Consider the following 144179-nt stretch of genomic DNA (forward strand, 5'->3'; position numbering starts at 1 on the left):
CTTGAGTGCATAGTGATTGTATTCCTCTTGCTTGTATTTGTGAATGAAGGGGTGTGTAGGAATGAGGACAAGTTGAGCTTGTGTGTATGCTTAGTCTAGTGTCAAGTGGTGGTAGCCATGAGCATTCTCTCCATTTGTGGATAAGCTCTTGTGCACCGGTACGGGTCGAATCCCTAGCTCCGACAGGGATGCAAATCCCATTGGATTGAGCTACACGTGGATCGTGCTACTCTTACTACAAGTGAGAGAGTTTTCCGTCTCTCCATGGTTGTGCAGTCGCATGTTTCCTTTTCGTTGCTTTTTGGTGCACGAGAGAGAGAGAGAGAGTGAGGACGAGAGACGTGCTGTCACGCTGGCAAGTTGGTGCACTGGAGCTGGCGTGTACTGCAAGTAGTGGTAATAGGCGGGCTGAAGGCGCCTAGGCCAAGCGGGCAGCGCCCAGGCTTGCCCAGGCCTACGCCAGGTGGCCAGGCAGCCAAGCCACGTAGGCGCCTAGGCTACGCCAGGCGGGCAACGCCCAGGCCTACGCAGGCGCCCAGCCATGCGTTGTAGGCGGCCAGTGCAGGTTTCGTACAGGCGCCGAGTTTCTAGCAGCAGCCGACACGCAGGCAGGTTCTGGCGCACGCAGCTGTGACGACAGCATGCGCCGTCGGGCTAATCCAGGCGCCAGAAGGGAAGCGAAAAAAAGAAACACGTAAGGAAAGCAATGTTTTTATGCTTTCGTTTTTCTTTTTTTTAGGGGAGGTTAAAATTTTTAAATTTTAAAAGAACCCCCCTCTCTAAGGTTTCCAAAGGTGTCTATATTTTTTTTTAAGAACAGCGAATATATATATCCATATATATACATATATTAAAATATATATATATATATATATATTCAAGGAAAAAAAACACAAAAGCTAAAGCAAAAGCTAAGCATAGCTTTTCGAGATTTTTTGGCTTTTGGGAAACCTTTATAAACCCCTCTAGTGGGCTTCTTGCCACACATCTCTCGAGTTCTCAAGTTCTCAAGTTTTCAAGCTCTCAAGCTCTCGAGTTCGCTCGCACTTTCATTGTGCAAAGATCGAATTTTCTCTCCACGTACCCTCTTCACGATGTCGACCCAAGAATCAGAGTTGGAGCCCCTCGTGGAACGCGAAGGCTTGCCGGCTACGGAAGGCACTGATGCCGATCTTTTTGACGAGTTTGTGTCAAAATCAGATTTCCAAGAGTTCAAAGTAGCTCTCGAAGCTTCTTCGACGGAACGTCAGGCACAAATCGCAGCCCAAATGCAGGCTTTGCAGCAGAACTCCATCGCTCTCTTGACCACTACCCTCTCTACTTTCTTGGGAATGGATACCTTGGCTTCAGCTTTAGGCCCCAATATTACTCCGAAACCGTTTGGGGGCGAGCAAAAGCAGAGAACCAAGGAGATCGTGGACACTTGGCTACATAAGTGGCAAGTTCACTTTCAGTTTCATCCATATGATGATGGAAAGAAGATACAGTTAGCAGCAGGTTTCCTGTCCGGCAAAGCTTTGCTTTGGTGGAAGGAACTGAACCCAAAGCCGACGACTTGGGCACAATTTGAAGATATTTTCAAGAAAGAATTCCTCAAGAAAGAGGATGACTACGATGTTGTTGCCCGGTTTTCAACTTTGACCATGACCTCGCAGCACCTCACTTATGAGGTCTACCTCCAGAAATTTCGTGACTTGTAGATGAAGGCTACAAAGATGGATCCCACTACTCTGTTGGGGTTTTTCGTAGCTGGTTTACCCGACTCGTACCGATTACAAGTTAAAAATAACAAATGTAAAACTTTGGACGAGGCCATTCATTCAGCTCGTATCTATGATGATACGATGGTCTCTTCCAAATCAAAACCCGTTACCGAGCAGGGGAACAAGCATAAAAGAAAGTTCTCCACACCTATGGCTAACACGAATGAAGGCAAGTCTTCAGACCAACCTTCGAAGAATCCCAGTTCGACACCAGCGAAGAAGAAACGACTCCTTAGGGCTTTAAAGCTCAAGAAGGAAGGACGTTGTTTTATCTACAAAGAAAAAGGACACATGCGTAATGAGTGCCCGAAACAAAAGGGTACCAAGTCAAACGCAGGACCCAAGCCAAAGGCAGCTAACCAGTTGTCTTTGACAGGTAAGTCAGTTACTGTACTTTCTCGCCCTAGTACTTGTTCTGATTGTATGTTCAATTCTAAGGTATTTGGCATGCATGATCTTCTCCGAGTTTATGGAGAAGTGAATGGCCATAAAATTCACATTCTTTTAGACCCTGGCAGTTCGCATAACTTTGTTAATTACAAACTTGTGCAGAAATTGAGTCTTGATACGACACTCAGCGACCATACCTATGAGGTACGTCTACCTGCGGGCAGACAAGTTTGGGATCGCAAGGTGGAGATGCTTCCAATCCAGATTCAGGACTACAAAGATACTCTGGAATGCTATGTCATGCATCTGGAAAATGTAGACTTGTTATTAGGGATTGAGTGGTTTAAGACTCTTGACGTCCAGATAGATCGGTCTAGTCATATTTTTTCTTTTCAGCATAGGGACACCAAGTATAGTATTTTAGGTGATTGTATTCATCCCTCTTAGGGACCTCTTGTAAATACTATTGATTTTGGAAATATAATGGATTCTTCTTTGTACACCGCTTTCCATTGTGTCTTGATTCCACTTTCTTCTTTCCTCATCCCTTCCATGGATGTGAATGAATTAAGTGTGTTTGAAAGCAAAGAATTACAGAAGATACTTGATTCATTTCAAGATGTATTTCCTAAGGAACTGCCATCGGGTTTACCACCTGAACGAGCAGTAGATCATCGTATTGACTTGATCCCTGGTGCTCATCCTGTGAGTATTCCACCTTATAGGATGAGCCAAGCTGAGGAAGATGAGTTGGCTAAACAACTCGAAGATTATTTGAGGATGGGCCAGATCCGTCCAAGTAAATCACCTTGGGGTGCACCTGTGTTGCTTAGGAGAAAGAAGGACAATACTTGGAGAATGTGTATAGATTACAAAAGATTGAACAAGCTGACAATTAAGAACCGTTATCCTCTCCCTAGATCAGATGACCTAATTGACCGGTTAGCAGGAGCGAAATATTTCACGAAGATAGATTTGCGTACTGGCTACCACCAGATACGTATTCATGAAAGGCATGTCGAAAGAACCGCCTTTCGGACTAGGTATGGCCATTACGAGTTTCTCGTATTACCTTTTGGGTTAACCAATGCTCCAGCCACTTTCCAGCAAATGATGAACGATCTTTTTCGTGAACATTTGGGGAAATTTGTGGTGGTGTTCCTGGATGATATTTTGATATATAGCCGTACTCTTGAGGATCATGTCAGACACCTCACGATTGTCTTATCTATTTTAAGACAGAATCGACTATATGCTAAATTCAGTAAATGTGAGTTCTTTATGACCGACATCATTTACTTGGGACACAAGATCACTAGAGATGGATTGAACATTGACTATGACCGAGTTCAGAAGGTTTTGGACTGGCCTATACCGCGAACAGTGAAACAACTTCGTTCTTTTCTCGGTTTTGTTGTTTTTCTTAGGAAATCTGTACGGGAGTACTCTCAGCTCACACTACCGATGACCGACTTATTGAAAGGTCGTGGACGTAAGTCCAATCAGCCTATCACTTGGAATAACGATTTGGATATGGCCTTCAGACTTTTGAAAGATAAAGTCAAGGAAGCACCTATCTTAGCATTGCCGGCCTTATGTTCTTGAAACTGATGCCAGTGACTATGCTATCGGGGCTGCTTTATTTCAAGATGGTAGACCGGTTGCTTTTGAAAGTAAAAAGCTCGACGACACTCAATCTCGTTGGCCAACCCTTGAGAAGGAGCTTTATGCTGTGATTCATGCTCTCAAGGTTTGGAGACATTATTTATATGGCTCCAAGTTTGTGGTATTGACTGATCATCAATCAATCAAGTATGTGTGTGATGCGGATGATTTGAGAGGCAGGAAAGCTCGTTGGGCAGAGTTAATGCAAGATTTTGATTTTGAGATCCGTTATCGGAAAGGGTCCATGAATAATATTGCAGATGCGCTTAGTCGGATTAGAGAGGTGAATACTTTGTCGTTCACCGAGATTTCTACTGACTTATTTCAGTCATTGAGAGGGCTTTGCAGGACTGATAGTTATTTTGGTCCATTTTGGCAGAAGATCCAGGACGAGAGCTCATTGATTGACCAAGACTCGGTGACTGAGCAGTCTACCATTCAGGCTGCAGGAGGTCAGTGGATGATTCGGAATGGTTTACTATTCCGTAATGACAAAATTTGTGTACCACAGATCCCGGATATTAGGTCCAAGATTCTGAGGGAGTGTCACGACGCCCCTTCTGCTGGACACCCTGGGGTACACAGGACGCTATCATTAGTGAAACACACTTTTTATTGGCCGAAGATGAAAGGGTATGTAGAAGATTATGTTCTCAAGTGTCAGATTTGTCAGGCAAATAAAGCTGAACGCTTTAGACAGGCTGGGTTGTTGCATCATTTGCAAATCCCAGGTAATAAATGGGAAAGTATTTCCATGGATTTTATTACCGGATTGCCAAGAACACATCAAGGCCATGATTCTATTTGGGTTGTGGTAGATCGCTTGACAAAGATGGCTAGATTTTTACCGACCCGGAAGAATATTACAGCTACGCAATTAGCTCGGCAGTTTATCGAGCAATTGTTTAGACTGTACGGGTTACCGCAGGACATAGTCAGTGATAGGGACTCTAAGTTTACGAGTGACTTTTGGAAACTTGTTTTCGAGAAGTTGGAAACAACTTTGAATTTGAGTTCCTCAGATCATCCTCAATCTGATGGCCAGACTGAAAGAGTGAATCAGATTTTGGAGGATATGCTTCGAGCATATGTATCCAAAAGACAAAGTTCATGGGAGGATTATCTTCCTATGTTAGAATTTGCTTATAACAGTACTAAGCATACGAGTACAGGGTTTAGTCCTTTCATGCTTATGTACGGTTTTCAACCAAGATCACCTGCAGTAGGATTCTCAGGACTTCAGCATGATGCAGCACGTAATTTTTTGCAAGATATGCAGGAAATGTTACAAGTTGCAAAGGAATCTATTAGAAGTGCTCAAGACCGAGACAGGTTTTATTCTAATAGACATCGTTCACCTAGAGAGTTCTCTGAAGGAACGATGGTGTATTTGCGAGTTCCGAAAGATTCTGAGACTTTACGGACAGGTAGATCACCGAAATTATCCCCTAGATACTGTGGACCATTTCGTGTTACACGACGGATTGGTTCAGTTGCATATGAATTGGATTTGCCTTCTCATGTGAAAGTTCATCCTGTATTTCATGTCAATAGACTTAAGGAAGTACTGGGTGGAGCAGATCAGTTAGTTACTCCTCAAGAAATTATAGATGTCCAAGACATGACGTTTGTTCCGCACGAACCTGAAAAGATTCTTGGATTTCGTGAACGAAGATTGCGTCATACGCTTATAACGGAATATAAGATCAAGTGGAAGGATCGTGTTGAGGAGGACGCTACATGGGAGACACTGACTTCTCTTCAGAGAGATTACCCTGGCTTTTTAGTGAGCTCAGGAGTGAGCTCTTAGAGGAAGGGGAGTATGTCATGTGTGCACAGTGGGTATCTACCGTATGCTATACGCATGCAAGACTAGTTTCGAGGCTTGGGGAAGCTTGGAACTAGGCAGGCTGATTGACGAGCTGAGTTAGGGATATACTAACGGGCGGGCGGCCAAGTGTGGATGCTCGATGACCGGCCAAGAGCCTATAAAAGGGTGGCCAAGGTTAGTTATTGTATTATAGAGAGTCTCGCGAGTTTGTGAGAGCTCTATGGTCTTGGAGCCTGGATCTAGTGCAGACGTGCACCTGCTTTATGCAGCCGAGGCCGGCAGTCTCGAGGCCCACGAGGGCAGCTTCGTGGCGGTATGGGACGTCGCGAGGAGGAGATTGGTCGGTACGTCATCCTAGTTAGCTCAGCTCGTGGCTCGGTGGGGACAGCCAAGATTGTGGGCTTGCCCACGGCTGTCATGGTTGGGGAGGTGAGTCAGGCCTGCACCCCCTTGCTTGTTTGTTGTTCGTTTGTTTGCAGGATTCGAGTTTCGAACCAAGATCGATCACGAGGGGATCCGTGGGGATTTGACATTCAAGAAGAGGTTGGACTTCCTGGGAAGCAAGGTGGCAAGTTCGAGTAAGGGAGCTACCTCAAAGAAGAAGACAGAGAAGAGAGAAAAGAAAGTCGCCGCAGAGGTGAAAGGTAAATGTGCTCGGTAATCACATGGAAAGCATGTAGGTACTTGTGAAAGGTAAGTGTAATCACATGGAAAGCATGTAAGTACTTTTGGGTGGTTGAGATGTTTCCTAACATGGATATTGGTGATCATGTAGGTACTTTGGAGACTTGTCATTCCACCTATATAAGCTTGACATTTTGGAGTTATCCTACGAGGGTGAGGCCAGGTAGGTACTAATGTCGAAGTACTTCTCTCAAAGGCTCTCATGTTAGTGGAATGATTTGCAGGATACCTATATTCTTTAGAAGCATACCGACATGCGGCCTCAAGGTTGATGGAGAGGAGTCGGATGACGTGGCACACTTGTTGTATGCAGACTACCCGACGAGCTGTGTCGTCAAGAGCTTGGACCCAGATTTGGCGAGTCTTTGTATGTTCTTGATGTGTTGCAACATATATATGTTAAAGTCATGGACTTGTGAATTATTGGGTTTTGGCTAAAGATTGGACAAGTGCCCGCATGGAATGAGCTCTCTCCAAAGTTGTCCAAGATGGTGGCTATGCTTGCTGAGAGCTATGTGGCAGATGGAGGTTGGTACGTGGTCATATGCTCCCTAGATCACTTCGGCATCATTCAGCTCTACATGCCAATAGAGCTAGCTTCAAGTTGAAGCAAACCTTGCACTACATTATCCCACAGAGGTACTCAAGAAAGGCCACCCAAGAGTGGGTAAGAAAGGAGTCTCCTTTGTAGATATCGTGTGCTTATAGTATGCATAAATGTATTTTTTCTGTCTAGGTCGAGGCTCTTGTAGTAGGTCTATTCTTTAGGAAGCAGGGTACAAAGTCCTTCTTCTATGATCATGGAGCTAGGAAGAACGTGGATGCAAGTGCCTATGACTCTCATAGTGGTGTGATACCATGGACTGTGACTTGCATGGTGGTGCTTGATTGCGTGGAGTTGCAAAACGGCCTCTTGTCTTCTTCAAGTAAAGTTGTTGCATTATGACCACTAATCTTTCTTTGGCTTTATTATACAAAACTTTACAATACCTCTCATGATGTGCTTAGGTTCAGGTGGTTGCTGAGTACTTTCACTCGAGAGGGTGACATAGTACTTGACCTTTTTACCAGTTGTGGGGGCTTGGCAGCGACATGCATGGAGCTAGGATGGCATTGTATGTGCATAGAGAGTGATGCAGTTGTGTATCATGCACCATGCACACTTGAAGGAGTTCTGGAGGGTATACCTCCTAAATGAGGAGACTGAGAAAGTCACAGAAAAGGGCAAAGTGGCGAAGACAGAGGATGAGCATGAGAGCACATAGGAGTCATCACTCATTGAATTTTATGCTCCATGATTGTGTACTGCTCTCATGTTATCTTTCTTTTTGTCATGTTGCGTGGTTAGACTCCTTGTGATAGTTTACTATACTACCATGTTGTTGTTGGACATTACAGGTTATTTTGTTGTAGACTACCATTCTGGATAGATTTTGCTATATGGGCATGCTATTTGTGTTGTCTGATTCATCACTACTACTTATGTAGCTCACGTGTCTTTGCATTATTCTTTGCTTCCAAGTAACCTATCACGTGGAAGCTTAATTATTTGTCTGTAGCATGCCATGTGGATTCCAAATGTGGGCATGAGACATCATTGATGGTTATTACATAAGTGATCGGGATGTGAGTTAAGAGCTACCTAACTCCACATCCCTAGTAAGGTATTTTATCCTTCTGACGGAACTTGCTCGTCATAAAACTCACCGTAGTCTGCGAAAAGCCCACCAAGTGATGATACATTGTGTTATTAGCCTAAATTGTAGAAAAAACTCACAAGAATTTCCGAAAAGCTATCATAGCAAGCTCACCAAAAATATGCCCCGTGAAAACCCCACTCCCAAATAAGCATAAGGTTTCCCTCAGCGCAAACCATGGCTCAGTATGATAAGAATATAACATCATCTGCATAAAAGAGTATTGCCCTCCTAATCTCTTAATACGCATCTATATATATCCCAAAGAGTGCGGGCGAAAGTGAATACCTCTACCTTGTAAATGAGTGTTTAATGGTTTCTCTAACCACAAAATAGAGAAATCTTGGCATGTACTTTCATTGAAGATCTCTTCAATGTTTGGTAAGTTGCAAGTAGCCTTGATAAAGGAATCTTTGGTGAAGAGATTAGACTGTTGGTGGTTGTTTGAGATTACACATATCCATGATGTCAATGCAAGGTTGGTTGGCGATATCAAGCAAGTCACTTGAAGGAGCAAAGCCTAAGTTCTTTGGAGTCATCATTGTACAAAATGTTTATTTCCAACATGTTGATAGCTTTTGTATTTTTTTTGTAAGAAACTCGCATGTCTTGTGTCTGAGAAGACAGCTTTACTCCCTCCAAGCTTTGTTGGTTATATTGTAGCTCATCACTTTATAGCTTCATTGTGATATCATCCACCCAATTTGTTGTCTTCTTGATGGGTTTGGACAATCTAGCTCTTATTTGGCTGAATACAAAGAGTATGGAAAACCTAGCTCTTATCTGGCTAATTACACAGAGTATGGACAACCTAGCTCTTATCTGGCTGATTACAAAGAGAGCTCTAGTAGGAAGTGGGTATCCACACAAGTAGTGTGTGTTCATCCCTCCATACTAATGCAAACATACTCTTCAACTATTATCTATATGGTATAGCCACATCACAAGACCCTCTTTATACTAATTGCCACGTAGTTTCGTGTTAAGCTGCAAATTCTAATAACTTGGTGTTTGTTGCACTTTTCTCAACACTCAACCAAATGCTCACAAGGCCTCTTGTAGACAAGCAAATAGTTCTTCTACTTACGCCTCTTGCATATTGACTGCAAGCATTCTCCAATTGTGACCCTTCTCAATCATGTAACAACAGAAAGGACATGCCATATCTTTGAAAGTTGTGAAGACTCCTCTTTGAAACCCCAAGAGCGGCATTGATGCAATAGCAATGACACTAGCATTCTAGAAGCATGCCATCACTTTGAGCATACCCGTAGTTACACATTGATAGCAATAACTCTGCTCACCACATCTACATGCACAAGAAGGCAACAATTTCGAGTGGCTTTGGTAGCGAGTAGACACTCTAATCAACAGCATCCCACACTGCTCACCACATCTACATGCACAAGAAAGCAAAAATCTCAAGCGGCTTTGGTAGTAAGTAGACACTACTCAACAACATCCATGTCTATGCTCGGCAATAATTGAGCTCAACTACATTCTAAATCAACAAGGTACACATTGACATGCAAGCTTAAGCATAGTTGAGGGGCAGGCATGTCTTCAACCCTCAATGATCACTACAAATGTGGCAAAATTTATGCATGACACAATAGCGTGACCTGTTTTATCAAATCTCTTATGAATGGAATGTGTGATACTTCAATTTTAATTCAATGGTATGATACAATTTAAGTTACTTGGGCACTTTGTAACTCCTAACAAAGCTACTACTTTCAACAGTATAATTGTCCTACTCACCTCCCTTATTTCAGCAATTAACGAATCAATCATGACCCTTTGATGTTGCAGATGTGATGAGACAAAGGACAACATAGCACGTGCAGGAAACTTTTTTGTTTGCAACATATTTACCATTACTTTGTGGTGGCTAAGTAATAACTTTAGTGTAACTCAACAATGTGTGAGTAGGGGCAACAACTCAAACAGACTGTTTGTAAGGTTATGAAATTAAGTTTGCAAAAAGCAAGCATTACAAAGCTATAATCTTAGTCACATGATTGCAAACACCTAAAAGCAGCAAGAAAGCCGTGCGCTTAGACAGATAGGGTGTCAGCCATGTTAAGAAAGCAGTGAAATAACAATCCATCATCCAACCATCACTTCCAATCAGTGTGGCCACATACACTAGTAGGCCTTACCTAATGATGGCTACATCCCTCGCATTTGGCAACCACCATTGTCTTGTTGTTGAGAAAAAGAGTATAAGGTTGTGGTATCTATACATGTGCATGCCAATCCCTGTTTTCAAACCGGTTTTCCGGGAGGGAAAAAGAGAACAGTGTTCTCCATGAGCTTGTAGTGAAGAACATAGAAATTCGTGTCTTGATTTGCATTTGAATGCACACCCGAGTCAGCACTCCATGGCATCTGATGCTTTATAATCACCTGATCATCACACAACAAAACAAAAAGCTTAGTTTTTCAAAAACTGATAATAGAATTTTCCAAAATTAATGAGGGTTAGGTCTACCTGCCCATGTACATCGCTGGCTTGCCCTGTGGCAAGCGGTTCCACATTGATCAGAATGTCCGACCAGTGCTCAAGCTGGTGAACCATTGCAATCTCGTCCACGGTTTTGTAGACATCTTGGTGAGCAAGAAGCACCAGAGAACACATCTAAGAGCCAGATTGAAGAGAAATCAGGTCCATTCATTTCACTCTTAAATACTGGACTCTTACAAGGGTGATGCATGGTATAGATGGTTTGGGAAAACAGTGATGTTCAAAGTGGGTTCTGAAACAGGTGGCTTACCTGCTTATTGCAGGCAAGTGTCCGACAATAGTGGATAAAATCTAATAGGTGAGTTTCATTGCCTTCTGCCACCACTTCAAGCAACGATATGTCATCAATAATTATCCACACGCTCCGCCCTGGCTCCTTTCTTAGAATCTTAACAAAACTCTGAAAGAGCGGGAAGAGTTTATTCTCCACAGAAGACCCATCTCCACTTGATGACAAGTTGGGCTGGTTAGGATTGAAAGTTGAGAGCAAATCTATGTAAACTACAGTTCCACTGTCTTGATGCGCCAACAAATTGCATCCCTGCTCCAATCAAGGGGTGAAAAAAGGGGGTGTGGGGTGTAAATATAAAGATTCGAGTCCACAGAGGCAGTAAAAATAAATAATCATATTTTAAACACACATACATACATGAATAGTAGTGCATGCATCCATAGGAGACCAAAAGTAGTGCATGCATCCATAGGAGACTGAAAGTCATTCTGTGGAAAGAAAAATCTCATAACTAATCGAGACACTCTCAAGCAGAACAAAACATTCCATATAAAACGTAAGCTCTGCATGTACAAAAAGCCCCAAAGCCATCCTGATGAGGGAGCCATGTGTGTTATGATCATATACAGAATACATACTATGTCCACATGTACTCATGTGCCATTGGAGGATGTCCCTGATCTGGAGCTGTCAAAACAATGGCAACCAAGGTTCCTCTGGACATGGCACCTGTCTCTCCGCACTGGGGAGTTGTCTCCAATGCTCATAGTGCCATCTGATGCAGTCTAGTGCATCAATCCAGCTCCCTATAACACCGCCACAAATGGGTGCGCCTTGGTAATAGGATCTGTGTTATGCAGCCAGCCTCACCACCAGGTACATGCTTCGCCGGTCAAATGACAGGCTGCAAGCATGATCTTATCCTTCTCGTACCATTAAATTACTGAAAAATAAGCTTCAAGTTGTTGAATCCAAGATTGCAAAGTGGAAGGATCAAGTTTACCATCATACTTAATAAACGCAATGTGATTGAGGTGTGTAACATGCTAACTCTGCGGAGGTGGAGACGCTCGCTCGCTGAAGCTCCCGCTGCTCGCCCATCGCCGCCGCCTTCGCTTCTTGCTCCCCCCCTTCTACTCGCCGTTGCGCCCCCCCCCCCCCCTTCTCGCGGTCCTGCCTGCTTGCGCCCCCCCTCCTCGCTGCTGCTGCGCCTCCCCCCTTCTCGCCATCTCATCCCCCCCCCTCCTAGCCTCTTCGCGCCGACTCACCCCCCCCTCCCTCTTCGCCTATTCGCCCTCCCTCCCCCTTTTTCGCCTGATTCGTCCCCCCCCTCTCCGCCTGCTCGCGCCCGCCTCCTCTCAGCAGTGCCCCGCCCCCCCCCCCCTTCTTGTTGCTGCCGCCCCCCCCAGGGCTTCTCCTTGGGGTTTGTTCGCCCCCTTCCTACTCTTTCGTGCCTTTCTTCACCCCCAGGGGGGTTTCTGTTTTTTTTCCTCTTCTTCCGGTCTTCCGCCTCTTCGTGTGCAGCCCATTTCTTGCAGGTTCCCCGTTTTCGCCTCGCCTTCGCCTGAGCTTCAGACTCTGATGGAGACTCCTCCCGCCTCGCCTCAGAGGGACTCATCCGCAGCCCCCTCGCCCGCCCCCGAGGACATCCCCATCAGGCTTTCTCTTTCGCCGGAAGAGGAAGCGAGCCTCACCGCAGAGGTGGAACGCCTCCAGGCTCATTCCACCATCTGCCGTATAGTCGGCACTCGCCCCAACAGAGGGGAGATCAGGGATCTTCTTCAGGCCCGCCTTCTAGCAGATGTGGGCAAGATCCTGGATGTACAGCTCTTGGGCCGGGGACATTATCAGATCGAGTTTGAGGCCGCCCAGAGCGTGGCCAAGGTCCTTGCCATGAGTCCTCTGGACATCAGGGGTGCTCGGGCTTTCTTCAGGCCTTGGCAGCATGGATTTGACCCAGCTGCGGCGGAGCAGGGAGAGCGCCTCTTCCATATTACAGTTTGTTTCCCTGGTCTCCGCCGGGAGTATCTTCCGCTCCTCTCCAGGCTCGGAGCATTGGTGGGCTCGGTTCTTGAGACGGGCCCCTCAGCAGCTTCAGTGGTGGCCAGAGCAGCTGGGCTACCTTCGGTCAGAGTGTTGGTATCTGACATCTCCTCCCTTCCTAAGGTCATTCAGCTACCTAGGATAGGGGGGGGGGGGTGGATAGATCAGAGAGTGGAGTTCTCGGGGCTCCCGAACCAGTGCTTCATTTGCAGGCAGGTCGGTCATCTGGCCAAGGCCTGCCCTCGCAGGAGACCCCGACCCTCACCACCACAGCAGCAGGCTACTGATGGCCCGCCCACAGATTCGGCTCGGCAGGCTGCCTCCGGGACACCTGCTCAGGCCACAGAGACCTCGGAGTGGCAGCCTGGACAGGGGCGCCGCCGAGGGAGACAGCCACAGCAGCACGCCCAGAGACCGCTGCAGCAGCAGCCACAGTCTCAGCCTCACTGGGTTCCCGTGAGGAACAGCTTTGCTCCCCTTCAGGAGGAGACCCCTGCAGCGACTGAGGACCAGGAGATGCCAGCTCCCCCTTCTTCACCCCCCCCACCCCCGTCCCCTCCCACCGCCTCTTCTCCACCTTCGCCTCCTCCCACCTCCGCTCCGGTTTCGGCAGCGGCTCCCTCTCCACCTCCCTCGCCTCCCCCTCCTCCCCCTCTGCCCGCCTCACCTTCCCGGGAGACCCTGGCAGTTCCCTGGCGCTCACCTGCAGTCCGGAGAGCGCTGAGCACTGACCTCGCTCGAGCATCACAGAGGAGACCTATGCCGATTAGGGCCTCACGGATTTCATCTATCCGCAGTCGGCTGAGTCGCCTTGGCATTAGACAGCGCTCGGAGGCCTTTGATTATACCTTTACACGCCTTTTTGGAGCAGAGGGCCCCCATGAGCCAGCACCCATTCGAGTACATGTAGTGATACCTCCGGCCCGCGGGGAGGAGGCACTAGATTCAGCGGTGGCCTTCTCGTTCCCTCTATGTGGACTTGGTGATCGGGAGTGGACTCTAGAGCTCGCTCTCAGCACTTTGAAGACTCAAGCAGTTGAGTTTTCTCACCACATGAGCGATCTGGAGGTGACTGATGTGATAGGCCGACTTTGGGAGTTGGCTCATTTTTTCTTGGATCCCGGGAGTGTGGATACCTCAGGGATTCGGCATTTGGTCGTGCGTATAGTGGCAGACTTGGCGCGCGACCCTGGCTATGTGAGTATACACGAGGTTTCTCTGTCAGAGCAGGAGGCAGTCGCCATGGGCCACAGCCACTGGCGCCTGATCCGGGATTCTTGCAGTACACCGGGTGGGCAGATTCGCAGCCGTTCGGATGGGGACTACTCTCCATCCAAGCCGCTTGCGAAGGCCCGCCGTACGGCTGAGACAGCATCCACCTCAGCAGGGCATCCATGAGGATCATCTCATGGAATGTACAGGGCCTTGGCGGAGCACACTTTATACGCTATCGAGGTTGCTTGAGGCAGGAGCTTCAGAGATGCCTGGTTGGTGGCAGCATTGACATTTTGATGATGCAGGAGCACCATTTGGGTGAGAGCAGGATCCGAGATATGGTTCGGTGATGCCTGGTAGATGGGACACTTTTTGGTCTGCAGGGTTTGGTCCTTTGGGTGGATAGGGAGGAGTATGCATGGTTATTGCAGATGTATGGCGGCAGGCCATTGTGGATCGAGGGATCATTGTGCCTGGTAGAGCACAGTATGTCATTCTGAGGATGCATGATGAGCTATTGGGTGTGCTCAACATCTATGCGCCCAATCATGCTAGTGCCAGAGCAGAGTTTTGGACTCAGGTTACAGATGCATTGCCAGAGGCCGCACATTGGTGTGTTGGGGGAGACTTCAACATGCTCGAGGACCCGGCAAATAGGGTGGGAGGCAGTCATGTTACAGTGCATGGCACGGAGCTTGCAGCTTGGGACCGGTTTTGCATGTCACTGAGGATCACAGATGCATGGCAGCATGGGGCTTTCTCCCGGTCTCACGACAGTCTTAGTTTCTCTCGGTCGGATCGCCGCATCTCGGATTGATCGCTTTTATGTGGGCGATTGGTTAGGGGAGCGAGGGGGCTCCGTCGGCATTCTTGCTGGCACCTCATTTTCAGATCATGCGCCAGTTATATTGACATTGGAGGAGGGGACACGGGAGCCCAGCTTGCAGTTGAGGATCCCAGAGAGGGTACTTGCAGATCCCAGTCTCGCTGAGGACATTGAGAGGATCTGGCATGATAGTCAGTGCTCTGACCAGGATGCAGCGGGCCAGTGTGCCCAGGGACTCATTGATCTTAGCTCTTTTCTACATGCTGCAGCTTTGACACGACTGGGAGAGATTCGCGAGCGGGAGCAACGGCTGAGACGCAGCCTTGCTTCGCTACAGCGCCTTCAGGAGCAGCAGCCTGCATGGGAGTGGGTGGCGTCCCAGCTGAGCCAGGCACGCCAGGAGGTTAGAGAGGTAGAGGAGCAGAGACATGAGTTTTACTATCGTCGTCAGGCCTCTCAGTGGACGCAGCTTGGTGATAGAGTGACTGGGGAGTTTTTTGAGATCACTGGACCCCGTCATGCGCGAGCAGGAGTTCGCCAGCTTGGTAGACCGGATGGATCGATAGCTACTGAGCTCGGGGAGATCAGAGCCATTGCCACTGCTTTTTATAGTGACCTGCTTTCAGCGGAGCCTACCACTGAGGATCGAGATGTGTGCAGACAGACTGTGTGGGCCCATGTGCAGAGGAGGGTCACAGACCATATGCGCACAGTTCTAGGTGCGCCTCTGTCAGAGATTGAGCTTGCCGAGGCCTTGAGGGTCCTGCCGCGACATAGTTGCCCAGGGGAGGACGGACTGACGCCGGCCTTTTTTATGCGCTATTGGGACCTTTTGGGGCCAGGCCTCCGCAGGGGCTTTCAGCATGTTTTGGACACTGGGGTGATGCCGCAGAGCTTTTCAGAGGGCTTGATCTATCTTATCCCCAAGGGGGAGGGAGTATCGGATGACATTCGGCATTGGAGGCCTATTACGATCGTCAATACTGTATACAAGGTCTTAGCAAAGGCCTTGAGTTTGAGGATCCAGCCCTTCCTGGGGGAGTTGATTCATGCTACTCAGACAGGATTTGTCAAGGAGCGCAGTATCCTTGACAACATCTTTACTTTCTGGGAGGCGACGGCCCGAGCTAGGTTTCTTGGCGAGGACTTGGTCGTGATGCTTCTCGATTTTGAGAAGGCATACGATAGAGTTGATTGGGGATTCTTAGAGGGCACTATGCTACGCCTGGGCTTTGAGCCAGGATGGATCAGAGGGGTGGCAGCTTTGTATTCCACAGCTCGCAGCCAGGTGCTGATTGCAGGAGGTCGGGGGCCGAGTTTTGAGCTGACCAGATCAGTCCGTCAGGGGTGTCCTCTCGCCCCTTTCCTTTTTCTCTTCTTTGCGGAGGCTATGAGTATGTATTTGACGGCAGAGGAGGTTGGTTTGAGAGGACTCCAGCTCCCAGTCCGGGGGGAGGATTTGCTTGATGCTGAGTTTGCAGACGACACGGGCTTATTTTTGCATGGCCAAGAGGCCAATCTTATTCGGGCAGAGCAGTCGCTCCAGGTTTTTAGTGCAGCTTCGGGAGCATTGATCAATTGGCGCAAGACAGTGGCCTTTTGGATCAGTAGTGCTCCCACTCCGGCATGGAGCCCGGACCCCGGTTTTAGATGGATTCCTCCAGGCACAGCAGTGCGGTATTTGGGATGCCAGATTGGCCTCGATTTGTCACCTGAGCAGCAGATTGCCCCGCTTCTTTTGAGCATTCGGAAGAAGCTATTGTATTGGAGTACAGCTCGACTATCCTTGGCTGGGAGGGTGGTGGTGGCAAATCAGGTGCTGTTAGCGACTATGTGGTACATTACGTCTTGCTGGATTTTCTCGAGCTCTTGCATCAGCCAGGTACAGAGGCTGATCAGGAACTTTCTGTGGTCTGGGCGGGACGGTCAGCCAGCTCGGGCAAAGGTTGCATGGGCAGTTATTACACTTCCGCTGGCTCAAGGCGGTTTGGGCATTATAGATCCAGTCGATCAGAGTAGAGCCCTATTGGGGAAGCTTATTGTTCGGGGGTTGCTTCCAGGCGCTGAGCCTTGGAAAGAGCTCCTCTTGCAGCGACTGCAGGCCCGGGCGCCTCCTGCAGGGGGTACTTGGGCACCAGAGATTCGCTGGATCTTCATAGAGATGAGGAGGACAGGCCTCAGTAGAGGATGGGAGGACAGATTTGCTTTGAGTATCCTGAGAGCTTGGGAGCTGCTGAGACCGGGGCTCTCTCAGCGGCCTCCTTCTTGTGTTGAGGAGCGGGCCAGGCAGCCGCTCATCTGGAGCCCAGCGGTTCGTACAGAGCAGGGTCATATGCTGGGTTCTCGGCCTCGTCTAGCCTGGGGACCTTTAGCGGCAGGCCCAGCTCGTAGTTTTGGAGACTGGCAGGCTTTCTACAGTCTACCAGAGGAGACCCAGGTGGAGAGGCTGAGTCACTTCAGAGGGGGGTTGATTATGAGGGATGATATTCAGGAGGCACTTACAGAGGAGTGGTTCACACCTCTCGAGCCAGTGGCCCCACGGTGGATGGGAGCCTTTACACAGTTGGAGATCCTGATTGCTGTCAGAGCTAGCACTGAGGATGGCAGATGCCTCTATTATGAGATTCAGGATGAGGGCAGACTCCAGAGAGTGGAGGTGGAGTCGCCTTTGGTTGCAGAGTGCACCTTTCAGAGGATTCGGGTAGTGGCTGCCGCTTCTCGGAAGTGGCATATTGACCCCGACCCTGCTGACGTGCTCCCGGATTGGCGCATATGGGCATATGCAGCGCGCCCCTTGGCCCGGCTACAGTGGGACCCCGGGGAGTACGAGTGGCATGATCCTTATGCATCCCTTGAGGCCACAGAGATCACCTTTTTCCAGTATATTGTTCGGCTGGGACGACATATTTTGACGGCGAGGAGGACGGTTTCTCCAGCAGCAGCGGGGCATTGGCGATTGCAGGGACTATCACAGGAGTTCCTGGAGGATTTCTGGGCTCGGCTCTGGGCTAGTCGACAGGCCCGCAGGATCTCGGCTTTTCAGTGGCTGGTCGCCCACAGGGGCTCAGCAGTTGGCACTTGGCTTGTTTACAGCGGTCTTCCGGCGGCCTGCGTCCGATGCGGCCACCCTATGGAGACACAGAGACATTGCCTTTGGGACTGCCCTCAGGCACAGCAGATTTGGCTGCGGATGCTGCGTATTCTGGCCCCCCTCTCTCCAAAGGGTATGTTTACGTGGGGTGCCGCTGCTTGGTCGACTTCGTCAGGGCCTGCTATGAGCTATGAGATGGAGCAGGGCAGTCAGGCCATCAGATTTATTAGGGGCCAGCCTCGCCTGGTTCCGGCACCGGATTTCTCGTCCGCCAGCTGGACACAGGAGAGGGATTTACGATGGGAGCTCCTCAGCAGCCTTACCATCTGGTTCACCTGGAAGGCCCGGTGCTTTACGGCCTTTGAGGGGAGATTAGAGCCACCAGCAGAGACTGTTCGGGGGATTTGGCAGGAGTTGATCCACACCCTGCGAGGACAGTACGACCGCATCCGGGGAGACTCGGATGAGGCGATCTTACGGCGCCACGCTTTTCACACCACTTGGCGCTGCGGCCCATTCTACACCCTACACACGGGATCCCCCTGTTGGCACTACAGGCCACCTGTTTGGCTCTTCCCCCCCCCTATTGTATGATTTAGCAGCTCAGTTCTTTAGACTGATGCTTGTATTTTGCAGCACCTAGGGAGAGTCTCCCGGGCTACCATGATGTATTCACTGCTCTTCTCTCTGTTAGGAGCAAGAGAGATCTCTTTTGTAGCCCTACGGGCGTTTTTTTTACATAACTAATGAAAGGATCTTTTCTCGGGAAAAAAAAAAAAAAAAAAACTCTGCGGAGGTGTTAAGTGTGCTTGATCTTGATTAACGCTAAGCATGGCAGATTAACGTTCATCAAACTACTTGCAGAAACACAGTAGACGAGATGTAAACCCTAATGCAAAAAAAGGCCGCATGGGAAGAAAACACTAATCAACTTTGCAAAGGCACAATAGAGAAGACCAGAGATTCAGAGTATTGTATATTGCTCAAAACATGAATGTATATACAACGATGATTAGAGATCCAAATCAGATCTGCAAACACATTCTATGCAAACTCTACTGCTGTGCATGAACTAAAATGATGTGCTGCCATCTTCAACTAACGCATGAGATAAACACTCATAATCTAGTACTTATTATGTGTTTAAGAGATCTTGGAAGGATTCTATCGCGGAAACCCCTTACACTTGGTATCAGAGCCACCCTAAACCAATGAAGGACAAAGAGGTTGTACATGAAGCAAGACTTTTGTAAGCTTTCCAATCAGCTTTTTTAGGGTTTCATGTGAAATGGGTATGTTTTTTTCTCTCTTTTTTTCTCCAAGAAAATATCCTTCTATTAGTTAAAAGAAAATCCGCCAAGAGGCATGGTACAACCTTGTCCATGACAAAAAAAAATGAAGGGGGAGCTCCCTCCATGGCTGGCCGCTCTTGGAGGGACCTACAAATAGGTGGCATGTAATGCCAGATGAGCATGCCCTTCTTCCTGGTGAGGGAAAGTCCAATGCTCCAAGTGCGGAAGAAGGCGGCCCGTGCAACGGATGAAGCATTGGCACAAAAGGCCGAAGAACTCTGCCCGCTAAAGAATATGTGAGCTGTTGAGGCGAAGGATCAGGCCCCAATCGTCAGAAGCAGTGCCAAGGACTACTCCATAGGGAGCTCAAGGAAGCAAATGGTGACAGGGAAAGCCGGTGACTCCGGCCAAAGGACCTACATCTGGAGAGAAATAGTGGTCCCATCTGGCAAAGAAGGCCTGTGCCTCCCAAATCATTATCAGGCTCCACAACAAGGTGCTATCTACCAAGGCCGCCAAGTCGAACTCAATCCTCATGTGGTTGCACAAGAAATGATGTTGGTGATCCGTCCTTGGTCTCCACAGACCTGTCAGAATATGCAGCAGAAATGATAACCAAACTTGGGTAGATGAGCAAGTAGACTGCAGAAAATAAACAGCACAAGAAACACAGAGAGATAGGTGTGTAAACTCTTCTCTATACACAAGATCCCAAGAAAATTGAATGAATGAGTGGTGGGGGCAGGGGGCCTATTTACATGCCCCTGGGAGAGCAGTCGGCCAGCATAAAAAGTGCCCACGACTGCATAAATGCAGTCGGCCAGCAGAAGAATGTCCACGACTGATCTGTGTCCAGTCAGCCAGCAGAGCAGATTGCCCTGTATGCAGTCGGCCAGCAGCAGCGACTGTCCCAACAGCAGGACTGCTGTTGGGACAGTCGGCCAGCTCTGGAGTGCTCTTGCCACCCTCTGGCAACCCTCCCCACCACTAGGAAAAATGGAAAAAAATAGGGAAAAATACGGGGAGTGTGGAAAAATGATAAAACACCTTATACAGGGCGGGCACACCCACAACAGAGGCCCTGGTGTATAAATATAGACAGGAGATGACTTCTAACACCCCCTCTCAGCTCCTGGCTGTGAAACCAACCCAAGGGAGCTGGAGTGCCGCCTGAGCGTAGCCTGAGGTAGAGACTCCGTGAAGAGGTCCGCCGCATTGTCCTCAGTCGAACAATGAAGTAGCAAGATGTCACCAGCCAAGATCTTCTCACGTACAAAGTGATACTGTATCTCTATATGCTTGGTCCGGGCATGGAAAACCGGGTTCCGAGCAATAGCTATACAACTCTGGTTATCGCACTGGATGACTGTGGGCTCCCTCTGTGGAAACCCAATCTCGCCTAGCAGCCTCCGCAGCCATACAACCTCACAAGCAGCACCACAAGCAGCCCGATACTCTGCCTCTGTCGAAGAAAGGACAATAGTTGGCTGCCTCTTGTTGCTCCAAGAAACTGCTCCTGAGCCGAGGGTAAAATTGTATCCTGAAGTAGATCTCCTCGTGTCTGGATCTCCTCCCCAATCTGAGTCACTCCAACCTTGGAGCTTGACTCCATTCCCTCCTGTGTAAAAGAGTCCCAGATCCTTCGTACTCTGCAGATACCGCAAGATCCGCAATCCTGCGTCCCAATGAGACTTCAATGGCGTCTGCATAAAAGAGCTCAACAACCCTACGGAGAAGCTCAAGTCCAATCTGGTGTTCAGCAACCAGATCAATGAACCAACCAACTTCCGGTACTGCGAGGCATCAACTGGCTCACAAGGATCTGTAACGGTTAACTTTGTGTTCAGGTCCATCGGTAAGGTAATAGGCTTGCAGTTCTCCATCCCAAAGGCCTCAAGCAACTCATGAACATACCGCTGCTGAGAGACGAAAAACCCCCTCTGGGTCTGCCAGATCTCCAATCCCAAAAAGAAGTGGAGTAAGCCTAAGTCGGTCATCTCAAACTCCTGTGAGAAGGCAGCCTTCGTCACTCCAATGTGCTCCACATGACCGCCGGTGAGAATGAGATCATCCACATAAAGGATGATAAGCGTGACCATGCCGCGTTCCCGAAAGAGATATAGGCTCGGATCTGCAACCGATCTCTGAAATCCAGTCCGAATAAAGAAGGAATCAATCTTCTGATCCAAGCCCTGGGAGCCTGCTTAAGACCATACAAGGCCTTACGTAACCTGTAAACCATCCCTTCCGATCCTGGAACAATAAAGCCTGGAGGCTGCTCAACGTACACCTCCTCCTGCAGGTCACCATTAAGGAACGCAGATTTTACATCCATTTGATACACGGGCCACCTCTGAGAAGAAGCAAGGGCAAGAACGGTCCGAATCGTGGACATCCGCGATGTCGGTGCAAAGGTATTCTCGTAGTCGATGCCTGGCCGCTGAGCATAACCTTTAGCCACAAGTCTGGCTTTGTGTTTGTCCACCGACCCATCAGACGCGTATTTGGTCTTAAAGACCCATTTGACACCAATGACAGACCGCTTCGACGGCCTCGGTACCAACTCCCAAGTGTTGTTCTTCTCGATGGCATCAAGTTCCACTCGCATGGCTTTCCTCCAAGTATCCTGTGAAAGGGCTTCCTTTACGGAAGCGGGCTCTTTATCCCGCATGATACGAGACATCAAAGCATAGTTCACCTGAAGAAGCTCCGCCGTGTTGCTTTTATCTCGGACTCGATGTGATCTTCGAGGGCCGTCCTCTGTGGTCCACTCGGAGGGTAGCTCCATGACACCTGACTCCCGAAGGGTGTCTAACAACCACCTAGGTACTCGAACAGATCGTGGAGCCTCCTGTAGTCGCGGGGGCTCTACTCCAACTGTGGGCTCAACCTCCTGTGATGACTGAGGTGGATCAACTGGAATGATAGACTGGGAATCATCATCAGACTCCTCTGGATCTCCAAGAAGTGGCGGCTCCTCGACAGTGGATGCTGGAACATGCTCGTCAAAGACCACATCCCGGCTGACAACAATCTCATTCCTATCTGGATCATACAACCTGTATCCCTTGGAAAGAGAGTTATACTCCACAAATACCAGCTTGCGGGACTTGGAGTCAAGCTTCCCCCTCTGCTTCTTCGGAATATGTACATACGCATCACTCCCAAAGACACGGAAGTGCGAGACATCGGGTTTCCTGCCAAAATATGCCTCAAATGGAGTCATATGGGGTACTGAAGTCGTCGGAGATCGGTTAATGGTATGGACAGCCGTTGCCACAGCCTCACCCCAAAGTGGACGAGGAAGATCACGATGCTCCAGCATGGTCCTCGCCATCTCCACCACAGTCCTGTTCTTGCGTTCAACAACTCCATTCTTCAAAGGCGATCCGGTATTGGCCAGTTCCCTTTTGATGCCATGATCTGCACAAAATCTGAAAAATACAGTCGAGGAGAATTCACAGTCTTAACCTGATATCCAGACTCTTTCTCCACCATCACGTGCCAATCCTTGAACCGAGCAAAAGCCTGGTCCTTCTGGAAAAGAAAGTAGACCAACGTGAATCTGGTACAATCATCAACAAGCAGCATAAAATAGAGAGATCCTCCCAAAGATGGTATCTGCTAAGGTCCACACAAGTCAGTGTGAATTAACTCCAATGGTTTCGAAGCCCGCCTGGAAGCCTGCTTCGGAAAGGATTCCCTATGCTGCTTACCACGTATGCAAGAATTGCAACGTCCTTGCCTACTACCAACATCTGGCAAGCCAACCACCATCTGGTCCCGGAAGGCACGCCTCAAAGCATCCACATTTAAGTGGCCAAAACGAAAGTGCCACAAATCTCCGACCTGAGAACCTGTCAAAGTGGAGAGTGCAGAGAGCTTGTAGATACCATTCTCCACACCGCCTTCCCAAACAACCTGGCCAGTCTCACGGTCCTTTAGAGCAACTAAATGCTCCTCAAATTCCACCCAAAAGCCAGTCTTGCATACCTCATGCACTGACAGAAGATGAAAACCCAAAGCAGGGACATAAAGAACACGGGAAGCATGCTTGCCCCCCTTGCTGTCGGGAATAATCTCCATCCGGCCCTCACTATGTATCGGAATAGTGGAGTTATCGCCAATAAAGATGCGACCTGACTGCCGTTTCAGATCCAGAAAGAAGTCACGGGATGGAGTCATGTGCCTGGAAGCACCACTGTCGAGAATCCATTCCCGGATATCCTTCGCAGTGAAGCCAACTGCCTCCTCGCTCGAAGATGATGAAGCATCGGAGTCCACCATCTCTAAGTGCACAAATGCCGGAGTCTTTGCAGCTGAGGTTGAGGAATCAGCACTCTTCCCTGTCTGCTTAGGGCACTTCCTCCAGTAGTGGCCTTTCTCGCCACAATCATTACAAGATCTTTTGGCCTTCAGCTTCTCTCGTTCTGAATCAGGCTTCTTCTCAGAAGACTTCTCTGATGAAGCCTTCCCTTTGCCCTTGTTGTTATTCCGGCCTTTCGACCGTTGGCCAGTTAAGGCCTCCGAACCTCCGCTGTGAGGAGGGTTCGTAAAACGTTCCTCCTGGTCCAAGACCATTGGCACAAGCTCCTCCCAAGTAATGGTGCTGAGCCTGCCACTTGTAATCAACGAGGAATAGAAAGCAGAATACTGACCAGGCAAGTGGGACAGCAAAGTGATGGCCATGTCTTCAGATGATATCTCTTTCCCAGCTTGTAGGACTTCCTGCTGAAGGGCCTGCAGCTTGTTAATGTGTTCCCGCATCGTCGAGGACTTTGAAGGGTTCATAACCCGCATCTGCACTTCCAAGGAGATCCGTTTCATGGGTGATACCCTGTTATACAAAGAAGCCAAGTGCTCCCATATGCCTCTCGCCAACGTCATGTGCTTCACATGATTGATCACTTGTGGTGTGCAATTGAGGAAAATAAACAACCGGACCCTGGCGTTGACATGATCCCACATGTGTGCCTGTGCCTCTCGGTTCTTCCTCGTCGATAGTAACTCCCCTTCCTTAGCTTCCGGCCGTGGAACCCCGATGATGATAAAATCAGCAAGGTCATATGACTCCAGCACCGACTCCATCATGACCTTCCAGATGCCGTAATTGGACCCGTCCAGCTGCCGATCCACTGGGAACGTGGGGAGAGTCAGAATCTTCACGTGCTTCTCAGCCATCTCTAGTAAATCTGCCATCGCGGAGAGTTACCTGGGTGGGTGGGTGGGAAAAAAAATTCTGTAAACCTGCAAGTGGCTGTCCAGCCCCTTAGCCCGCCTTCCTCTTGCACCTTCTCTTCCCGTACAGCCCAAAACAGTCCACCAATCAGCAGCCTAACGCTCCCCCTCTTGCTCAGAAAAACTCCCAAGATCTATCTCGAGCCTAGGGCTCTGATACCATGTCAGAATATGCAGCAGAAATGATAACCAAACTTGGGTAGACAAGAGCAAGTAGACTGCAGAAAATAAACAGCACAAGAAACACAGAGAGATAGGTGTGTAAACTCTTCTCTATACACAAGATCCCGAGAAAACTGAATGAATGAGTGGTGGGGGAAAGGGGCCTATTTATATGCCCCTGGGAGAGCAGTCGGCCAGCATAAAAAGTGCCCACGACTGCATAAATGCAGTCGGCCAGCAGAAGAATGTCCACGACTGATCTGTGTCCAGTCGGCCAGCAGCAGATTGCCCATGACTCATCTGTATGCACTTGGCCAGTAGCAGGACTGCTGCTGGGACAGTCGGCCAGCTCTGGAGTGCTCCTGCCACCCTCTGGCAACCCTCCCCACCACTAGGAAAAATGGGAAAAAATAGGGAAAAATACAGGGAGTGTGGAAAAATGATAAAACACCTTATACAGGGCGGGCACACCCACAACAGAGGCCCTGGTGTATAAATATAGACAGGAGATGACTTCTAACAGACCACGCTCAAGGATCATCCGACCTAGAGTTGAAACCCTTACGAGGTTTGAGAGACCCAACATCATATGCATCGAATGATCACAATAGACACCACCCAACCATAGGTTCAATGCCTCAAACCACCCCCGAGCTGGAGGTTTGATTGCCGCGAGCCTGCTTGGTACCGATGGCCCCAGCCTAGCATCCCATACCACTAGGCCGAACCACCCACCTTGCAGTTCCATGGCCGTAAGGTCTTGCACACCCCTATCCTCGAACAGCCTGAATACAACATGCCACTTCCTGCCACTTCCTGTTCCTTTTCACCCCACCAAATGGGAATGAACTTAAGGTTATCAAAAGTCCACGCAATCCCATTAATAGAGTCCCAGAAGGACAATGGTTATAACATATTCCAAATGTGCATCGCTGCTTCTCCGGTGCGGGCTCTCCCTCCAGAGTTGCTAGGCGGTCCTCCCAAGGTGCTGGAGCAGCCAGTCGACTACAGTTTTTTCCGATGCCTTCTTATCAAAGCAGCTGGTATGCTTGAGGAGACGGTGGCTCCCATTCGCATTTATGTGGTGTTATATCACTCCAGACCGTCCACCCCAGAGAGTGGAACAATGAGCTTCCCCTTCCCACTGAGTGCAGCACAAGGGACGATCTGGAGCATGGAGTCAATGTCCACCGCTATTCAGGGGCAGGCCATTGAGCTCTCGCACCATTTGCATGACCTGCGTATCACTGATGTGCTTACCCACCTCTAGCCCTTGGCCCGGATGGAGTTGGGTAGCTCCGACCTTAGAGATGGTGTCCTCTAACCTGGAGGTGCTGCTTTTTGTATTTCATGTTTCAATGGCAGTACCCCTGGCCCCCTCCTATAGATACCTGCATTGTGACAAGTGGAGTCCAGAGCATGCATAATCCAGGGCTCGAACAAAGTGGCTCCACATGGAGGCCAAGATTCATGCCCATCTCGCATGGCTCCACCCAGGACCCACAGTGATTACTCTCCATCGAAACCACGCCCATGATTCTTCAAGTGGAAGGCAATGCAGACAGTTCCGCTTCCTGCCGATCTTAGTTATGCGAATTGTCCCTTGGAACATCCAGGGCTTGGGGGTCCCACAATGCTTTCAAAGGTGTGGTGTCCTTAGACACGAGCCCACAAAGCAGCAATTGCTGGACCCATTAACATTCTCTTCATTCAGGACCACCATCTTTCAGAGGGACGTACCCACCATTACAAGAAGATCTTGCAGGGCAAGAGCCACACCGATTCAGAGTTCACCGATGACACGGCAACATTCCTGTGGAGGGACGAGGGGAACCTCGAGAGATTCGCCGAGGTGATTGAGATCTTTTGTCATGCTTCCGGGGAGCACATCAATCCACACAAGACGTGTGGTTTTTGGGTTGTCTCATCGCTCGCCCCGACTTGGCATCCAATTGAGGGTTTTTCATGGGTCCCGAGGGGCACTCCAATTAGTTATCCAGGCTGCAAGATTGGCATTGATATCTCCCCCGAGTAGCAGCTAGTCCCTCTTCCTCTGATTCCCACCTTACTCACCTTCTCCATTGGACCTCATGGCAGACTAGAGAGAGCCGAGACCCCCTTGGAGGATTTCAAGGGATGCACCTTTCAGTGGGTGAGGGCAATTAGTTTCCATGCACATGAGTGGCACATCAACCCTCCACCGGCCAAGGTGGCCAAAGAGAGACTTTGGTGATTATGGATTTGGGAGGGTCAGCCTCTCACTCATCTCCGGTGGGACCCAAGAGAGTGGACCTGGCACAATCCAGAGGACAATGAGGAGATGCCTGGCACCCTCTCTGTTGGGGTAAAGGCATTATGCCCACCCTTATAGTGTGTACTAGCCCATACGTTTAATAGTACATAGTACACTTAGTACTTTTAATGTACTAAGTGCACTATGTGTACTAGAGCAAATATACATGTGTGATAGGGGAGTCACACACTCATACTTTGTGAGTTGACTTATCCCCACATGTCTCTCTCTCTCTCTCTCCCTTCTTCTCTGTGTGTGTCTCCCACATGAAACCCTAACTGTTTCAGTTGAGCTTCTTTAGCTCCCTTCAACTGGTATCAGAGCTCTGGTTTTAGGGTTACATTTTTTTAGGGTTTTTATCTCAAGGGTGCAGGCGTTCAAGGTGACATTCAAGGCCTCGTTGGGCGCTGCAAGACAGTGGCAGCAGTGCATAGCACAAGGCGTTGGCCACGAGTTGCAGCAAGGCGTTGGCCGTCAGACGCCTGGCCACAAGAGGGAGTGGTTGTAGCGCTGGCCACTAGGCGGAGGCGGCGGCAACAAACAAGGCCTGGCCACCCGCAAGGCATAGCATCGCATACACTAGGGCCTAGCCACAAGGCGTAACAAAAGGGTACAAAGAGCAAGGAGCACGTTGTCGTGCCATGGCACGTCTATGATGTGAAACCGCGCATGTGAGGCCATCAAATACACATCCAGATGCATGGGATTAAGTGCCATGACGAGTCATTATATGATGCCATGTACATATGTTCATATTGTAAATGAGGTTCAATAAGACGAGCTGAGGCTGAGCCAGATCTAGGAGTTTTTGTATATGAGTATGGAGGATGATGTTTTTGCTGTTACTCAGAGCTCATGGGCAAGTTAGAAGCATCCAGTTATATATGATGGCATGAGGGCATACCAATGCACAAAGGAATGCATTTATGAAGGCATGGAGGAATACTTGAATGAGCAATTGGGGATTCTATAAATCACATGGGCCGATATGATGATTTACAAACTATGAAGGTGTCAAGAGAAATGGAGATTTAATGAACATCACAGTGCCGAAGAGTTCATTGAATGTGGGGAAAATGTGAAGATAGAAAACATGGGGCTTGTAACATGTCTTCTTAGGTATGAGAATGCCTTGGGAATCTTGTGTTTGTGCCAAAGCAGAGAATTCAAAGTATCATCGGCTAAAATGCCTTATGGGTGAATGTATGTCATGTGGGGGCCAGACAAGAAACTTCTTATATACCCTCTGGAAGCAACAAAAACACAAAGATCCATGTTGAAGTGTTTGAGGAAATTGTTGTGACTATTAAAAAGAAGGGAATATCATACCTACTAAGGTTATGCCTTGCAATGAGAATTCTAACCTTAATGCTAAGGTTAGAAGAAATATATAATGGGTGGCAGCGTACGTGGAAAAGGGAGAATATCTCTTTTATTTGGAAATTTCTGGAGCGCAGCCTTTGTAATGGGAAACTCCCGCTTCAATAGCTGCAAAAGGTGGTAAGGGGGCCGAGTTCTCCGCGGGAAAAAGGAGAAAAGACCAGAGGCGACGGCGGCAAAAGATATATGAGAAAAAAAATATGCAGCGTTGAGGAACAGTGTCAAATCTACCAGAGCTTTTAATCTCTTGAATACATAAACTGCTTGTGCTTTGTAGGTATTAGATTTAGAGAGTAAATCTTGTACTACATAATGATATAATTATGGGAAAATCCATTTTCAAAAATCAATACTGAAGCGGGAGCAGCGCCGCGTTTCTTCTTCAATAATCGACGTTGAAGCGACTTTCGAGACAAGCTTAAATAAAAGAAAAACAATGTGTAAATCCACCCATTCAGATAAGTTTTTTTTTCTTTACTTTATTGGACTTGAGAAAAGGGTAAGACCCATAAATCCTTAAAGGATTCGAAGTTGAGAAAGCTTGGTGAACAAGTTAATGGTTGTTTTATTTAGAACTTGAAGTTTTGTGGAAAAAGGTATCCTCTTAGCACATTCAAATCACGGGAATTTGGTCTATCTTCTGCTTGATTGAATTCTGGAAGCCATGAGCATGTTATGCCATCTTTTGCTTGTGAGATGTTAGAATATTAAGACAGGTTTTCAGGTGAAAAAGAGCATCATGATATAATGGTTTTGATGACACTGGATGTAATGGATGTAACTGGCCACATGTATATTGGAAAAATTGGAAGGCTTTGTTATGCACACATGTGAATGGTTCAAAGGATTTCATGCAATTCTGTGCAATCATCTGGGTGAATTCAAGGATGTATTGAGGCAAGTTGACACATGTATTTGTCATTGGAAATAGTGATGTTCAATACTCCTTGGGAAATTTTGTGCGTGAGACTCCTTGTTGAATTTGACATTCACTCTCACAGCTAGAAGTTTCGTACTTTCCTGGCTGTACCGCACACTTCACGACAACGTGCGAAGCGGAGCGCTGCCGGGGCTGGAGCACCTGGTTCTGGTGTGCAACTTCTACCCTCCGTGTCCCGATCCTAGCGTTGTGTTCGGACAGAGCGCCCACTCCGACCTCTCCCCTGCGACCTTCAACGGCCAACAGCTGAAGCCCGTCAATGAACTCGCCCGCAAGGTTGGTGCTGGCGAGGCACGTGTGCAGATGATGGCGCCCAAGAAGGCAGCTCCCTTCAACAGCCGTACAGCACACGAATACGGCATCCGTACCTGCACAGCAACAGCAAATATGAAGCCCCCCCCCCTTTCTGCAACAGAAATCAGAAATTGTCTGAGGTATTTGCTTCAATTTTGGGATTTGCATGTCCATTATCATCAATTGAGCAGGTACAGGTCCTAATGGCTCATATTTGAGCACAATTGGCAACATTGGGTGACATTGGTCACATTCCGGGTCAATTGGCAGGAAATTGGGTGTTAACATTTGGGGCTTTTGATGTAATTGTGCCATTGGGCATTCATACATGCTATATGATGTGAGCAATCTCACATTCGGGGCAAAATTGCAGGAAATTGGAGTGCAAATCAAAGGGCTTTTGTGCCAATTGGGTTAATTTGCATGCAGGCACTGGCATTTGATGCTTTGGGCAATGTGTTGATGCATGTCAAGCACTCAATGTGCCAGTAAATCAAGGGGCTTTTATGTATTGGATGTATATGTGGCCAGGGGGAAGCATTGTGAAGACTCTGGATGCCTTCATGTGCATTAATGTACCATTCATGATCAGAAATTGATCTTGAATCGAGGGGCTTTTCAAGATTTTGTGCTTGTTGAGCTTGGCAAAGCAGCAGGGAAGACTTTTATGCCTTGAACCCTCAGAAATCCACTTTGCAGTCAAGGGGCTTTTGCCCAATTTCTGTCCGGGACTGTTGTATGCAGTGGTGGGGACTGTTAAGGTCTGATTTTCACTCATTTGGACAGCCAGGAGAGCATTTATTGCTGCTGTACTTGTTGGTACAGATTTGGTACAACTTTGTACAAGTTTTGGCATGGCTGTACATTGATTTGAGTGAGGAAAAGGCTCATTTTCAGCTGCTGTACTTGCCGGTACAGATTTGGTACATCATTGGTGAGCACTTAGTGCTGTTGTACAGTATTTTGGAAGGGGAACAGAGCACATCTAAGGTGCTGTCATAAATCTGCAGCAACCAGATTTTGGTGATTTTATCACATTCAGTGGGAGGAGAGTTGCATTCGTGCTTCCGCAGTGGGAGATAAACTTTGGGAGAACAACTGTGAGCACTTTGTGTGCTTTGGTGCAGTGTTTGCACATCTTGCAGGGAGTCAGGCATTGACTGTGTCAAAGGTTGCATATTGCTATGGCAACCACAGGTGAGAGCTCTTCATTGCTTCACATCAAAAAGCTTGAAGGCTCACATAATTATGACATTTAGCAAACCCAGTGCTATAATGTGTTGCTCCAGAAGAAGCAGCACAAGCCCATCAAAGAAAGGGGTGTAATGCCCGTTTCTCTTACTGCTGAAGAATGGGAAGATATGGATGAGCTGGCAAGATCCACCATCATGTTGTCTATGTCAGACTCTTTACTTTTCAGCATACGTGAAGAGAAGACAGCTTGGGGAATGTGGCAAAGATTGCAGGACTTGTATGCCCAGCAAAGTGCCTCAAGCAAAGTGTATTGGTTGAAGAAACTCATAGGTCTTCAAATGAAGGAAGGGGCGTCTATGACAGCCCATCTAAATGAGTTTAATGGTGTTGTCAGCCAGGTCATCAATCAAAAGTTGGCAATGGACGATGAGTTCAAAGCCACCTTTCTCTTATGCACTTTGCCAGAGAGTTGGGACACATTCAGGACAACCACTAGCAATTCAAATGCTATGCTGTCATATGCAGATGTGGAGGGTGCTCTCCTTCAAGAGGAGATGAACAGGAAGAACAACTCTGTTGGAAAGTCCAATGCAATGAATGCACGTGGGAGATCCCAGCAAAGGGGTAAAAGCCAAGAACGGGGAAGGAGCAAGTCCCGCTCCAAAAAGGACTTGGAATGCCATTATTGTGGCAAGAAGGGACATTTCAAAAAGCAATGCTACAAATGGAAGAATGATCAAAAGGAAAAGGGCAAAGGAAAAGACAAAGACAAAGATGAAGCCAAAGATGCAAAGCCAAAGGGCAAAAGTGGAGTCAAGATTGAAGAAGTCAATGTGTCACATGCAGGTGACAATGAGGATGAAGTCCTATTCACGTCTTCACTTGATGCCCATTCACTCCATGTAGGAGATGGTCATGGTATGCACTCATGGATCATTGATTCAGGTGCCTCCTTTCATGTCACAGGTTGCAGAGACTTGTTTGTCAGGTATACTGCTGGCAATGAAGGAGTAGTTTATTTGGGTGACAACCATGCATGCCAGATTCTTGGCAGAGGTGATGTGAGGCTTGTGTTTTCAGATGGCTCACAGCTTATGCTCCATGATGTCAGGCATGTGCCTGAGATCAAGAAGAACTTGTTTTCTACTAGACAGCTTGATGATGCTGGTTATGTTGACACATTTGGTAGTGGAAAGTGGAAGATTAGTAAGGGCTCACTGGTTGTTGCCAGAGGCTCTTAGGTGGACACTCTTTACTTCATGCATGCTGGTGTTTGTCACCATGCTAATGTAAATACAACTGAGCTGCCAGAAATCTCTATGTGGCATAGCCGGTTGGGACACATGAGTGTCAAAGGAATGGAGCAATTGTCTCGTTTTGGTTACTTGCCTTCTCTAAAGTTCTCAAGTTTTCAGTTTTGTGAGCATTGTATATATGGCAGGCAACTCCAGTGCCCCCACAAGAAAGCTCTTGGACAGAAAGATGCTCAGTTAGAGCTTGTGCATACAGATGTATGTGAGATGCCTCAGCTTTCTTTGGGAGGGGCAAAATATTTTGTGTCTTTTATTGATGATGCCACACGCAAGGTGTGGGCTTATCCTCTTTGTTTGAAGAGTGATACATTCGTATATGTCCAAACAGTTTCAAAACTTTTGTGATGCTAAAGGCATCAAGAGGGAGCTCTCTGCTCCTTATGATCCTCCACAAAACGGGACAGCAGAAAGGATGAACAGGACCATTCAGGAGAAGGTCCGTTCTATGTTGTCACATGCTGTGTTACCTCATGGTTTTTGGGCTGAAGCTGTTATGACAGCCGTTCATCTTATAAACAGGTCACCTAACACAAGGCTTGGTGGGAAAGTGCCAGAGGAAGTATAGACAGGGAAGCCTCCGTCCTACAAGCACTTGAGAGTGTTTGGTTGCGTTGCGTACGTGCACATACGCAGGGAAATACACACCAAACTTGATCCTAAGTCTCACAAATGCATATTCCTAGGATATGGTGACAGAGGTGAAATGGAGTATAGACTTTGGGATCCAGTGAATAGAAAGATTATACGCAGCAATGATGTCATTTTTGATGAAACATGCATGTATAAGGAGCGTGCAAGGCAACAGGAGCCTGGCAGAGTCATCTTTGATGATGATGGACATCATGGACAACCACCAAGGGCTGTAAATCAGCCATTACAGCAACAAAACCAGCCCTTAAATGGTGCTGAAAATGGTCCAAATGGACAGCCAGAGATGGCAGAAGATATCCCTATGGATATCCCACAGTTAGAGGAGATACCGGGCATGATCTTTCAACCTTATGGCATGGAACAGGAGCCACCAATAGGTGATATGCAGGCTGGACAGCAACCTGCAAATGATGGTCATTGGGTACGGAGGTCCACAAGACCCTCCAAACCCCCTGACACGTTTGTTCCAGGGGTTGACTACTTGATGCTCACTGACTGTGGGGAGCCCTCATGTTATAAGGAGGCTTTACAGAGGACAGACAAGGCTCTTTGGGAGCGTGCTATGAAGTCAGAGATGAATTCTCTGCACAAAAATGGAACATGGAAGTTGGTGCATTTGCCTACAGGCAAGAAGGTTTTGCCATGCAAGTGGGTTTGGCTCAAAGCTGCACCTGATGCAAAGCCAAGATACAAAGCCAGGTTAGTGGCTAAGGGCTTCAAGCAGGAATATGGTGTGGACTTTGATGAGATCTTCTCTCCAGTGGTCAAAATGACCACACTTAGAGCTGTATTAGCTTTGGTTGCTCATGATGATCTGGATTTGATTCAGATGGATGTGAAGACTGCTTTTCTTCACGGTGATCTCCATGAGGAGATATATATGCAACAGCCAGAGGGTTATGCAGTGAATGGAAAGGAGAAGCTTGTATGCAAGCTGAAAAAGAGTCTTTATGGGCTCAAACAGGCACCAAGGGAATGGTATCATAAATTTGATACATTCATGAAATCCCAGGATTTCAGGAGGAGTGACATAGATCACTGCTTATACACCAAGAAAGCTTTGGATGGCAATCTATTGATCCTCATCTTGTATGTTGATGATATGTTGATTGCCGGGAAATCTCGTAAAGAGATGGATGCCTTGAAGAAGAGGCTGCATCAGACCTTTGATATGAAGGATTTGGGTGATGCAAATCACATTTTGGGTATGCGGATACTTCCGAACAGAAATCAGCATGTGTTGTATTTGTCTCAGAAGGAATACATTGGCAAAGTTTTGCAGAGGTTCAATATGGAAAGGGGGAAGAAGACTAGTACTCCTTTGCCTCCATATGTGAAACTCAGTGCTATGGACAGCCCGCAGTCGGATAGTGACAGGGCTGATATGGCCAAGATTCCGTATGCTTCAGCTTGTGGCAGTCTCATGTATGCCATGGTTGCTACCAGGCCGGACATTGCATTTGCAGTGGGAGTGGTTACTAGATACATGGCCAACCCTGGCAAGAAGCATTGGGAAGCAGTGAAAGGTGTCATGAGATACCTGAAGGGCACACAGGATATGTGCATCTGCTTTGGCAAACAGGATGCATTAGTGCATGGTTACACGGATTCGGATTATGCCGGTCATCCAGATAACCGAAAGTCTACTACCGGTTATGTGTTTACATTCACAGGAGGTGCTGTGTCATGGATATCCAAGATGCAGAAGTGCACTGCCTTATCTACTACAGAGGCCGAGTATATTGCAGCCACAGAGGCTTGCAAGGAGGCATTATGGCTATCTCGGTTAGTGGTTGATTTGGGTTATACAGGGGATAGTTCATTGTTGCATTGTGATAGTCAGAGTGCCATCCAGTTGGCAAAGAACCCTGTCTTTCATGCAAAGACGAAGCATGTGGATGTGAAGTATCACTTCATCAGAGAGGTGATAGAGAACAAGCTGATTCAGCTTGTCAAGATTCATACGGATGACAACCCGGCTGATCTGTTGACAAAGAGTTTGCCTCCAGAGCGGTTTGCTCATTGCAGACACTTGATGGGCATTGGATGAGGCCAGTTTCAGCCTTGATATGGCCTTGTATATTATCATGTACATGCTGATTTTTCTTTTCCTTCATTTAAGGGTACTTTGCCTTTAAGTGGGAGGTTGTTGGGGTAAAGGCATTATGCCCACCCTTATAGTGTGTACTAGCCCATAAGTTTTATAGTACATAGTACACTTAGTACTTTTAATGTACTAAGTGCACTATGTGTACTAGAGCAAATATACATGTGTGATAGGGGAGTCACACACTCATACTTTGTGAGTTGACTTATCCCCACATGTCTCTCTCTCTCTCTCTCTCTCTCCCTTCTTCTCTGTGTGTGTCTCCCACATGAAAACATGAAACCCTAACTGTTTCAGTTGAGCTTCTTTAGCTCCCTTCACGCTCACACGTCTCCAGCGGGACTTGGGAGAGTGGACATGGCACGATCCAGAGGACGGTGAGGAGATGCCTGGCACCCCTTTTCTTGCATATACTGCACGGCTCAGCCATAGGATTTAGATGCCACAGGTTGGCGGCACTCCAGCAGCAGGCAGGACAAGCAATCCTAGGGCCTCCCGCCACATTTTCTCTCAGATTTCTGGAAGCAGTTGTGGGATGATTTTTGGCCGCGGAAGATCACTCTCTTCATGTGGCAGCTGGCACATAGGAGCTTGGCATTGGGCACTTGGTTGGCCATTTGGGGGTAGACCAGCCTTATGTCCGAGGTGTGGCCACCCCCAAAAGTCTCAACATCCTTGTCTTTTGGGATTGCCCGAAGGCTCAGCAAGTTTGGCAACAGATCCTATGCGTTTTCACTATGGATCAGGCCCCCGCCCGTTTTGTTATGTGGGGCACAATCGCTTGGGCCATGGAGACTGCAGTCATCATGCCATATGAGGAAGAGGGTGGGGGACTAGCCCTCCAAGTCTCTCACCTTCGTATTAGTACAGTACCAGTTCCAGCTCCACCTATTGGAGTCCACGTTCTTGCCAAAGATGGGAGATTTGCAGCAGTATTGCTGCGTGGCACATCTGGAGAGCTCGTTGTAGCGAAGGCATCAAAGGCATCCTCACCCTGCCAACGGAGTCCATCTATTGCATCTAGCTCGACAACATTCATTCCCTCCGTGGTCAATGGGGGAAGATGTAGGGTGGCTCAAACCGTATGCAGAAGCGTCAGCACGCCTTCCTAAGGATCTAGTGTCACGGTACCTTTCTTACAGATAGTGGTGGCGAGCCCACCTGGCACTACATACCACCTGTGTGATTGTTCCCCCTCCACCCATTGTATGAGACAGCCTCCTCCTCCCAAAGCGGCCAGCCGGAGGAGAAGAGCATCCTCCCCTCTTATGTATCTTGACTCTTGCTTCACATTTGGGGACGAGTTTGTACTTAGCCTTCATGGTTGCTTTAGTGGTAACTAATAGAAGGATCTTTTTCCCAGGGAAAAAAATATTCCACACCCAACATGTCCATGGGTTACACTCACCCCATCGAACAGGTGACAAATTCACATACTCCAAAGTCCTAGAATCAAAATAACCCCATGGAATTCTGTCCACCCTAGAGTATCAAACAGTCCAACCATCAACTAGTCTAGACATTCAGTCTAAAACCGAGAAGTTCCAAACTTCACATCTCTCTCATGTACAATTCCGAGGCTACCTCATGCATCAATATGTATCAATATCATTTGGCCATCAAGAGAGAATGTGTGATGAATCATAAAACTTGTCACCCTACGAGTGATATGCGAATGCTCAAACAGCCAAGAAATTCCCTTATCTTGTTGTTACTCACACATTAGCACTGCTCCTCAAAGTTACCAAAGGTTAACCTTTGCCAAAGCATAGAAGTGTCCCAGACAAGAAGCCCACAAAGCCTCGGGAGATCCTATATGGAAATACACTTTGTGGCATCACATATCACCATAGCACACCCCACATAAAACCCCCATTAAGCATGATCATAGGTCGAATGGCCAACTTTCCCCCCTACAACCCAACCTTGAAGCAACCGAATTCCTCTCTGAACACCAAGGTCAAACGTTAGATCAACTGGAGGGTCAATCTAATCCATGCAAAGTCAAGAATGAAAGATACTACCATGTTCACACCCGAATCCTTTTTCGTGGTTTCTTTAGTCAGCTCTACTGGCTATCTATAAGCCATCCGGAAACCTCAGCCTAGGCATCTTGGATTATGACCATTGCCACAAGACTGCCTAACTCGGCACCACGTCCTAGGTTATGCCAGCTTCCAACAAGACTACCTACCACCTGCCACCTAGTGGCTATCCAGATAACATGAAGGGTTCAGGGTAAAACTTGATATGATCTCTTCACTGTTTTGAAAATAACTATCCACTCGTGTGCAAGAGTAGGAGCATGCAACAATTTAGATTCCATCACAATTTAGCAAAGACCTCAAAACATAAAAATTTATAAATTAAGGGTCATCCAAAAAATACAAAAAAGTACTTAAAAACAAGTGTCGCGACTTAGGGTATGTGAAGTCAAGACTATTGATCCATTCCTGGATCCACCAATGTGTGTGCAAATTCAAACTTGAACCATCACTTAGCAAAAGTCTCCTAACACCACTTAACAACCCCATAGATTATGGTTGATATGCTGCCAATGGATGACAAGCTTGTGACAGCCACTTTGGAGTACTAGAGTTATGGCATAGTTATAGCGCCAGCTTATATAGTCAAGTTCACACTATGGACCTCAAGAGTGGTTACCATCAGGTCCACATTTTCGAAGCTGACATTCCAAAAACAGCTTTCCGGACAGAGCGTGGTCACTACGTGTTCGTAGTCATGTCTTTTGGGCTTACAAATGCACCCGCAACCTTCAATAAAATGATGTCCAGGATTTTCGCAGTCCTCATTGGTAAGTGTGTCTTCATTTTTCTTGATGGCATACTTGTATTCTCAACCACTGCGGAGCAACATGAGAAAGACGTGAAGAAAGTCTTGTAGCTTTTGCGAGATAATGGGCTCTACATAAATGCCAAAAAGTCTATCTTCGACGTTAAAGAGGTTCAATACTTGGGCTATATCATCAGTTCCAATGGGATTTGATTGGACCCCTTAAAGGTTCAAGAGATCTTAGATTGGAACATCCCTTAGACTGCCCAAGAGATCCGTTCTTTCATAGGTCTTTGTCAAGCCTACAACACCCATGTTCACCAGTTTTCCAACCTTGCAGCACCTCTCACCGACTTGCTCAAGGGGGTGAAGACTCGCAAACAAAAGTCTCAGTCACAGGCAAGGCGCTTGATGCATTCCATGCACTCCAGAAAGATGCATCAGAAGCGCCTCTTTTGAAGTTAGCATATTGGGATGAACCTTTTGAGGTCATGACCGATGCAAGCAATGTAGCCATAGGTGCAATTCTCCAGCAGGACAATAGACCCGTGGCCTACTACAGTAGAAAATTGGATGTTGCCGAAAAGAATTATTCGGTTTATGACAAAGAGCTTTTGGGTGTGATCACAGCGCTCAAACATTGAAAGCCTTTCCTTTATGGACAGGTCTTCACAGTCAAAATAGACCACCAAGCACTTAAGTGGCTTCAAACCATGCCAAGTGTCCAGTGGAGTGATCGGTAAGCCAAATGGAGTCAACTCTTCCAACAATTTGGAGGAATGATCGACTACGTCCTCAGTAAGCATAACCCAATTGCAGATGCTCTTAGTCGAAAGGCCAGCATCCAGGCAGTTTATGGTCATGCCTTTTGGCTTGACGAACGCCCACCACATTCAACCGCATGATGATGCATGTTTTCAGGGACTTAATAGGAGAGTGTGTGTTCATATTTCTGGATGACATACTGCTATTTTCAACTACTGTTGGGCAACATGACATTGATGTGGAGAAAGTCCTAAAGTTGCTAGAACGCAACGGGCTATTCGTCAATAAGAAGAAGTTAGAGTTTTATTTGTTTGAGGTTCACTACCTTGGATACATTATCAATGCCGAGGGCATCCGACTTGATCTGACCAAGGTGACCGAGATTGTCAATTGGGAAGTACCATAGACTGCTTATGACATCAGATCCTTTGTGGGTATATGCCAGGCATACTCCACCCACATAGACAAGTTTTCTGACCTCTCGGCGGATCTCACCGATCTGCTAAAGGGTGTCAAGACTAGAAGGCAACGGATTCGAATGACTCCACGAGCATTGGAGGCTTTCAAGAACCTCAAGGTGGCTTTCTCAAAAGCGCCTTGTCTAGCGCTTGCCTTGTGGAACAAGCCATTCCAAGTGATCACCGATGCAAGTAACATCGCAATTGGAGCTGTGTTACAACAGAATGGCCATCCAGTAGCTTACATGTCTCATAAGTTACTGCCCATGGAAACGAATTACTCGGTCTACGATCAGGAACTCCTAGAAATTATTCAGGCCTTAAAACATTGGAAACATTTCCTGTATGTCCATGAATTTGAGGTTCGCCCTGACCATCAAACATTACGCTGGATTCAGCCAATGCCAAGTGCACATTAGAGTGACCGTTAGCACCGCTAGAGCCAGATCTTCCAGCATTTTCGTGGTATGATTGAGTACCTTCCAAGAATGGCCAACCCCGTGGCTGATACTTTGAGCAAGAAGGGAGCCATGACTTTGATTCAGCCCACTAGACTCGACCTTGCTGGTACGGGACTAGATGACATGAAGCACACATACGCGGATTTCGAGGAATTCGGTACACAGTGGAAACAGGCATTGGATACCATAGGACCATGCCACTTTTTGATACGCGATGGTTGGCTTTTCTACAAAGACCAACTTTGTGTCATGAAGTCATACAGGGAAGCTCTTCTCCATGACGCCATCCATAGTCACTACAAACGTTTCGGGGTTTTTGACGTTTCAAGACAAAACGTTTGGTCTTTTGACTAAGAAACGCAGAGGTTTCGTAGTTTTTTCTATATAAATACAATAAAATGGTTTAGAACTTGTAGTTTGTAGAATTATTTGTAGGCCTACCTAGTTGGTCAAAATTGGGCAATTGGGGAATTGTGGAATTGTGATTCGTGAGAAATTAGACAATTGAGAATTTAGGGAATTGAAATATCGGGAAATTTGTGAGAAATTGGGGGAGAGAAGGAGCAGGAGGAACAGGCGGAGGAGGAGGAGAAGAGATGACTGCAGCTCATGTGCGAGAGAGAGGATGTTTGGGTTGCAGGTCGCGTGGGGGGAGAGAGAGAGAGAGAGAGAGAGAGCAACATTTGAAAAAACCACTTAGATAAAATTTATAAAAAAAAGACAATTTGTTTTTTTTATAAACGAAAAAAAATCTCCATTTCTGAAATGCGTTTCTGGAGTTTCGGCCGTTTCAGGGTTTTGAAGTTTCTCAACCTAGAAACGCGTTTCTATGTGACTATGGCGCCATCCCTAGTGGTCATCGAGACATGAATTTGACTCTGGAGAAGTTAGAAAGGCAGTATTATTAGCCAAGAATGAGGCAAGATGTGTTTGCACATATGCAACAGTGTGACGTTTGTCAGAAAGTGAAAGCTCCTCTCATGGAAAGAATATAGGGTTGTTACAGCCTTTACCGACTCCCGAGAGACCTTTCCAAGATATATCGATGGACTTTGTCACGAATCTGCCTCCCAGTCCGAGTAAGCATAATACTCAGTGTTTGACTATTGGTGATAGATTTAGCAAATTTGTTATGCTTGTCCCATGCATGGCCAATGTGACAACCGAACATGTTGCCCATTTGTTCATTCGGCATTGGTACCCGATTGACAAGATCCCTAGGACCATAGTATCAAACCGAGATGCCAAGTTTACCAGTCATTTTTGGAGGGCATTGTTTGGTAACTCTGGTACTAAATTGAATTTTTCCAGTGCATTCACCCAGAGACTCATGGCCAGACAGAAATCTACAACTAGTTGGCCTTTGATGTGCTTAACTGTTATATCCACAATCAACAAGGTAAGTGGGGATCGTATTTGCCTTTAGTTCAAGCTATTTTGAATGATTCCTTTTGTTCAGCTATTGGTAGGACTCCCTATGAAGCAAACAGGGCACATCTAGAGAGCTCGATGCAACGAAGCCATCGCAAGCACCCACACTCCGCTTGTGGAGTCCATCAGGGGCATCTGGCTCGACATCATTCATACCCTCTACGGACAATGGGGGAAGCTTCAAGGTGGTTCTGACCATAAGCGGAAGTGTTGAGAAGCCTTCCTGAGGCTCTGGCGACCTAGTGCTTTTCTCAGAGATAGTGGTGGTGAGCCCACTTGGCACTATAGACCACCTATGTCGTTATTCCCTTCCCCACCCCTTGTATGAGATAGCCTTCTCCTCATAGAGCAGCCATCCGGAGGAGAAGTGCATCCCTCCCCCTTATTTTGATCTTTGATCCTCGCTCTGTACTTGGAGGCGAGTTTGTATCTAGCCCTTGAGACTGTTAATTAACAGAAGGATCTTGTTTTCGAGGGGGAAAAAAACTTACCCCTCCATTTAGAGTTCTTGTCTTCTTCTAGCCTAGCAGTTGCCCAAGACTAAGGTCCTCTTGAATGTATTTCTCTTGAAAATACACAGAAATCCAACAGCCTAGCAACAGATGTAGGAACTTCAGCTATCAATTACGCATTTTGTAACAAGGTTCCCTAATCAACCACCTAGACAACCCGCCTTGTATGGGAGAGCCAACACGCTTTATTACAAGTAGCAGCAGCATTGTGTAAAGGTGTTGGCTAAAGGAAGTATCAGCAGAATCAAGACAGCTGCATCTACTATGACAACATCAAGTTCCTAGGCACGCAAAGGCTATAGCTTCAAAGCATGCAAAAGGCTTGGCACCGACATGCAAACCAAGGGCGTCATTGCAGGGTGTAGCAAAAATAGGCCCTGGGGATCAGGTGCTCTGCTCTAGTATGGCCAGTATAAAAGAGTTGGGTGTTCTACCTAACACCTATGGGAAGTCTTAAGTTATGTAGCAAGTAATATTGCCCCTTAAGTCACAAAACTATTTTTGGGGCAGGACAGCAAGAGGGCGTGGAAGATGTTCCATGAGCAACAGCCACCCACACCTATCACAGCACCTGAGGCATGGCATGAATATGCAAGAACTTTATATGCAGTACCAGGGCAGCCCCCCATCCCTCATCCATCAGCGACTCGCCTGGATCATAGTACTTCTGTCACCATTCGGATGGTTTTGGATGCTATTGTGACAGACTACGTAATGGAAGAGCCCAAGACCAGGATGGTCTGGTGGCAGAACATTTTTCACATGCCAGAGATGTATTGGCACCATTGCTAGTACACATGTTTAACAGGGCCATTTGCGAAGGTTTCCAAGACAGTTGGTCGGCACATCTATTGTACCTCTATTTAAGAGTGGTGACCCCTGTCAGAATATGCAGCGGAGATGATGACCAAATCTAGGAACACGAGCAAAAACGCAGGCAGAAAAACAGCACAAGAGAGAGAGAGATGTAGGCGTGTAACTCTGCTCTATATACACAAGAAGATCCCGGGAAATGATACAAATGAGGTATGGGGGCTGGGGTCCTATATATACCTCCCTAGAGGGCAGTCGGCCAGCAACAGGAGTGCCCACGACTGATAAAAAAGGACCCACGACTGCATAAATGCAGTCGGCCAGCAACCAGATCAATGAACCATACAGCTTCTGAGTCACAGAGACATCACACTGCTCACAAGGATCACCACCTGTTACGGTGCACAAACAAGTCCTGGAAACCTGATGAAACCTGTCAACCATCCCCTCTGAATCCGGAACCACAAAGCCTGGAGAAACCACCTCCTTCTGCAAGTAATCACCTGTCACCTGCCTGGCTTCCCGAAAGGTCCCCCTGGAAAGAACATCCTCAACTACTGGAAGTTCTATGTCCCGAACACGACGAGACATCAGAGCATAAGTGACCTGTTCAGCTTCCTCTGACTTACGAACACAAGAACTACCAACATCAGTACTGGAAAGTTCCTGCCAACTGCTGCCATCTACTGGCAAGCTATCCACCATCTGGTCTCGGAAAGCCCGCACCTGCAGCGTATCCACACTTGAGTAGCCATTACCAGACTGCCACTCATCACAATCCTGAGGACCTGGGAGAGAGAGTGCTGAAAGCCTGTAAACTCCATTCTCCACTCCACCTTCCCAAACCACTTGGCCTGTTGCTTTGTCCCGGAGAGCAACAAAATGCTCATCAAACTCCACCCGTACGCCAGTCTTGCAAACCTGATGCACTGACAACAGATGAAAACCAAGTGCCGGAACATACAACACCTGGGAGGAATGCTTCCCCCCTCTGCCATTGAGAACTATCTCCATCCTGCCCTCACTGTGAACTGGGATAGTGGACGTATCCCCAGTAAGAATATGACCAGAAAGCCTGCAGAGATCCTGTAAACCGGAACGGGAAGGAGTCATGTGCCTGGAAGCACCACTATCGAGAATCCACTCCCGAGTATCCGTTGCGGAGAGTCCTCCAATCTCCTCCCTGCCTGAAGAAAATGAAGCATCGGTGTCCATCACCTCCAGGTGCACAAAAGCCGGAGTCTTCATGATTGCTGTTGAGGAGTCTTCACCCTTCTCGGTCTTCCGCTTAGGACACTGCCTCCAATAGTGGCCTTTCTCGCCACAATCATTACAGGTCCTCTCTGCCTTTAGTTTCTCGCGGTCAGCGTCGGACTTCTTCTCAGAGGACTTCTCCGATGAAGCCTTCCCTTTGCCCGAGTTACGGCCTTTCGACCGTCGGCCAGTTAAGGCCTCCAAACCTCCACCCTGAGGAGGGTTCGTAAATCGTTCCTCCTGGTCCAGGACCATGGGCACAAGCTCCTCCCACGTGATGGTGCTGAGCCTGCCACTGGTAATCAAAGACGAGTAGAATGCTGAGTACGAAGAGGGCAAATGTGACAGCAACGTGATGGCCATGTCCTCTGACGATATCTCCTTCCCAACCTGAAGAACTTCCTGCTGAAGAGCCTGCAGCTTGTTAATATGCTCCCGCATCGTCGACGACTTTGCAGGGCTCATAACCCGCATCTGTACTTCCAAGGAAATCCTCTTCATGGGCGATACCCTGTTATAAAGTGAGGCCAAATGCTGCCATATACCTCTAGCCAGCGTCATATGCTTTACATGATTGATTACCTGTGGTGTGCAGTTGAGGAAAATAAACGAACGGACCCTGGCGTTGACACGATCCCACATCTGTGTCTGGGCCTCCCGGTCCTTTCGGATCGACGGTAACTCCCCTTCCTCTACTTCCGGCCGTGGAACACCAACAATGACGAAATCAGCGAGATCGTAGGACTCCAGAATAGATTCCATCATCACCTTCCATATGCCGTAGTTGCTCCCGTCCAACTCACGGTCCACCAGGAACGTGGGGAGTGTCGGGATCTTCACATGTCTCTCGGCCATCTCAAACGGATCTGCCATAGCGAGGATGTACTCTGAATAGGGTGGGTGGGTGGGAACAAAGAAGAAATAAAACCTGCAAGTGGCTGTCCAGCAAATCAGCCCGCCTTCCTCTTGCACCTTCTCTTCCCGATCAGCCCAAAACAGTCCACCAATTTTGCTTTATTAGAATGATGTAAATCTGAAAACAAATACAAAATTCTTGACCTTTTCTTGGCTGGGAAATCCCTGCCCTTGACCTTCAGAAGTCCACCCCTTTGCTTAGCAATAGCCTTTGCCCACAATCCATGGGCTGGGCAGCCTGTATGGGCTGCCCCATACTTGCCCTAGCCCTATGAAGGCTGTAACCTCTTGAAAATGGCCTTTTTCTTGCCTTAGGACTGTCCTACAGCCCTTCCATGGCTGGTGGGTCCAGCCTGGGCCTTACTGGCCCACATGGGGATGGTTTCACACCATTCCCATGCCCATACTAAGCTGCGGGGTAGCCCTATGGGCTGGCCCGTTGTCCTAAACATAATCTACTCAGTGATCTGGCATCTGGTACCGTACCAGATACACAGAACCACTAACATCATTCTAGAGAAAGACTCACAGCGCGGACTGGCACTGTTTCATGTGCAGGACAGTGCACATCTGACCTTGGACTCATGTGCAGGACAGGACAGTGCACATCTGACCTTGGACTCATGTGCAGGACAATGCACACCTGACCTCGAACGACTGAGACGGATCCCTGGCTGACTCGTCCCGGACTGGGCTCACATGGGACCAGTTCACCATCCCAGGTCCTGCATCTTATGTACAGAAATGTCTACGTGGCATCCAAGTGCGGGATGCACGTGACATCTCCTTCTGCTTAACTTGACGGAAGCTGCATAGCCTCCAAATAATCCGTCAATAATGCCGGATAGTCTTCGAAAAATTCTTTGTCGAGCCATACCGCTTCATGAGTTCCTTGGTTCTGAAACTTCGTGAGGAACTGTCGTAGTCTTCGGCCTGAGCCATGCTTGAAACGATGCAGAAGGATCTGTTCTGGAACCATTACTTCTGCTTCATCCACAATGTCTGGTTCCGCTTCGTCTTTGACCTCTGAAGGGGGTGGACCTGCATATGGCTTTAACCAACTGACATGAAATACATCGTGCATAGTCCAACTCGGAGGTAGCTTTAACTGCATAGACACCTCATTAATCTTTTTCCGGATGGGAAAAGGTCCGAAGCTCCTGAAAGACAACTTTGGGCATCGCTTGCCCACCTGCTTCAATCTTTGCTTCATAATCTGAAGATAAACCCAATCTCCTTCCGAAAACTTCATATCCCTTTGGTCTTTATTGGCCTGTCGAGTGTAGGCCTCTTGTGCTTTAGCCAATCTGTCTTTTACTGACTCTAGGATCTCCTAGTAAGACTCCGTCACTCTGTTCGCCTCTGGTACTGAAGACGAAGTCCTGGTTAACAACGATTGGAAAGGTCTTCCAAACGCTGCCTCATATGGAGTCCTGCCAATAGCTGAAGAAAAAGAGTCATTCAAAACAGCTTGAACTAACAAATTTGCTAAACCTATCAACAATAGTTAAGCACTGCGTATTACGCTTACTCGGACTCGGAGGCAGATTTGTGACAAAGTCCATCGAAATGTCCTGGAAAGGACCCTCAGGAATTGGCAAGGACTATAACAACCCTATCTTCTTTCCACGAGGAGCTTTCACCTTTTGACAAATGTCACAACGTTGTACATATGTAAACACATCACGCCTCATCTTTGGCCAATAGTATTGCCGTTCTAATTTCTCCAGAGTCGAATTCATGCCCCTATGACTACCTGTAATGGCGTCATGGGCATCATGGAGAAGAGCTGCCCTGAATGACTTCATGACACATAGTCGGCCTTTGTAGAAAAGCCAACCATCGCATATCAGAAAATGGCATGGTCTTGTGGCATCCAATGCCTATTCCCACTGAGTACCGAATTCCTCGGAATCCGCGTACGTGTGCTTCATGTCCTCTAGTCCTGTACCAACAAGGTCAAGTCTAGTGGTCTGAGTCGTAGATACTTGTCCCTTCCTGCTCAAAGCATCGGCCACTAGATTGGCCTTTCCTGGAAGGTACTCAATCATACCACCGAACTCCCGGAATATCTGACTCCAGCGGTGTTGTCGATCACTCCACTGTGCACTTGGCATCGTCTGAATCCAGCGCAATGGCTGATGGTCAGTGCGAACCTCGAAGTCACGGCCATACAGGAAATGTTTCCAATGTTTCAAGGCTTGTATAACTGCTAGGAGTTCACGATCATAGACTGAGTAGTTCTTTTCGGCGGGCAGTAACTTACGAGACATATAAGCTACTGGATGACCATTCTGTTGCAATACACCTCCAATTGCGATGTTACTCGCATCGGTGATCACTTGAAATGGTTCGTCCCACGAGGCAAGGGCTAAACAAGGCGCTTCTGATAAAGCCACCTTGAGGTTCTGGAATGCCTCCAACGCTCGTGGAGTCATTCGAATCTTTTGCCTTCTTGTTTTCACTCCCTTTAGCAGATCGGTGAGATCTGCCGAGAGATCAGAAAACTTGTCAATAAGGGTGGAATATGCCTGGCATATACCCACAAATGATCTAATGTCATAAGCTGTCTGAGGTACTTCCCAGTTAACAATCTCGGCCACTTTAGCCGGATAAGTCGAATGCCTTCAGCACTAATTATATATTCCAAGTAATGCACCTGGAACAGATAAAATTCCGACTTCTTTTCATTGACGTAGAGCTCGTTGCTTTCCAGCAACTTAAGGACTTTCTCCACATCAATGTCATGCTGCTCAACTGTAGCTGAAAATATGAGTATGTCGTCTAGAAATATGAACACACACTTTCCAATCAACTCCCGGAAAATACGCATCATCATGCGGTTAAATGTAGCTGGGGTGTTCGTCAAACCAAATGGCATGACCACAAATTCATAGTGGGCCCGTTCTGTACGGAAGGCTGTCTTGGGGATGTCCCCCTCGACAATCCGTACCTGGTGGTACCCACTCTTTAAATCCAGTTTTAAGAACACCTTTGCTCCATTCAGCCTCTCGAGAATATAGTCAATTCGAGGCATCGGGAATCTGCTCTTGATAGTCAGCTTGTTGAGTGCACGATAATCGACACACAACCGGGAAGACCCATCTTTCTTCTTGACAAACAAAATCGGTGCTGCAAATGGCAACACGCTGGGGCGGCTGAAGCCAGCTTGCAACAATTCTTAGAGTTGGCGGTCCAACTCCGATTCCATTGCCTTAGAAAGGCAATACGGAAACTTGCTCAGGGGTTCCGAGCTTGGGAGGAGGTCAATCCTGTGATCCTCCGGTCTGGACGGGGGGAGCTGGGGAGGGAGGCTGTCCCGAAGAAAAATCTTCTAGAACTTTTCATGGAGAACCGAGTACTTCTCGGAAGCACTGGCCACCGTCTGGGCTGTCTGGATGTAAATCATCGCACACTGTGCACCTTTCCTGACTGCTCGCTCAGCCTGCAAGTGGCTTATGAGCGGAAAGCTTGGAATACCTAGCTCACACTTAATGGTCACCGGGGTGTTTGACACATTCCGATTGATCTGGAACGTGTACCTGTCCCACTTGACATCAGGAAGAAACTTGTGAAACCACTGGATACCCAAAATTATGTCTGCTCCTACAAGAGGGGCAACCATAAAGTCACGCACAAACTCTGTGCCCTGAATCACTAACTTAGCACCTAGAGCTTCATACTTGATGCTCGTTGTCATACCTGTGCTAAAACCCTTAACCTGTTTCTCCACCGGAGTCAGCTCGAAACGGGCACGCCTAGCAGCATGTTCCGTGACCACATCCTCCGTGCTGCCGCTGTCAAACAAGACAACGACCGCCCTTCTGCTTATCTTCGAGCTCCCGGCTAATAATTGCTCCAACTGAAGCACCGGGGTTTGAAGAACTAGGGTTAGCCGCTGGGGTCTGTGTGGGAGTTGAGCTCACCACGGAAGCTGTGGAGGCGGCGGCGCCTTTGGAGGCTACTTCGGACAATCCCGAGAAGTATGTCCTTTTGTATGACAAAAGAAACATCTACCCTCCTTTTTGTACTGAGAAAGCTCCTCAGCACTCAACTTGCCACCTGTCTTGCCTGCCTCCGCTTTCTGGTCTGGAGAACGCTTAGACGCATTGTTCGAGTTCTTGGAGCCAAAGGCTCCGGGCTCTGTCCTGGGGAAGACCCCGTCTGGTTCTGGCTTTTGCCCCCCGAGGTGTTAGCTCTGGGAGAAGCCGGCTGGGAAGTCTTGGGCTTGCCACCATTGTGTTTCATTTCTGCACTCTGTGCAAGCGAGAGTGCGTCCTCAAAGGTGGCTGGCCTAAACATACGCACCTCCCATTGGATTTGCGTGTCCAGGCCATACAAAAACTGCCCTTTCTTGTCCGTATCAGATAAGCCTAATTGCAGACATAAGGTCGAAATTTTATTGGCAAACTGAAGGACTGGTTGCGCGTTCTGACGCGCTCCCCTGAACTCGTCTTCGAGTCGCTCAAGGTAGTGGGGCGGTAGAAACCGTTGCTCAAGGTCGCGGACGAATTCGTCCCACATAAGCTGCCATACTTGCTCTGGTGTGGGCATGAGCCCACTAAGTCCACCAAGGAATGGCCTCACCTTCCAAGTACCAACTGGCTAAGATCACTTTGTCAGTATCTGTTTTCCTAACTGCAGCAAAGTAAGCTTCAAATTGATGTAGCCATGAATAAAGAGTTGTGGGATCAAGTTTTACCATTATACTTACTGAAATTCATTTTCTCGGGAAAATGATTCGAGGGCGCCGCCAGTGTCAATCTGGCGTCCAAAGCTCTGAGGTAACGCTCGTGTTCCACGCGTCGCATGGCGTCGTCTTCTCGTTGTCGGATCTCCAATGCACGCATCTGCAACTCAAGCAAGGAGCTTGGCTGCGGCTGTGACCCCACGAGAGGGTCCTTGTGTGACGAGGATCTAGTATCTGAGATACGGAAGGAGAGGGAGGAGGAGATGGAAAACGCGACGCTGGAGAGCGGGAACGCTCCTCCAGAGCCAAGATCCGCGCCTTCTGCTCATCCAACTTGGCTGTCTGTTCTGCGATTGCTCGCATCATCTGCTGGTGTCATGTGCACAGTGGGTATCTACCGTGTGCTATACGCATGCAAGACTAGTTTCGAGGCTTGGGGAAGCTTGGAACTAGGCAGGCTGATTGACGAGCTGAGTTAGGGAAATACTAACGGGCGGGCACCCAAGTATGGACGGGTGGGCGGCCAAGTGTGGACGCCCGATGACCGGCCAAGAGCCTATAAAAGGGTGGCCAAGGTTAGTTATTGTATTATAGAGAGTCTCGCGAGTTTGTGAGAGCTCTATGGTCTTGGAGCCTGGATCTAGTGCAGACGTGCACCTGTTATGCAGCCGAGGCCGGCAGCAATCTCGAGGCTCGCGAGGGCAGCTTCGTGGCGGTATGGGACGTCACGAGGAGGAGATTGGTCGGTACGTCAACCTAGTTAGCTCAGCTCGTGGCTCGGTGGGGACAGCCAAGACTGTGGGCTTGCCCACGGCTGTCATGGTTGGGAGGTGAGTCAGGCCTGCACCCCCTTGCTTGTTTGTTGTTCGTTTGTTTGCAGGATTCGAGTTTCGAACCAAGATCGATCACGAGGGGATCCGTGGGGATTTGACAGCGGAAGGATCGTGTTGAGGAAGACGCTACATGGGAGACATTGACTTCTCTTCAGAGAGATTACCCTGGCTTTTTAGTGAGCTCAGGAGTGAGCTCTTAGAGGAAAGGGAGTATGTCATGTGCACAGTGGGTATCTACCGTGTGCTATACGCATGCAAGACTAGTTTCGAGGCTTGGGGAAGCTTGGAACTAGGCAGGCTGATTGACGAGCTGAGTTAGGGAAATACTAACGGGCGGGCACCCAAGTATGGACGGGTGGGCGGCCAAGTGTGGACGCCCGATGACCGGCCAAGAGCCTATAAAAGGGTGGCCAAGGTTAGTTATTGTATTATAGAGAGTCTCGCGAGTTTGTGAGAGCTCTATGGTCTTGGAGCCTGGATCTAGTGCAGACGTGCACGTGCTTTATGCAGCCGAGGCCGGCAGCAATCTCGAGGCTCGCGAGGGCAGCTTCGTGGCGGTATGGGACGTCACGAGAGGAGGAGATTGGTCGGTACGTCAACCTAGTTAGCTCAACTCGTGGCTCGGTGGGGACAGCCAAGACTGTGGGCTTGCCCACGGCTGTCATGGTTGGGAGGTGAGTCAGGCTTGCACCCCCTTGCTTGTTTGTTGTTCATTTGTTTGCAGGATTCGAGTTTCGAACCAAGATCGATCACGAGGGGATCCGTGGGGATTTGACAGCTGGAACATGTCTGTGACACTCAAGCCTGGTGCCCTAGCTGGGCTGCCTGGTGCACTCTGGTCCCACCGTTCTGGTTCTCTCGTCGCCGAAGCTCGCCATAGCAGGAAAATGCAATTCCTTTCCGGAACGCAATCTGACCATCCACTATCTGTGTGGGAGACTGTCAGAATATGCAGCGGAAATGATGACCAAATCTGGGAACACAAGAGCAAAAACGCAGGCAAAAAAAACAGCACAAAAAGAGAGAGATGTAGGCGTGTAACTCTGCTCTGATATACACAAGAAGATCCCGAATATGATACAAATAAGGCATGGGGGCTGAGGAGCTATATATACTCCCCTAAAGGGCAGTCGGCCAGCATCAGGAAAGCCCACGACTGAGAAAAATGTCCACGACTGCTGAAAATAGCAGTCGGCCAGCTACAGATGCCTCCGCCTAGACAGAACAAGTCGGCCAGCACTCTGACAGCCCACGACTGATGTAGATCCAGTCGGCCAGCTACAGAGTGCTCCTGGCATCACCTGGCAGCCCTCCCAAGCCTCAGAAAAAATGGGAAAAAATAGGGGAAAAATACGGAGTGTGGGGAAAAATGGGAAAACACCTCATAAGGGCGGGCACACCCACAACAAAGGCCCTGGTGTATAAATCTAGACAGGAGATGACTTCTAACACCCCCTCTCAGCTCCTGGCTGTGTGACCAACCACAGGGAGCTGGGGTGCCGCCTGAGCAAATCCTGAGAGCGACTTCGTGAAGAGGTCCACCGTACTGTCCTCCGTCGAACAGAACTCCAGCAAGATGTCATCAGCAACAATCTGTTCACGAACAAAGTGCCTCTGGATGACCAAGGGTTCCTCCAGTGGAAGCCCAAACCTGCAATGTAACCTCCTCCTGCTGCTCCGTAGAACTGCTCCTGGGCCTGAAGTAGATCTCCTCGTGTCCGGATCTCCTCCCCAAACTAAGTCACTCCATCCGCGGAGTCGGACTCCATCCAACAATCCCCCTCCTGTGTAAAAGAGTCTCTGATCCTTCGCATGTCGCAGAAACCACAGGAAACGCGATCCTGCCTCCCAAAGAGACATCTGCAACCAAGAGCTCAACTGCCTCATCAAGAAGCTCCCGTCCAATCCGGTGTCCATCAACCAGATCAATGAATCACACAGCTTCTGAGTCACCGAGACATCACACTGCTCACAAGGATCAACACCTGTTACGGTGCACAAACAAGTCCTGGAAGCCTGATGAAACCTGTCAACCACCCCCTCTGAATCCGGAACCACAAAGCCTGGAGAAACCACCTCCTTCTGCAGGTAAGCACCTGCCACCTGCCTGGCTTTCCGAAAGGTCCCCGTGGAAAGAACATCCTCAACTACTGGAAGTTCTATGTCCCGAACACGACGAGACATCAGAGCATAAGTGACCTGTTCAGCTTCCTCTGACTTACGAACACAAGAACTACCAACCTCAGTACTGGAAAGTTCCTGCCAACTGCTGCCATCTACTGGTACGCTATCCACCATCTGGTCCCGGAAAGCCCGCACCTGCAGCGTATCCACACCTGAGTAGCTATTACCGTACTGCCACTCATCACAATCTTGAGGACCTGGGAGAGAGAGTGCTGAAAGCCTGTAGACTCCATTCTCCACTCCGCCTTCCCAAACCACTTGGCCTGTTGCTTTGTCCCGGAGAGCAACAAAATGCTCATCAAACTCCACCCGTACGCCAGTCTTGCAAACCTGATGCACTGACAACAGATGAAAACCAAGTGCCGGAACATACAACACCTGGGAGGAATGCTTCCCCCCTCTGCCATCGGGAACTATCTCCATCCTGCCCTCACTGTGAACTGGGATAGTGGACGTATCCCCAGTAAGAATATGACCAGAACACCTGCAGAGATCCTGTAAACCGGAACGGGAAGGAGTCATGTGCCTGGAAGCACCACTATCGAGAATCCACTCCCGAGTATCCGTTGCGGAGAGTCCTCCAATCTCCTCCCTGCCTGAAGAAAATGAAGCATCGGTGTCCATCACCTCCAGGTGCACAAAAGCCGGAGTCTTCATGATTGGTGAGGAGTCTTCACCCTTCTCGGTCTTCCGCTTGGGACACTGCCTCCAGTAGTGGCCTTTCTCGCCACAATCATTACAAGTCCTCTCTGCCTTCAGCTTCTCGCGGTCAGTAACGGACATCTTCTCAGAAGACTTCTCCGACGAAGCCTTCCCCTTGCCCGTGTTACGGCCTTTCGACCGTTGGCCAGTAAAGGCCTCCGAACCTCCACCCTGAGGAGGGTTCGTGAATCGTTCCTCCTGGTCCAGGACCATGGGCACAAGCTCCTCCCACGTGATGGTGCTGAGCCTGCCACTGGTAATCAAAGAGGAGTAAAATGCTGAGTACGAAGAGGGCAAATGTGACAGCAACGTGATGGCCATGTCCTCTGACGATATCTCCTTCCCAGCCTGAAGAACTTCAGGCTGAAGAGCCTGCAGCTTGTTAATATGCTCCCGCATCGTCGACGACTTTGCAGGGCTCATAACCCGCATCTGTACTTCCAAGGAAATCCTCTTCATGGGCGATACCCTGTTATAAAGTGAGGCCAAATGCTGCCATATACCTCTGGCCAGCGTCATGTGCTTGACATGATTGATTACCTGCGGTGTGCAGTTGAGGAAAATAAACGAACGGACCCTGGCGTTGACGCGATCCCACATCTGCGTCTGGGCCTCCCGGTCCTTTCGGGTTGACGGTAACTCCCCTTCCTCTACTTCCGGCCGTGGAACACCAACAACGACAAAATCGGCGAGGTCGTAAGACTCCAGAACGGATTCCATCATCACCTTCCATATGCCGTAGTTGCTCCCGTCCAACTGACGGTCCACCGGGAACGTGGGGAGTGTCGGGATCTTCACATGTCTCTCGGCCATCTCATACAGATCTGCCATCGCGGGGATGTACTCTGAAAAGGGTGGGTGGGTCGGAACAAAGAAGAACTGATACCTGCAAGTGGCTGTCCAGCAAATCAGCCCGCCTTCCTCTTGCTTCTCCTCTTCCCGATCAGCCCAAAACAGTCCACCAATCAGCCACAAAACAGCCCCCTCTTGCTCACACAAATCCCAAGACCTATCTAGAGCCTAGGCTCTGATACCATGTCAGAATATGCAGCGGAAATGATGACCAAATCTGGGAACACAAGAGCAAAAACGCAGGCAGAAAAAACAGCACAAAAAGAGAGAGATGTAGGCGTGTAACTCTGCTCTGATATACACAAGAAGATCCCGAATATGATACAAATAAGGCATGGGGGCTGAGGAGCTATATATACTCCCCTAAAGGGCAGTCGGCCAGCATCAGGAAAGCCCACGACTGAGAAAAATGTCCACGACTGCTGAAAATAGCAGTCGGCCAGCTACAGATGCCTCCGCCTAGACAGAACAAGTCGGCCAGCACTCTGACAGCCCACGACTGATGTAGATCCAGTCGGCCAGCTACAGAGTGCTCCTGGCATCACCTGGCAGCCCTCCCAAGCCTCAGAAAAAATGGGGAAAAATAGGGGAAAAATACGGAGTGTGGGGAAAAATGGGAAAACACCTCATAAGGGCGGGCACACCCACAACAAAGGCCCTGGTGTATAAATCTAGACAGGAGATGACTTCTAACAGAGACCTCCGGAGGCTTCCGGAGGCTAAAAACCAACCGTCCTTCGAGGGACAGCAGTCACTCCGAAAGGGGTAGTCCACCAGCGTCTAAAAACCAACCACACGAGTGAGAAAAATTTTTCTCGTTTTCTTTGCTGAATCTTTGTCCTTCAAGTAGGCTCTAATACCACTGTAATATGCGGAAGCTTCGGAGAAGAATCGGTAACTTCAAAACTCAGAAAATCAGCACTCTTTTCGCGACGGAAATTAACGCACAAACTGAAAGGAGATGTGCAGAAAATAGAGAGAGAAGGTGTCATGGCCCTGTGAAAATGGAACAGTACAAGTGTGGGCATGGTGGTTGCAGAGTCAGAATATTTTATGATTCACATGGGGGGTGCCCGGACAGAGTTTAAGATGTGTGGACATCCCTAGGTGTGAAGGGGGGAACTAGAAACATTAAACTTTAATGTTTATTAAAGTTTGCCCCTAGGCCTTAGTGGCCCTAGGGAACTTATTAAAGTTTGGGGCCCTAGGGATTATTTTGGGGGAGAGTCACTCCACTTTTGGAGTAAGTGTATCTCTCTCTTCTCTCTCTCTCTCTAGCTTTTGGAAAAGAGGGAATCGTGGAGTTCTTCAAGCGCATGTACACAAGCGTGGAGAAGTGGAAGGAGAAGGGCGACTGCTGAAGACTGTTTGCTGCAGTTTTCCCTGTGCAAACCAGCCGTACAGCCTGTACGGACAGGCTGCAGGCTCTTCCTTGGTCCACGCTACACACAAGCGACTGCTGAAATCTGTTGTAAGCACTCTTTCTCTGCTGGATTCTCTGCGCACAGGTCCTGTGCAGGCTGTACCAGCAAGTACACAGACAGTACTGTACTGTACGGCTGCCGTACAGTGTACGGACAGCCAAGTACAGCAAGTACAGTTGCTGCAGGCGATGCAGACAGGTGCTGGACAGGCTTGGTTACTCAGATTCAGGCGACCAGAATCAGGACAGCAGGCTGCTTGTGCAAGTACAACTCCTGGCACGTATCCCGAGGTGGTACAGACGGGTACGGGACTGTTTTTCAGATCTGTACTTTCAAGGACAGCATAAGAGTGAACATCAGGAGGAGGGTACAGGCAAGTACAAGCACATGTGTGAAGCAGGGTTGTGGATACAAGTGCCTACAAGTACAGATTGGTGTTGTTGCTTCCCCCAGTGCTGTTTCACGAGCTGAATTTGGTAAGCTCCGTTCCTGTTCATCTATCTCTCTTTCTACTGCTTGATGTCTGTTGTTGCAGATATGAGTTATCTGGCCCCTTGTGAGAGGAGGGGTATGGCAGATTGACAAGGGTTGAGACACAGTTTGGACAGCACATGTATGTTTGAGCTGAGATGATGTATCATGCACTTGAGTTATGCCAGATGTATGCCCATGGCTGGCCTGCTTAGTGATCTTGGCTGATCAGAGGAGGGAGGCACAGTGTGTTATTTGGAGACACAGATCTGTGTGCATAGATCCTCTATGCTAAGAAGGATTTGTGGGCCGTCAGATTGGATATACAGGTGTAAACTCTTGGCTGATCTTTGTGTTGTACTCAGCCATTCATTTTATTATAATTGAATAAAGAAATACCGCAAGGGGCGCCAAGCTTTGGGGCCAACAGGTGTCGCTGTGTTTTCAGATTTGGGCACTCTAGCTCCAATCTGCTTTGTTTCACATCTAGACTACAAGTGGACGGGTGATTGCTAATCTACCGCACTCTGGTTTTCTATCAGAGGCCGGTTTCAAGGTTCCGTTGCCGGGACCAATCATCAACTTTCTGAAGGGGGTGAGCTCGTGGTTGCTTTGAAGAAAGCCATCGCTGAAAATTCAGCAAACATGTCTGATACAGAGGATGAGTACTTCTATCATGAAGAAGAAAAGCAAGAGACTTCTCCTGAGAGAGATGTATCTGAGGATATCTTTGCAGGAGAACAAATTGCAGATGTTGAGCCTTATGAGGATGTAACACAGCCAGAAGATGTGCATGGTAAAGAGGATGATGATGCTCGGTTCAAAGATCGTTTGGCTAGTGTTATGGATACTTTTATGCAGCTCACTCAGAGCGAGAGATTTGCTGAATTTATGAGATCTCGCACAGAGCCCCGCACAGAGCCCCAGAAAAAGAAGAAGAAGGTTCGTTCGAAGAATCTTCCTCAGGGTCATAGTGGTGCCATCCCACAGGAACCTGTTAGAAGTCATCTCCTGTCTATTTGTATACACCAGGGCCTCTGTTGTGGGTGTGCCCGCCCGTATATCATTTTTCCACGCTCCCCGTATTTTTTCCCTATTTTTCCCATTTTTTTCTAGTGGCTGGAGGGCTGCCAGTTGATGCCAGGAGCACTCTGAAGCTGGCCGACTGCATCTGTATCAGTCGTGGGCTATAGGAGTGTTGGCCGACTTGTTCTGTCCAGGCGTGGGGCATCAGATGCTGGCCGACTGCTATATTCAGCAGTCGTGGGAGTTTTGCTCAGTCGTGGGCCCTTTCCAGTGCTGGCCGACTGCCCTCATGGGCTTGTATATATTGCCCCCCATCCTCCTCCACTTTCTCATTCAGTATCGTCGAGATCTTGTGTATAGAGAAGAGTTTACACACATCTCTCTATGTTTCTTGTGCTGATTATTTTCTGCAGTCTACTTGCTCTTGTCTATGAGAGGAGGGGTATGGCAGATTGACAAGGGTTGAGACACAGTTTGGACAGCACATGTATGTTTGAGCTGAGATGATGTATCATGCACTTGAGTTATGCCAGATGTATGCCCATGGCTGGCCTGCTTAGTGATCTTGGCTGATCAGAGGGAGGCACAGTGTGTTATTTGGAGACACAGATCTGTGTGCATAGATCCTCTGTGCTAAGAAGGATTTGTGGGCCGTCAGATTGGATATACAGGTGTAAACTCTTGGCTGATCTTTGTGTTGTACTCAGCCATTCATTTTATTATAATTGAATAAAGAAATACCGCAAGGGGCGCCAAGCTTTGGGGCCAACAGGTGTCGCTGTGTTTCCAGATTTGGGCACTCTAGCTCCAATCTGCTTTGTTTCACATCTAGACTACAAGTGGACGGGTGATTGCTAATCTACCGCACTCTGGTTTTCTATCAGAGGCCGGTTTCAGAAGGGGGAGATGGAGAGGACACAGTATTGGGTCCCAATTACCCTCTGTAGGGCCCCCACCACAGATGGTGTATTTGCTTTATTAGAATGATGTAAATCTGAAAACAAATACAGAATTCTTGACCCTTTCTTGGCTGGGAAATCCCTGCCCTTGACCTTCAGAAGTCCACCCCTTTGCTTAGCAATCTCCTTGGCTTGTCTGGCCCTTGATTGGCTTGAGCTCTTGGTGAAAACTGAGATGAATGATGGGATTGTGGACCTCTCCTATTTATACTACTCTTCAGGGGCAGTCGGCCAGTGTAAGAGCAAGCGGCCAACATCATATTCCCACGACTGAGTATATTCAGCATTAAATGCTCAAATAAATCCCAATAAATGCTGCGTTTTTCCCCTAGCAAGCTGGGGAGGCAGGCGCTTGCTTCTAGAAGGCTGGGCATAGCCTTTGCCCACAATCCATGGGCTGGGCAGCCTGTATGGGCTGCCCCATACTTGCCCTACAGCCCTATGAAGGCTGTAACCTCCTGAAAATGGCCTTATTCTTGCCTTAGGACTGTCCTACAGCCCTTCCATGGCTGGTGGGTCCAGCCTCGGCCTTACTGGCCCACATGGGGATGGTTTCACACCATTCCCATGCCCATACTAAGCTCCGGGGTAGCCCTATGGGCTGGCCCCTTGTCCTAAACATAATCTACTCAGTGATCTGGCATCCGGTACCATACTAGATACACAGAACCACTGACATCATTCTAGAGGGAGACTCACAGCGTGGACTGGCACTGTTTCATGTGCAGGACAGTGCACATCTGACCTTGGACTCATGTGCAGGACAATGCACACCTGACCTCGGACCACTGAGACGGATCCCTGGCTGACTCGTCCCAGACTGGGCTCACATTGGACCAGTTCACCATCCCAGGTCCTGCACCTTCTGTACAGAAATGTCTACGTGGCATCCAAGTGCGGGATGCACGTGACACTCTTCCGAGAGGGTTTTGGACCATTACGACATGTGATGGAGTTTGAGAATCAAAGGTGTTTGGGGCTTTTCTTATTGGGGCTCAGATGCCATCGAGAGGCTTTCCTGCGAGCCAAGACAGCACACCAGGATCCACCCCGCCAGCGAGCCATGACAGATTTTTCACGGCCAGGACCACCCCGGCAGATATGACCAGGACGACCACTACCCCCTCGGCGAGCCAGACGTCCCATAGACATCCTTCAAGAGGAGTCACCCTTGACAGAGCCATAGCACTTTGTCGAGCGAGATGCCCACGCTTACCAGGACCTCGTCCACATGGACGCTTCATCACCGGTGGATTAGAGCCATCATCACCCACCACAGGAGACAATTGCCCCGCCACTTTAGTCTCTCTATCTTACAGCACCCCATGAGAGAGATACTGAGATGAGCAGATTACACCAGTCTTATGCTAGTTGTAGATATTATACACTTTTGTTGTACCTCAGTAGGAGTTTTTTCCTTTCATAGCTGTTTAGGACTTTTTAGTTCCTTTTTGTCTTACTTTTGATGAGACACCATCAGCTATGTCCTATGTTTTGGTCTCATAGGCCACTTTGGCCTTTCGCAGACGTTAATCTCTCTCTCTCTCTCTCTCTCTCTCTCTCTCTCTCTCTCTCTCTCCGCGTGCACCCAAGGAGTCACCAAAGAGAGGGCACAGTCTCTCTAGAGAGCGCAACGTCCTAGCTCCCAAACATATAGACCCACTAGCTACAGATCCGTCCTGGCTCCCAAACATATAGACCCACTAGCTACAGATCCAATGGCATCCTCATACATCATAGGGATGTACCGCCACAGGCGGTAGACAATGCTACATTGTACACCATTAAGGAGCATGAGTATAAACTGATATTTTTTCATGTTTCTTACATCCAATTATTCATGGATCATATGAATTAATTTTCAGTCTCATAGGCCCTTTGGCTCTTTTATAGATGTAGCTAGTTTTGCACAGTTTCTATTGTTCAGTATATATCATGGATACATTGTCAACCTTTTTGGTCTCATAGACCCTGTTGTGTCTTTTGAAGACGTTAATATATCTTTCTTTCTTTCTCCACACACACACGCACACCAAGGAAAGAACCTGTTTCCTTGCGATTCTGCTGTAGTGAGAGAAAGGCTCCTTCAGGCCTACGAAGATGATGAGGGGTCGGGTAGAGTCCGGAGAAGCCAAAATCTTCTTGAGCAGGTAGTGGAGGATGAAGGAGGCTGGGGAAGCCACGGAGTCCTTGATCAACAGTACCTTGTCACGTGGGCACGCACCAGTCCAGCCCAGGGCCTCGTCTAGCATTCTGAACCTTCGCAGTATCACAACGCATGTCTTTTTTTTTAATTGCTAGGGATATTTTTATTTTATTTTTTTTTATGTGGAAGTAGATATATAGCAAAGGAAAACCTTTACAAAAATAGGGGGCGGGTATTGAACTCAGGCTATCGCTACACCTAGTCCTACTTATCCATATTTGATTATTTTAATCCCAAAAATCAAGGTATTTTTACCGGTTAGAATTATGAAAAAAATGCTTAAAATTTTTTATTACTCTTATTTTTAAGATTCATTTAAGAGGGCCTAATATGCACCTAAAACGTTTTTTTGGGTACGTATATATATTAATTAGACAACTTCATACACTTGTCATTCATTTCTTTTTATTGGGTGGATTTGATGACGGTGCGGACACTTGTCATTATCCGATCTCTGCTTTTTTTTTTGCATGCCCGCTCTCTTCGTTTTTCTCCTACAAAACGACCTGCTCTCCTCGGTTTTCTCCTGCGACGATGTGCTTTGCTTCAGGAGCATTCATGTGTTCGTGGAGATGGTGTTCCTCTTCTACATGGTCGTGCATTTGTGAAGATGACGTTCCTCTTGTCGTTGCACAGTTGCCGGTGCCTTTGTTGGCCTATGAAAAGCATACTTTCACCGGTTGGTTTTGGCTTTCAAAACCTTCACCGGCTATGGTCTTGGAGAAGGTTCTTCTTTGTGACCCTGCACTTTGGATGGCTACGTCGTGTTGGACCGGGTGATTATGCCTTCTTGTTATGGTTTCTGCAATGCTTATTTTGTTTGCAGCTTCTACATGTAAGTGAATGTCGTCCTGTCATTCGTATATGTCCATATCGGTTGTTGCACACTTTGAACGATATGCAGTCACTGTGTTGCATATCATAGTCACCCAAAAGCATATATATGCACCCAGAACGTTTATATATTTCACTTCATAATGATACTATTGCTATGCTAATTTTCTGTTTGCTTATTTAATTTTCTGTTTGCTTATTTCCACTGTATATATATATGCACCCAAAATGTAGTATACACCCAAACCATTGTATAGGCAATTTTATTTATTGCTACATGTCGCTCCTTTGATACTACTCAGTTTGGCTATGATTTCTCTGATATCTTTTCCTTCTACTAGGGTCATCAAGTGTCTTGGCTTTGGAGCCTGTGCACACTTACTATCAACACCTGCCACCATTGGACATTCGTGACTCCTCCCACCTCGACTTCCTACCATTGGCCTTCATGCTCTCCTTGTTGTTCCCACCCGTTGGCTTTTCAGAGGTGGTTTGAGTGCTTGGCTACAAAGCCATTAGCTCCTCGCCTATTAGTCTCTAAAGTGGTGAAGCTTGGTGTACATTGTTGGTGTTTTATATTTACGCAGTCGTACATCCATTCATCTTCGCTGCCCCATAAGCCTGGGTAAGCTCTTGCACTTCTCACTTTCCACAGATCTAGGGTTTCTACCTCCTTTGTACATTGGTCAGCTTTTCTTTATGTTGTTGTACATTATGGCCAACCCCACACACTAGCACTAGAGTGAGCTTAAGCTTTCAGAAGCTTTTGGCATTGGATTTTGGTATCCGCCGCATCAAGTTTTGTTGTTTTTGTTGTTGTTGTTGCTATCTGAATTCTGGCATTCAACTTTCGGCATTGGACTTTTGAATTCGTCAATTCTGGCCTGGTCAGCCATTCAGCACTCCTTTTCGCATCATACTTCTGTGTTTGTCAATTCTGCTTGATCAACTATTTACCTGTGTGCATCAACTTGGCCTAGTCAGAAGATCAGCCTTTAGCTTTTCTCAGTCCACCACTTAAACATTCAGCATTCAACTTCAGCTTCAGTTGTACTTGATCATTGATTAGTCATTTAGTTGGTTCCGTCGGTTTTACCCAATCAGTAAACCTTCAGCTTTTAGCACATGACATTGGACTTCCTCGTCCATCAATTGTATCAGTCGGCTTTGCCTGGTCAACCGTTCAGTGTTTAGCTTTCCTCATTCAGCCATTTTGCTTTAGGCATTCCGCATTAAAGCATTCAACTTCAGCATTTAGCTATTCAACTATTTCGGCTTCAACTTTGAGCACTTGGTGCTTGGCTTGTAGCACTCAACGTTTGGCTCTTCTGTCTACACATTTGACTTCAGCCTTTAGCATTCGGCGCTTGGCTTTTTGCTTTTAGCATTTAGGGCTAGGCTTTCCGCAATCAACTTTCAACGCTTGGCTTCTACATTTAGCTTTCAGGCCCATCAGCTTCGGCATTTAATTGCAGCCTCTGCATTAGTAGCTTAGCAATCAGCTTTCAGTGCTTGGTGTTCATCATTCACAACTTTTAGCCATCAGCATTCATCATTTGATTGTAGCTTCCATATCAGCGGGCAAACAACTTTCAGTCCTTTAGTTGTCAGCATTCAGCAATTAACTACTCCATTAGTTGGGTTTACTCATTAGCAGTTCCCTTTCTACTTCGGCACTCTACTTTCGGCATTCGGATTTCATACTTTTGGCTTCGGCATTCAGCACTCTGCTTTCAGCATTATGATTTCATACTTTTGGCTTCGACCTTCAGCATTCTGCATTTGGCATTCGACTTTCAGCTTCTGCAAAGCTGATTCAGTCAGTTGATTCTACATCTATCTATTAGTCAATTTAGATTCTGTTCAGTTGGTTCCACGCGCTTTCGCATCAAATCCTGTTGATTCCACGTCAGCTTCGAACCTGCTGATGCCACGTTATCTTTGAAATTGCTAACTCCACGTCATTAGATTTGTTGATGATGCCACGTCCTATTAAGGCCACGTTAGCTTCGGACCTCCTAACCTGTTGATGCCACGTCAACTTTTTTACCTCTGACCCCATGCCAGTAGATTTCGACCTGAAGATTCTGCGCGACTGTGGAATCTACGTGCAGCCTTAGACCTATAGATTGCTAATTTGGTTATGTTGCTCATTTTGATCACCCTAACCTCACCTCTCTTATATGCGGTTATAGTGTCAGTTTATGGTTCAGGAGTTGCCACCTATGCAGCTCCCACACAAGCTCTTGACATTGCAAACTTATCAAAGGAGGGAATACTTGTGACGTGTAGGATTGTCAGTTATTGGTTCATGTGATGCAAAATTGCATGATGCTAGTATGCCTGACATTGATCCTGGAGATGATCTGTACTCTAAATCAGGATTATCAGTTGGTGCTATGCCTGACACATTGATCCTGGTGATGATTTGTCCTCAGCTGATTATGCTTTATAGCAGTTGTCAGGAGAGTTGTCTGTATGGCTTATTGCATTCGAGGGGGGACACATGATGTGTATTACAGATGGTGATGTCTTAATCACTTATGCATATGACCCCTCAGTTGTGCTATGTCTTTGAGACATACTTGTATGCAATGATGTTTTACTTGTTGGATGTATTACATATGCTAAACCAGCTCCTTGTTTGAGTCGCCTCACCTTTGCAACTCATTGACATGGATGCTAATGGAGTTAGACTATTACATTATTCAGCTTGGTTTCTTTGTCACTATTCATAATTCAGGGTTTCTTTACATCAATCTGTGTTGGATTATGTATCCTTTTTACATTGCCATGCTAAGAGGTTGCCTTATACTCTCATGGTCTGGTTGGATGTATGCCTTGCTGCCCCCACTTTTCAGATTTGTTATATCAGCCCACTCCATTGTTGATTCCATCTTGTCGGCTTGTCCATTGACAAAGGTTATTTTTTAGATGTATTGGCATTCAATGGACCTTGACAATTTATCCCTTTTTATTGTTCATAGTGGTCACATTATCTGTTTCTTGCTGACTCAGCTAAGCTTGTTTTGGCTCTAAATTAGTACTCTCATGCCTGACGCTCTCATTTAGTCAGATTCAGTAGCCCAACTTTCCCATATTGCTCTAATGTCATGGGTGATGTGTTAATTGAAGAAGATGCAACCAATTGTGATCTCCCACTTACAAGTCGGGGACACGCACTGCCTCTGGTCATGCATCTTATTTTACTGATTTCGCCCTTGTTACTTTCGCATTACATGAGAAGCCACCTTCTCTTCTTGATGCATTCGAAGCTGATCATTGGGTTATAGTCTTGCATTCATCCTTCAGCTCATGATGACATTCAATAGATTTAGCATAAATTGGCCTTCTTTGCTTGTGACGTTACAACATGCATTTGATGTTTAGACATTGGGCTTTTGCATAATTTAAGTATCCAGTTCATAGCAATCGAGGGGGGCGTCTTGCTACCTCCAATGAAGATTTTGATGATGCCCCTTATCAGCAAACTACCGGATGTCTTATTTCATATGCAGTACCCGTTTGGAAACTCAGTATACACAGTTGAGCAGATTTTAGAATTGCCCCAGCTTTGGCATTGGCATGTAGCGAAGCAAAAATGCGTTTTCTTTATGCTTGCCACCTCCATTGTGACAACTATTAGGCATGATGTTCTGACACTATGGTGTCAGAACCTCCATTGTGACAACTATTAGGCATGATGTTCTGACACTATGGTGTCTAACAGTGGTAATTGTTTCCAATAGTAGCCACTTTAGGTTGTGAAGCTGAGTACAACGTAGCATTCATAGCTATTGTGGAATGTGTATGGCTCCACCGTCTATCGGCACATCTTGGTATTGGATAGATGTCTTCTACCACCATTGGAAAACTATCTTCTACCACCATTTTTTCATTGACACGGCACATTTAGGTGCATTATTGTTATGTCATCGGTACATCTTGGTATTGGACATTTGTCTTCTACCACCATTTTTTCACTAACAAAGCACATTCAGGTGCATTATTGTTATGTCAAGAGTGAAAGGCTCCATGAGAGATTTCCTTAACCTATGTGTCTACACAAGCCAATGTAGCAGATGGGATTACCAAAACTCTTTCCCACGGTAGTCTGCTACACCATGTTCATGTTCACACCATTTCCTTTAGGGGGGTTTGTTAGCCTGGTTAGCCTGGAAATCCCTGGTGTGAACAGCCCTACCCTGTGTTGGCAAGGGTTTTTTCCCCATGTGAGCATACTCGTGTGTTGGCCACATCAGCCCTAGGACTAGGGCTTCTATTAATACTCTTATATTCCACTCATTTCTTATCATTGTCTCATGAGTACTTTCTAGAATCTCGTCTCTCTCACTCTCTGAGCTTCTCTGTGTGTCCGTGTGTGTCTCTGTGAGTGAGCATCTTCTCTCTCTCATCCAACAGTTTGACGAGGTTCATGCACAAAAGGCTTTGTAACAGGATTTGTGATTTGGGTAATATTATTTTCTTACTCCCTTTATAGTAGCCTTATGCTTCCAATATGCTTTTGGGAACCCAATGGAGTTGGACATGAGGGTACTAGTTCTGAGACTTTTGTTGTGGAGTGGGATTCAGGTCCCTACCTGTCACACTTGTTGCCTCTATCCAGAAGACTTGTGGTGCCAGAAGCCATAGTAGTAGTTTGGATGGTTGTGGTTGTGTAATTTTGAGACTGTGGACAGTTGCTATGGTGCTACATAGCGGTATTGTATATCGGCAGTCCCTAGATGACAATTAAGTAGTCCTATGCCCCCAATCAACTTCACAATTCACAACAGAGATCTAGCTTCATCCGAGCAACATTTCCTCTTCTAAAGCCCCTGCAGGCATGACAAAAAGCCTTATACGGCCAAGGATTATTTATGGTGGAAACATTAACCTTCAAACATCCCAAAGCTCCTATGGTGGAAACATTAGCCTCCTATTATTTACCTTCAAACATCCCAAAGCTCCTACGGTTCCTACATGCACACTCTTAACTCTAGTTGATGTGGGTTCCAACTCTGGTTTTTCCAGCTTCTCCCACGTCTCATACAAACATCCCAACAAAGCTCCTATAGTTCCTACATGCACACTCTTAACTCTAGCTGATGTGGGTTCCAACTCTGGTTTTTTCAGCTTCTCCTAGGTCTCATACAAGCATCCCAAAGCTCCTATGGTTCCTACATGCACACTCTTAACTCTAGCTAATGTGGGTTCCAACTCTGGTTTTTTTAGCTTCTCCCAGGTCTCATACAAGAGCAAGTTGTGACTTTCTCCCGAGTCAATCTCATTACAGAGGAGATTAATAGTTATCCCTCCGAAGAGTCCTACTTTGAGCCGCGTGCAAGCTCTATCTCAAGGTCATCTTCCTTTATTAGTGTTAGTGTAGCCATGTTTATTTGGAGTATCAGTCCACTTGGTTTTGCCTTGGCTTGGGCTGCTCTGGCCTTAGCCTCATTTTGTGCTTCTTTTTTGAGTCTTTCTTGTCTCAATTTTTCTTGCTTCTTTTTGTGTACTTGTTTGAACATGTCTTGGGTTAAGGGCCCATAGTATTTCTTGTTTTGCTACCATTTATGTAGCCTTGCATTTCAATGCCATCAATAGTCTCAATGTGGGGTGCACCCTAGGGGGTGATTTACATAACTTTAAATGGCCCTAACACTCAGTATTTCAGTTTTTTTCATGTAGAAGAACTAACCCCATTACATAAGTACCAGGTCACCTTCCTATAGCTCTTTGGATTTTAGGTTGTTGTCAAACCACCATTGCGTCTAAGCTTTTTTACTATCAGGTCATGCAGAGTGATTACTCTGGTCTCATTGAGCTTTTCTAATTCGACCAATCTTTCAACTAGAGCATTTTCTCTTAGGTGTTCTCTGACAACTGGTGGGTACCAAATATTTCATAGGCATCACTGTAGGTGAGCCAAACATGAGTTTTTCTCATGGCTACCTTTTATAGGAGTTCCTATAGGCCCACATTGCAGCTTTATCTTATGTTCCCAATCATTTTGGCTAGCTTCCATAGTCTTGGTGAGGATATCACAAAAGACTTTCTTCGTACTTTCTACATGCCCGTTAGCTTAAGGGTAGTAGGGTGATGTACCACCATAAATCCTGTCTAAATAGGTGCTCAATGACCTTGTTAATAAAATGGGAGCCCTTATCAGGTGACTAGCTCTAGGGGACACCTAAATCTGGATATGATGTGCTTGTATAAAAAAATTAGCTAGTTGTACGTTTCAAGTAACTTTTGCTTCTACCCATTTTGTGAAATTATGTACCGAACTTGTGTTTGTCATGTGGCTAGGCTTATGGGTCCAAAGAAGTCTATTCACCATTTCTCGAAGGGTTGTTACACAATGATTAAAACCAATGAAATTCTATCTTATCCATGGGGAATGTTAAAGCGTTGACATTCGTCATAGTGTTTAACGACTCCCATGGCATCACAAACATTGTTGGGCCACCATAACCCAACTTGCAAGATTTTCCTTGCCATTACTTTGCCTACAAAATGTCATCGGCAATTCTGCTATGGGCCTCTTCTAGTATGGTCAGGTATTCATCCTCCCTACTATGACATACCATCTTAACACGTGATCTTTGCCTAACTTATACAATTGATTAGATAAGGTGTGGCTAACTTACTAAGTCATCACATCTTATCCTTGTTTACCACCATAGGCAAGATACTTGGAGATTTATTCACTCTATTTTGGTACCAGATCTAAATTGAATAGAGCAACATCTGGTAATTCATTATCAACACCTGTGGTAGCTTCCTCGTTAAGTATCCTTGATATGTGATCTGCTAGTCAATGTTGTGATCCTTTTCTCATTTGTGATTGTAAAGTCAAACTCCATTAATAGCAAAACAACTAGAGCATAATTTGGCTCGTCATGCACGACTTATTGACTAAATACAATAAAGCTTGATGATCCACAAAGAAGATGAACTTATTAGCCAACAATTACTGTCTATACTTTTTCATTGCATACACCTTGGCTAGTCCTTCTCTCTCAGTTGTGGTATAATTTATCTCATCTTCATTGTGCTATCGACTCGCAAAGTAGATTGGGTAATCCAATTTATGCTCCCCTGGCTATGCTAAAACACATCCAATTATAAAATTTGATGCATCAATATGCACATGAAACACATGGTTCCAATTTGGTGGTCTCAAGATGGGTGCACTCGATAATGCCCTCTGTAGTTTATCGTAGGCCTACTAACACTCTTTAGTCTATTCAAACACAATCAAAAGCTTTGGGAAGCCCTTGCACCATAGAAAGAGTGTAGGAACTAGCTAAGGTCGTGGTTGGGGCTTTGCCTAACTGCATTTGGGAGCATAAAATAGCTCAAATTGAGAAGTTAATCTACCATAACCTAGCCCGCAATTGCATAAATAAGACGTGTCACTCACCTCAAGTGAATGCTTGTGCTTGGATTCAGTAGGAGACGATGTTGCCATGAAGCCACACTCCAAACTCCACTCCAATTTCGCCGCCACACTCTAATGGAAGCTTGACCCTCCTCTCACTCAATCACATACTCTCTCTCTCACATACATGCAAGCAAGCTTGACCCTCCTCTCACTCAATCACATACTCACTCTCTCACATACATGCAAGTAAGCACACAAGAGCTCAAACAAGCAAGAGGTAAGCAAGAAAGCAATAGCATATGAGACTAGAGAAGAAGAGCACTCTATTGAATAAGCATAAGAGAATGAATGGTGAGACTACAAAATGACCCTTATCTTGGTCCCCAGCCTTCACACCTTGGGTGACTATACTTAAAAATAGGTCCATGGCTATCCATGGTTGCCTAGGCTTGTGCAAACTATTAATCTAAGAATATAATCTACATAATTAATCCCGTGGCGGCATGCCTTTCATAGATAAGTGGTGGCGATCGCACATGTAAAATATACAATGATGCTTGAGAGGTGTCCAATGAGGGTTAACATGCCCCCCTTCCTGATACAGATTTCATCCTCAGAATATGTCGATGAAGATTGGTCAAGGTTGTTGTGCTGGATGCATGAAATTTTAGAGGTCCTAGAAGGTTTGCAAGGCAACATGGTACCACGAGTAAGGTGCTTTTGTGGAAAATATTTGAATTTAAAAGTAATGCAAACACCAATCAAGAAGGGAGGAAAGATTTTATAACTCATCAAATTTTCTAGTTAAGACAAGGTTGTTAATCCAATTCTAGGATTAACAAGAGCTACCACCATTATCTTACATCAAGGAGTCACAATGGATACACCAAAGGGTCATAAATTCAAGATATGAAGCAATAGTGTCCAAAGCTACAACTTGGATGGGTACCCATAATAGTGTGACAGAGTATAGCGATTCCCTCTTCAAGAGCGTGTGGTAGCAAGATAGGATGAAGTCCTAAGTGATGTACTTCATGGATATATTATGAGAGTAGTCATTGTAATAGCATTAGGCCTCTTATGAGCCTAAAGTGCCCAGTCGGCCATAGTTTAAGTGAGTGTGAACACTTATGGCCATGTATATAAGTGAATTTCTCTCATAATACAACATACTCTCCCATTGTGCAATTGAGTCTTGCTCTTGCTAATCCTCTTGCTAATATCTCTCTCCCTAATGCATGCTAGTGAGTGTGTGTGAGTGAAGTGAGGTGAGAGGAGGGACGGGGACCCGTAGTGCAATGTGACGGTGTGACAACGCTCGTGGTGGGAGACGTGGTGGAATTGCTTCTCAAGGAGTTGTAGAGCTTGGAGACCTCAAGGGTTACGAGCTCGACCATTGGAAAGATCCTTATGATAGTGCGGTTCACCAGGTAATCTCTTTGTGGATGTGTTTCAATGAGGGTTAGGGTGAGTCAAATCATTTTTGGCACCGCTGTGTCGGGGAGCCATCCCTTGGGTTTTTCCATCGTTGTGTCTCTAATCTACGCATAACCCATTGCCCATTATCTTGATTAAAGGTTTCTCATGAAAAAGATGTGGATTTGATGGTGATTTGTGTGAGATTTGGTGTAGAATAGGTCTCAATTTTTATGAAAAGAATATTTTTTGCTTAATTTGTTGTTTTTGTGGTTTTTCATGTCCTTAGGGCTTACACATAGCTGTATTAGGCTTAGTTTGCATCCATTGCATCAAACAATGCAAGAGAATGCAATTCTTAGTGAATGTTAGCTCTCTTTAGTTTAAGCATAGATCTAAGAATTAGAGTCCTTGATTAGTGTAAAAGAGAAAAAGATTAGTGAAAGGATTAATCTTAGATTAATACTTAATCACTTTTTTACATAACTTGTTAAGGCTAATGAGCATTCAATGAGAAGATGCTCATGAGTTGTCAAGTTGTCCATTTTGGGGGTCATTTATGAAGGGTGTAAGGGGTATCATTAAAAGGTTGACTTTTTGATTCCACTTACCTTTTTGATTCCACTTACCTTTTTTGGGAAAATGCCCATATCCCTTTCATTTTAAATTCAAAAAATATTCCCCTCAAAAAGGGAAATTCGTATTCCCCTCCCACTAGACTCCAAATAATAATAATAAAAAGTGAAATTTAATTTCCACGTGAAGTCCGGTTTACGGCGTGAAACACTAGTTCAAGCGATAAAAAAATAAAAAAACTAAATTTAATTTCCACATGAAGTCCGGTTTACGGCATGAAAACCATTTCATGGCGTGAAACACTAGTTCACACAGCCAAAAAAATAAAATAAAAAAATTTCCACATGAAGTCCAGTTCACGGCGTGAAACACGTTTCACATGGCAAAAATAAAGACTTTGGAAAACACCCCTGTTTGGAGGCCCATATCTCCTAAACCATATCTCCGATGAGCGCTCTAGGGCTCATCAAAAAGCTAACATCAAGCTCTGTGACTTTGGACCAAGTCGTCCGAAGTCAAAATTGATCATTTTGGCCTTCGACCAGCAGCCTCAAAATTTGACCCGGAAATCGAGGCAAAAATAGCCCAAAAACCATGAAAAATCGTAAAAAACAGCGCGAAAACGATGACGAACCATATTTGGACTACTTTATGAGGATCTAGACGATAAAATCACGGATGACTTAGGAAAACAAAGTTGTAGTACTCCAAAAATACTACAACTCCCTCATACATAGTTTTTCAAAATTCCTTTTGGAACACCCTCAAAAACGTGCTGCGAAATAGGGAAAAAATTCTTGGAATTTTTTTTTCGTCTTGAGATAGTGATGGAAAATAGGTTTTAGGACCTCCTCTCCATCTGGGAAGTTCCTAGCATACACTTTTTTTGAAAAAATATCTCAAAGGTCCACATGCGTATCACCCGAACACCCGTTTGATCCAACGAAGAGTACACCAAGCCTCTTGAGGCTGTAAATGGGTAGTGGGAAAGTATTAAATGGAAAAGTATTAAAAGCAAAAAAAGAAAAAGAAAAAAAGAAACTGTAATTGCTCATTAAGGAGCATTTAGGCACTCCAACATGGCCACAATAGAGGGATTACCAGGGATTACACAAGGACTGAACCCAATGGCTGACATCTTCAAGCCATTGAGATCTATGCTCTACAAATTCACCTCCCAATGCCATTGGCAATGCCTATAACAAGCGTGTCATTGGGTTTTACACCCCTTGTCACTTCGATTCCACCAGGCTTTGGTCCCTTGCCTAACATTCTCGCAATTCCTACAAGTACTAACTCTTTCCTAGATGCCCACACCTTGGACATACTGACTAGTCTAGGAAGGGGAGTGGCCCAAAGGACTCACTGAATCTCTTCCAACAAGAGCACTTACATACGGCCTCAATGACTCATAGAAATACGACCGTTTGAATTTCCAAAATTATGGGCAAATATGACGGAACAACAGACCCTGTTCAATTCATTCAAATGTTTGAACAGAGATGTGAAGCCTTGGAAATCCCAACTGCCCCACTACGGTACATGCATTGAACTTATGCTTAGAGGGAAAAGCTAGTCGATGGTTTATCACATTGATGCCGGCAATCAAGACCAACTTCAAAACCTTAAAATCAGCCTTTATACATGGCTTTTCTAGACAAGGTGATCGATGGAGTGCAGTAACATAATTCTATTCAATTGAGCGTCAACCCATTGAATCCATTAGAGATTTTATCCTTTGGATAAAACTCTTGGACTCACGTTGTGAGTCATGAGAGAAATTAAATGATGTTCAATTGAGGAGATGTTTCATGATGGGCTTGAAGAATAATAGCTTACACAACTTGATCATTGTATCCAATCCGAAAACATTCGATCAATGTTGCAAAGAAGCAATACGTTTAGATGACAACATGTTAGAAGATGATCATGCTACGAGGTGTTCCTTATCTAAACCAAGTGAAGCAACGGCAAAAGAAAGATCGATCTCGAAATTGACATTTCCCAAATTTTATACAGGCTTGCTTAAAACCTTACAGCAAACATCCCTAGACAGGTTGAAAATCTTCAAAACCAAACATCCTTAATGCCTCTAATAGTGACGAGCGAAATGCCTTGTGTCAAATGCAATCACTCTACGACCATCCCAATCCTCATTGGTGCATATACAAGGCACCTGTCCTTTTATGCTGCATATATTGTAAAACCTTTGACCATGATACTAAAAAGTGTCCCGCTTTATCCACAATGGACTCAAAACCTCCATCTCCCGTGCATCAAAGAGAAACAGTCCAAAGGATAGAAACTGCTCAGGAGGCAGTTAATCAAACACTTGAGTGTTTCTATTGTCGTGGACCTCACAAGGTGGCAGATTGCACAATTTGGAATACTTCCATGCCCATAGTCACTGACATCTTGCGCGACTGATGTGTGAACGATGTGGCATTGATCACATGTTCCAAGATTGCCCAAGATGAGTTGCTTCAATGCAACTTGTCTCACAAAATACAACTCTTAACATCTTAAGTGTACAAAATGGGCAATTGTCCACGGTGCCCTTGAATGTGCTTACACACTTATAAGCCAAGGCCCGACAAATAGTCAAAAAGGACATAAAAGGCAATACCTCAACATGGGTAGAAGAACATGTTTTAAAATAGAACCTAAAAGATAAAACAAAACCTTCTAAACCCAAGAAAAACAAGGGGTTATAAAAAACTATTGAAACAAAGGTCGAGTTAAAAGATAGAGAAAAGGAGCCTACAGAGGACAAAGACCCAAAAGGGGACATAAACACGAAAGAGCCAAAAGCTATACAGTATGTAGAAGAATCCACATCAAAGACCACCACACAAACCTCAACACCCATATGTACGACATAGGATACAAAAACCCAAAAGAAAATTCAATCTCATCGCATGGGTAAACATAGTGAAAAACTGACAAACCGAAGAAAGTCAGAGAATAAAACAAGTTCTAGTACATCACTAAGTGAGGATGAAACAAGTTCTTGCTCTTCGCTCAATGCACCACATAGACCAAGCAAGAAACTAGAACCCATCCCAAATGGATAATGATGATCATATGACATATGTGGAATGCAAAAAGCAAGCTCAGGAGAGCATGCTTAGCTTGGTTGAATGTCTTATAGGGTCACCAGTTGTGATTGAGCCTCATAATGCCAAACCTAAAACAGAAACAAAAATACAAAGCCTAGTGGAGTATCGCTTTCCCTTTCAAGAGGAAGACATACTCTCTACAGAAGAGTCATCTGAAACAGACTGTATGAACTTTAGGATTGAGAAAGCACGTGAGAAATTTGATAATTCCCTTACAAGATTAAAATAGTCTCTCAAAACCTCATTTGGAGGAATTCTCTTCTCTCATAAATAAAGCCAGCATCACATCGGCACTTGCACCTTTAATGGCTTAACCTGAGTTATACAAGGACATAACGAACTACATAAAACAGGAATGTGAGGATTCACAAGTTTCCAAACAGCCCTCATTAAGAATTGTCAGAGGGCCAAGTGTGCCATTGTACGAATTGGGTACTCTTGAAAAAGTTGAGACCCAAACAGAGGATGAAAGTGAATGGGAATATGAAACAGACAGAGGATCTGAAGTTGAAACAATAACCAAAACACCCATGGTTCCTTTGGAAGATTCTATCATGGTATGGTTAGATTTCCCTACAGGTAATGATGTTCAACGCAAACGCGCATTGATTAGCCCTCGAGCAAGTCATAACATCATGAGACAATAGACATTTGGGTGTCATTGGGACAACCTAAACTCATCCCTACAAGCAATAGTCTTGCAAGAGGAGCCAATGGACAAAACATTGAAGTTCCAGGTTCCTTTAGTAGATACACTACTCTCGAACAATTGATGGGCGATATGGAATTTACATTCCGTGTTACATTAGATTCCCTTAAGTATGATGTCGTCTTTGGTGGACCTTGGATAAGTGAATCATTGTATTAGATGAATCCATGCAAATAGCGGTCAACCAACACTCACGGCCCATCCTGATAGAATAAACTTTACACAAGACTTGAACATGCCATGTTTGGGGTACTTTGAACATACAATGTATATTGAAACTAACCCCCTCACTTGCAAGTTTTTTGTGGTTGAGTATGTGTTGGAAGAAGATTTGATCTTGGGGCATAAATGGACTGTTGCTGCCCAAGCACCACTGCTTTGCTAGCAATAGAGTCATCATGATGGTCAATGACAAAAAGTTGACAATATCATACTGTAAGGAAGAGGATCCAACTTTAATGGATATCTATAATGCTGAACACAAAAGGATATGAGCCTCTTCCACAAAAGCCCCTTTACACAATGACCTACCATCTGCGTCAACAACCAACTTTGATAAAGCCTTCAATCCCATCCTCACTTACGAAGTTCAATGCCAATCATCAACTATTCCTGAAGAAGTTCCCAGAGCCAAACCATCTATCTCTAACAAGGAACTCAAAGGAAAGACCCCGGAGCCTATGCATCTTCATCGAGATATCTTAATAGTATCAAAATGTGGGTGGAGAAGTAGGCTACTATGAAGGTGCCAATCAAATTTGGGTGCCTCGACAGTCAAAACCTCTTCCTCAACACGAGGCAGCCAAGGAAGAAAAAAAGTACTCCACAACACCGTCCACAAAAGCCTATGCGAGTTCCTCAAAGAACTCCACCAATGCAACAAGTGTGGGTACCAAAAACAATGCTGCAAGCACAAGGGTACTACCAAAATAATACCAAAGCTTGGGTTCCCAAGCGCATCACAAAGTCCCCTAAGCTTGCACAAAGAAGAAAGCTCAACACCAAGCACAACGGCCACCAAATTACAGTGTTCATCAAAGATGGGTGCATGTGCATGTACATCATCAAAACAAGGATACTATGATGGTAATTCCATCATATGGTTGCCAAAATTGAACATTGTGAAGAAAACCTCAACACCGACTTCAACCCCAAAAAACTTCACCTAAAGTTCGACAAGAATGGAGGCCCAAGAAACAGCAAGCAAATCACTCAACCACTCTCGTGCATTTAGCACCAACACAAGAGCTTGTCTGTTCAAGCGAACAATCAGCAGTCTTCCCTACTGCCTCGACACCATTTTAGCAACAAATTCAAGATCAAATACAGAGACTCCTCATGAGCACATCAAGAACAAAATAACAACGCTCTTGTTACCCCTCTGGAAGTAAGAAATGAGCACATAAGAAGCTGTTGCTTGTAAATCATGACCTAGATGACCCATTAAAAAAAAAGAGTGTAAAAATCAGCAAATTCACGAAATTCCATCTCACGGAATTACAATTCAAGGAGTTCCATCTCACGGCTTAAGAAACTGCACTTTCACGATTTAAACCTCGTTAACCATATCACACAATAGCCACTATATATTTGTTAAGCTTATCGCTTACTATTGTTTTGGCTAAATTAATGTAGCAACTGCTCTATGAGTACGAATCCATACTCATGCATTGGAGAACATTTGCACCAAAGCCTCACCATGAACAACTTCCAGGTACATCTCTTGATGGGGGGGCTATGGTGGGCGAAAGCCTGGTCAATGGTACAACCCATCACCTGAAATTTTCCTTCAAATTACAAACCTCTCCAAATGATGCCACAATCTTCATAACTCAATAATTTTCAATCCCTAGTGAAGATCTCTATATTAGCCTCGCAAGTCAACGTAATTCTTTTAATCCTCACCAACAAGTGGTTACTTCAAACATAGAGCAGTTCAATAAGAGTCTATATGACTGTACTTCATGAAAAACTTCTTCTAAAAGTACTTAAATATACATAAAAACATAAAAATCACATGGGCAAAAGAAGACAGGATCAGGTCCTACTTACAATAAACATTGGACAAGAATCCTGCCACACAAAGGGACATCATCACAAGCCAATTACTTTAAATGATGAATGTCGCTTCAATGAAACAAATGAGGAACTGAGAATCATCATCTCGTTCTGATGTGTCTACGTTCCTCCAGATCCTTCTCTCTCCTCTTCCATTATTAACATCTCGTTATGATGTGATTAAGTCTACGTTCCTTCGCTTTTTGTGAAGCTCTTGCTTTAGCCTATTTGGTTATGTAATTTGTGGCAACAATGATGAAGTGTGCTTGTGTGCAGCAAGACTAATAGGACCAATTAAATCTAAACCTCATTTTTCAAAAGGTTGGTTGACTTTGACAGGATGTAGTGGCATCATGTCTAAAGAAATATTTCTTTAGTTCCTTTCCTTATGGAAAACCATTAGCTAAAAAGTTAAATGATTTTCTCACTCCATTCTGGGAATAGCCTCGACCTCGAATAGTGTTGCATCTGATAACTCATCATCAATCTTGATTGGTGCTTTGCCATTAGGTATGCAAGATAGATGATCTGCCATGACATGTTTCTTGCCAGGCCTCATCCCATTGTAGCAAGTTGGTAAACTGGCTTGAAGTTGTGTGGGGTCTTAAAGAGGTGAGAGGTGGGTTCGACATCTACCTCTCATATTCTTGGGAATCAATAGGTTCCTCAAAGTTTACTTGATTAAGAGGTGTGATCCTTGGGGGTGGAGGTTGAGGTCCCAAAACTAGCTCTGTCAACCACCATCTCCACAACCGATCATTTGATCCACATTGGGTTGAGATGTTGCTACGGGCATTATGGCTCATTGTGAGAGAAGGTGGGTTGTTGTGAGAGATTTTGGGTTGTTGTGTCATTTGATCCGCATTGGGTTGAGACGTTTTGGGCATTATAACTCATTAGCTATGATGGAGCTGGTAAAGCCAAATGTTGAGGCCTAGAAGCATTAGCTAGGATTTTCAAATGTGCGCAGAACTGTGAAGCCTCATGACCATAACGTCCACAAAAAGTACAATTACCATTCTAGTGTGCCCTTAGGTGTGCCCTTAGGTCTGGATACTCATTGGTTAAATGTCCTTGCCAAAACAGGTTGAGCACCATTGAAGCTCTCTCTATGAAATTCATCTCCACTAAAGTGCTAGCTTTAGAAAGGGGTTTAACTGTAGAAGTGCTATGTCTCGTGACTCCAGAAGCAATAGATTTAGAATTTGATGCTTTAGCTCCTTTGAACATGAGATTATCCTAGTTGGATGGCATTTTTTGTGACTTTATCCCATGCAGTGATCCCTGTAATGACTAAGCCATTATAGATCACTTCATGGTTTAGCCCTAGATGAATCTATCCAACAATTGATTATTTGAATGGCATTTATGTGGTGAAAGGCAACGAGAGTTCAAATGCTTGAAATGACTAATGATTGAAATCTCTAACCGATCCCTCCCTCTTCTTCCCTCTCAGCTTTGTGTAGCTATGAGGCACCTTCCCATAAGATTTCTTCACACATAAATTACTTCAAGAACAATCTCCTAAGAGCACTGAAGTTCAAGTGTTTCTCAATCCTGAGAGTTATACTGCTCTTCCTAGGGCCTATGCAAAAGCAACTCTATCTGGGTAGAGCTGGTGCTAGCATAACCGGAGCAACAATAGGGGTAAGTGGAGGTGCAACACATGGCATTGCATGAGGATACATTGGTCTAAACCCTGGTGGGGTTAGATGCGCTACATAAGGCATGTGCCCTACTGGCGCCCCAATAGGTGCTCTAGTCATGTGGGCATTAGGTGCAACTCGTCTCGTAGGCAGGAGTTGGTAGCACACTCACTCTAGGCGAGGGATGTTTCATGGGTGCACTAGAATGAGATGTGACCCCTCTAGGAATGGTAATACTAGATATGCCAGGCGCATAGGGGCTGCATGTGTGAAGTGGTGTTGGCTACTACTGTGGTAACCGTGGGCATGTGACTCAAAGGCAATTCTGCATCAATCATAGGTGTCATGGTTGGTGTGATGCCATTCATTGGAGGAGGCAATGTACTAGTATTATCTTGGGTAGGAGTAGCTCTAGGATCTAATAAAGTGAAGCTCATGCTCGTCTGCCCTTGTATCCATGTAGCATGGCCTTGTGTGTTAGAAGATGTGGGTTGGTCCATGGTATAGCCGGGTGATACTACAAAAGTAGGATCTGCTGGGCTCATAGGAGGGGCTCATAGGAGGTGTTACCACTTCGCTCATCATGGGCATTCTTGCTTTGGACGTCCCAACTTATGCCATAGGTCTTTGGATCCTTTCATGTTCAATGACCCTATATATACAATTGTAGATACCTGCAATTATTCCTCGTCTGTTGTAGCCCCAAATAAGCTTGGCCTATGGCGAAATCCACAGGAGTCTCTGTGGATGCATCATACTCCCAATCATTTGTGAGAAGACGTTGATCCATGATTTTCAACCCTAGCTCTTTCCTTGAGGTAGACATAATGTTCTTGCTTGTGTGTGTCAAGACTATCGGGCACTACCTGTGCAGTCCTGGTTTGGGACTTGTTTTGGGTGTATTGTGCTATTTGGGTTGCTAATCATTGTTGTGACAATTGTAAGGTCTCTTCTTCCTTTTCTCTAGCAGCTTGGATCAGTGCCTCTACCGCTTGCACTTCTTCTAATGTCCTACCATCATCGGGCATAATAAGCACTTGTGCAGGGGGTGGTTCGATGGTCACAGTTGCATCAAGTGTAACAAGAGATGTATGGATAGGGATATCAACATGAACGCTCCCTGCTCTTGAAATGATGAGAGTACACCAGGTGTCTCTCTATAGTTAACCTCAACTCCTTCATCATATGGTCTATAAGTCGTAAGGTTTGGCATAGAGGTAGCAGTTGAGGTCGGACCTCTGAGGTAGCTAGCTACTCAGCTAAAAAGACTGGTAGAGTTGGCTTGACCGGTGAGACTTGGTTAGGCTTCTCACTTCTTGGGACTGGGGATCTTTCCATTGAGTCAAAATCTGACGTATCATCGGTCACTAGTAGAGGTCCTTGTACAATGCTAAATTGGGTTCCGCGACTGAAGGTCCTGAGTCTAGTGTACGTTGGTACGTACCTAGCTCAATAGATGCACTAGCATCTATATCGGTCTCTAATACATGCCTAGATCTTAGGTGCATGTGATTATAGGGTGGAGGAAGGTCCTACAGATTTCCTGGGACAAGTTTGAAAATTTTTAAATTTTTAATTTTTTTAAAAAAAATATTTTTGTTGAATTTTTTTTGGATTGGCCAAAGTTTTTCAGAAACACGTCTTTTGTGTTTCTTAACCCATGTGGCACCAGAAATAGTGTATTTTTTGAGAGTGAGTCAAGTGCTACAGGCGGCTTCCATAGTCAAGGGAGCTCCTTATGTAAAATTGTAAACTTTTAAGGTGTCACACAAGTTGCGTTAATGTGATCCAATAGCCTAAAACATATATTAGGCAAGTTTGTGCAAGCACTTTTTGAAAAAATTCTAGACTTTTTTTTTTTGCTACGGACCTTTTACCTTCCTCTTTTACCTTTTACCTTTTAACTTTTTACTTTTATTTTTTTATTTTTACTTTTGTTTTTTTACTTTGTATGTTTTAACTTTTTGCTTTTCACTTTTTTGTTTACTATTACGGTTTCACTTTTCTGTTTCATCGAAAAGGGTTTTTTCCAGAATCTTTGACTTGGTTTGCCTCTCGTTCCGTTTGTCAACCAAAGATGCAGTCCCCCAAAAACTCACCAAACGAATGGCCATATGTCCCAATGCCATCCTCGAGAAGTAACGTCTTCAAGAGGCCCAAGCACTGGTAGAGAAATACCGGCTCAACTAGAACTGCTGCCCATTTTTGTGACCTTTGACCTAGTACCTGAGTGCACGCTATCCCCTATAGAACCTGAACTTCTACACTAGGTAAGGTAGGAGCCCCTTCTTACGTTGAAGGCCGAGGACGCTTTGCTTTGCCAACATTGTGAGATCCCCCTGTTCCCACCGAGCAACGGATTCGGGTACTAGCAGCGGAAGTAGCACTTCTCGCACGGGACAGGGGTCCCACATTCGGGGCCTCGTCCACGGATATCCGGACAAGAGACTAATCCGTCGGTTTTTCCAAAACCGAACCCGGAAAAAACTTCCCTTACCCGGAAAGCACGGGCGATTCCACCAGGATAATTTTTTACTCTAACGTAGTCAAGATCATTACTGATCACGCTGATCCAACTGCACCTATAAAGATACTCGGTCGGATTAAGGAAGAAACTTGCACTTGGATCATTGGGATCAACGCTTTTTTCCCCATCAAGAGGCACAGCCGTTGATTCCTATCCATAGAACAATTACTATCCGGAACTTACTTCATCTATCGTAATAACAGAAATTGAGTCTCGGTTTACGGATCCATCAGTCCAGCCTAACCCCATCCGATCCCATGGGTTAGCCAACCGCCCAACCACTGTAGTGATGGGATCCAATTTGGAATTTGGTTAGGTTTTGTCCCGGGTACCAAGGAAAAGAGTTCCAAGGCCCCCTAGCCGGAAGTTCATGCAAACATAAAACTAGCCACACCACTTACACACCCAATATGAAATTGCCTTTTTCTTAGCATCAGCTAACTTTAAAACAATCCTTTAAGGAAACCATAGTACCACTGATCACAATCTTCCAATTTATCCAGTTGATTCATAATTTCCCATCATTCCTTCATCAGAGTATCTATGGCATCATTGGCAACTAGAACGCTCACCACCTGTCCACACAGGGGCCTTTTCAATAGTTCCTAGCCCATAATACTCGGCAATATAATCACTTATAAAAATCAAGATGGACTCTCGTTGAAGATCAGCAAGATCAACCAACAGATCCATATAAAGAGCCATGGATTCATCCATTGAAGACCAGCAAGGTCAATCAACCAGATCCATGCCCGGTTTCACAAAACAACTCTTACTCCTTGTTCCAATATCTTCCACGACGCACGTGTGGGTATCTTCGGCGACCCAGAGCCCGAGCACCGTATGGTCAGCACCCTCTAGGATCCTTCGCAGGTGACCTAGCGCTTCACTCATAGGCCGCTTCCTTGGTCCCTCATCCACCGTACCGGAAGCTCACCATTTAAATCGAACCGAGGCTGGTCAAGACCTCGGTCGACCTTGCTACGCGAGACGTCCTCCATCGACTCTCCGTCAGCAGTTGCAACTTTATCAGTTAGGTCTCCACGACCTTAAACACAAGACGGTCAAAATGCTTCCCCAACATTCTTGACATAAAACAGCCATTTACAAACAGCATTTACAAACAGTTTACAAATACAATTTCTATATTAACTCTCATTTTTCCACATTATCCCTCATTAATCCACATTACTTATTCCACATTCCATTTATATGTGTACTCATCCAATCACATCATTTTTCATCTCTTCACTTCAGATTCCTTCACATCACATATCATATATTCACATCCATATCCACATCCATACATCCACATCCACATCCACATTCACATCTACATGCTTACCTCCATTTTCACATCCTCATTTATACATCCACATCCCATATCCACATTCATACATACACATCCATATCCATATCCATAAATCCACATCCACATGCATACATCCACTATCACGTCCTCATTCATACATCCACATCCACATCCACATCCATATACATACATACATCCACATCCACATTCTCATTCACATCTATACATCCACATCTACATCCACATACATACATACATCCACATCCACATTCCACATTCACATCTATACATCCACATCTACATCCACATTCACATACATCCACATCCACATCTACATCCACATTCACATACATCCACATCCACATTTCCATTCACATCTATACATCCACATCTACATCCACATACATACATACATCCACATCCACATCCACATACATACATACATCCATATCCACATTCCACATTCACATCTATACAACCACATCTACATCCACATTCACATCTATGCATATACATCTTCATGCATACATCCATTTTCACATTCATACATCCACACTCCCATCTCCACATCCACACATCCACATACATACATCCATTTCCACATTCCCATTCATATAACCCCATATGCCTTCACATCTAATCTTTTACATCACATCCATTCTTGCCCTATCATCACAACCCATATACATCTTATCCTATCACATACACTTCTTACCTCATCTCATACACATCTTATCACATCTTAATTCATCTTATTACCTCTTATCACATCTTATACACCTCTTATCACATCCTATCACATCTCATATCTATTTATAGAATACAAGAGAACTCTTATATTTGATATAAGATTTCTTTACACATTTATTTATGCATAAATTCCATTTAAGGAGATTAATACTTTCGAAGTAAAAATCAATCTTTTTTTGCATCTTCCTATGCATAAATTCATTTTAAATGAAAATGATACTTTTGAATTAAAATTCAATCTTTTATGCATCTTCCTATGCATAAATTCAATTTAGATGAGAATGACACTTTTGAATCAATCTTTTATGCATCTTCCTATGCATAAATTCAATTTGGTAGGAATTACACTTTTAGAATAAAAGAATTTCTCTTATGCATGTAATTTATGCATAAAATCCATCACACTTTTAGTATAAAAAGAATATCTTTTATGCATACCTATATGCATGAAATCCAATATGATAAGAGTAACACTCTTACAATAAAATAATCAACTTTTATGCATACCTCTATGCATGAAATTCAATTATGATAAAAGTCACACTTTTATAATAAAATAATCGACTTTTATGCATACCTCTATGCATGAAATCCAATATGATAAAAGTAACACTTTTGATATAAAAAAATTATCCTTTATGCATACTTCTATGCATGAAAATTAAAAATGATAAAAGTAACACTTTTGATATAAAAAAATTATCCTTTATGCATACTTCTATGCATGAAAATTAAAAATGATAAAAGTAACACTTTTAATATAAAAAAATTATCCTTTATGCACACTTCTATGCATGAAAATTAAAAATGATAAAAGTAACACTTTTGATATAAAAAATTTATCCTTTATGCATACTTCTATGCATGAAAATAAAATGGATAAAAATAACACTTTTGATATAAAAATTTACCCATTATGCATACTTCTATGCATGAAAATAAAAATGGTAAAAGTAACACTTTTGATATAAAAATTTAACCATTATGCATACTTCTATGCATGAAATTAAAAATGGTAAAAATAATACTTTTGATATAAAAATTTATCCATTATGCATACTTCTATGCATGAAATAAAAATGGTAAAAATAACACTTTTGATATAAAAACTTATCCTTTATGCATGATATTAAAATTTAATTTCTCCATGATTATAATGAAATTCTTTCAATTAATCTAGGATGATAATTCCTAGAATATGGTCGGAAGTCCTCTTTTTATGCTTTGAATGAAATTATTTTATGCATAATTTTTATAAAAATTTTGCCATAGCTCCGCTGCTATGACTGATAAATCTCAATTTTTCTAAGGGATAATGCTTATCATTAAGAAAATAATTAAAATAATCTCTAATTGGATTATCAATCTATAATGGATTGAATCATTAATATACATAAACTAAAAGCATAGAAAAAAGCCATTAGTTTGGCCTCAAGCATAGCTTAATCTTGGGTTAAGGAAAAGCTTTATGAAAAGCTTGATTTGGATTGGGAACGGTTCATGAGTATGACCATGTCTTGAGTGAGAGAGAGAATTTACATAAAAATCATTAGAATTTAAACATAAATGAAAATTAACTTCAATAGCATTATGTAACTCTTCACTACTATTCAAACTTCAATAGCATTAAAAAAAAACCATACCAATTAAACTTCTCAAGCTTGAGAGGGGTTGAGAAGAGAGAAACATTGAGAAATTATAGAAAGATCAATATTCACTAATTACCTTACAACTTGCTTGATTCTTTGTTCACGGTAGAGGCCCCCAACCAATCAATTGGTTAAGTATGTTGATGGAGCCACTAATTGGGATTGAAGAAAGAGGGAAGCTCCAAAAACTAGTGAATTATTAAATGAATTCACAGTTCTTGGCTTAGGTGGAGTAGAGTAACGATGCATAAACACTATATATTTTTCAACAAGGGGGAGGCTTCTATTTATAGGAAAAATTGAGCTCCTAACCAAACAAACTGATTCTAGAATTTTCTAAATCAGTTTGGTCAATATTTGACCATTTTTAGGTCAGTTAAGCTAACTTTTTGGAACTAGACTTGAATGAGGAGAGAGGAGAGATGAAATATCTCAATTTTTATGAGTTTAAAACTCATTCAAGCATGTGAAATATGCACCTCCTTTAAAGAACTCCTCTTCCTTACATATGTGTCATAATGGAATCATTTTAATATTGCTCATAGTTTTTTTTTACTAATAATCCTTGTACATTTTCAACTCTTCATCTTATGTGAAATATGCACCTCCTTTAAAGAATTCCCCTTCCTTACATATGTCATATTTTTAATATTGCTCATAGTTTTTTACTAATAAACCTTGTACATTTTCAACTCTTCATCTTATGTGAAATATGCACCTCCTTTAAAGAATTCCCCTTCCTTACATATGTCATATTTTTAATATTGCTCATAGTTTTTTACTAATAAACCTTGTACATTTTCAACTCTTCATCTTATGTGAGCATTTAAGGGACTCCCCTTCCTTACATATGTGTCATAATAAAATCATTATACCCAAAATATCTCATATTTTTAATATTGCACATAGTTTTTTTACTAATAAACCTTGTACATTTTCAACTCTTCACCTCATGTGAGCATTTACTCATTTTTGGGTATTTTCTTTTTACAAGTTGGATTTATCTCCTCCCTACACATGGATTGATGCTATTGGTCCATAGGAACCTTAATTGGACCATAGTCTAAAGATTTCTGAAAATCTAGACCCTTAGGCTAAGGTTCTTTATAGCTATTTTCAATTAATTCCAATTGCACATTGAAAATTCTTTTTGAATTTCTGTTTCAGGGGAACTCATTTGAATTAGAAGAGATATTTTTCTATCCAAAAATATTCAAAATCTGAATATTCTCTCTCTAGAATATTTTCTCTCTCTAGGTTAAAACAGTTAGAAACAAGTCTTTTATATTTCTGAAGAGGGATTGATTATAGAAGAAGATACTAGACATCAAAAAGGGGTTTGGGGGAGGAATCTTACATTCTACCCCACTTAAAAAACGCGAGATGTCCTCATCTCGCAACTTGTGATAATTTCGCAAGATTCACGAATATGAGACTTAGAGAAAAATTTTAATCAAGATTAACCACCAAGATAAGTCTTAAAGAGAGCAAGATTCAAAATACGAACAAGATTTAAACTTTATTCATTCTCGGAACTTATACAGTAAAGATAGAGGAACTCTTTACACTTCCATAAGCCCGTCCATCATATGGTCACAAAAGCAGTCCTCACAAGCTGCACAAGTATAAGGTAACTCATCTATGGGAATGATTCTGTGGGTTATTGCTGCGCCTATCTCAGTGGTATGAGGTGTTCTAACAAAAGGACCTCTGAGAGGCAAGCCAAAAACGGGGTAAAGGCATATCTTCTCATGAGGAAGAAAACACGCCAGTAAGAAGACCCGCTCAGAAAACCCAGGATGCCTTGATCTCATGACGCAGTAGTATCGGGGACCCAAACCCAAGGCTTCAATAACCATGGCCAAGCGGACATTGTTGCGAAAGTGCTGCTGACCCCAGGGTGTTACCCTAGTTATGTCTTGATAGGTCCGCCATTTGGTCTGCGCTACAGAAGTTCCTAGGTGAGGAAAAAGTGAGCGCTCATACTGCTCTATAAAATCTTTCTTCACAGACTCCCTTGCGTCTTGAAGGTGAGAAATCATCATGGATAAAACTAATTCTTGTTGCCAAGCCATGAAGGAGATTAGGAAGAAAGGAGATCGATGGGAGTAAGATTACTGTGAACGACAAGTAAAAGTTACGACTTATATAAAGGAAGGAGCTAGCGTAACTTAGAAGCCAACGGTAACTTGCCACTGAAGTTTTACCGTCTTTTCATGATTTGGGTTTGGCACATTTTTCTATAGAAGGCATTAAGAACTTTGAGATGAGGAGATAAAAGAAGTTCGTAAGTTAAATCACCTACTTTCTTTGGTCCACAATATCTGGGAGATAACTTCTTATACTTCCCAAGAGATAAAGAACTTCTTTTGGGTCGTACTCGAGACCAAAACCTTGATATCCAAAACATCGATTCTCACTTCTGAACTCGTTGTTCTGAATCCTTAAAACAGGTGGGACTCTTGAGAAGTATTCAGGAAAAAGGTTCTTCCTTTTTTAAACAGAATCTTTCTTTTATTTTAGAGAGGGAATAATTATAAGATCAAAAAGGGAGATTCTTACTCCTGTATACCTCTAAGGCTGGGGGAGAATCTTACATTCTACCCCACTTGAAAAGTGCGAGATGTCCTCATCTCATAAAGTAGAGGACAACTCTTTTTCTTAAGATCCAATTTTATTCTGGGGTTCCTTATATTCTGGTCAACCCAATAGAATACTGGGATAAATATCCCTTAGAACTCATCATTAAATAACAATTCATTCAGATCATATCATTCATATCTTTAACATGATAAAGGTTCATTAGACCGAAAAATTTCCTTCTGAGCATTCCTCCACGGGAATTTCAGTCAAGTAAGTTCTCAATTTGTCATCCCTTAACTTGATCTAACGATCAAGTGTTAACAGTAGCAATTTGACAGCACAATCCACTAATCTCATAGTGATTTGTTGAAATCATTATCATCATTCCAGTTATGAATATCATCACTGGGACTCGTCCCATTCATCCTCATTGTGGTTTCGCTCAGCTTACTACATTTCAACTAAATTTCGAAAATCGTCATTTTTCAATCAGAATCCAATTCAATTCATCAATTCTCAAACAGAATTAAAAATCATATCAACCACATTCGAAATCATCATCTGGATAGCATTAACGCTTATAATTTCAAGTCTTAGATTTACTCGTATATACTGTCAGTAAAGAGCTGCAGTTATACTCTCGGTATATACGGATAGTCACGGCCCTTGGAATTATAAGGTAAATACCATCATGTCTAGGCCTCAAGCAAGTCAAGGATTCTATATAATTGCGGTACTTCAATTGAAGACCCAATTACTAATTTACGAATTTCAATTTGAATTAACAATTTGTATGAATTATATCAACAATTACAATCTTTTTGTGCGTCTTGATAAACTTTTGACATAATTTGCTCCTCAGTTGATCTTATTGGAGATCTATGACTTAAGTCTGATAAATAGATTTTTCTTTATCCACAGATCGTCCGCCGTAACAATCATTTATACAACAAGAATTTTTTTTTTCTCCGAAAAACATTTTTTTTTATTTATATAAAAGTTGCATTATGTACATAGAGCAGCTCGGCTCCAGAATTCAAAATCTCCTTGGGAAACGCATATGACGACGGTATTGGGCCATAGCCATGCCCTGATACAAACGTCCACTTACTGACAAGGGAGCTATTATATTCCATTTAGGAATAAAACAACTAAGAAGTCTGTAGACTTGACATGCAAGCCTGAAATTTCGAGGCGTTGAATGATATAAAATGATGCCACGTACGATTTTCAGCTTTAACAAAATCATAGCCAATGAGAGGTTCTCCCACAGCATTGCACAGCGGTTGCAAGAGGCGTGGACATATTGCCCTGCAAACCACTTATGCTAAGTTCTCTCCGCTGGGTTAGGAAAATATAAATCCTCGAAATGGCGTGCGAGTCTTCTTCGGCTTATTCGAGTTGAAGCGGAAGAGATGAGATGCTCGAAGGCAAACGCAATCATATCTTGAGACTGGGTGAGGTCGGGAATACCAGATAAATGGGAAACTTCCATCTATAAAAATATTTTTTTTTTTATTAAAATTTCTTCATTAAAGAAGCTTACGGAATGAAAATACATTATGAAAATGCTATTTCTGAATTCTTTTTACCAATTTCAGATAAGAATTTAATTATCTTTATTAGCTTTCAAAACCGCTCTGATACCAACTGTGAGGTCCCCCTGTTCCCACCGAGCAACGGATTCGGGTACTAGCAGCGGAAGTAGCACTTCTCGCACGGGACAGGGGTCCCACATTCGGGGCCTCGTCCACGGATATCCGGACAAGAGACTAATCCGTCGGTTTTTCCAAAACCGAACCCGGAAAAAACTTCCCTTACCCGGAAAGCACGGGCGATTCCACCAGGATAATTTTTTACTCTAACGTAGTCAAGATCATTACTGATCACGCTGATCCAACTGCACCTATAAAGATACTCGGTCGGATTAAGGAAGAAACTTGCACTTGGATCATTGGGATCAACGCTTTTTTCCCCATCAAGAGGCGCAGCCGTTGATTCCTATCCATAGAACAATTACTATCCGGAACTTACTTCATCTATCGTAATAACAGAAATTGAGTCTCGGTTTACGGATCCATCAGTCCAGCCTAACCCCATCCGATCCCATGGGTTAGCCAACCGCCCAACCACTGTAGTGATGGGATCCAATTTGGAATTTGGTTAGGTTTTGTCCCGGGTACCAAGGAAAAGAGTTCCAAGGCCCCCTAGCCGGAAGTTCATGCAAACATAAAACTAGCCACACCACTTACACACCCAATATGAAATTGCCTTTTTCTTAGCATCAGCTAACTTTAAAACAATCCTTTAAGGAAACCATAGTACCACTGATCACAATCTTCCAATTTATCCAGTTGATTCATAATTTCCCATCATTCCTTCATCAGAGTATCTATGGCATCATTGGCAACTAGAACGCTCACCACCTGTCCACACAGGGGCCTTTTCAATAGTTCCTAGCCCATAATACTCGGCAATATAATCACTTATAAAAATCAAGATGGACTCTCGTTGAAGATCAGCAAGATCAACCAACAGATCCATATAAAGAGCCATGGATTCATCCATTGAAGACCAGCAAGGTCAATCAACCAGATCCATGCCCGGTTTCACAAAACAACTCTTACTCCTTGTTCCAATATCTTCCACGACGCACGTGTGGGTATCTTCGGCGACCCAGAGCCCGAGCACCGTATGGTCAGCACCCTCTAGGATCCTTCGCAGGTGACCTAGCGCTTCACTCATAGGCCGCTTCCTTGGTCCCTCATCCACCGTACCGGAAGCTCACCATTTAAATCGAACCGAGGCTGGTCAAGACCTCGGTCGACCTTGCTACGCGAGACGTCCTCCATTGACTCTCCGTCAGCAGTTGCAACTTTATCAGTTAGGTCTCCACGACCTTAAACACAAGACGGTCAAAATGCTTCCCCAACATTCTTGACATAAAACAGCCATTTACAAACAGCATTTACAAACAGTTTACAAATACAATTTCTATATTAACTCTCATTTTTCCACATTATCCCTCATTAATCCACATTACTTATTCCACATTCCATTTATATGTGTACTCATCCAATCACATCATTTTTCATCTCTTCACTTCAGATTCCTTCACATCACATATCATATATTCACATCCATATCCACATCCATACATCCACATCCACATCCACATTCACATCTACATGCTTACCTCCATTTTCACATCCTCATTTATACATCCACATCCCATATCCACATTCATACATACACATCCATATCCATATCCATAAATCCACATCCACATGCATACATCCACTATCACGTCCTCATTCATACATCCACATCCACATCCACATCCATATACATACATACATCCACATCCACATTCTCATTCACATCTATACATCCACATCTACATCCACATACATACATACATCCACATCCACATTCCACATTCACATCTATACATCCACATCTACATCCACATTCACATACATCCACATCCACATCTACATCCACATTCACATACATCCACATCCACATTTCCATTCACATCTATACATCCACATCTACATCCACATACATACATACATCCACATCCACATCCACATACATACATACATCCATATCCACATTCCACATTCACATCTATACAACCACATCTACATCCACATTCACATCTATGCATATACATCTTCATGCATACATCCATTTTCACATTCATACATCCACACTCCCATCTCCACATCCACACATCCACATACATACATCCATTTCCACATTCCCATTCATATAACCCCATATGCCTTCACATCTAATCTTTTACATCACATCCATTCTTGCCCTATCATCACAACCCATATACATCTTATCCTATCACATACACTTCTTACCTCATCTCATACACATCTTATCACATCTTAATTCATCTTATTACCTCTTATCACATCTTATACACCTCTTATCACATCCTATCACATCTCATATCTATTTATAGAATACAAGAGAACTCTTATATTTGATATAAGATTTCTTTACACATTTATTTATGCATAAATTCCATTTAAGGAGATTAATACTTTCGAAGTAAAAATCAATCTTTTTTTGCATCTTCCTATGCATAAATTCATTTTAAATGAAAATGATACTTTTGAATTAAAATTCAATCTTTTATGCATCTTCCTATGCATAAATTCAATTTAGATGAGAATGACACTTTTGAATCAATCTTTTATGCATCTTCCTATGCATAAATTCAATTTGGTAGGAATTACACTTTTAGAATAAAAGAATTTCTCTTATGCATGTAATTTATGCATAAAATCCATCACACTTTTAGTATAAAAAGAATATCTTTTATGCATACCTATATGCATGAAATCCAATATGATAAGAGTAACACTCTTACAATAAAATAATCAACTTTTATGCATACCTCTATGCATGAAATTCAATTATGATAAAAGTCACACTTTTATAATAAAATAATCGACTTTTATGCATACCTCTATGCATGAAATCCAATATGATAAAAGTAACACTTTTGATATAAAAAAATTATCCTTTATGCATACTTCTATGCATGAAAATTAAAAATGATAAAAGTAACACTTTTGATATAAAAAAATTATCCTTTATGCATACTTCTATGCATGAAAATTAAAAATGATAAAAGTAACACTTTTAATATAAAAAAATTATCCTTTATGCACACTTCTATGCATGAAAATTAAAAATGATAAAAGTAACACTTTTGATATAAAAAATTTATCCTTTATGCATACTTCTATGCATGAAAATAAAATGGATAAAAATAACACTTTTGATATAAAAATTTACCCATTATGCATACTTCTATGCATGAAAATAAAAATGGTAAAAGTAACACTTTTGATATAAAAATTTAACCATTATGCATACTTCTATGCATGAAATTAAAAATGGTAAAAATAATACTTTTGATATAAAAATTTATCCATTATGCATACTTCTATGCATGAAATAAAAATGGTAAAAATAACACTTTTGATATAAAAACTTATCCTTTATGCATGATATTAAAATTTAATTTCTCCATGATTATAATGAAATTCTTTCAATTAATCTAGGATGATAATTCCTAGAATATGGTCGGAAGTCCTCTTTTTATGCTTTGAATGAAATTATTTTATGCATAATTTTTATAAAAATTTTGCCATAGCTCCGCTGCTATGACTGATAAATCTCAATTTTTCTAAGGGATAATGCTTATCATTAAGAAAATAATTAAAATAATCTCTAATTGGATTATCAATCTATAATGGATTGAATCATTAATATACATAAACTAAAAGCATAGAAAAAAGCCATTAGTTTGGCCTCAAGCATAGCTTAATCTTGGGTTAAGGAAAAGCTTTATGAAAAGCTTGATTTGGATTGGGAACGGTTCATGAGTATGACCATGTCTTGAGTGAGAGAGAGAATTTACATAAAAATCATTAGAATTTAAACATAAATGAAAATTAACTTCAATAGCATTATGTAACTCTTCACTACTATTCAAACTTCAATAGCATTAAAAAAAAACCATACCAATTAAACTTCTCAAGCTTGAGAGGGGTTGAGAAGAGAGAAACATTGAGAAATTATAGAAAGATCAATATTCACTAATTACCTTACAACTTGCTTGATTCTTTGTTCACGGTAGAGGCCCCCAACCAATCAATTGGTTAAGTATGTTGATGGAGCCACTAATTGGGATTGAAGAAAGAGGGAAGCTCCAAAAACTAGTGAATTATTAAATGAATTCACAGTTCTTGGCTTAGGTGGAGTAGAGTAACGATGCATAAACACTATATATTTTTCAACAAGGGGGAGGCTTCTATTTATAGGAAAAATTGAGCTCCTAACCAAACAAACTGATTCTAGAATTTTCTAAATCAGTTTGGTCAATATTTGACCATTTTTAGGTCAGTTAAGCTAACTTTTTGGAACTAGACTTGAATGAGGAGAGAGGAGAGATGAAATATCTCAATTTTTATGAGTTTAAAACTCATTCAAGCATGTGAAATATGCACCTCCTTTAAAGAACTCCTCTTCCTTACATATGTGTCATAATGGAATCATTTTAATATTGCTCATAGTTTTTTTTTACTAATAATCCTTGTACATTTTCAACTCTTCATCTTATGTGAAATATGCACCTCCTTTAAAGAATTCCCCTTCCTTACATATGTCATATTTTTAATATTGCTCATAGTTTTTTACTAATAAACCTTGTACATTTTCAACTCTTCATCTTATGTGAAATATGCACCTCCTTTAAAGAATTCCCCTTCCTTACATATGTCATATTTTTAATATTGCTCATAGTTTTTTACTAATAAACCTTGTACATTTTCAACTCTTCATCTTATGTGAGCATTTAAGGGACTCCCCTTCCTTACATATGTGTCATAATAAAATCATTATACCCAAAATATCTCATATTTTTAATATTGCACATAGTTTTTTTACTAATAAACCTTGTACATTTTCAACTCTTCACCTCATGTGAGCATTTACTCATTTTTGGGTATTTTCTTTTTACAAGTTGGATTTATCTCCTCCCTACACATGGATTGATGCTATTGGTCCATAGGAACCTTAATTGGACCATAGTCTAAAGATTTCTGAAAATCTAGACCCTTAGGCTAAGGTTCTTTATAGCTATTTTCAATTAATTCCAATTGCACATTGAAAATTCTTTTTGAATTTCTGTTTCAGGGGAACTCATCTGAATTAGAAGAGATATTTTTCTATCCAAAAATATTCAAAATCTGAATATTCTCTCTCTAGAATATTTTCTCTCTCTAGGTTAAAACAGTTAGAAACAAGTCTTTTATATTTCTGAAGAGGGATTGATTATAGAAGAAGATACTAGACATCAAAAAGGGGTTTGGGGGAGGAATCTTACAAACATGACGTTGCCAAACAAAGATCTTGTCCCACATGTGACTTCTAATCCTCCAGTGCCTATTCCACAAGCGACCAAGCGCAAATTTCACGTTCTTATCGAACAACTCGATGTGAACAGTGACACAAAGTATGGCAGAGACTCACGAGGTGCCCACACCAAATTCGTTGAGGTCTTTTACACTCCTATGGAAACAAATCATGGCCTCCACCCCCATCAAATAAGGACCAAATTGAACTTCCATATACCATTGCTGGACCACCTTCTGATCACGACTCCACACTTGCGGAAGCTACTCATCCATATGACCTGGCCGGCCTCTCAGCCTTCCTTTCCTCCCAAATCTAAATGCCCATTAGAACCTTGTTAAAAGGTAGTCCAAATTTATGGAATGAACTTCGGGATTGGATGGAACACAAACTACAGGCTTCCATGGAGGAGGGAGCTAACTCAGATTCCTCGGATGAATTTGAGCCCAATCATCTGTTGAGATATTGAGCTCAACTAGTGCTATGGCAGACATTGATGACCCACCTGGGTGATAACTTCTACATCTACACCACTGGCATAGTTGGTGAGATTATGGGTGATATGCAACCAGTGGGATGACAGGCTGTGTGATAGCCATTTTGGATTACTAGAGACTGGCATAGTTATAGCACGAGCTCATTTAGTCAGGTTCACATTATGGACCAACCTTTGTATGTTGTAGTAATTGGTACTAACCTATATAATGTGTACTCTTATCTTTATGTTATGTTGGTTGAGTAGAGAAGAAGAAGATAGAAGAAAAATGAGCTATCCATCTCTCTTGTGTCTTGCTCTCTCTTGTGCGTGTGTGTTTGCTTGCTAGGGTTTGAAGCTTTCCCTCTCCCCCACATTCTCTTTATGGTATCAGAACCTGGTTCGTGTGAGAGCTAAGGAGGCAAGCAAGAGGTAAGAACAAGAAAGGAAGGAAGCAGTACTACACGGTTAAGAGCACCATCATCTCTTTTCCCTTCTTGGTTTAGGTACAACACCCCCTCAGTAGCTCTGGGAGCTAACATCTCTGATTGAGGAATTGTCTTCACCCCGGAATGGAGCTACACAGGGCATGTATACTGTCTTATTGGACTCTGTTTTTTTAGCCATATTCGCATTTCGGGCATGTTTACGGGCCTCGTTTCATCACTACAGGGTATTTTCATTGGTAGTTTTCTGGAAGTTCTAGTTGAGAACTATTTATGCTCGAAATCTGGTTATTATCGTGCAGCAGTGCATTTTGGAAGTGCAAACAGGGTTTGCACATGTATTGTTGATACTAGGTGTATGTACATGTACTCTGGTCACATTTGGTAACACACAGACTCTGTGCTGAAGTACTACTGTTGTAGCAGTTATACAGGAGATACTGTTGTATTATAGGTTGCATATAGAAGTTGTTTGTTTGCAGGTTATTTGATTGCTACATGAAAACATGTATGATGGAATTAATCAGATTGTTAGTGAGAAGCTGGATAAGAATAGCTTCCATGCTTGGAAGTTCAGAGAATGACCAATTTCCTAATGGGTAAAGGATTTTGGGATTATGTAGAAGGAGACAATGAGGAGTCTCCAGAGTTATCTGAGGAGAATGCCACTCCTGCAGATATAAAGGCATTCAAGAATTGGAATGAGGGTACAAGAAAAGTCATGTACTGGCTTTTAAAGAAAAGTCATGTACTGGCTTTTAATTAGTGTCACTGACACTATGATAGGACACATACAGGATGCAAACACTCCAACAGTTGCATGGCAAAATTGGGTTCAGATGTTCCAGACTAACACAAAGGCAAGGAAGTTGCAGTTAAAGCAAGAGTTGCATACTGTGGAAAAGAAAAGCATGTCCATCAATGAATATGCCTTAAAGATCACGGGCATTGTTGACTCCCTTGGGTCTATCAATGTATCAGTGGAGGATGATGATTTGGTGAGTGTCTGGATGGGCTTGGCAAAGAGTACAAGCCATTCAAGACCTCCATTACAGTTAGGGAGAATATTCCCAACTTTCGAGACTTGATATCTATGCTGATCATAGAAGAAAAGGCTTTAGGTGAGGATTCTTCTTCACAAAAAGCAAGAACACATCGGAACATGCCTTCTACTCTAATTCAGGTAGAGACAGAGGTAGAGGCCGTGGTTGAGGCCAAGGTGGTGGCTGACAAGGAAATCAAAATTTTGGACAACACAACAATCCAATGATTCATAGCAGCAATCATACACAGGTGGAAGAGGCTAGTCTAGAGGCAGGGGGAGCCAAAGAGGCTGAGGTGGTTGGCAAAGAAATCAAAATGCAAATAGCATAGAGTGCTATTACTGTGGAAAACCAAGACACATGGCAAAGGACTGCTACAAAAAGCAGAATAACATTACAAGTGGGAAGTTGTAGCAGCAAGCAACTATGCAATTGAAGTGTATCAGATGAGGCATACATTCCACAACCCTTCCCTGAGCATTTAATTGATCCACTAGAATGGAGTCATGTCCTTGCAACATTATCGACATGTGCTTTACCTAAGCCAATTCAATTTTGTGACTCAGATGGATATGACATTATTCCTATACGAATGGTACAACCACGTGACCTTCTAGATGATTTGTACTATAGGAATGCATCCACAACAGCACTGCATGTCGAGGAAGTCTCAGTGGAGGATTTAACACTCGAATCTGCTAATGATGCTGATAAGGAAGATGGATGGGACTCCGATTTTGATAATGATGTGATAATCCCTGAGGAAGAGTTAGGAAAGGCACGCCTACTCTTGAGAGGAAGGGAGGTTCAAGTAAAGATCCCTCGAAGCCGACCTAAATGTAAATGCTATAAGAGCCATAAGAGAATCCGTAAACAAGATGAGAGGAAACGACGTGAGAGAATACAAAAAGAAAAGGAGGAGGTTAAGAGTGAACACTCTCGACCACCACCTTACTTCTCAAGAAAGAACGGATATCTATACTATGTCCAAGCACAAGATAGTATCAAAGACCAAGTAAAACGATTAGATGGTGTAACGTACCCATCTTCACTAATAAAGAAATGTCCATGTAATTATGAGTTTTTATGGTATAAATATCAATAATTTTATTATTTGAGTCATTTCTACTTAGAATCTTCAAATTTTGAGCCCAAATTTGGAATCTGCCTGCGATTTTACCCTAATATAGGATTTTACAGCATCCAAAACGGACACCGGATCAAGCCCATACGCTAATTTCAATCATTTTAGTTAAAAAACGGCGACCTTTAAACCTTAATAAACGCACGACCGCACGTCCGATTGACGAACGGTCTGAACCCCTGCGACCAGGAGAACCTCCCGGACAAAAAAAATTTCGCCCCCTGGGGTGGTCCGGCACGCAAATAGAGGCGGGCGCCCCGAATTTGGGTACCCCGTCCCAAATTTTGGTCCGTACACACTTACTAGGGTGCCCGTACAATGGCCGCCCAAGAACCAAAGGACGGCCACCCACTGTATGGTCCACGCGTACCCTTAGGTGGACACCCAAACCAGATAAGGTACATGCGTACCACTCCTTTCCTAGACAACCGACACCGTACCTTTCCCCTAGACCCATGCAGGCCACTGATCCATAGCCTTTGAAGGTACACCGTCCTTTCGTCCTTGCTTTGCGCAGCGCCCGTACCCTCACCCCTCAGCTATATAAACCCCCGGGATGCTCCTCAGACAGCACGCATTTCTGTGTAGCGTATGCCCTGTTGTGCCGCCGTCCGTCCTTGTGTAGCGTACTTGCTGCAAGTACAACCGCCCTTGCAGCCACCCCTTTCACACCCCCTCATTTGGCTCTTTTCAGATAAGCCAATTTTCCTCCATCCTCCTCTTACTAAGGGCCAGTGTCCTTAACTCTTCTCCCCCCCCCGTGTGAATAGACTTACAGAGAGGCTTGCAGCAACCCCTCCCAGCCCTCTCCACGTTTTTGCCTTTGCCCTTAAGGACATCTCACAATCCCCCCCCCATTTGCGTAGACTTTAGTAAGGGTTTTTTGACTCAAGCGAGGGTTCATGCGCCATATTCTTTTGCTCATACGGTGAGCAAACGAGCTCGGAATTTAGATCCGACTAAAGCGTTTCGATCAGCAGCGAGCTCTACAAGGCGACGCCTAAGATGGCCTCATCTCGGAGACGACAAAATATTGCCTCAAGAGGAGCACGTAACAACGAGAGGGGAAGATGCGCCCAATGCGGCTCCAGTCCTCCCCTTTCAAGCCCCTCAAGGAAACGGTGGCCAGGTTAGCTTGGTTAATTTTCAAAAGAAGAGATTTTTCCTTAAATTAGTATTAATGAATGGTGTCTTTTTCTTTTAAAATGAGGACATAAAAATTATATGAAGTTACGAATTATGTGATGTATTCGATAAATTGCGTTGAAATTGTTATCTTCATGAATTGTGAATGCTATATTTAGTAAATTGCATTGAAGTTGTTATCTTTAGAATTCAAGATTTTTTTTGGCTTCAACGCTAACTCCGTTCCGTGCTTGTGTAGCCGGGCGGCGTCGTTAGCAAAGCCCGGGAATGGCCCAAGGTATCCCTCATACCTTAGGGAGAATAAGGATCGCCGATTGAGGCGAGAGATTATGAGGCTGCCTAGTTCTGAGGGCCCAGGCTAGTGCGGTAAATAAGCCCACCCTAGTGTGCAGACATCCCTCTGAGGGGCGGGAGGATCGAGCGATGGAGCCTGAGAGGGCGACAGGCCGGCTTGAGTCCTCGCCAGCCGCCGACGATGAGGTGTATGGTCCCGTAGGGTTTTGCCCAGCATGTAGAGGCTGGAAGGCCGAATTCTAGATCATCGGCAGAATAAGAATAAGAGAGCCGGTTTGGCTTGTATGGAAATGGATTCATGTATAAACTTTTTATATAATTACATCTTGTCTTTAGTATGATTGTATTGTGTAAGAAGGAAATGGATTCATGTATAAACTTTTTATATAATTACATCTTTTCTTTAGTATGATTGTATTGTGTAAGAAGGCTGTTTTAACGAATCTTGTGAAGAAGGGCCTTAATTAAGGAATATGTTTATTTATGTCAAACAGTGTGATAGTATTAATTAGAAAACAAATTGATGCGTGAGTAGGGTGGAAAGTGGGAGGATGGAATGCCCTGACGGCACCATCCTACGGACGGGTGGACCCAATTAGTCGGGTAGCTTTCCAATAGATTAAGTGAAAGCCCTACGTTAGATAGTTAGGTTCTTGGGCAACTCTATTCTAGAAGACTAGGCCAGCGGCGGCTGTGCCTTGCATAAAGATGAGGAAAAAAGCATTGTCTCTAGAAATCAAGTCTAGTAGTTGCCCAAATTTTTGATCAATTGCCCTATGGGTGATTTGATGTTTAGAAGATCACGCTCCCCCTGCGGGATAGAGCTAGGTCATACCTATAAATCGTATCCTTGAATCTCTACAGGGTCAAGGTGTCGATGAATAGGAAATTTTTCCCAAGATAAGACTTAGCGGACTATCTTAAGTGTTTCTCCCATTTTTAAAGGGAGGAACCTTACAATTGGTATCAGAGCAAGTTTAGCTCCTAGGAATCGCAGTTTAAGGACTGTTTTGTAATAAATGGTTTACCTAACATAATGCTAATTAGTAAAGACATCCTACTAAAACAAATAAGTTAAATTGATGTTTGAATGATTGTAGGAAGAGGAAGATGCCTACTCCAAATTTCTAGTTTTCCAATGCATCTTCGAGACTGCTAGTCACTCCTCGAATTTCGAGTTCCGCGGCACCATGGTGCAGATATTAGAGAAGATATCCCTCCCTCATTTCTCTCATATTCAGAGAGGATGGGGTAGAGATTTCTAGAGTCGTGGGCCGAGATACTTCTTCATCTGAGCAGATCAGACTGGGAACCTCACCACCGACCTTAAGCGGATTCGTTGGATTGAGAAGCTGAAGATGATCCGCGTATTTTAGTTCGTCGGTACCCCCAGGGCCGACACCTCGGTGACTATAGATGGGGTTCGCATACCTCAGGATCGTTGGGTGTATGACAAAGTGATGTAGGTCTTACCTGCTGATAGAGTAGCAGTATTGGGATCTACCCCAATCCAGAGTTTACCACCCTTACCATCAGTTTTTAGAGTCTTAGAAACTACAGCGGAACCCCCATATTTCACCTATGTGGACCGCTCTACCCTTATGTCATAGTCAAGCCTAGGAATTCCCCTTGATGTCAAATAAGACTAATTATATTAGTCTTATTTCACCTATGTGGACCGCTCTACCCTTATGTCATAGTCAAGCCTAGGAATTCCCCTTGATGTCAAATAAGACTAATTATATTAGTCTCAGACCTTTGTAATAAAACTTGTCCTTGTAAATATTTGGAAATAAAATAATTTCAATGTTTTACTCTCCAAAAATTAAGCGTTGTGCAAATATGAATCTTGTAATCTTAAAATTGTTTTTACAATGATGGCCAGGATGACCACCCTCCACTTCCCAATGCGCTTTACACCGATACCCAGGAGAAGAAGCTCCTGCTCAAGCAAATGCAACCTCCCTCCTTTAAGGGAGAAGGTTCAAAGGTTGAGAAGTATATTGAAGTCTGGATTGAGGCGATGGATGATTATTTCTCTACTGCCGGTACTGGAGTAGCAAATCAGTCTATGCTTGCACGGTTTCGCCTCATTGGAGATGCTAAACTCTAGTGGAAACAGTGGTGCCGTGACAAGGAAGTCACCGAACATTCTCAAACGTGGGAAGACATCAAGCAGGCAGTGAAGGAAAGATATCTTCCTCCATCCCATGAATCCATAAAGATGAATGAGTTTTTTAGTCTTAGACAGTGCAGCTTAACTCTTGAGGATTACTATTCCAAATTTATTACCCTTCGGAAGTATGCCCCAGCTATGTGTGGATTGCCACAGACTTGTCCTTAGATGAGGAGAAGTTATTAATTCAAACAATAAAGGAGTATCGCGATGTTTTTGCTTGGAGTTAAAAAGACCTCAAAGGAGTTGATCCAAGCATATGTCAGCATACAATTCCATTGCGAGAGGATGCAAAGCCTTCCAAGCAACGTCATTATACTTACAATGAGAATTTTGCACGAAAGATAAAAGAAGAAATAGACAAGCTCTTAGAGGCAGAATTTATCTATGAGATTGAACACACTGAATGGGTCTCCCCTATTGTAGTGGTGCCCAAGAAAAATGGAAAACTTCGAGTATGTGTAAACCCCAAGAAGGTAAATGCAGCTACTGTACGTGATCATTACCCACTTCCAATCACTGATCATGTTCTGGAAATGAGTTGCAGGGAAAAAGGTATATAGTTTCTTGGATGGATTCTCCAGTTAAGTGTCAATTGATCCAAAGGATCAACACAAGACAGCCTTTGCTACTGAAGATGGCATCTTTACCTATCGTGTTATGCCATTTGGTCTAACAAATGCACCAGCAACCTTTCAGCGGTTAATGAGTCATGTATTCAAGGAGTACCTTAGGCAATTTCTTGAGATCTTCATGGATGATTTATGTGTTCACTCACAAGAGCGTGATGATCATATAGAACACCTCAGACTTGTGTTTCAAAAGTGTCAAGTTTATCGTATATACTTGAATCCTGACAAGTGCAAATTCATGGTAAGACAAGGAAAAATTTTGGGCCATATTGTTTCTCGCAATGGGATTTCAACAGATATGGATAAAATTGATGTCATTGTCTCATTACCTCGGCCTATCAACCCTAAAGGGGTACAAATATTCATGGGACATTGTGTCTATTATCGTCGATTCATCTACATGTACGCTGTCCTAGCCAGACCATTATATGCTCTTCTTGTAAAGTTTAATTAGACTAATAAGTGTGAGGAATCCTTTGAAAAGTTGAAGCAAGCATTAGTGACTGCACCCATCTTACAGGCACCAGATTGGAACCAAATCTTTCATGTCCATATTGATGCTTCAAACTTTGCAATTGGATGTATTTTGGCTCAATCGGGAGAACATAATAAGGATTTCCCAATCTCATATGCTAGTCGACAGTTGAACAATGCTGAGAAGAATTATACCACAACAGAAAGAGAAGGTTTGTCCATGATATATGCAGTGAAAAAGTTTCGCCATTACATTTTGGCAAACAAATTCATATTTTTTGTGGACCATCAAGCATTGCTATATTTGGTGAATAAACCTTGTGCAACTGGAAGGATTGTGAGGTGGTTTGTCATCCTTCTTGAGTTTGATTTTGAAGTGGCAGTCCGGAAAGGAACAACTCATCTTAGGACAGATCATTTGTCTTGAATCACCTCTGGTGAAGCTCCTGTGGGTGTGGATGATGATATGTTAGATTCAACACTTTTCCTTGTAGAGACAACTCCTAAATGGTATGAATCCATCTTAGAAATTTTGACAAGTGGGCAGATACAACTAGCGGGTCCTAATGTGGACCTATGGCGACCATTCAAGTTAATCTCAGGGAGATTATATCGTCAGGGTAATGATGGAGTGTTGCCGCTTATACCTAACCCTGACCAATATGAGGAGATCTTGGAATGGGCACATGCGAGTATCGGTGGAATCCATGCATCAGCTACTACTTGTGTGCGACGTATATCTCAGGATGGGCAATGGTGGCCTACCATGCAGGCGGATGGGCAATGGTGGCCTACCATGCAGGCGGATGCTGAAAAATTTGTTCGTAACTGTGCTTCATGTCAAATTCAACAACCAATTCATAATGTCACATTATTCCAAATTTCAACTACACCAAGTTGGAGTAAGTATATTGTGGACTATCTTCAGCATGGTCATACTGATCAAAAAATTCCTAAATATCGAAAGCATGCTATTGAAGTTGAAGCGGCAAACTATATTCTGATAGAGGGCCAACTCTACAAGAGAGGCAAGGATGGCAACTTACGCATGTGTGTATGTGAAGTTGACTACTTGAAAATCTTGACTCATGCACATGCAGGTGTTGGGGGTGGACACTTTTCGGGCAATACCATAGCTAAGTTGATTAGGTGGTCTGGGCTTTGGTGGCCAACCTTACAAATGGATGCCGAAGAATATGTAAAATGTTGTGACGATTGTCAAAGGACCAAACCTCCCATCACAAAGGACAATATGCCATTGCGGCCTATGTTAAGCACACGTGCTTTTGCAAAATGGGGTATTGATTTTGTCGGTCCCATTAAACCTCCAGTTCGTCACACGCATACCGAATATATTATAGTCGCAACTGACTATTTGACCAAATGGATAGAGGCAAAGGCTACAGTTAAAAATGATGCTAGAACCACAGCTAAGTTCTTGTATGAGTACGTGTTTACATGCTATGGCTTACCTATTGAAATCGTTAGTGATCAAGGTGTGCACTTTGTGAATGAGGTCATAGAGTTTTTGCTTCAAGAATTTATGGTAATTCACAAGCGTTCTGCACCCTATCATCCCAAGACCAATGGACAAGCTGAGAGTACTAACAAGATTCTCTGCACAGCACTCACAAAGATTGTTGAGGGACATAGGACTGATTGGGAGCAAAAGTTGCACTCAATTCTTTGGGCATATAGGACAACCTATAAAACATCTGTGGGCACAACCCCATTTGAGCTTGCTTTTGGGCTAGATGCAATTCTTCCCATTGAATTTCTTGTACCTACTCGAGTTGCCAAACAATTGGATTGGACTGGCCATGAGCTTTCACAACGCGTTGACGAATTGGAAAAGCTTGATGAGACCCGCTTATTGGCGGTAATGGGGATGTATGCCGAGAAGAGGAGACAGAAGCAATGGTATGATAGAAATGTAACAACTGGCCGATTCAAAAAAGGGGACCTTGTGCTCTTGTACACACTTAAGAAGCATAAGAGAAAGCTCAAGAAACGTGGTCTAGGACCGTTTGTGATTAATGAGCTTACTCCAAGTGGTGCAGTGCATTTAGAGACACTAGAAGGTGAGCAAATGCCTAACTTCATTAATGGAAGTCGTCTCAAGAAATACAATGAACCATTAACTGAAGCCATGCTTCAATAGATGCATGCTGCACAAACACGGAAAGAAGCACTTGACCTACTTAAACGTCAGGCTCAAGAAGAGGCTAAAGCTAGAGTTGCAAAAGCTAAGGAGCGTCGCAAAGCTTCTATGATGGCCTTACAGTTGGCTACTGATGAACCATATGTCGATCCATTCAATATTCAAGTGTGCCTTCATCTTCATGAGACTACCTACTTTGTCTCTGCCTTAATTGACTCTGGTGCAGATTATAATGTTCTCTCGTTTGACACATGGATAGCCTTGGGTCAACCAACACTTGTACACATTCCTGTTGACCTACGAAGCTTCTCAGGTGAAGATAATCCTATAGAGGGAAAATGTGTCATTATGATGTCCATTCAGGATCACCAGCAGATGTCAGTGCCCTTTTATGTGGCAAGTAAGTCCAAGGCAGTAGTAGAGGCTATTCTCAGTCGATCGTGGTTAAGTGCTACCAATTGCTCATTAGATTGGAAGAATAGACAATACAAGTTGCAAATTGATTCTGATTGCATCTTGGGATCTACTACTCCACGAGCTTTATCATGTCAAAAGGGTGGTGTTTCTACCCTACACAACCCACTTTCAAAATCTGCTCTTGAAGCTCCAACACAAATGATGTGGATAATTGTGAGTACTCAAGTAAGGGCCATGGCTGGCATGTTCCAACTACTCTAGTTGCTGCTCAAAGAAGGCCAAGCAAGAAGGAATTATCAATTTGGCTACCCAAAGATGCGTACAAACTTGTACCATCTAGCCCAGTTGCTAAGCCTCCTAAAAAGCACATCTTTTCCAAGCCTAAACCTCAAATTGTTACTCGTTGGGTCCCAAAACATGTTCTTAAAGCACAAGGCTATTATGAGGGTGCAACAGCAATTTGGCTTCCAAAATGCCATGGTTTGCTAGGGGTAAAAGAGTATTTCAGAAAGATTCCAAAAGCCACCCTTGGTTTTCCATATAAGTGGGTGCAAAAGAAATCAACACAAACTCTTCAAGATAGGATAGGTGGCTGTGATAGCACCTACAAATCTACTTGTGTTGATCTTCCTAAAACATGTATTGAAACACCAGTTGTCCCAATTTCTCCTTGTTACACAATTCCACCATCAACTTGTGTACCTAAGACAAGTCCAAATGAGTCTCATTTGAGCATAGATTCTAGCACTTCAATGCCTAAATCCTCTTATCTTGCTCAAATTCCTCGACAATTGCTAAAATTTCCACCTCTTAAGAAGGACATACCCAAAATCAAAGATAAGGCATTAACACTACAATTGAAGCTCTTTGGTAGATCAATGTTTGAATAATGTGGTTCCTTATGCCTTTAGAGGATTGTGTTCTTTTTGAGATAATCTAGTTTTTTATTGGAATTGTAATGATGGATATGAGTGTTTCTAAATTTCATTGTTCTACGTCCAGATAACTCCTGATGGATATTTGGCGAGATACATGTCCACCATGCATTGACCCTGATAGTACTCGACCTGATCATCGTGGGGGTTATAGTGCTCCTCCGTTTCAAACTCATTCTAGGTACTTCTATGCTCCCTTAGGTGAAAATTGCTGTGGGCATCACTTTGTCATATTATTCTATCAACAGCATCACCCATTTCCACATTGTCAAGAGTGTGCACGACTCGTCTTAGGAGAAGCTTCACACATTTTTTGGATATGCCGCTCTTACTTTAGACGATATGGCACGGGCTTAATGAAACAAATTGTGGGAATTACACCCCAATGCCATAATCTTCTTAATGTGAGAATACCAGAGAGAGGACCAAATCAACGTAGATTACCTGAGGAGGTTCAAGCACAACAATGGAGAGATACAAGCTTAAATGACTTGCAACCACCTATCTTGCAAGCCCTCCTTTCCCAAGCCTCATCATGTCAATATTGGATCAATATGAGTACCTATATTGTGCAGTTCCAAAATCGAAATTGTCTACTGAACCTTCCTATAGAACCAATGCCATATTTTAGGGAGGAAGCACTCCTTCCTCTACCACCTTCTCCAGAGGCCGGTTTTTGTGAAGGGTTGTCCCTGCATCCTGAGGAAATTGATACCATCTTTCTAGCAGACGTGGACACGGATCCACCACCAGCGTAAGGGTAAGCTCAGTGACTCCACAATAAGATCAACAAGCCAGGGCACTTTTCTCCCATTGGGTTTTTCCCCTCGGTTATATTCGGTGATTGGCACCAATAACAAATTTTATTCCTTTCTTTTCTTTTCTTGTTTGTTAATAAAAATTTTACAGAGATCTCAGCTAAACAAGAGCATCTAACACGCCCCAACAATCCACCTACCGTGCACACAAATTAGGAAGGGGGGAGACATGCAATGCCTACAAGAAGCAAAAAGAAGCAATCAGCATGAGCAATGAATCAATGCAAACACACAACATCAATGAGCACTACAACAGGTGTATTCAAATCATAATCTTTTGTTGTTATGTGCTTTTATCTTTTGGATATATGGTTTGCATGTTCACACACAGTTGGCTGGTTTAAGTTTTAGATTAGTTGTTAAAATGTGGTGAGTAATTTCTAGATTCTTAGAGGACTTAGTAGAAGATATTTCTATTTAAAGACAGTGTAAGATATATACCAATGGAGTATGCCAAGTTCTTATGCTCTCAAGGTATATTAGTTATCCCTAGTGGTAGCTACCTCTTAGGTATGAGCTAGGTGCTAGGATTAATTAAAAAATTTACGAAAATATACCCTAAATAAATATATAAAGTGAATCGAGACATGATGTGTCTACAGCCATGTGGAATGCTTGGTAGGACGTGGGGTTGTCTTAGCACCTTGGGGCCGATGCCTTGGTTTCCATGGGGTGAACACTGATGTCTAAAAGCTTCAGAAAAAGACCCTCAAGGAATCTATCGCCTTGATAGATGTTGGTAGGACTCTGGGGTACATTATGGGTCCTCGAGACCGATGCCCTCATCTTCATGGGGTACTCCTTATGTCATAAAAGAAAGAAAAGGGTCTGTCGCCCTTGAGATACTTAGCGGCTTTTAGATTCTCTTGGCGGAGGTCTCTTGGCCATTGCTTGGGTCTCATTGGGATGGAACCTTAATCTTTATCACCCTCTACACACACATCAAAAATTTAATTTTTTTTAAAAGAAAAAAAGAGGTCCAATCACCATTGCTCATATTTAGGAGTAGGTTTGCCACTTAGGAATAACTCAAATACTTGTAGGACATTGAGACTGCGGTCATAACCTGTGGTATGCAAGCACACTTGCCTTTGCATAGCACTATCTACCACTTAGTCTCACTTTGACTAGTCTTTACTCACCTATTTTAGTACTCTTTAAAACTCTAATCAGCCTTTCACTTGTATGCTCACATGTGAAATTATCATTGCTGGTTTTTTTTTTCTTTCTTCTTTTCTTTTCTTTTTTTCAATAAAAGGGCTTTACTTGTATCCATTGTTTTTTGCAACACCGCGCTCGAGGACGTGCGCAAAATAGAAAGGGGGTAGTGTTGCGTGACGAGTGAAGATCAATGCAAGGATGCAACAAAAAAGACACTTAGGGCTCTTGTAAAGAGTTCCAAGTTGTAGATGAATGTGGGAGTGGGTTTGACAATAATCCCACATGGGAACTTTTGGGAGTTTTAGAGTTTTTGTATAAAAAGTGGCTTATTTGAGAGCTTAGATACACATTGGGCAAACTCATGTTTGAGATCTCTTGAGACTAGCTCTCCCTCTTCTTCCATAGAGGTGCAAGCTCTTCTCTCTCCTCATCTACATTGTTGTAAGTTCTATTTTTGTTGATTCAATGCAATGAGTTGATATTTGTCTCTCTTCTCATGTCAATTCTCTAGTGTGCATGTTTCTTATTGATAGCTTCAAGGATTGTGTGCATGCTAGGGAAATGAGTATTTGAGAATGAAGAATGCTTTAATCTTGTGTATGCAATAGCTAAGCTTTCTTCTTGTTTGGATGCATGGATGAGTGGAATGTGGAGTTGAGTGAGCAATAGCAAGATTGAGCTTGAGTGTGTGTTAAGTCTATGTCAATAGTAGTAGTATTCCTAGCATTCTCTCCATCAAATGGATAAGCTTTTGTGCACCGGTACGGGTTGAATCCCTAGCTCCGAAAGGGATGCAAATCCCATTGGATTGAGCAAAGTGTGGATCATACTACTCTTGCTACAAGTGAGAGAGTTTTCCGTCTCTCCAGTGATTTTCATCATAAATAATTTTATGATGATAAAAGTGCGACTTTCATCAAAATTGGATTTTATGCATAATTAGATGCATATAGAAATTTTTATATTTAAATAAGGGTCCTCTTAATCCTCTATTTAATTTTTACAAAAATTGGAAAAATGAATAAGTAGATAATCTGTGAGAAGAAATGCTACCGTTTCATATTCACTAAGATGGTAATGAGAAAATTCAATTAAACTATCAAAGTCAGAGATCGAGATAAATGATTATTTTATTCCTCATCATAAGAAATTCCTATTTTAGAAATCTGTAAGCAAATAGTCGTCGAACGAAATTTAGAAAAAGAGAAATTGAAATAGTACCTTTCGAGAAAGATAGTTTAGGAAGAACCTTTCCAGACCCAAACTCTGATTCAAACTATTGACCAAGACCTAATTCCTTCGTCAGTTTCAATCAATGACGATGTGCCGAGTTCAGGAAAAATGTACTCAAAATCTCCCACCGAATCTGAAACTAAGTTAAGACTTTTGATTTTAATCTGAGGATCAAGTTAACAGAATTTGAGGAATTTTGTTTGGAATTCAGACCTGGATCTAGAAGTATTGAGATACGGATTTAAGATTATTCATGGTTTTCAAACAAAATCAAAACTGAAATCTTGCATAGAAACCCTATTTTCTTAAAGGACTGTCTTACGCCAGAATGCTATGGAGAGGGAGCATTTGGCATATATGTCTACGAGAAGTTCGGTTGCAACAGCTGGCGAGGAGTGTTCGAGGGACAGCTCACGCGGACAAAAACCTGCCTAGGTCTTGACCAGACTGGGTATGGTGAAAAATGGTGTGCTTCCGATGGGCGAGGGCCGATGAAGCGGTCCTTGAGTGAAATACCAGGACACCTAAGGAGGATCCTAGAGGGTTCTGACCAGGCGATGCACGGGCTCGCGGTGCTTAGGACACCCAGTATGTCGAGGAAGATATATATATATATATATATATATGGTGATGAAATGATTATTGTAATCTGTTACTGGATCTCGTTTTTTGCTGACCAGCTGGTCCCAACAGAGAGTCCAGAGTGGTACTGTTTTTGTGAAACAAGGGATTGAATGGAAATTTTGAGTTATGAAATCTGTGATTATATTTGTTTTGTCAATGGATTTTTTTTTTATATTAAAGTTTTAAAGAGGAGTGTGTGCGTATCTGTTTTCTAAAGCTAAAGTTAAGAAAGGCATTTCAATTATGGGTGGGTGAGTACTTGTTTGGTTCTACCGATTCAAGTGGTAGGGTGGTGGCTAAACCCATGGGCCGGATGGGTAGGCTGGAATCAGTGGAGTTTTAATAATCAAACTGAAAAATCTTAGGATTACACTAGGATTCGAGTAGCTAATTAATTCCCTGATAAATTTCTCAATTGAGTGGATCAACGGTTGTTCCTAATCTTGATTAGGAAAAAAAGTGTTGAAATTACTCAAATGATCAAATTATATCAGTGGTGACAGTTTCCTTCTATTTGGTTTATTCAGGTGAAGGATAGTTTAGAATTGATCTCGTTAGAAAAATTCGTTAAGAAAATTCAAAAAGGTGGAATCATCCCCGCATTTTGGGCATGGGAAATTTTCCCAGTTTCGGTTTTTGGAGTGACCACCAGCCTAGTCTCGTGCTCAGACATTCGTGGGCGAGGCCCCGTCGCGAGTGAGAAATCCTGCCTCGCGCATGAGGGGGCTGCTTGCTTTGTTAGCTCTACCAGGAGTTCGGTGCACGGAGAGGGAAGAGGGATCTCACAATTGGTATCAGAGCAGAAATTGCCTAAATTTTTAATAGAAATCTGGGAAAGAAATGTTTTTCACTTGTTATTATGTGACTGAACTTCAAAAATTAAAAACTTATAAATTAAATTGAAAATTTATAGATGGACACCCCAAACCTATCTGGAATTCCTGGACTCTCTCAGAGTCAGGATATGATAGCTTTTGCGTTTGATCACCTCGTGAACTCTGCTACGATTCGAATGAGCAGAGTGAGACTCGCTCGCCATTTTGAGAGTCTTTACTTTCCTGATCCTCTTGAGCGACGTCGGTATATGTGGTTCAATGGAGGACGGTGTATTAATATCAGTACCAGTCAGCATCAGAGGCTCAGGCAAAATATTTCCTTGGCCATGATTCTGATAAGACTAGGGTTTATTCAGCTCTTTGATCATTCACCAAGGAACTTCAGAACTTCATGCCGATTTTTTAGACTTCTTAGCCGTTTTATCCCGAGAAATAGAATTACAGCACCTCTTTGTGTAATGAATCGTGTGTACCATGGTATGTCTTCTTCGCAATTTCGCTTCTTTATGCGATTATGAGATTGAGGCGGTGATTCTGGAGCCGAGCTGCTCTATGTATATATTGCAACTTTTATATAAATATAGAAATGTTTTCTGGAGAAAAAAATCCCTGTTGTATAAGTGATTGTTTACGGACGATCTGATAAAGAAAAATCTGTTATCGGACATATGTCATGGATCTCCAATAAGATCATTGTCTTGTTTAAGAAATTGTTTTCTAAACCTCATAAGTCTTACGATCTCATGGATGATATCAAAATAAAAATTCAATAATATATAAATTTTTGACAGAATCATGAGACAAGGAAACCGTGACCGTCAGCCAGACCCTCTCTCTCTGAAGATGACGAGCTTGACCCTGATGTTCGTAAGGCTCTTCATAGGACTCAGTCACCGCTAGGACCCTTCAAAGGAGAAGGGGAGAACCTAGACGAGGCCGTGGAGAAATGGGTGGAAGCCATGGAAGAATATTTTGACATCACAGGCTACAATGAGCAGAGCAAAATGGCTCTTGCCTGCTCTGCTGGCTGAAAATAGTGGAAACAGCCAGGATAGCATGGAGGAACCACTATGACACCAACCGTCTAGACAGAAATACTCAGTCCTGGAATGACCTAAAAACCTATTTGAGAAAGAGATTTTGTCCCCCTGGATTTTTGGAAAAAAACCAAAATGAACGAATTCTTAGAGCTAAAGCAGGAGAGCAAAACCATCGAGGAATATCACCAGGCCTTTGCTCTTCTACTCAAATATTCACCACCTCTAGATGAAGAACAACTCATGGCCAGGTTCATTCGGGGAATGAATGAACCCTTGGACACACTGGTCAAAAATGCCAAGCCAGTGTCCATGGCTGAAGCAGTAAGAATGGCAAAGGATTTTGTCAAAGCTTTTGTAGTAAAGGTCCCGCCAAAGCCTGCACCCTCTAACTTTAAAAGATTCCAAGCCCAGGGAAGTACTTCAAACTTTCCTCCCCCGAAGAGGCAGCAAGGCCCGAATCAGAATTAGGATGCAGTAAGATTTCAAAGTGAAGGAAGACCCTTCCCCCAGAATACTTTCGTAGGAGCCCCACCTCTTTCAAGAAATCAGAAGGATGAACTCAGAAGTGAAAACCGATGTTTTGGATGCCAAGGTTTTGGTCACCACAACTGAAAGACTGCCCGACTCTTGCCATGTCAAGGGGACAAGGAAGTCAAGGACCCCGAATTCAGAGACCAACCCCTTCATACCAGTCTAATCAAGGTCTGTCACCAAGTCAGGGTAACCCTAGAAGAACTCTAGCTCAACCATCTGCCTCTGTCTAGAGTAACCTCAAAACTCCTTCCCAAAACTGGGGCAACCAAAGAGAAAGAGTTTCGCCTCAGACTGCAGCAGCCAGAGCAGTCACAATTTCAAATGTAGTAGAAGAGGAAAGAGGGTAGATCTTTGCTGCAATTGAAAACGAAGGACCTAACCGTCAGTTCTGAGTCATCCATACTCCAACAGAATATTAAGGTAAGCCTTTTAAGCTTTTGATTGATTCAGGCAGTTCTCATTCATTCATTTCCCCTGGATGCTTGCGTAAGCTAGTCTTAGAACAAAAATCAGGGAAACCTATGCAAGTTGAATTGGCCAGTGGGAAGACTCTTTTCACTCACCATGAGATAGATCTTATCCAGTTCAATCTAGATGGTAATGTAACCGACTGTCAGTTTAAAGTCTTACCTCTGGGAGTTTTTGACGGGATCCTTGGAATGGATTGGCTCCACAAAAATCAAGCTGACATACACTGTCACAATGGAACCATTTCCTTCCATGACCTTCACGGAACAAAGTTCAAGGAACTGGAGTTTCCAGATCCCCAGACCTTCAGTTAGTAAAAACTTCTAGGTTGCTGAAAGGACTTAGAAAGAAGCACCAAATTTATGTTGTCAAAATGAACCCAGTAGAGTCAAAGCTTAAGGCTAAAGAACCAAAATGGTTGAATGAATCTGATGATCTATTCCCAGCAGAGCTATAATTGAAATGCTCCAATTCGGGAAGCAGATCATGTGATTGAATTGACCCCCGAACCAGTAGCCCTGCGCACGTACAAAATGCCAGTTCCTGAAGCCATCAAACTCAAGGAACAGCTTAGACAGTTGTTAGAGCAAAAGTTTGTAAGACCCAGTGTTTCACCTTGGGGTGCGCCAGTTCTCTTTCAGAAAAAGAAAGATGGAACGCTTAGACTTTGTGTGGACTATAGAGGTCTAAATCAGTTGACAGTTAAGAATAAGTATCCTATCCCAAGAATTGATGAGCTTCTGGGGTGGATAGGCTAAATGGAGCCCAGATCTTCACAAAGATAGATCTCAAATCCGGGTATTACCAGATCAGGATCAATGATCAAGATATACCGAAAACAGCCCCATCAATACTCGCTATGGGCATTATGAATTTACTGTCATGCCGTTCGGATTAACTAATGCCCCAGCTACATTCAATCGCCTAATGCAGGATGTCCTCAGAGAATACTTGAATGATTTTGTTCTAGTTTTCTTCGATGACATTCTGATTTACTCAAAGAATGCAGCTGACCATGAGACTCATGTCCGAAAAGTCCTTGAGATTCTAAGGAAGCACCAACTCTTTGCCAAAAAGAGCAAATGCACTTTCTCTGCCGGCCACGTTGAATACTTGGGCTTTTTGGTATCCAAAGATGGAATTCCAGATTCTGCAAAAGTCCAAGCAGTCATAGATTAGCTTGAACCAAAGACAGTGAAAGAAGTCAGAGGATTCTTGGGATTAACTGGTTGGTATAGAATTTTTATACCAAAGTATGCTCTCATAGCTTCCCCCCTGACTAACCTTCTCAAAAAGAATACCCCATTTCAGTGGTCTGCCAGGTGCCAGAGTGCTTTTGATAAGCTGAAGACCGCCTTGGTAACCCGTCCCGTTTTGAAGCTACCATTATGAAGCTGCCAGATTTCTCTCTACCCTTTGAGGTAGTAACGGATGCAAGTGGTTTTGCCCTGGGAGGTGCACTCTTGCAGAAAGGTCATGCAGTGGCCTATGAATCCCGAAAGCTCAGAACGCATGAGAGGAATTATGCTATCCATGACCTTGAATTACTTTCAGTAGTCTATGCCTTAAAGTTGTGGAGACATTACCTACTGGGAAAAAGATTCACTCTGATGATGACAGATCATCAGAGCTTAAAGTGGATCTTTACTCAGAAGGACCTCAACATGCGCCAAAGAAGGTGGATGCAGACCCTGCACAGCAGTAGAAATTTGATTTTAAAATCAAGTACCGCCCAGGCAAAGAAAATTTGGTAGCAAATGCCCTCAGCAAAAAAGCCTCCTTGCTTGCAATTACTGTAGTATCAAATCCTTTGATTTTTGAAGCAAGAGAGAAGATCATGCAGGATAGATTCTTTCGCCCTATTGCTACCCTACTTATGCATGAAAGCAAAACTCCACAGGAGTTGAACAGAGTTCAAGGGTACAGCCTGGATGATGGCATTATGTATTATAATCGTAGGCTATGCATTCCCAACAATGATGAGGGAACCAAGGATCAAATTCTGAATGAAGCCCACGACAGCCTTATAGTAGGACATCCAAGTTTCATCAAAACCTACATGTTTGTAAAGAAAAGCTTCTTTTGGCCTGGTCTGAAAAAGGATGTACTGAATCATGTACGTCAATGTCTGACATGCCAGAAAGTCAAAGCTGAAAGAGTAAAAATGCCTGGGAAGTTACATCCATTGGACATCCCCCACATGAAGTGGGAATGTATCAGTATGGACTTTATTACTGGATTACCTTTAGTGCAATCAAGTTACAACTCCATTTTTGTGGTAGTTGACAGACTAACCAAAGTTGCCCATCTGATCCCAGTAAAAGAAACCTACACTGCAGTGGATGTGGCCAGAGTGTTCCTCAAAGAAATCTTCAGATTGCATGGCCTACCTAGGAGAATAGTAAGTGATCGAGATCCCAAATTTACTTCAAGGTTTTGGACTGCATTTTTTGAAGCAGTGGGAACTTTCTTGGATCTCAGCACCACAGCTTATCACCCTGAGAGACCCATGGTCAAACTGAAAGGGTAAACCAGGTAATCGAAGATATACTTCGGTCATGCTGTGGTGGCAGGGAACCCAAGAAGTGGCTAAGCTATCTGCACACCTAGTCGAGTTCGCCTACAATGCTTCTTATCACCGAAGTATCGGGATGAGCCCCAAGCTTTGTATGGACAAGATTGCTTAACTCCATTAACTTGGTCCGACCCATTGATTAGGGTCGAGATGTCCAGACAGATGCTTGAAGACATGGAGCAGCAGATGCAGTCAATTCGTAAAGATATTAAAGCTGCCCAGGATCGACAGAAGAAGTATGCAAATAAGAAGAGGACAGACAGAAAGTTTGAAGAAGCAGATATGGTCTTCATTAGAGTACGGCCCAAAAGAAGTTCTCTATCTCTTGGGAAGTACAAGAAGTTATCCCCTAGATATTGTGGACCATATCTGATTACAAAGAAAGTAGGTGACTTAGCCTACGAACTTCTTCTGCCTCCTCATCTCAAAGTTCGTAATGTATTTCATGTAAGCCTTCTAAAGAAATATGTGCCAAGCCCAAATCATGTGCTTGATGATGAAATCCTAACCTCTTCAATCCAAGGGCAGATGGAACTCCAACCTGAAGAAATTCTTGATGTTCGAGAAAAGATTCTCAGAAATAGAATTCTCAGAGAATTATTGGGTAAAATGGAAGTTCTATCCTTTTGAAGATGCCACCTGGGAGAATGAAGCCGATCTGTTGTTGCGAGATTACCCCCAGTTTGCGAGAGAGGGCATCTCGCGTTTTTCAAGTGGGAGAGAATGTAAGATTCCTCCCCAGCCTCTCAAGATGTCCAAAATCTTCCCCAATCAAATCCCTCTTCAAAAATATAAAAGATCTTGTTTCTACCAGTTTTGGCCTAGAGAGAGAAAATCTTCTAGAGAGTGATAATTCAGTTTTTAAATATTTTTGGATAGAAAAATACCTCATCTTATTAAAATAAGCTCCCCCGAAATAGAAGTTCAAAAAGATTATCAGAAGGTACATTAGAAATTAAGTATAATCTGTTTAAGAGGCATTATCCTGGGGGTGAAGATTTTTTTGAAATTTTAAATTAAGGTTCCTATGGACCAATAAGATTCATCCAAATGTAGGGAGGAGATAAATAGAAGAATAAAAGGAAAATCCCCCAAAAATGAGTAAATACTCACATAAGATGAAGAGTTGACTAAGGACAAGGTTAATAGTTAAAAAAGAGAGATATTTAGATAAAATGATGCATTTTTGACACCTCAGTATGGGGGAATTCCCCTCATGAAGGAGGCACCTATTTCACATGTGTGGGAGAGTTTTAAACTCCCAAATAGTGAGATATTTTTATCTCTCCTCTCTCCTGTTTCAACTAGATCCAAAAAGTGGACTAAACTGACCCAAAAATGGTCAAAAATTGACCAAACTGATTTGGAAAATTCTAGAATCAGTTGGCTTGGTTAGAAGCTCACTTTTTCCTATAAATAGAAGCCTTCCCCTTTGTTGAAACTCAATAGTGTTTTGCACTATTACCCTGCCTCTCCCAAGTGCCAAAAACTGTGAATTTTACTCATAATTCATTAGTTTTTGACCTTCCCTCTTCTAAAAGATTGGTGGCCACTCTTGTTTCAAACAAGAGTAGAACCCTCAAACCATCAAGCCAAAGGAAAGATTTCAAATTATCCATGTAAGTTGGAGATTCTTCTCTTTTCTATTTCTTTTATGGTTTTTTATGATTTTTGTCTTCTCTAAATTGAATGGATGTTATGCCTCATTGAAAAAAGGCATTCCCCTCTCTTCTTTAGTAAATCCAACCATTCTTTATCCTAGATGATTGATTATTGGATAAAATCAAGTTTTTCATAATGTTCTCTTAAATAAGTAGAAAATGTTTACACTAGAATGATTTAAATACTCTTGGTGAATTTCTAATTAATTTTTAGTGAGTTAAAAATTGAAAAATGGTCAGCCATACAAAGGAGGTTATGGTGAATTTTTTTTAAAATTTGTGAAATAAATTTCATCTTTTATTAATCAAAAAGAGTAATCCCCATCGTAAGAGTATTCCAAAAGTGTCATTTTCATTCATGCATAGAAAGATGCATATTGATTAATTTTTATAAAAGAATGATTTTCAATAGAATTAAATTCTATGAAAGATACTTATTGATAATTTTTTTATTATGAAAGTGTTACTTTCTTCATTATGGATTTTTATGCATAAAATAATGCATAAAAGTATATTTTTTATTACAAAAGAGTTACTTTCATCATATTGATTTTTATGCATAAAAGAATATTTTTTTATTATAAAAGTGTTACTTTTATCATTATTGATTTTTATGCATAAAAGTATGCATAAAAGAATATTTTTTAATTATAAAAGTGTTACTTTTATCATTATTCATTTCTATGCATAAAAGTATGCATAAAAGTATATTTCTTATTATAAAAGTGTTACTTTTATCATTATTGATTTCTATGCATAAAAGTATGCATAAAAGAATATTTTCTTATTATAAAAGTGTTACTTTTATCATTATTGATTTCTATGCATAAAAGTATGCATAAAAGAATATTTTTTTATTATAAAAGTGTTACTTTTATCATTATGGATTTCTATGTATAAGAGAATATTTTTTTATTATAAAAGTGTTACTTTGATCATAAATGATTTTTATGCATAAACATATGCATAAAAGATATTTTTTTCTATATTAAAAGTGTGATTTTCATCATAATGATTTTTATGCATAAACATATGCATAAAAGATATTTTTTTAGATTAAAAGTGTGATTATTTTCATCATAAATGATTTTCATGCATAAACATATGCATAAAAGATATTTTATATTAAAAGTGTGATTTTCATCATAAATGATTTTTATGCATAAACATATGCATAAAATTAAAAGAATGATTTCCATCATAAATGATTTGTATGCATAAACATATGCATAAAAGAAATTCTTTCATGTTAAAAGAGTGATTTTCATCATAAATAATTTTATGATGATAAAAGTGTGACTTTCATCAAAATTGGATTTTATGCATAATTAGATGCATATAGAAATTTTTATATTTAAATAAGGGTCCTCTTAATCCTCTGTTTAATTTTCACAAAAATTAAAAAAATAAATAAGTAGATAATCTGTGAGAAGAAATGCTACCATTTCATATTCACTAAGATGGTAATGAAAAAATTCAATTAAACTATCGAAGTCAGAGATTGAGATAAATGATTATTTTATTCCTCACATAAGAAATTCCTGTTTTAGAAATTTGTAAGCAAATAGTCGTTGAACGAAATTTAGAAAAAGAGAAATTGAAATAGTACCTTTCGAGAAAGATAGTTTAGGAAGAACCTTTCCAGACCCAAACTCTGATTCAGACTATTGACCAAGACCTAATTCCTTCATCAGTTTCAATTAATGACGATGTGCCGAGTTCAAGAAAAATGTACTCAAAATCCCCCACCAAATCTGAAACTAAGTTAAGACTTTTGATTTTGATCTAAGGATCAAGTTAACAGAATTCAAGAAATTTTGTTTGGAATTCAGACCTGGATCTAGAAGTATTGAGATACGGAATTAAGATTATTCATGGTTTTCAAACAAAATCAAAACTGAAAACTTGCATAGAAACCCTGTTTTCTTAAAGGACTATCTTACACCAGAATGCTAGAGGGAGCATTTGGCATATATGTTTATTTAAGGGAAGTTGGGTTTAACAGCTGGCAGGGAGTGTTCGAGGGACAGCTCACGCGGCAAAAACCTGCCCAGGTCTTGACCAGCCTGGGTATGGTGAAAAATGGTATGCTTCCGGTACGATGGGCGAGGGCCGACGAAGTGGTCCCTGAGTGAAGTACTAGGACAGCTAAGAAGAATCCTGGAGGGTTCTGACCAGGCGATGCATGGGCTCGCGATGCTTAAGACACCCATACGTATATCGAGGAAGATATATATATGTATGTTGACGAAATGATTATTGTAATCTGTTACTGGATCTTGTTGCTGACCAGCTGGTCCCAACGGAGAGTCCAAAGTGGTACTGTTTTTGTGAAACAAGGGATTGAATGGAAATTTTGAGTTATGAAATCTGTGTGATCATATCTGTTTTGTCAATGGATTATTTTTTTTATAGTAAAGTTTTAAAGAGGAGTGTGTGCGTATCTGTTTTCTAAAGCTAAAGTTAAGAAAGGCATTTCAATTATGGGTGGGTGAGTACTTGTTTGGTTCTACTGATTCCAGTGGTAGGGTGGTGGCTAACCCATGGGCCGGATGGGGTTAGGCTGGAATCAGTGGAGTTTTAATAATCAAACTGAAAAATCTTAGGATTACGCTAGGATTTGAGTAGCTAATTAATTCCCTGATAAATTTCTCAATTGAGTGGATCAACGGTTGTGCCTGATCTTGATTAGGAAAAAAGCATTGAAATTACTCAGATGATTTAATTATATCAGTGATAGTTTCCTTCTATCTGGTTTATTCAGGTGAAGGATAGTTTAGAATTGATCTCGTTAGAAAAATTCGTTAAGAAAATTCAAAAAGGTGGAATGGTCCCCGCGGCATGGGAAATTTTCCCGGTTTCGGTTTTTGGTGGAGTGACCACCAGCCTAGTCTCGTGCCCGGACATTCGTGGGCGAGGCCCCGAGTGAGAAATCTTACCCCGCGCATGAGGGGGCTGCTTCCGCTGTCAGCTACCGGGAGTCCGCCGGTGCGTGGAGGGGGCAAAGGGATCTCACAGGCACCTTCCAGCATCTGATGTGCATGGCCTACAAGGACTATCTTTGGAAATGCCTTGAGGTCTTTATGGATGACCTGTGTGTGTCAATTCCACGTGGAAGCACACCTTGAATGTCTATGAAAGGTGCTAGAAAGATGCAGGCTATACCATATTTCATTGAACCCTCTCAAATGCGAGTTGTGGGGGGTTAGGCATGGAGTTATCCTGGGACACATTGTCTCCAAACAAGGAATCTCCACTGATAATAGCAAGGTGCGGCATCCTTGAGTTTCCCCAACCAACCAAATTTAAGGGAGTCCAATGCTTCATGGGACATGTTGGCTATTATTTACGTTTCATTTTCATGTATGCCGATATAACTTGCCCGCTTTACAAACTCCTGATCCTCGTTGAGTGGACAGAGGAATGCCAATAGGCATATACCACCCTAAAGACATAAGATGGATTTCCCCCCATCAGCTTTGCCAGCTACTACCAATTAAACGAGGCGGAACAAAATTATACCAGAACTGAGAGGGAAGGGTTATCTATGGTTTACATCGTCAAGAAGTTTTGCCATTATCTTCTGGCCACCACCAAATTTATATTCTTCATAGACCACCAAGCTCTTCTATATCCGGTAAGCACAACAGGAAGAATCACTATATGGCTTATCTTGCTTGAGTTTGACTTCACTATCATAGTGCGAAAGGGCTCACATCATGTCTTGGGAGACCATATGTCACGCATCCCTAACGGCAAGCCACCAATGGGAGTTGATGACGATTTACCAAACACCGCCTTGTTCCAATTATGCTTAATTCCGGAATGGGGAGAGGAGGTTACACACTTTCTAGCCAATGGCCTACCAATTGACCCCCTCTCAACACAAGGACCATGCACAGTGCCTCATTAAACAAGCGGCCCCCTACCAATTGATGCAAGGCAACTCTACAGGCAGGGAAAAGATAAAATTATCAAACGTTGTGTCAAAGAAGATGAATATGTCTTTCTTTTAGAACAGGCTCACTCCGCTTGTGTTGGGGGGCACTTCGCACAGCCGATATTACTGCATGACGCAAAGTCCTCATAGTAGGGCTATGGTGGCCCACCTTAGTTGGATGACGCATCAAAATATGTCAAGTGATGTGATGAATGCCAGAGCAGAAATTTTTCGCTTTAAGGACAGTATGCCCTTGAACCCCCGTTGTGTCCTTTTGCAACCATTCAAAAAATCGGACATTGATCAGACCCATTAGTCCTATGGCTAGATACACTCAAGCTCGATACATCATTGCAAGCCATGAACTATTGCATGAAATGGGTTGAAGCAAGAGCTACCTGTAAAGTTGATGTGCAATCTACAACAAAATTCATGTTTGAGTCAGTAATAATCACTCACTTTGGATGCCCCCTTGAGATTGTGAGCGACAATGGCAGGTACTTTATTAATGAGGTAATCCAATTCCTCTTATAAGAACTCCTCGTTACTCACAGGAAATCTTTCCCATATTACCTTAAGCTAATGGCTAAGCAAAAAGCACTAATAGAATTCTATGTGCCATTCTCACCAAAATGGTTGAAGCCAACCGTAAAGATTGGGACAAAAGTTGCCTCTAGTAGCACTCTGGGCCTATTGAACATCCTACAAGGCTACTACCAATGCGACACCCTTCAGTTTGACCTATGGTAATGAAGCGATTATGCCTATGGAGTTCTTGGTCTCTCGAGTTTGCGAATTGTTGTAAAACAAAAACTCACAGGCAATCGCCTATTTAAGCTTGAAAAGCTTGATGAAACACGCCTCCTCGCTGTCTATAGTATGATTGTAGAAAATTTGAGGCATAAACAGTGGTATGATGACCAACTAAAGGACAAAAAAATAAATGAGGGCGACATGGTCCTCCTCTTTAGCACAAAAACTCATAAAAAGAAAATCAAGCTCAAAGGCTCAGCACCTTTCCTAGTCACTGAGATAACCCTGCAAGGCATAGGGTGCATAGAGACACTCGATGGTGTCAAGATGGTGGGATATTTCAATGGTAGAAAATTGAAACGCTACTATGGCCCACTAACTGAAGCCACCCTCAAGGCCATTCATGAGACAAAAAACAAAGAAAAAATAAACACGAAGAAATGAAACAAGTAGCCCAACAAGAGGCTAAAGAGCGACAAGCCAAACTTCGCGGGAAAAACATTGTGGTCAACATGGCCCAAGTTGTAGACCTTGAAGAAGAAGATCAAGAGGTGAAACCTACTTGGTTACGGTTTAGGAATGACCACATCGACAAGCTTCACCCAAAAATTAGCTCTTGTAGATACAAGGGGCTAATTACAACTTAATGTCTTATGACAAATGGCTTTCCCTCAGGAAACCCCCATTAAAAGAGACTCCTGCCCCACGGACACAACATTGGCCTCTCACAACAAGAAGTTCATTGTTTAGGCACAACCACAATCTTATTCCACATTGGAAATAATCCCTTAGAAGGTAAGTTTTATGTGATACCTAAGGATCCATGTTTGAGGAGATTCTTCTCGGACGAGGTTGGATGGGACACAACCGATGCAACATCGACTGGGATGCAAGGACTGCCACCATATAATTGGCCTCTGATAGTTACAATCATAATTATGGACAAAGAACCCATTTCCTCTAATCCCTCATGCTGCCAAGATGCTTGCACCTCTAGGGTGCTTTCCCACACTCAACCAAATAACCCATTCATTTTACATTGCACATTTCAACACCCCTCCTCAATGTAAACTTGGGTGTGTGTATACAATCTCTCAATTTAACCAACTCATCTCTCACCCCCAACAATTTTGGCATTGCCAATCTCAACACTCCACCTCAATGTGAATTGGAGTGTTCAACAAGTGTGTGTGCATGTGTCTACCATGTGTCTACCATCCTAGACACGAAGTTCATTTTGAACCTCATTTTGAGCCCTCTTGCTCACAAGCCGAAACCACTGAGTCCAATTTGAACATAAATGTTCGGGTGGGAACCAACCCATGAAGTGCGATGCCTAAGCGTGCACAACTCAACACACACCACATTTACAAACCATTTTGAGCACTCGCGGGCTTGGGCAGGGGACCCTCATAAAATCTCGGTGAGAGAGTACAATCCTTTTTATGTGTACAAGAAAGGGCAATCTACCTATCCGCTATGGTCAAAAATAAAAAATTCCACGTCTTTATTTTGAAATGCCAATTCTTGCCTACTATTTCAGGGTGATACAATTTTGTAACTATGAGAAAATTTATCTTGTCCCAAGCAACTAGAATAATGTATGTGTGAACATCATCTAGTGTGGAACTCAAAGTGTGTGTGAATGGACCTTTCCTGAAAGATCCATTCCCCCTCCGCGCAACGAATTCGGGGGTGCTAGTAGAGCGGTGTCGTGATGTGGACGATGTCACTGGGAAAGTACGAGACTTCTAGCTGTGAGAGTTGCTTTTGATATCCACAAGGAAACTCAAACACATAACTCTTCAAGGATCACAAGGCATTTCCATTTTTGATATCATAAACATGTACAAATTCCCCTCAATACATCCATGAATTCAGCCTGATGATTGCACATAAATTGTGTATCAAGTGACTATCCCTTTCCAAGCATAGATTTACTGGCTCCTTTTTCCAAATCCCTCAAACCAATCACATGTAGGCATAACATATTCTTCAAATATTTCCCACATACATGTGACCATTTACATTCCATACATCAAGTGACATCAATTCCATCATTCCAAGATGTTTCTTTATCACCTGAAAACCTGCCTTTAAATTCCAACAACTCACAAACAAAAGACGATATATGGCATATCTATATCATGCTCACATGATTCTAAGAAATTCCATGACTTGCATTCCAAATCCATTTGGGTAGAAAACAAAATCAAATTTCCAGAATCCTTACTGCATTTTTGATGCTTTGATTCCACGTATTTTTGTTGCTTTGATACCACAACTCTTCATATCCAAGATCTTCTTAATTTACAAACCTTTAAAGGTTTATAAACTTTACGATTTTCCAAATCGTAGGTAGGCTAGTGAAATAAAATAATAAAAAAAACCATCACTTATCTGAAAGTAACAGGGCAAATTTCACTTGATTTTTGCTAATTTCCATATGGTCGATTTGCTGTCTGCAGACCGCGCAAGGTTGAGTACATGTATTAAATGAAAGTCGTATCACTGGGTAGTACTCAATTAGCTCTTCATTTCTAACTCCAACATGCCATGAACAGTAGCTGGCAGTTTTAAATTAAAATCTCTGGTCGAAGGCGCCTCTGGTCTTTTCTTTCTGCAGACCGTGATCTCTAATATCTGCGCTTCCCCTCGCTCTCTGGTTTTTCATTACTTTCCCGCAAGGAAATCAGCGCCCATCCCTTTTGTAGCTATTCTTTCGAAATTCCTAGTTTGAAAAATCTCATGCGCCACCTTTTTTTTATCATTAATTTCGGATTTCTCTTTTTGTAACTGCCACGCAGGCTGCCCTTTCATATACCTTCTATACCCATAATGTATCTACTTCTCTTATGCAAATATATCGACCAAGGCAACTAAGACCTTCACATGCTTAACTTGTGGGACCTTCAACATCATGTATGTGCTTCAAGACACTACATCACCCATTGTTTTGCAACTTTGGGAGCTTCTTCATGATGATCATGGGCTTCATCTATAGTACCTTTCTTGAAAATTATGCATGAGTTCCATGTCACATTGATTTGGAAATGATGATGAAAAAGATCTTCATCCACATTGAGGGAAGTCCATATCATGCACATGGGTAGCCATTTACATCACTCACATAGCCCTTTTACAAGCCACCCATACCATCATTTACATAGCCACACAGGCCAAGTATGTAACTGAGTGTTTTCTACTGCGAGGTCTACCATAAGCATAAGGCTCCATAATTCACACCACACTCATATACAAAGCTTCAAGACCAAACTCATCCTCAGCTCGTCTTATTGAACCTCATTTACAATATGAACATATGTACATGGGCATCATATAATGTCTCGTCATAGCACTCATTCCAATGCATCTAGATTTGTATTTGTTAGTCTCATATGCATGGTTTCACACCATAGACGTGCCATGGCACGACATCCACCCCCTCTAAACTTGCACATCCTCTGGTATGTGCCAAATCATCATCAAGATCCACATATATCTGGATGTCGTCCTCATCTTCAACATTATTAGGAAAATCATCCTCTTTCTCTTCAGCCATATCCATGTTATCATTATCAAGCCTCTCATCCTGAGTTCCTTGTGAATCAAAAGGATCACTGTCAAGCCTTCTTTTAAACATCTTGATCCTTTTGCCTGCTACAATATTCTTTATCTCTGTTCCATCAAGCTCACATAGAGTATACGTGGCATTTCCATGCACATGCTTGACAATGTAAGGGCCAAACCATCTTTTTGCAAATTTTCTTTGAACAGTGAATTGGTTGTCAAGGCTACTATCATACATTAGGACCCAATCACCTTCTTCAATAGGTTTTGGCCGGAGTCTGTGTCTTCTATCAAATCTTTCTTTATTTTTCAACCTTGCATCTTTCAAGCGAGCTTTAGCAAGCTCTACATCTTCAGGCCTCCTCTCCAACTGCCTTATTCGCAATGCAAGGAGGTCTTCCCTGCTCAATCCTTCCACCCAGGGCAATACATTCCAAGTTGGAACTACTTCTTCAACTGGCATTACTGGCTTCTGACCATACATTAATTCTGCAGGCATATATCCTATCACTGAGCTATGAGTTGTACGGTCAGCCCACAAAGCATATGGTAGCAGCCTTGGCCACTCTCGCATTCTTTCTCTGCATGCCTTAGCCAAAGCTTTAATAATTGGAGGATGTCCTCGCTCACTTTTACCATTGCCCTCAGGATTGTAAGCACATGTTAGGGACAGTTTAATGCCAATTCTAGAGAAGAATTCCCTTGCTTCTTCAACATCTAGCTCACCCCTATTAGCTGTTATTTTCCCAACACAACCATACCGACAAATCACATCTTCCAAGAGAAATTTGCATACTGTTTTCGTACTCTTTGTTCTAAGAGCACGCCCCTCTACCTGATTTGTCAAATCTTCTCTTGCAAGTGCTATGTACCGCATCTGCCAAATTCCCAAAGGCATTGTAACTAAATCCACTACCCATTTGTAGTGCATGGCAGGTGGGTAGGTTGGTTGCAAGCCATCACGATGTCGCACATTTGAGTACATTTGACATACCATGCATGTTTCCACATATTGGGAAATATCCTTGTACATTCCTTTTCACCAATATTTTTCCTTTATTTTGGTAAAGGTGGCCCACACACTTCGATGTCCAGCCCAGAGACTCTCATGGAATTCTTTCAAAAGCTTCCCTTGAGTCTCTTTATCACATATGACTCTCTGTGTGGCATAGCATTCCTCTGCTTAGGATGCTTCCAGAGGTACCCATCCTTTAGAAAATAACCATATGCTTTTCTGCGGATCCTCTTAAATTCTGAGTCAGACCAATTTTCCTGTCTTGTCAGAGTACTCAAGTATTGACCAATAAGCAACCAATCTCCTTCATACATTTCCTCAGTAAAAGACTCAAGTGCATTTGATAGGCAAATATGGTCCCCCTTTGCATATGCAGTAGTGTAGAACTTTGTACCCACATCATCAATGTCACTAATCATCTCTTTTTCATCCTCATACCTGGCTCTTGATAGCATATCTGCAACTGGATTATCTTTTCCCGCAATATGCTCAAACTTAGGATTTAGTGACTTGATATAGGCAATCCACCTAAGCATAGCAATATCTGGAGTGGTACAGCTTGCTATCATCCCAAGAAGTGGCAAGCAATCAGTTTCCACAAGTACAGATGCCCCAATAAGATATTCTTTTTCACATTTTAGAGCAGTGACTATTCCCCATAACTCTCTCTTGATCTGTGGATATTTCCGTTGTCGAATGCTTAATACCTTTGCTCCAAATCTGATTACATACCTGTGATCATCCTCATCATCTTGCCCTACTGCCCATCCTATCCCAGTAGGACTAGTGTCAACTGTAACAATCACAGGCCTGCCACACTCATAATCTGCCTTCCTTAGAGTAGGTGATGATTGAAGCAGATATTTCAGCTTCCGCATAGCTTTAGTATGTGCTACATTCCACAAAAATTTTTGATTTTTCCTCAAGAGTTGATAAAGAGGATCTGCTACATGCGCATAATGTGGGATCCAAATAACATAAAAGACACATGCACCAAGAAATCTCCTCAGCTCTGTAACATTAATGCATATCTCTTTCATTCTTTGTATTGCATCTATCTTGGCTGGACAAGGTCGGCGTCCACTAGTACTACAAAGATGTCCCACTATTATGGCACTTCACCAACTCCAAACACTGATTTTACTCCAGACAAAGTAAGATTCGCTTCTTCAAGCCTGGATAGAATCATATCACAATCCTTTATATGATTTGCCACAAACTTGCGGCACCCCTTTGAATCCAAATCCCCATCTTTGTCTTTCTCATCACAGCCTTTTATTGGTACGTCATCCCAAAAAGGCATAGTAATTTGTGGTATGAAGTCTCGTAAGACTTTATTCATTCCATTCATCATATGTGCCACTGAGTTGGTGGCTCCCTGTGGTGGTAAGGTACACATCCTTACTAATCCCAAAGGAGTTCTCATTGTGGTCAAGTCCCTGCTTTGTATATCCAGCTGGAACTGATCATATCCCGAATACAGATCACCCATAGAGTATATAGCTTTCCCTGCAAATGCTTCTGCAAACTCATCCACAATCGGACCTGCTCCCACATTCCTGATTGTGACTTTGTTTATAGGTTGCATGTCTTGAATAAAGCGTAATGTCCCATTTTTCTTTGGCACAGTAAACCATCTGTTGGAATATGGAGCGCATGATGGCTCCAAAATTCCCATCCTGATCTTTTCTTTTAGTAATTCCATCAACTTTGGCAAGAGAGCCTTTGGTACTGGAATTGGCCGCCGCCGCAGGTTCCAGGGCACATGTGGAACAGTAAAGATCACCATTGGTGCTATTATGCTTGGATCAACACAGCCTATCTCATGTGACTGAAAAGCAAAGGCCTTCCCATGTTTTACAAGCATCTCCTCAAAGCATTCCCTTTTAACTGGCAACAGAAAATCCTTTTCACCAGTCTTCAGCTCTTCTAGGGTTTCCTGTGTAAACTTATGCCCGATTTTCTTTGGATCTCTGAGATTTGGTTGCATAGAGGCTTCATCTATCTTCTCCTTACTTCCTGGTGGCAAAGGCAAGGCAACTGGTTTCACCTTCTTTGCAACTGTTTTATACTTTGTATCAACATGAGCATCCATCTCGCAATTCATGTTTCTACATTCCACCCCCTCAAATTCCTGGATTATATCATACATCTCCACAGATGACACCTCTATCATCTCATTTCCACACTGTAAGCATGCTCTTCTCATATCAAAAAGCACATCCATAGTATCTACAAATGACACCTCATCAAGCACCCCTGAAATAAACTCATTCTTCTCCAAAAGACCACACTGCTCAAGACTTTTTTGTTCATTTTGTACATGTCTACGCATGCCACGCTTCAAATCCTTGTTTTTTACAAAGACCAGTGACCCATAGCTAGAGAATCCCTGAAAATTTGTTGAAAAGTTATTTACATTGATTGAGTCCTGCGAGAACTCATTTTCCCTTGTACCATTGGAATCCCGCTTTACAATGGCACCTGGCCAAAATCCCTTATCTCCCTGTAATTCATGAATTCTCTATTTATCTTTGGGAGTGACTGTGCTCGAAGAGACTCACGATTCCTTTCATGGTTAATGCAAACTGTCAAGAACTGAACAGCTTTCTTGCCATCTTTACTCCTTATTCTTGCATATGCCGAGCCATCATCCAAAACCTTTGTTTCCATCCTCACAGCTGTAATGTAGGGTTGCCCAACGATGAGGGGATACGATGACATCTCCTGAATAAAGAAGTTCTGATCATCTTTCACATCCCCTATAGTTACCCTTACATTTGGACATGCTGCATAGAGCTCTCCAGATGAGTTATTAGCTGCTTTAATCATCCACCCATGATCTACATCCATTGGCCACTTACATTTGTTGTAGAGATTTTTAGCCATAAGATTTATTTCAAACCCATGATCAATTAGAATGACATACGGCTCTTCCAAGTCACCTATCTTGACAAGAGTTTCAGTGGTTGCCCTTGCCCAATGGCTCCTGGAGTAATGACTCTTTGTAAGAACTTCTTTTTCATCATCCTCTTCCACAAAGCGCACTTGTCGTGCCCCATCAGCAGAGTGATTACATTCCACCACATTTTCTCTCTCTTCCTTTTTCTGTACCTGTACTCCATGAGTCTTGGAAGTGCTTGCCTCCCCTTGTGATGGAATAGATTCAATTATGGACTGCCTTTTCCTTCGTATAATATCAATTATCTCATCATGGAATTCTTTCTTTGCAATCCCCAAAGGAAGAGACCGAACTCATCGCTCTACTCACTGAATTCCAAGATTGCTTCAACTGGAAGTACACAGATATAAAGGGTGTACCTCTCGAAGTAGTCTAATACACCATTTCTATGGCTGATGGAGTGGGACCGGTCAAGAAAAGAGCTTACCCTATGAATCCAAAGTACTCCAAGATCGTCCAGGAAGAAATCAATCGACTTATTGATGCAAGATACATCTATGAAATTGAGCACACAGAATGGGTATCACCCATAGTGATAGTGCTAAAAAAGATTGGTAAAGTATGAGTGTGCACGGACCTCAAAAAGGTTAATGCCACCACTATATGGGATCACTATCCCTTACCCTTCACAGAGCACGTGCTCGAACGAGTCCCAAGAAAGGAAGCCTACAACTTCCTACATGGATTCTTACGCTATAATCAGGTATTGATTGACCCCAAGGATCACAAAACTGCCTTTGGTACTGAATGGGGAACTTATGCATACTACATCATGCCTTTTGGGGTGACCAATGCCCCTGGAACCTTCCAGCATCTGATGTGCATGGCCTACAAGGAGTATCTTTGGAAATGCCTTGAGGTCTTTATGGATGACCTCTGTGTGTCAATTCCACGTGGAAGCACACCTTGAATGTCTACGAAAGGTGCTAGAAAGATGTAGGCTGTACCATATTTCATTGAACCCTCTCAAATGTGAGTTCTAGGTTAGGCATGGAGTTATCTTGGGACACATAGTCTCCAAACAAGGAATCTCCACCACTGATAATAGCAAGGTTCGGCATCCTTGAGTTTCCCCAACCAACCAACTTTAAGGGAGTCCAATGCTTCATTGGACATGTTGGCTATTATTTACGTTTCATTTTCATGTATGCCGATATAACTTGCCTGCTTTACAGACTCCTGATCCTCTTTGAGTGGACAGAGGAATGCCAATAGGCATATACCACCCTAAAGAAAGCCTTGACAAGTGATCCTATTATGAGGTCTGCTAACTGGGACATCATCTTTCATGTCCACATCGATGCCTCTGCCTTTGCTATTGGGTGTGTGCTGGCCCAACCCAGTGAACATAAGATGGATTTCCCCATCAGCTTTGCCAGCTACTACTGCCAATTAAACGAGGCGGAACAAAATTATACCACAAATGAGAGGGAAGGGTTAGCTATGGTTTCATGGTCAAGAAGTTTTGCCATTATCTTCTGGCGACCAAATTTATATTCTTCATAGACCACCAAGCTCTTCTATATCTGGTTAAAAAAACCTTGCACACAAGAGGAAGAATCACTAGATGGCTGATCTTGCTTGAGTTCGACTTCACTATCATAGTGCGGAAGGGCTCACATCATGTCTTTGGAGACCATATGTCATGCATCCCCAACGGCAAGCCACCGATGGGATTTTATGACAATTTACCAAACACCGCCTTGTTCCAATTATGCTTAATTCCGGAATGGGGAGAGGAGGTTACACACTTTCTAGCCAATTTCCTACCAATTGACCCCCTCTCAACACACAAGGACCATGCACAGTGCCTCATTAAACAAGCGGCCCCCTACCAATTGATGCAAGGCAACTCTACATGTAGGGAAAAGATAAAATTATCAAACGTGGTGTCAAAGAAGATGAATATGTCTTTCTTTTAGATGAAGTCTTCAGGTTACTATTTAACTATTCGAGTTCTAAACATATTCCTATTTATCAATTTTATTATTAAAACTCTACAGATTCTAGCCTAACCCCATCCGGTTAGCCATCACCCAACCACTGGAATTGGTAGAACCAAACAAGTACTCAACCACCCATAATTGAATGCCTTTCCTAACTTTTGCTTTAGAATACAGATACTCACACACTCCTCTTTAAACTTTAATTTGTCATAACTCAAAATTTCCATTCAATCCTTGTTTCTCACAAAACAGTATCACTCTGGACTCTCCGTTGAGACCAGTAGGTCAACAACGAGATCCAGTAATAACAGATTACAATAAGTTTCTCGTCATCATACATATGTATCTTCCACGACATACACATGGGTATCCTCGGCACCGCGAGCACGTGCATCGCCTCTGCTGGTCAGAACCCTCCAAGATCCTCCTTAGGTGTCCTTGCACTTCACTCAGGGACCGCTTCGTCGACCCTCGTTCATCATACCGGAAGCACACCATTTTAACCATACCAAGGCTGGTCAAGACTTGGGCAGGCTTTGCCGCGTGAGCTGTCCTTTGAACACTCCCCGCCAGCTGTTGCAACCGAACTTCCCTTAGAATACACATATACCAAATGCTCCCTCTAGCATTCTGGCGTAAGATAGTCCTTTAAGAAAATAGGGTTTCTATGTAAGTTTTCAGTTTTGATTTTCTTTTGAATACAATGAGTATATCTTAATTCCGTATCCCAAGACTTCTAGATCACAGGTCTGGATTCCAAAGCAGAATTCCTCGAATTCTGAATTCTTGATCCTCAGATCAAAATCAAAGGTCTCAACTTAGTTTCAGATTTGGTGGTGGGTGATTTGAGTGTAGATTACTGAACTGGTGACATCGTTATTTCTTGAAACTGACGAAGGAGTTACGTCTTGGTCATAGTCTGATTCAGGGTTTGAGTTTGGAAAGGTTCTCCTTGAACTATCTTTTTCGAAGGTAATATTTCAATTACAATTTACTACTTTACTGAATTCAAAACTAAACACGAATTCCTATGAGGAATAAACTAGTCATTTATCTGAATTCCGATGTCGATAGTTTTTCTGAATTTTCTCATTACCATCCTAGAGAATATAAAACGGTATAATTTTCCTTCACTGAGTATTTACTTATTCATTTTTCCAATATTCATGGGATTTAAACATAGGATTAAAGTGAACTCTTATTTTGATTAAAAAAATTTCTTTTATGCATCATTTTATGTATAAAAATCAATATTAGTGAAAGTAACACTTTTACAATAAAAAAAATTCTTTTATGCATTAATTTATGCATAAAAATCAATAATGATGAAAGTAACACTTTTATAATTTAAAAAACTCTTTTATGCATCCTTTTATGCATAAAAATCAATAATGATGAAAGTAACACTTTTATAATTAAAAAAATTCTTTTATGCATCCTTTTATGCATAAAAATCAATATTGATGAAAGTAACACTTTTATAATAAAAAATTTATTCTTTTATGCATCTATTTATGCATAAAAATCCATTTTGATGAAAGTAACACTTTTATAATTAAAAAATTCTTTTATGCATAAAAATCAATGATGATGAAAGTAACACTTTTATAATTAAAAAATTCTTTTATGTATCCTTTTATGCATAAAAATCAATAATGATGAAAGTAACACTTTTATAATAAAAATATATTCTTTTATGCATAAAAATCAATAATGATGAAAGTAACACTTTTATAATAAAAAAATATTCTTTTATGCATCTATTTATGCATAAAAATCCATTTTGATGAAATTAACACTTTTATAAAAAAATATTCTTTTATGCATAAAAATCAATATTGGTGAAAGCAACACTTTTGTAATAAAAAATATTCTTTTATATATCTACTTATGCATAAAAATCAATATTGATGAAAGTAACACTTTTATAATAATAAAAATATTCTTTTATGCATCTATTTATGCATAAAAATTAATATTGATGAAAGTAACACTTTTATAATTAAAAAAATATTCTTTTATGCATGATGTGGATAATGTGGATGGATGTATGGATGATGTGGATTGATGTGTGGGTAATGTGGATTGACGTGTGGATTGATGTGGATGGATGAGTGGATAATGTGGATTGATGTGGATGGATGTATGGATGATATGGATTGATGTGTGGGTAATGTGGATTTACGTGAATGGATGTATGAATGATGTGGATTGATGTGTGGATAATGTGGATTGATGTGGGTGGATGTATGGATGATGTGGATTGGTATGGATGTATGGATGATGTGGATTGATGTGTGGATGATGCGATTGGACGTGATTTGATGTGGGAATGATATGATGTGATAGGGATTGATGAAGAAAAAAAATGTGGGAAGATGAGAAAAGATGAGGACTAATGTGAAAGGATGTGGAGTGATGAGAAAAAATGGAAATATTATTGGAACTGTATTTGTATGTGAAATCTGTTTTTAAATGACTGTTTTATGTCAAGAATGCTGGGGAAGCATTTTGACCGTCTTGTGAATGAGGTCGTGGAGACCTATCTGTTAAAGTTGCAACTGCTGTGATGACGGAGAGTCAACGGAGGACGTCTTGCATAGCAAGGTCGATCGAGGTCTTGACCAGCCTCAGTTTGATTTAAATTGTGAGCTTCCGGTATAGTGGATGAGGGACCAAGGAAGTGGCCTATGAGTGAAGCGCTAGGTGACTTGCGAAGGATCCTAGAGGGTGCTGACCATACGGTGCTCGGGCTCTCGGTCGCCGAAGATACCCACACATACATCGGGGAAGATATTGGAACAAGGAGTAAGAGTTGTTTTCTGAATTCGGGCATGGATCTGGTTGGTTGACCTTGCTGGTCCTCAACGGATGAGTCCATGGCTCTTTTATATGGATCCGTTGGTTGATCTTCATGATCTTCAACGGAGATTCCATTTTGATATGTGAATATATTACCGGTTACTATGAGCTAGGAACTATCGAAAAGGCCCCTGAGTGAACAGGTGGTGAGCGTTCTGGTTTTGCCAATGATGCCATAGGTACACCGATGAAGGAATGATTAGAAATACGGATTCAACTAGAGATTTTGAGGATTGTTATTAGTGACACAGTGGTTTCATTAAATGATTGTTTTAAAGATAGCTGATGCTGAGAAAAAGGCAATTTCATATTGGGTGTGTAAGTGGTGTGACTAGTTTTAAGTTTGCATGAATATCCAGCTAGGGGACCTGGGAACTCTTTTCCCTGGTACCCGGGACAAAACCTAACCAAATTCTTAATTGGATCCTATCACTACAGTGGTTGGCTGGGCAGTTGGCTAACCCACAGGACTGATAAAAAACAGAAGCAGGAGGGAGCACACACAAGAGAAGCAAACCCTAATCCATATCCATCAATCATAAAGAAGGAGAGAAGCCATAGTCATCATCTCTCTCACACACACAAAGGAGAACACAACATAGTGTTATGTCCACACTACAAAGTAAACCTAATGTAATGTCCACACCACACATGACCAGCTGGACGCGGTCATAAACACACCACACGATATCTATCTACCATACTGTCACTCTGTCAGCACCCATGTGCTATCCTCCAGCTGTATACGAGCTTGACATTTTAACACTCCCCCTCAAGCTCGACATGTCCATCTCTAGGACTCCCAATCTAGTACGAAAATACTCGAACTTATCCTTACCAAGTGCTTTGGTAAAGATATCTGCAACCTGCTCATCTGTCTGTACATATGTCAAATCAACATGCCCATCTAGCACCTTCTCTCTGATGAAATGATAGTGGACCTCAATATGTTTGGTCGTGGCATGATAAACTGGGTTGCTAGCAAGCTGAATACTACTCATGTTGTCACAATGAATGACAACTCTCATATCACTCTGTAACCTGACATCATCTAGCAACTTCTTCAACCACATAGCCTCACATGCAGCTATGGCTGCTCCACGATACTCTGCCTCTGTGGTAGATAAAGCAACTGTAGGTTGCTTTTTACTGCTCCAACTCACAGCTCCGCTACCAAGGCTGAAAACATAGCCACTGGTAGACCTCCTGTCATATGCACTACCGGCCCAATCTGCATCTGTATATCCATAGACATGCATGTCTTTTCCTGCCTCATAGAAAAGACCATAATGCACGGTAGTTTTGACGTATCTCAGAATACGTCTCACAGCATCCAAGTGAGGTTTACGAGGACTTTGCATAAACTGACTCACCAAACCAACTGCATAACTGAGATCTGGCCTCGTAATGGTCATGTAGATAAGGCTACCAACCATTTTCCTGTACATGGTGATATCATCAAGCTCATCACCCAAATCAGCCCTAAGCTTCATGTTTTGCTCTAATGGTGTCAACATTGGTTTGCATGCTGTCATACCATACTTTGCCAGCATGTCAAGTGCATATTGCCTTTGCACCAGCCATATACCTTTGCTTGTTCTTATCACCTCAATGCCAAGAAAGAACCTTAAATCACCAAGGTCTTTCATATCAAACTCTTTGCATAAAGAGGCCTTAACCTCAACAATGCCTTTCCCACAATCACCTGTGATAATCAAATCATCAACATAAATGACTATCATCACGATACCATCATGTGTCTTCTTCACATAAAGTGAAGAGTCTGCATTTCCAACCACAAATCCAATACTGACAAGATATCTGCTGATCTTCTCACTCCAAGCACGAGGTGCTTGCTTCAAACCATAGATTGTTTTCTTTAACTTGCAAACAAAAGTCGGATATTTTGGATGTACATATCCTTCTGGCTGTTCCATGTACACCTCTTCTTGTAGTTCACCATTCAAGAAAGCATTTTTTACATCCATTTGATGTAAAGCCCAACCTTTTTGTGCTGCTAGTGCAATGATAGACCTCACTGTAGCCATCTTAGCCACTGGGCTGAAAGTTTCATCATAATCAAGACCATAAGTTTGTGCATATCCTTTAGCGACCAGCCTTGCCTTATGTCTCTCTAGGCTGCGATCTGACTTGCACTTTACCTTATACACCCATTTGCAACCAATTGCATTCTTTCCTTGAGGTAACTCAGCCAATTCCCATGTATCATTTTTGTCCAAAGCATCTATCTCTTCATCCATGGCTTTCTCCCATACATACTCTCCAATAGCCTCTGTATAGCATGTAGGTTCCACATGCTTTACCATAGATGTCATGTATGCATAGTGCATAGCAAAATCTCTATATGTCAATCTTTCAATTGGATATCTGACTCTCTGGGATCTTCGCAATGCATGCGGGTCACTCTGTACACCTGTAACTCTAGCATGTGGGGGCACATATCTGTCCTGCCTAGCACCAGGTGTGTGTAAAACAGGTATGCCGAGCTCCTCATCCAGACTCTCAGAACTAGATGACTCATAACCTGTGATTCCAATTCCTTCGACTTTCTTCTTGCCTTTATCCAGTGCTCACACTCTCATGCCTCAAACGTCCTGACCATGGATGTACACTGCTACTCTCAGCTTCTGCCTGCTGTGCTGTTGGCCCAGACATAGTAGTAGAACTAGAACTTGCTTGTGATGGCAAGTTCACAGGCACATTAGCCTCAAGTGAGTCAATGACTCCCTCATCTTTTGCTTTGTACCAACTAGCAAGCTCATCAAACACCACATCACGTGAGATGACTACTTGTCTAGTTTGAGGGTTATAACATTTGTAGGCCTTTCGATCCTGTGCATATCCAACAAATACACATTTCTCTGCCTTAGGATCCAACTTCCGTCTTCTTTCATCAGGCACATGGACATAAGCTACACATCCAAAGACTTTGAGATGTCCAATGTCTGGCCTGTAACCTGTAAGCCGCATCTCTGGCGTGCTTCCATGAATGGCTGCTGTAGGTGTTTTGTTCAGGATATACACTGCAGTAGCACATGCTTCTGCCCAATAGTAATCTGGCATGCTCTTTTCATTGAGCATTGCCCTTGCCACTTCACATATGACTCGATTCTTTCTCTCAGCCACACCATTCTGCTGAGGTGTATACCTGCATGTCAGCTGTCTTCTTATCCAATGCTTTCGCAAGAAATGCTCAGAAGCTTTTGAGGTGTATTCACCACCTCCATCTGTTCTCAAACATTTAATCCAACAGCCATATTGCTTTTCTACAAGAGCTTTGAAATCCATGAACTTTTCCAGCACTTCACTCTTCTCTTTCAAAAAATATATCCATGTCATCCTGCTGAAGTCATCTATAAATGTCACATAGTATAGACTTCTTTTGATAGATGGATTTTGTGCAGGGCCCCATACATCACTGTGTACTATCTCAAGTGGCCTGTTACTCATATTTCCTTCTTTAGGAAACCTCAACCTTTCCTGCTTTCCAAACTGACAGTCTTCACTCACAAACATGCATATGTCCATCATATTTGAATCGAGGCAATCCATTGACAATGCCTCTTGTTTGCATGTTCTTTAATCTCTGTATATTGACATGTCCAATCCTCTTGTGCCACATGTCAATGTCCTGCACAATCCCATTGCTCTTTGAAAACATGGCTGAGCTCAATTCTGGTATGCCTACATCCAATTTGAACAACCTTCCTTCCTTCTTCCCCTTGGCAATCAATCTACAGCCATGCTTAAAGTCTTCCACAAAACAGCCATTCTCATTTAATCTTACTTGTAATTCCTGCTCAACCATTTGGCCTACTGATGCCAAATTCTTTGTGATGGATGGTACATATAACACTTCTGACATATTCTTCACATTTCCATCATGCATCCTCAAAGGCACACTGCCAACATGTGTTATAAGATGCTGAGTATCATCTCCTGTGACCACATAACCATTTGTATCCGATGGTTGCATCTTCTCAAACCACTCACCATGACATGTCATGTGGTTTGAGGCACCTGAATCCATATACCATGACTCATCTCCAGCATTCTGAGAATCCATTGTCCCCATAATGTGCTTCATCGCAAAAAGATGATTTGAACTCCCATCATTGTTGCTAGTAGATGCATAATTTCCATGTTGTGGTCTTCCATTCCTCACATCATTCTGCTTTTTGTAACAATCTTTTGCCATATGTCCAAGTTTGCCACAATAGTGACATTCAATCCCATTCAAATTTTGTTGAGGACCTTGCCATCGTCCTCTACCACGAGCACCTGTTCCAAATCTCCCCCTATGGGATTGAAATCCACGACCTCCACGTGATCCAAATGATGACTGTGAATTCTGAAAATTTTGATTTGATTGTGGTTGAGTAGACCTGTCATTCCAACCACGTCCTCCACGGCCTCGAGGGGTAAATCTCCCCCTGCCTCGAAAGCCTCTAGATGAGTAAAAAGCCTGATTCCTTGCATGCTCATCATTGCTTGACGAGGATGCACCACCTGTAACACTCATACCACCAAGGCCAAGCTTCAATTCTTCCACAATGAGCAATGACACAAGCTCATTAAAGTCTGGCATTCCTCCCAACCTTACTGAGATGGAAGTGTCAAAAGATTTGTATTCTTTGCCTAAACCACGCAATGTGAGAGCAACCAAATCATCATCATCCATTGGGGCATGGATTGATGACAAGGAATCTACATAATCCTTGATTTCCTGAACATACTCATGTATACTCCTATTCCTTCGTGTTACACTGTGAATCTGTTACTTTAGTTGTATATTCCTTGCACCAGTGTCTGTCTCATACATTCGGCACAATATACCCCATGCTTCTTTCGGTGTATCTGCATCTTGGATGTGAATAAGCAAGGCATCTGTTACACATATTGAAAAATAATGCAACACTTTCGAAGACCGCTCTACCCATTGCTTGTGAGCCAGAGCAACTGAGCATTATTTGGTTGAGGAGGTAGGAATGGCTCCGAGTCTTCATCCGATACAAGGCTCCACAATCCTTTGCCTTTCAAAAAACTCTTCATTCGAAACTTCCACACTTGGAAGTTGGTTCTGTCAAGCTTCTCTCCAACAGTTTGTACTGGACCATCTCCCATTTTGAATACCTGTGATGTACCCTGATGTAACACTCTTCCCGATGCTTTCCAAAGCTCCAAATGATTATGAACCAAGCTCAATATGTGCTATACATATACATTCACACCACAAATGGCTTCATGTTGCATAAGAACTTCATTTGTATCATCAAAATTGAAAAAGGGTAAAGTTGAATTTTTTGGTTTTTTTCTCGCCGCCAGTAAACCAGTCAAAGATTATGCTCTAAATCCTTCAAATCTTGTCCAAATGCAATGATTCAACTTGCATTGGCTTCCCAACACATTGCTCCAACATATCCTAGAAGGGTTTGATCAAATTCTTCAAGGTGAATGAGAACCACCAATTTTTGTAGCTCCCTGGTTTGCCTTTTTCTGCATCTGTCAGGTACCACCTCTCACTAAAAATGCTCTATCTCCTTCAAATCTTATCCAAATTCAAAACTTTTTGAATCAAAAGTTTAGCAACACCTTGCTCCTTGCTTGTACCAAAGGAATTAGTCCAATTCTCAACAGGTAGAGATTAATGCTTGCATTAGTGAAGCTCTGTTTCTGCAACACAGTTCTGTACTTTTGCTAATGATTGGTTATTGAGTTGAATGAGCTCCAAATCCTTCAAGTAAGCTTCCCAAATGTTAATTTCAGCTCCAAACAAGTATTTGCTAAGCTCCAAGTGACTTCAACCTCATGAAAAGACCTTGTAATGATCAAATAAGATTGAATATGATGAAAACTGTCCAGAATCTGCTCCAGAATGCGCCGCTTGCTCCTGGGGCTCTAGGAGAGAGGGGTAATCACCAATGAGTTGATAGGTCTCTTAGCAATGACCTAATCTATCATGGGTATGAAGGGTTTGACTCAATTTTGCTTCAATCTTTCGCATTCGATCCTCCACCGGGCATATGTTCTCTGTTTTTGTAGAGTCCAAAAAACCAGAATTTTTTCCTTCACAAATTGCCTGTAATGCATCAATTTTCCATGCAATGACTTGCCCCAAAGTTGCTAATACATGTGTTCATTCACAATACATGAGAGCCTCAGTGTTTGCTTTGCATTTGATCCAATACATTTGCCAAGACACACTCCTTCATGAGCTTTCCATTAAAGCTTCAAAAACAGAAATTTTCTGCTTGCTTTTGCACCTTTAATCTTCTCTTACACTTGCTCTTGATACCTGCAATCCGCAGAGGGGGTCTTGCTACACTTACCAATGGTCCTTAGCTCTCAGATCTGATGCCAGTGTGTGCTCCACAGCTTCTCCTTTGCTCCAAGCTCCAATGGCTTCCTTCACAACTTTTTCTTCTTCTTCCCTCTTCTCTCACTCACTCTCACAACTCAACTAATGATCTCTAGGCTCTGATACCATGATAAAAAACAGAAGCAGGAGGGAGCACACACAAGAGAAGCAAAACCTAATCCATATCCATCAATCATAAAGAAGGAGAGAAGCCATAGTCATCATCTCTCTCACACACACAAAGGAGAACACAACATAGTGTTATGTCCACACTACAAAGTAAACCTAATGTAATGTCCACACCACACATGACCAGTTGGACGCGGTCATAAACACACCACACGATATCTATCTACCATACTGTCACTCTGTTAGCACCCATGTGCTATCCTCCAGCTGTATACGAGCTTGACATTTTAACAAGGACTAGACTGATGGATCCTTAAATTGAGACTCAATTCTGTTATGGTATGATAGATGAAGTAAATCCTAGACAAAAATTGTTCTATGGAAAAGAATCAACGGCTGTGCCTCTCAATGAGGAAAAAAGCATTGGTCTCTATGATCCAAGTGTAATCTTTTCCCTAATCTGACTTGGGACTTACGGGTTCGATCAGATCAATTCAGTTAGTTAAGGCTTTTGACTACGTTAGAGAAAAGTTATCCTGGAGGAATCGCTTGTGCTTTCCGGGCAAGGGAAGTTTTTCCGGGATCCATTTTGGAAGAACCGATGGATTAGTCTCTTGTCCGAATATCCATGGGTGAGGCCCCAAGTGTGAGACCCTGCCCCGCGTAAGAAGTGCTACTTCCGCTGCTAGAACCCCTGAATTCGTTGCGCAGTGGGGATAGGGACCTCACAAGGTCAGAGGCTGAAAATTCTTCTTCTTCGTCACACAACAAAAGAGGTCTACAAAGACGATAAAGCGACTAACACACATAATAGAGTATATACAAGAAGTCCATAATGTGAACACGCTAAGTGGAGTGGGTAGGTGTGGACTAATCGGTGTAGTTCAGCTGTAGAATCTCTGGCAAAGATATGTCGATGCCAGCTACCAAACCCGCCAGTGATGTAAATGTCGAATAGTCATGCAAGCGCCTTGTGAGTGTCAGCTCTGTTGATCTTGACATCTCAACAGCATCGACCCCACCAAACTAGGGACATGTAAAAGTTTTATCTTCAAAGAATGTCTCGAAAAACAAGCATGCGCAACTAGACACTCGTGAAAGAAAACCACAAAAATTGGCAAAGGGGATAGCCGAGTAGTTATTAAAGTGGTTCGGAAGATGGCACAACCACCCATGCATTAACCTTTTCACCAGAAGAGGAACATTTGCTATCTTTAGCCACCCGTGCTAGGGAGCCAATTGACCCTGACTGAAAGATCCCTGCCCCCTCTGCGCAGCAATGAATTCTGGGGTGCTAGCAGCGAAAGTAACACTTCTTGCACAAGGTAGAGCCTCTCACTCGGGACCTCGTACATGGATATCCAGACAAGAGACTAATCCCTTGGTTCTTCCAAAACCGAACTCAGAAAAACTTCCCTCGCCCAATAGACATAGGCGATTCCTCCAGGATATTTTATTCTAACGTAGTCAAGGTCTTCACTAACCAAACCGATCCGATCGAACCCGTAAGTCTCATGGTCAGATCAAGGAAGATACTTGCACTTGGATCATGGTCAGATCAAGGAAGAGACTTGCACTTGGATCATAGAGTCCAATGCTTTTTTCCTCATCAAGAGGCACAGCCGTTGATTCTTTTCCATAGAACAAGGGTTATCCGGGATTTACTTCAACTATCGTAGTTTACTAGAATTGAGTCTCATTTTAGGGATCCATCAGTCCAGCCTAATCCTATGGCTTAGCCAACTGCCCAACCACTGTAGTGATAGGATCCATTTAGGAATTTGGTTATGTTTTGCCGTGAGTACTAGGGAAAAGAGTTCCGAGGCCCCCTAGCCAGCGCTTCAAGCAAACTTCAAGATAGTCACACCACTTACACACCCAATATGAAATTTCATGTTTCACGGATTCAACTGTCTTTTTAAAATAATATTTTAATGAAACTGTAGTATCACTGATCATACTCCTCCATAATATCTAGCTTGAATTCCAATTTACAATCATTCCTTCATCAGTGTACCTATGGCATCATTGGCAACCAGAACGCTCACCACACCTGTTCACTCATTAGGGGCCTTTTCAATAGTTCCTATCTCATAATACCCATAAATATAATCAAATAAACAAAATCCAGATGGACCTCTCCGTTGAAGATCAGCAAGGCCAATCAAAGAGTCATGGACTCATCCATTGAGGACCAACAAGGCCAATCAACCAGATCCATACCCGAGTTCAGAAAACAACTCTAACTCCTTGTTCTATTTTCTTCCTCGAACGCACTCATGGGTATCTTCGGCAACCCAGAGCACGAGCACAGAGCACGAGCACCGTATGGTCAGCACCCTCTAGGCTCCTTCGCAGGTCACCTAGCGCTTCACTCACATAGGCCTCTTCCTTGGTCCCTCATCCACTATACCACTGGAAGCTCACCATTTCAATCGAACCTCGCGGCTGACCTTACTATGCGAGATGTCCTCCATTGACTCTCCGTCAGCTATTGCAACTTTATCACTTAGGTCTCCATGACCTCATTCACAAGATGGTGAAAATGCTTCCCCAACATTCTTGACATAAAACAGTCATTTAAAAGCAGGTCATAAATATAGTTTCTAACGAGTATCCAAATTTGGTTCGCTCGCCTCGATTTGCGTGTCGGGTGTGAATTTTTTTTTTTTGTTCGAGAGGTTCTCTTGGTCATAGGGGTTCAGACCGTTCGTCGATCGGACGCCCGGTCGTGCATTTATTAAGGTTTAAAGGTAGCCGATTTTTAACTAAAATGATTGAAATTTGCGTATAGGCTTGATCCGGTGTCCGTTTTGGATGCTGTAAAATCTTATATTAGGGTAAAATCGCGCGCAGATTCCAAATTTGGGCTCAGAATTTGAAGATTCTAAGTAGAAATGACTCAAATAATAAAATCATTGATTTTTATACCATAAAAACTCATAATTACATGGACATTTCTTTACTAGTGAAGATGGGTATGTTACACCATAACTCAGTGGGTGGACTAGTAGGTGGTGTAGTCCAGCTGTAGAATCACTGGCAAAGATCTATCATGTCAGCATCCTACCAAACACGCTAGTGGATGTAAGTGGAAAAAACGGTCACCCAGGCATATCATAAGTGTCAGCTCGTGTTGAGCTTGGCATCTCAACACAGAGTTAGAATGTAATCCTATGAAACAGTGTAGAGAGATGAAACAGAGCAAAAGAAGAAGAAGAAGAAGAAGAAGAAGAGAGAGAGAGAGAGAGAGAGAGAGAGAGAGAGAGAGAGAGATAGCACACAGAGTATTATACACTCACTTGTCTGCTTGTTCTTTATCATTAGCTTCAAATAAAAGGCTCTCTAGCAGAAAAAGTACCAAAAGGATTCTCAATACAATGAAAATTTGAAAAGCAGACTAGCGTGCGTGCATGGGATCTGTAATGTGATAGTTCACATGCATTAATTCATCATTTACCTAACCTAAAACATACTAATAGTATAGTACTACATTTTTGAAAGTATAGACACCATATCAAATAAAATTTTGAAAAGTGAACGACTTTGTAACGTGCATTAATTCATCATTTACCTAACCTAAAATGTACTAATAGTGTAGAACTACATTTTTGCCAAAAGTGCATACATTGTATCATGCTTTCACCCTAAGCTCAATAGCACTAATTTTCTTAACATCACCTCCTCAAAGTCTTCCGTACTGATTTGAATAAGTAAAACTTGTGGCATGAACTTCAAAAATTTTTAAGCTCAATAGCACTTGCACCCCACCTAGCCATAATGCTAACTTTAAGGGTTCTTAAACTCCACATGCATCCTACTAGTAGGCACCACTTTTCTTCAACAATCATGCGCTCTTTGACTCAATTATTACATGTGACAACAAACTTAGCTCCTAAAAATTAAACACATTAACCCCTGCATGCACATCCGCCCCCCTCCTTTTCCCAAAGCTACACCTAGTATCCATTCTTGCTATAAGTGCATCCACCAACCTTAAAGTCTATATAAATATTTTTGATGCTCTCAATTGTCACACGATATAACAATGCATAGATACACAAACTTGTATAAAAAAATAAGAGCCATTGAGGATCCTTACATAGATATTGTTGATGCTCTCAATTGTGACATGATATCACAATGCATAGATACACACACTTGTATAAAAATATAAGAGCCATTGAGGATCCTTACACATATATTATTCTCTTTTATTTCTTAATAAATAGATTGATGGTATGATATAAGAGAAGTAACTTCAAATGTGTACTCAATGTGTTTACAGGCACATATACAATATGAGGTTGATTCCCTTACAAAATGAATTAACCTTTTTTTGCAGAAGGAGAATATGTTTATGATAAGAAGTCTTTTTGCTAAGTAGCATAGTTAAGGTTAAGTTGTCCTTTTTTCCCAAGGATCATATATTTAGGACCTTCTCTTTTTCTTCATGTATAAATTAATGAAATGATATAAGAGAAATAGCCTTAATAAATACAGTAAAGGTGTTCAGAGAGAAATATGCAACATAAGGTTTATTGCCTAGGAAAAAGCAAGAAGTCTTATTATTCATAGTCTTATTTGCACCATATATCTTAGTTCATTTTTTCTATACAAACAATTAAAGAATAAATATAAGAGGAATAGCTTGAAAATATTTTTTGCACGTGTTTAGAGAGGTATAGGCAACATAAAGTCGATGGCCCTGAAGAATATATATATAAGAGAAATAGGTTCAAAAAATATATATCAAAGGTTTTTAGGGAGACATATACAACATAATACTGTAAACATGGTTGATATATTTCTTTTTAATCTCACAATGACAAAATTTTAGAATTTAAGAAATTCAAATAAAGATCTTTTTAGGGATAAAATTTGTATGATGAGTGAGACATAACTTTTGGTGGTGTTGTAATCAAAGTGTATATAACATGTGGTAAACCCAAATCTTGTTAAATTTGGGTCATCATATTAATGAAGATAATAGTATCATAGAAAGAAAGGTGCTTCAACTCTCTCATTTGGGGATGCCAAGTGATGATGTGTAGGTTAGTGGTAGTGTACACGTCAAAAGACTACTTGATTTTAAAGGTAATAATGTGTAACAAAAGAGTACTTGATTTTAATGGTGGTAATAATGTGCATCTAAAGAGTACTTGATTTTAATGGTAATAATGCATTTTTTCCATAATGTGTATCTTTTTTTTGTGTAAAGTTTTGTCAAACCACAATA

General features: G+C 43.1%; 1 protein-coding gene across 1 annotated transcript; it reads right to left on the minus strand.

Moving 5' to 3' along the window:
- Positions 1-10087: 10087 nt before the first annotated feature.
- ELP6 (elongator protein 6) lies at positions 10088-59664 on the minus strand. Its single transcript, XM_086821391.1, has 4 exons — positions 59417-59664; positions 10808-11098; positions 10525-10671; positions 10088-10439 (listed from the first exon to the last, which is right to left on the minus strand). The coding sequence occupies exons 1-4, from the start codon at positions 59621-59623 to the stop codon at positions 10299-10301; spliced, it is 786 nt and encodes a 261-aa protein (XP_086677517.1). The 5' UTR covers positions 59624-59664; the 3' UTR covers positions 10088-10298.
- Positions 59665-144179: the final 84515 nt, after the last annotated feature.

This window comes from Cibotium barometz, chromosome 27 (genome assembly GCF_041138505.1).
Source record: "Cibotium barometz isolate CiBa-2024 chromosome 27, ASM4113850v1, whole genome shotgun sequence".
Classification (NCBI taxonomy): domain Eukaryota; kingdom Viridiplantae; phylum Streptophyta; class Polypodiopsida; order Cyatheales; family Cibotiaceae; genus Cibotium; species Cibotium barometz.

Excerpts from the sequence above, each read along its gene's own strand:
- ELP6 (XM_086821391.1), bottom strand. The coding sequence starts at position 59,623 with ATGCTAGACGAGGCCCTGGGCTGGACTGGTGCGTGCCCACGTGACAAG. Across the intron at positions 11,099-59,416 it reads GCAGAATCGCAAGGAAACAG|GGATGCAATTTGTTGGCGCA; the intron begins GTTCTTTCCTTG and ends TGATTGGAGCAG. Across the intron at positions 10,440-10,524 it reads CCAGCGATGTACATGGGCAG|GTGATTATAAAGCATCAGAT; the intron begins GTAGACCTAACC and ends TGTGATGATCAG.